At 45.5% G+C, this 144,179-nt stretch overlaps 1 protein-coding gene, 1 long non-coding RNA gene and 2 other non-coding genes across 6 annotated transcripts; 1 reads left to right on the top strand and 3 right to left on the bottom strand.

The window, feature by feature from the left end:
* Positions 1-47,407: 47,407 nt before the first annotated feature.
* Positions 47,408-56,622, bottom strand: LOC144504553 (uncharacterized). 2 transcript variants are annotated; one of them, XR_013499665.1, is made up of 6 exons: positions 56,551-56,622; positions 53,608-53,703; positions 52,080-52,140; positions 51,376-51,454; positions 51,161-51,197; positions 47,408-47,529 (listed from the first exon to the last, which is right to left on the bottom strand). It is a non-coding gene; the product is annotated as an uncharacterized LOC144504553 (long non-coding RNA). The 2 variants fall into 2 exon arrangements; XR_013499666.1 differs by having other exon boundaries at positions 53,612-53,703.
* On the bottom strand, positions 51,041-51,107 carry LOC144504943 (small nucleolar RNA SNORD50). The gene has a single exon (XR_013499731.1). It is a non-coding gene; the product is annotated as a small nucleolar RNA SNORD50 (small nucleolar RNA).
* Positions 52,354-52,423, bottom strand: LOC144504942 (small nucleolar RNA SNORD50). Its single transcript, XR_013499730.1, has one exon. It is a non-coding gene; the product is annotated as a small nucleolar RNA SNORD50 (small nucleolar RNA).
* A 24,379-nt stretch (positions 56,623-81,001) lies between the features above and the next one.
* LOC144504552 (cobalamin binding intrinsic factor-like) lies at positions 81,002-132,216 on the top strand. Of its 2 annotated transcripts, none has more exons than XM_078230046.1 (8): positions 81,002-81,151; positions 89,642-89,747; positions 107,530-107,715; positions 108,496-108,645; positions 112,442-112,597; positions 121,710-121,882; positions 129,274-129,457; positions 131,291-132,216. In XM_078230046.1, the coding sequence occupies exons 2-8, from the start codon at positions 89,681-89,683 to the stop codon at positions 131,317-131,319; spliced, it is 945 nt and encodes a 314-aa protein (XP_078086172.1). In that variant the 5' UTR covers positions 81,002-81,151; positions 89,642-89,680; the 3' UTR covers positions 131,320-132,216. The 2 variants fall into 2 exon arrangements, with proteins under 2 accessions (XP_078086172.1, XP_078086171.1); XM_078230045.1 differs by having other exon boundaries at positions 81,044-81,151; positions 89,645-89,747.
* Positions 132,217-144,179: the final 11,963 nt, after the last annotated feature.

The raw sequence follows: 144,179 nt of genomic DNA, 5'->3' as shown, positions 1-144,179 counted from the left end.
ATTTTTGACATCATAGTATGTTTTTTCACATTCTCTTGTCCAGTCCCATGACTGTTTCACATATAGTAAATTATGCAACGGCTTCAATAATGTAGCTAAGTTAGGAACAAATTTGCTATTATAATTTACTAATCCTAGAAAGGACCTCAACGGTGTCACATTCGTCAGACATGGTGCTTTTAAAATACCATCCATCTCTTTAGATGTTTTATGTAAGCCTTTACTATTAATCACATGACACAACTACTGGACTGGAAAAAGACATAGAAACTAGAAGCAGGAGTAGGCCATTTGGCCCTTCGAGCTTGCTCTGCCATTCATTTTGATCATGACTGATTACTGAATTCAATATGCTGATTGCCCCTTCCCCCCATATCCCTTGATCCATAGAAAAACCATAGAAAATTACGGCTCAGAAACAGGCCCTTTGGCCCTTCTTGTCTGTGCCAAACCATTTTTTGCCTAGTCCCACTGACCTGCACTTGGGCCATATCCCTCCACACCCCTCTCATCCATGAACCCGTCCAAGTTTTTCTTAAATTTTAAAAGTGACCCCGCATTTACCACTTTATCCGGCAGCGCATTCCACACTCCCACCACTCTCTGCGTGAAGAAGCCCCCTCTAATATTCCCTTTAAACTTTTCTCATTTCACCCTGAACCCATGCCCTCTGGTTTTTTTCTCCCCTAGCCTCAATGGAAAAAGCCTGCTTGCATTCACTCTATCTATACCCATCAAAATCTTATACACCTCTATCAAATCTCCCCTCAATCTTCTACGCTCCAGGGAATAAAGTCCCAACCTATTCAATCTCTCTCTGTAACTCAGCTTCTCAAGTCCCGGCAACATCCTTGTGAACCTTCTCTGCACTCTTTCAACCTTATTTACATCCTTCCTGTAACTAGGTGAACAAAACTGTACACAATACTCCAAATTCGGCCTCACCAATGCCTTATATAACCTTACCATAACACTCCAACTTTTATACTCGATACTCCGATTTATAAAGGCCAATGTACCAAAGGCACTCTTTACGACCCTATCCACCTGTGACGTCACTTTTAGGGAATTCTGTACCTGTATTCCCAGATCCCTCTGTTCAATTGCACTCTTCAGAGTCCTACCATTTACCCTGTACGTTCTACTTTGGTTTGTCCTTCCAATGTGCAATATCTCACACTTGTCTGCGTTGAATTCCATTTGCCATTTTTCAGCCCATTTTTCTAGTTGGTCCAAATCCCTCTGCAAGCTTTGAAAACCTTCCTCACTGTCCACTACACCTCCAATCTTTGTATCATCAGCAAACTTGCTGATCCAATTTACCGCATTATCATCCAGATCATTGATATAGATGACAAACAACAATGGACCCAACACCGATCCCTGCGGCACACCACTAGTCACAGGCCTCCACTCAGAGAAGCAATCCTCCACAACCACTCTCTGGCTTCTTCCATTGAAAGAAGTCTCACAACACCAGGTTAAAGTCCAACAGGTTTATTTGGTAGCAAATACCATAAGCTTTCGGAGCAGAGCTCCTTCGTCAGATGGAGTGGATATCTGTTCTCAAACAGGGCACAGACACAGAAATCAAATTACAGAATACTGATTAGAATGCAAATCTCTACAGCCAGCCAGGTCTTAAATGTACAGACAATGTGGGTGGAGGGAGCATTCAACACAGGTTAAAGAGATGTGTATTGTCTCCAGACAGAACAGCTTGTGAAATTCTGCAAGTCCAGGAGGCAAGCTGTGGGGGTTACTGATAATGTGACATAAATCCAACATCCCGGTTTAGGCCGTCCTCATGTGTGCGGAACTTGGCTATCAGTTTCTGCTCAGCAACTCTGCGCTGTCGTGTGTCGTGAAGGCCGCCTTGGAGAACGCTTACCTGAAGATCCAAGGCTGAATGCCCATGACTGCTGAAGTGCTCCCCCACTCTTCCATTGAGCCAGCTTCTAATCCAATTTACTACCTCCCCATGTATACCTAGCGACTGAACCTTCTTAACTAACGTCCCGTGAGGGACCTTGTCAAAGGCCTTGCTGAAATCCAGGTAGACAACATCCACCGCCTTCCCTTCATCCACTTTCCTGGTAACCTCCTCGAAAAACTCTAATAGATTGGTCAAACATGACCTACCACGCACAAAGCCATGTTGACTCTCCCTAATAAGTCCCTGTCTGTCCAAATATTTGTAGATCCTATCCCTTATCACACCTTCCAATAACTTGCCCACCACTGACGTCAAACTTACTGGCCTATAATTTCCCGGATTTCTTTTGGAACCTTTTTTAAACAACGGAACAACATGAGCCACCCTCCAATCATCCGGCACCTCCCCCATGAATACTGACATTTTAAATATGTCTGCCAGGGCCCCTGCAAGTTCAACACTAGCTTCTCTCAAGGTCCGTGGGAATACCCTGTCTGGTCCTGGGGATTTATCCACTCTGATTTGCCTCAAGACAGCGAGCACTTCCCCTTTAATCTGTAAAGGTTCCATGACCTCCCTACCTGTTTGCCCTATTTCCGTAGACTCCATGCCCGTTTCCTCAGTAAATACGGATGCAAAAAAACCATTTAGTATCTCCCCCATCTCTTTTGGTTCCATACACAGTCTACCACTCTGGTCTTCAAGAGGACCAATTTTATCCCTCACTATCCTTTTGCTCCTAACATACCTATAGAAGCTCTTTGGATTTTCCTTCACTCTGTCTGCCAAAGCAACCTCATGTCTTCTTTTAGCCCTCCTGATTTCCCTCTTAAGTAGCTTCTTGCACTTTTTATACTCCTCGAGCATCTGATCTGTTCCTTGCTGCCTGTACATTTTATACAACTCTCTCTTCCTCTTAATCAGTGTTACAATCTCCCTTGAGAACCAAGGTTCCTTGTTCCTATTTACTTTGCCTTTAATCCTGACAGGAACATACAAACTCTGCACTCTCTGTGCAAATCCACACTTCCCAGATCCCTTCTCATTTCATCAAATTTGGCCTTTTTCCAGTTCAGAACTTCAACCCGAGGACCAGATCTATCCTTATCCATGATCAGGTTGAAACTAATGGCATTATGATCACTGGATCCAAAGTGTTCCCTCACACTCACATCCATCACCTGCCCTAACTCATTTCCCAATAGGAGATCCAATATCGCATCCTCTCTCGTTGGCACCTCTATATACTGATGTGGAAAATTCTCCTGAACACATTTTACAAACTCTACCCCGTCTAGGGAGTGCTGCTCGGGCTGCAGTAGAGTGTGACAGTTGGTGTCTCAGTGAGGGAGTGCTGCTCGGGCTGCAGTAGAGTGTGACAGTTGGTGTCTCAGTGAGGGAGTGCTGCTCGGGCTGCAGTGGAGAGTGACAGTTGGTGTCTCAGTGAGGGAGTGCTGCTCGGGCTGCAGTGGAGAGTGACAGTTGGTGTCTCAGTGAGGGAGTGCTGCTCGGGCTGCAGTGGAGAGTGACAGTTGGTGTCTCAGTGAGGGAGTGCTGCTCGGGCTGCAGTAGAGAGTGACAGTTGGTGTCTCAGTGAGGGAGTGCTGCTCGGGCTGCAGTGGAGAGTGACAGTTGGTGTCTCAGTGAGGGAGTGCTGCTCGGGCTGCAGTGGAGAGTGACAGTTGGGGAAGTGTGGGAAGTTTTTTTTTTCTTGCTGGTATTGGCTTCAGGGATGGCAGTTCAGGCAGTATGCTGCATCTCCTGTGGGATGTATGTGGTGAGGAAATCCAGTAGTGTTTCAGGAGATTTTAGTTGTAAGAAGTGCATTAGATTGCAGCTTCTGGAGGAGCGTGTAAAGGAGCTGGAGGGGGAGGTAGAGGAACTCCGCATAATTCGGGAGGCGGAGGTGGAAGTTGATAGGAGTTATAGAGAAATAGTAACTCCTAGAAATGAGGCTTGGGTCAATGCCAGGAGGAGGGGTAAGAAGCAATCGGGAAGACAATCCCCTGGGGCGGTTCCCCTCCATAATAGGTTTTCGGTGCTGGAGGCTACAGTTGAGGAGGAATCAACTGAGCATAGAGAGCAGATCTCTGGGGGTGAGCCGAGTGAGAAAGCTCAGGTGGTTAGGGGCTGTAAAAGACTGGGCCTTGTGATTGGGGACTCCACAATTAAGGGGACAGATAGGAGGGTCGGAACTAAAGGTAGGGACTCAGGGTTGGTGTGTTGCCTACCAGGGGCTGGGGTCCGGGATGTGTCTGACAGGGTATTCAGGATTCTTAGGGGGGAGGGAGATAAACCACAAGGTATTGTACATGTGGGGACACACGACATAGGGAGGATAGGGGAAGGGGATATTAGGCAGGGATTTATGGAGTTGGGGTGGAAACTAAAGGCCAAGACTGACAGAGTGGTTATCTCTGGACTCTTGCCTGTACCACGGGATAGTTTAGAGAGGAATAGGGAGAGGGAAGGTTTGAATTCATGGCTGAGGGGATGGTGCAGGAGGGAGGGGTTCAGGTACTTAAGCAATTGGGGCTCGTACTGGGGAAGGTGTGACCTCTATGAGAAGGATGGTCTACACCTTAATCAGAAGGGGACCAATATCCTGGGGGGTAAATTTGCTAAGGCCATGCAAGGAGGTTTAAACTGATTCGGGGGGGGGGGAGGGATCCTGAGTAGTGGGGCTGAAAGTGAGGGATGCATGGATGGGGACTGCAATGCACGGCATTGCAGAGGTGGGGTGGAGCAGGGTTTGAAATGTGTATACTTCAATGCCAGGAGTATTCGCAATAAAGTGGGTGAACTTGCAGCGTGGATCAGTACCTGGGACTTCGATGTTGTGGCTATTTCAGAGACATGGATAGAGCAGGGGCAGGAATGGATGCTGCAGGTCCCGGGGTTCAAGTGTTTTAGTCGAAGTAGGGAAGGAGGTAGAAGAGGAGGAGGGGTAGCATTATTGGTCAGAGATTGTATCACAGTGTCAGAGAGGAGGTTTGATGAGGACTTATCTGTTGAGGTAGTATGGGCGGAGATTAGAAATAGGAGAGGAGAGGTCACCCTGTTGGGAGTCTTTTATAGAACATAGAACATAGAACATAGAACATTACAGCGCAGAACAGGCCCTTCGGCCCACGATGTTGCACCGACCAGTTAAAAAAAAAACTGTGACCCTCCAACCTAAACCAATTTCTTTTCGTCCATGAACCTATCTACGGATCTCTTAAACGCCCCCAAACTAGGCGCATTTACTACTGATGCTGGCAGGGCATTCCAATCCCTCACCACCCTCTGGGTAAAGAACCTACCCCTGACATCGGTTCTATAACTACCCCCCCTCAATTTAAAGCCATGCCCCCTCGTGCTGGATTTCTCCATCAGAGGAAAAAGGCTATCACTATCCACCCTATCTAAACCTCTAATCATCTTATATGTTTCAATAAGATCCCCTCTTAGCCGCCGCCTTTCCAGCGAAAACAATCCCAAATCCCTCAGCCTCTCCTCATAGGATCTCCCCTCCATACCAGGCAACATCCTGGTAAACCTCCTCTGCACCCTCTCCAAAGCCTCCACATCCTTCCTGTAATGTGGGGACCAGAACTGCACACAGTACTCCAAGTGCGGCCGCACCAGAGTTGTGTACAGTTGCAACATAACGCTACGACTCCTAAATTCAATCCCCCTACCAATAAACGCCAAGACACCATATGCCTTCTTAACAACCTTATCTACTTGATTCCCAACTTTCAGGGATCTATGCACACATACACCTAGATCCCTCTGCTCCTCCACACTATTCAAAGTCCTCCCGTTAGCCCTATACTCAACACATCTGTTATTCCTACCAAAGTGAATTACCTCACACTTCTCCGCATTAAACTCCATCCGCCACCTCTCGGCCCAACTTTGCAACCTGTCTAAGTCTCCCTGCAAACTACGACACCCTTCCTCACTGTCTACCACACCACCGACTTTGGTGTCATCAGCAAATTTGCTAATCCACCCAACTATACCCTCATCCAGATCATTAATAAATATTACAAACAGCAGTGGCCCCAAAACAGATCCCTGAGGTACACCACTTGTAACCGCACTCCATGATGAATATTTACTATCAACCACCACCCTCTGTTTCCTATCCGCTAGCCAATTCCTGATCCAATTTCCTAGATCACCCCCAATCCCATACATCTGCATTTTCTGCAGAAGCCTACCATGGTGAACCTTATCAAACGCCTTACTAAAATCCATATATACCACGTCCACTGCCTTGCCCCCATCCACCTCCTTGGTCACTTTCTCAAAAAACTCAATAAGGTTAGTAAGGCACGACCTACCTGCCACAAAACCATGCTGACTATCACCTATCAATTCATTACTCTCCAAATAACTATAAATCCTATCCCTTATAATTTTTTCCAACATCTTGCCGACAACAGAAGTGAGACTCACCGGTCTATAATTCCCGGGGAAGTCTCTGTTCCCCTTCTTAAACAATGGGACAACATTCGCTAACCTCCAATCTTCTGGTACTATACCAGAGGCCAACGACGACCTGAAGATCAGAGCCAGAGGCTCTGCAATCACTTCTCTTGCCTCCCAGAGAATCCTTGGATAAATCCCATCCGGACCAGGGGATTTATCTATTTTCAGACCCTCCAGAATATCCTGCACATCCTCCTTATCAACTGTAATACTGTCTATTCTACTCCCTTGCAACCCAGTGTCCTCCTCAGCTATATTCATGTCCCCTTGCGTGAACACCGAAGAGAAATATTGGTTCAATGCTTCACCAATCTCCTCCGGTTCCACACATAACTTCCCTCTGCCATCTATAACTGGCCCTAAACTTGCCCTAACCAACCTCCTAAAAGTTCTAGAGAGGTTGAGGAAAGGATTGCGGAGTCAATCCTGCTTAGGAGTGAAAGTAATAGGGCAATTGTTATGGGGGATTTTAACTTGACTAATATTGACTGGAATTGTTATAGCTCTAGCTCGTTAGAGGGGTCAGTTTTTGTTCAAAGCGTGCAGGAAGGTTTTTTGACTCAGTATGTAGACAGGCCAACTAGAGGTGAGGCTATATTGGATCTGGTGCTGGGAAATGAGCCAGACCAGGTGCTAGACTTGGAAGTTGGTGTGCATTTTGGTGATAGTGACCACAATTCGGTTACGTTCACCTTAGTGATGGAAAGGGATAGGCATGAACCTCGGGCCAGTGGTTTTAGCTGGGGGAAGGGTAATTATGAGGCTATTAGGAGAGAATTAGGAAACATAGGTTGGACTAGGAGATTACAGGGACTGGGAACGTCCGACATGTGGAGTTTTTTCAAGGAGCAGCTACTGCGAGTCTGTGATAGGTATGTCCCTGTCAGGCAAGGAGGAATTGGTAGGGCTAGGGAACCGTGGTGCACCAAAAAAGTTTCTTTGTTGGTTAAAAAGAAAAAGGAGGCTTATGTTCGGATGAGACGTGAGCACTCGGGTAGTGCACTAGAAAGCTTTAGATTGGCTAAGAGGGAGTTGAAGAGCGAGCTTAGAAGGGCTAAAAGGGGACATGAGAAGACTTTGGCGGATAGGGTTAAAGAGAATCCTAAGGCGTTCTATAGGTATGTCAAGAACAGAAGGTTGGTTAGGGCAAGTTTAGGGCCAGTTATAGATGGCAGAGGGAAGTTATGTGTGGAACCGGAGGAGATTGGTGAAGCATTGAACCAATATTTCTCTTCGGTGTTCACGCAAGGGGACATGAATATAGCTGAGGAGGACACTGGGTTGCAAGGGAGTAGAATAGACAGTATTACAGTTGATAAGGAGGATGTGCAGGATATTCTGGAGGGTCTGAAAATAGATAAATCCCCTGGTCCGGATGGGATTTATCCAAGGATTCTCTGGGAGGCAAGAGAAGTGATTGCAGAGCCTCTGGCTCTGATCTTCAGGTCGTCGTTGGCCTCTGGTATAGTACCAGAAGATTGGAGGTTAGCGAATGTTGTCCCATTGTTTAAGAAGGGGAACAGAGACTTCCCCGGGAATTATAGACCGGTGAGTCTCACTTCTGTTGTCGGCAAGATGTTGGAAAAAATTATAAGGGATAGGATTTATAGTTATTTGGAGAGTAATGAATTGATAGGTGATAGTCAGCATGGTTTTGTGGCAGGTAGGTCGTGCCTTACTAACCTTATTGAGTTTTTTGAGAAAGTGACCAAGGAGGTGGATGGGGGCAAGGCAGTGGACGTGGTATATATGGATTTTAGTAAGGCGTTTGATAAGGTTCACCATGGTAGGCTTCTGCAGAAAATGCAGATGTATGGGATTGGGGGTGATCTAGGAAATTGGATCAGGAATTGGCTAGCGGATAGGAAACAGAGGGTGGTGGTTGATAGTAAATATTCATCATGGAGTGCGGTTACAAGTGGTGTACCTCAGGGATCTGTTTTGGGGCCACTGCTGTTTGTAATATTTATTAATGATCTGGATGAGGGTATAGTTGGGTGGATTAGCAAATTTGCTGATGACACCAAAGTCGGTGGTGTGGTAGACAGTGAGGAAGGGTGTCGTAGTTTGCAGGAAGACTTAGACAGGTTGCAAAGTTGGGCCGAGAGGTGGCGGATGGAGTTTAATGCGGAGAAGTGTGAGGTAATTCACTTTGGTAGGAATAACAGATGTGTTGAGTATAGGGCTAACGGGAGGACTTTGAATAGTGTGGAGGAGCAGAGGGATCTAGGTGTATGTGTGCATAGATCCCTGAAAGTTGGGAATCAAGTAGATAAGGTTGTTAAGAAGGCATATGGTGTCTTGGCGTTTATTGGTAGGGGGATTGAATTTAGGAGTCGTAGCGTTATGTTGCAACTGTACACAACTCTGGTGCGGCCGCACTTGGAGTACTGTGTGCAGTTCTGGTCCCCACATTACAGGAAGGATGTGGAGGCTTTGGAGAGGGTGCAGAGGAGGTTTACCAGGATGTTGCCTGGTATGGAGGGGAGATCCTATGAGGAGAGGCTGAGGGATTTGGGATTGTTTTCGCTGGAAAGGCGGCGGCTAAGAGGGGATCTTATTGAAACATATAAGATGATTAGAGGTTTAGATAGGGTGGATAGTGATAGCCTTTTTCCTCTGATGGAGAAATCCAGCACGAGGGGGCATGGCTTTAAATTGAGGGGGGGTAGTTATAGAACCGATGTCAGGGGTAGGTTCTTTACCCAGAGGGTGGTGAGGGATTGGAATGCCCTGCCAGCATCAGTAGTAAATGCGCCTAGTTTGGGGGCGTTTAAGAGATCCGTAGATAGGTTCATGGACGAAAAGAAATTGGTTTAGGTTGGAGGGTCACAGTTTTTTTTTTAACTGGTCGGTGCAACATCGTGGGCCGAAGGGCCTGTTCTGCGCTGTAATGTTCTATGTTCTATGTTCTATGTTCTAAACCTTTAACAGTGTGCGAGTCCCAATCTATATGTGGAAAATTAAAATCCCCTACTATCACAACTTTGTGTTTCTTGCAGTTGTCAGCTATCTCTCCGCTGATTTGTTCCTCCAATTCTCACTGACTATTGGGTGGTCTATAATACAACCCCATTAATGTGGTCGTAACTTTCCTGTTTCTCAGCTCCACCCATAGGGCCTCTGTAGACAAGCTCCCTAATCTGTCCTGCCTGAGTACCGCTGTAACATTTTCCCTGACCAACAATGCCACCCCCCCACCTTTTATCCCTCTGCCTCTATCCCGCCTGAAACATTGGAACCCTGGAACATTGAGCTGCCAGTCCTGCCCTTCTTGTAGCCAAGTTTCACTAATGGCTATAATGTCATATTTTCATGTGTCTATCCACGCCTTCAGCTCATCTGCCTTCCCCACAATACTCCTGGCATTGAAATAGACACACCTCAAAAGATTATTTCCACCACACTCAACCCTTCCATTTGTGATTTTGCTTGAACTAACCTGTCTTTTTACCCCTGCTCCACTATCTGCTCTGGCACTCTGGTTCCCATCCCCCTGCAAATCTAGTTTAAACGCTCCCCAATAACACTAGCAAATCTCCCTGCAAGTATATTGGTCCCCTTGTAGTTTAGGTGTAACCCGTCTCTCTTGTACAGGTCCCACCTGCCCCAGAAGAGGTCCCAATGATCCAAGAATTGGAAACCCTGCCCCCTGCACCAGTTCCTCAGCCACGTGTTCATCCGTCCAAGCATCCTACTCCTGCCCTCACTGGCATGTGGCTCAGGTAGCAATCCTGAGATTACTACCCTCGGGGTCCTGCTTTTTAATTTCCTTCCAAGCTCTTTGTACTCACTCATTAGGACCTCCTCACTCTTCCTCACGCTTACTTACAGTGACTGATGCACGAGGACACCAAGGTCTCACTGAGTATCCATCTCTCTCAATTTACACCCATTCAAGTAATAATCTGTCTTCCTATTATTGTTACCAAAGTGGATAACCTCACATTTATCCCTTTAGCCCCAGAGCTGTATCTAATTTCTTGAAATCAAACATCGTTTTGGCCTCAACTACTTTCTGTGGTAGTGAATTCTACACATTCACCACCCTCTGGGTGAAGAAATTTCTCCTCACCTCAGTTCTAAAAGGTTTACCCCTTATCCTCAAACTATGACCCCTACTTCTGGACTCTCCCACCATTGGAACACTCTTTCTGAATCTACCCTGTCTAACTCTGTTATAATTTTATATGTTTTGATGAGATCCCCTCTCATTCTTCTAAACTCCAATGAATATAATCCCAACCAATTTAGTCTCTCCCCATATGACAGACTTGCCATTCCAGGAATCAGCCTGGTAAACCTGTACTCCCTCTATAGCAAGGACATCCTTCCTCAGATAAGGACACCAAAACTGCACACAATACTCCAGATGTGGCCTCACCAATACTCTATACAACATCCCTACCCCTATGCTCAAATCATCTCGCTATGAAGGCCAACATAGCATTTGCCTTCTTTCCTGCTGTTGTACCTGCACGCTTACTTTCAGTGACTGATGCACGAGGACACCAAGGTCTTACTGAGTATCCATCTCTCTCAATTTACACCCATTCAAGTAATAATCTGTCTTCCTATTATTGTTACCAAAGTGGATAACCTCACATTTATCCACATTATACTGCATCTGCCATGCATATACCCACAATCAACCTGTCCAGATCATGCTGAAGCATCTCTCGTCACAGCTCACCCTCCCACCCAACTTTGTATCATCTGAACATTTGGAGATAATACATTCAGTTCCCTCTTCCAAATCAATATATAATTTGAACAGTTGGGGTCCTAGCACAGATCCCTACAGTACCCTACTAGTCACTGACTGCCAATCGGGAAAAGACCCAATTATGCCAACTCTTTGCTTCCTATCTGCTAACCAGCTTTCTATTCACCTCAAGCCATAACCTGCAATCTCATGTGCTTTAACTTTACATAGTAATATGTTATATGAGACCTTGTCGAAAGCATTCTGAAAGTCTAAATAAACCACATCCACTGGTTCTCCTTGGTCAACTCTACTAGTTACATCTTCAAAGAACTCCAATAGCTTTGTCAAACATGATTTCCCTTTTGTAAATCCATACTGACTTTGTCTAATTATACCACTGCCTTCCAAATGCTGAGTTATGAAATCTTTGATAATGGACTCTAGCAACTTGCCCAGTAGCGACGTTAGGCTCACTGGTCTATAGTTCCCTGTTTTCTCTCTGCCTCCCTTTTTGAATAGCAGGCTTACATTAGCTACCCTCAAATCTGTAGGAACTAGTCTAGAGTCCAAAGAATTTTAGAAAATAGCCACCAATGGATCTACTATATCCAGGGCCACTTCCTTAAGTACTCTGGGATGAAGATTATCAGGACCCGGAAATTTATCCATCCCCAAAACCATTTCTCCACTAATGATGATTTCCTTCAGCTCCTCACTAAAACCTGCTTCTCTCAGAACTTCTGGTACATTGCTTCAGTCTTCACAAAGGAAGACATGAATAAAGTACAAATTTAATTCCTCAGCCATTTCTTTATTCTCCGTTATGAATTCTCCTGTTTCTGACTGTAAGGGACCTACATCCGTTTTGCCAATGTTTTGCTCTTTACATACCTATAGTAACTTTTACAGTCAGCTTTTATGTTCCCTGTTAGCTTACTTTCACACTCTATTTTTCTCTTCTTAATCCCATGGTCCTCCTTTGTTGAATTTTAAACTGCTCCCAATCCTCAGGCCTATTGCTTTTTCTTGCCAATTTGCATGCTTCTTCCTTGAATCTGATACTATCTCTAATTTCCCTTGTAAGCAATGGTTTGGCTAATTCCCTTATCACTCTTGCACCAAACAGGAATAAACAACTTCTGGAGTTGACCTATTCGTTCTTTAAATGCCTGCCATTGCATGTCCACTGTCGTTCCTTTCAGTAATGTTTCCCAGTCCATCATGGTCAATTCATGCCTCAAACCATCATAGTTACCTTTATTGAGATTTAGGACCCTAGTCTCAGAATCAACTACATCACTAACCACCTTGACAAATAATTCTACCATATTATGATCACTCATCCCCAAAGATTCTCTCACAACTAGATGGCCAACTGATCGTTTTTCATTGCACAACACCCAGTCCTAGATGGCCTGTTCCCTTGTTGGTTCCTCAATGTATTTCTCCAGAAAACCATCCTGTATGCACCCCAGAAATTCTTCCTCTATTGTACTGTGACTAATTTGACTCTCCCACTCTATATGCAGATTAAAGTAATCCATAATCACAAATGTTGCTTTAACACATGCATCTCTGATTCCCTGTCTAATGCTTTTCCCAACATTACCACTACAGTTTGGTGGTCTGTATACCACTCACACCAATATTTCCTCACCCTTTTTGTTTCTTAACTCGACCCATACAGATTCCACATCATCTTTGCTCATATCTCTCTTCAATATTGTATTAATATCATCTTTGATCAACAATGCAAGTCCACCACCTTTCCTCTCTGTCTGTACTTCCTAAACACTGAATAGCCTTCAATGTTTAGTTCCCATCCTTGGTCACCTTGGAGCCACGACTCCATAATGCCAACTATATCATACCCCTTTACATCTATCTGTGCAACTAATTCATCCATTTTGTTTCGAATGCTCCGAGCATTCAGGTACAAAACCTTAAGGTAAGCACTTTTCTTTCTTGTTATGCAGACCATGAGCTTGAAGACATTCCAATGTTACTTCTAAATTATTCAAATGTTCCTGTTCACTGGACCCTGTAATGAGAATATCATCCAGGTAATATTGTACACCAAAGAGACCACTTAAGATCTGATACATTGATCTTTGGAATAGAGCTGGCGTGGATGTTCTTCCAAAAGGCAATCTTTTGTAACAAATAAGATTTTTATGAGTAATGATGGCAAGCAATGGGTGAGATGCAGTGGCTACATTCATCTGTAAATATGCTTGTGAAAGATCAATCTGGCTGAATTTCTGCCTACTTGATCATAAGTTTTATTTCTTGGTTTTGCTGGATGAACCACGTTCAGGAGCCAATTAAAGGTTTTACTTCCTATTGTAGTGAGAAAAGCAAGCAGCTTGCCTGCAATTTTATTTGCTTGTACAAAATACTGAAAACACTTGGCATAGGAACTCCATGATTCACGTTCTTCATTGAAAGGCCCATGGATTTTAATTGATCTGTAATTTCTCCTGCAGGTACTAGCGACTCGAGACTTCTCATTATATATATTCTTTTACTGTCTTCCCAGTGCTCTCCTTTTTACCCTGGAGACTGTTAACTTGATGTTTTTTTTTCAAACGACCCCAGATGTACAGCAAAGAATCCATTCTCCGATTGGGAAAAACCTCTGTTTCACACAGAAAGCTTTTTCTTACTTGGTCTTCCTGCACTAGCACTTCAATCTTTAATCCTGATGTTGCCTCCCCCAGCCTTCTAATATTCCAAGTGTTCTCACTGAAACAAAATCCCATCTTCATCGCAATTTTCTTACTGTAATGTCCTATGTTAGTGGTTGTGGGGTTTAACAAAAAGAAAAGAATGTGGTTTGCACACATAAATTCAAACTAATAACAACAGATTTATTCTAGCAGCTTTTGCTTCTTCAAAGTACAAACTGAAAGTAAAAGCAGGAGCCTGTGAAACAAATTATGTGATCAGCTCTCAAAGCAACCCTTTCAAATATATAACAGTTTCTGTGTATTCTGCACATCTTTTTATAAAGCCCAGGATCCCATATTAATTTATTAACTACTTTCTGGCCTGCTACCTTCAACAATTTTGCATATTAATCTCCAATCCCTCTGCTGCCTTTTAGAATCATATCTTGTATTTTATATTGCTTTTCCTTGTTCTTCCCATTAAAATGTATCACTTCACATTTCTCTGCATTAAATTGAATCTGTAATGTGTCCTCCCATTCTACCAGTCTGTCCATATGCTTTTGAAGTCTCTCACTATCCTCCTCAGGATTCATAATACTTCTAAGTTTTGTGTAATCCTTCTCATTTCCTCATAGAATCAATCAAATTTGTAAGGCACATCCTTTCCTTAATAAGGCCATGCCGATTATCCCTGACTAGTACATGTCTTTCTAAGTGACAGTTTATCCGATCTCTCAGGATTGATTCTAACAATTTGCCCATCACTGAAGTAAGTCTAAATGGTTTATAATGGTTTGGCATTTCCTTCGTACCCTTTTTAAACAACAGAACCACATTTGTTTTTCTCCCAGTCCTCTGGCACCTCACCTGTGTCTAATGAAGATTGAAAATAATCCTCAGAGCATCTGCTATTTCCTCCCTGATCTCCTTCAACATCCTATTGAACAATCCATCCAGCCTTGGTGACTTTTCCACTTCCTAGGATTCCAACTCCTCTAACACTTCCTCTCTTGTTATGATTATTTTATCCAATATTTCACACTGCTCCTCATTCCTTTCCTTTGTGAATACGGGGATAAAAACTCATTTAAAACTCTTCCCATATCCTCTGCATCATCACACAAGTTCCCTTCTCCATCTCTGATAGGTCCTGCTTTTTTCTTAACTATCCCTTTACTCTTTATATACTCGTAAAACCATAAGACATAGGAGCAGAATTAGGCCACTCGGCCCATCAAGTCTGCATCACCATTCAATCATGGCTGATATTTTTCTCATCCCCATTCTCCTGCCTTTTCCCCATAACCCCTGATCCCCTTATTAATCAAGAATCTATCTATCTGTCTTAAAGACACTCAATGACCTGGCCTCCACAGCCTTCTGTGACAAAGGGTTCCACAAATTCATCACTCTCTGGCTGAAGAAATTCCTCCTCATCTCTGTTTTAAAGGATCATCCCTTTGGCCAGAGTTTGTGCCCTCAGGAAAAACTAGAACCAACTAGGGGAAACATCCTCTCCACATCCACTCTATCCAAGCCTCGCAGTATCCTGTAAGATCCCCCCTCATCTTTCTAAACTCCAATGAGTACAGACCCAGAGTCTTCAGCCGTTCCTCATACAACAAGCTCCTCATTCCAGGGATCATTCTTGTGAACCTCTTCTGGACCCTTTCCAAGGCCAGCACATCTTTCCTTAGATATGGGGCCCAAAACTGTTCACAATACTCCAAATGAGGTCTGACCAGAGCCTTATTCAGCCTCAGAAGTATATCCCTGCTCTTGTATTCTAGCCCTCTTGACATGAATGCTAACATTGCATTTGCCTTCCTAACTGCTGACTGAGCCTGCACGTTAACGTTAAGAGAATCTTTGAAAACATCTTTGGGTTTTCCTTAATCTTGCTTGCTAATATTTTTTCACATCCTTTCTTTGATTTCCTTATTTTTTTTACTTTCTGTACTTTCTATACTCCTCAAGGCTATCTGAAGTGTTGAGTTTTTGTGACTCCTTTTACAGCACAGAAACAGCCTTCAACCAAATTATAAATTATATCCTAAATGAAAGTGAACATGATGTATTATTCCTCCACATCTATCTCAAATCACTCCCACCATCACAGATGCCAGCCTTTGATTCAGTCCACGTGATCTCAAGAGACAGCTGAAGGCACTGGATATAGGAAACCCTATGACCCTTCACAACATCCTAGCTGTAGTATTGAAGACTTCTGAACTTATACTCCAGAGCTGGCCTCATCCCTAGCCAAGCTCTCCCAGTACAGCTACAACATTGACATCGACCCAACAATGTGGAAAATTGCCCAGATATATTCTGTCCTCAAAAAGAAAGGCAAATCCCACCCGACCAGTTGTCATTCCAACTGTTGATTCTTGGATCAGCATCAGCAATGTGACAGCGGTGTCATTGACTGTTCTACTAAGCAGCACTTACTCAGCAATAACCTACTCATTGATACTCAGTTTGGCACTTGGCTGTTGACCTAATTACAGCTGTTCCTGGCTTAGCCGCCTGCACTCTTAATTGAACCAGGGTTGATCCCCTGGCTTGATGGTAATGATAGAGTGGGGAAATGCCAGATTATAGATTGTGGTTGAGTACAATTTGCTGCTGCTAATGACCCATTGCACCTCATGGTTGCCCAGTCTTGAGTTGCTAGATCTGGTCGAAGTCTATTCCATTTAGCATGGTGGTAGTGCCACACAATACAATGGAGAGTATCCTCAATGTGAAGACGGGGCCTCATCTCCACAAGCACTGTGCGATGGTCACACCTATTGATACTGTCATGGACAGATGCATCTGCTGCAGGCAGGTTAATGATGATGGGTTCAAGTATGTTTTTCCCTCTTGTTGATTGCCGCACCAACTGCCGCGGACCCAGTCTGGTAGCTATGTCCTTTAGTACTTGGCTAGCTTGGTCTGTAATGGTGCTACTGAGTCGCACATGGTGATGTACATTGACTTCCCCCATCCAGGGTACATTCTGTACCCTTGCCACCCTCAGTGCTTCCTCGAAGTGATTTTCAATTTGAAGGAGTACTGATTCATCAGCTGAAGGGGGAGGGGTGGGGGCAGTACGTGGTAATGAGCAGGAGGTTTCCCTGCCCATGTTTAACCTGATGTCATGAGACTTCATGGGGTACGGAGTCAATGTTTAGGATTCTCAGGGCAACTCCTTCCTGACTATATACTACTGTGCCCGCCATCAGCTCTACATGTTCCATACTGCTGATGGGACAGGATGTATACAGGAATGGTGATTTCTCAGATATTATCTGCAAGGTGTGATTCTGTGAGTGTAACTATTCCAGGCTATTGCTTGACTAGTCTGAGAAACAATTTTGGTACAACTCCCTGATGTTAGTAAGGAGGACTTAGAAACTTAGAAACCCTACAGCACAGAAAGAGGCCATTCGGCCCATCGAGTCTGCACTGTCCATAATCCCACCCAGGCCCTACCCCCATATCCTACATATTTACCCACTAATCCCTCTAACCTACGCATCCCGGGACACGAAGGGCAATTTTAGCATGGCCAATCAACCTAACCCGCACATCTTTGGACTGTGGGGGGAAACCGGAGCACCCGGAGGAAACCCACGCAGACACAAGGGAGAATGTGCAAACTCCACACAGACAGTGACCCAAGCCGGGAATCGAACCCAGGTCCCTGGAGCTGTGAAGCAGCAGTGCTAACCACTATGCTACCGTGCCGCCCTCGGCAGGCAGGTCGACAGAGATGACTTTGTTGTTGTTGTTTCTAGTGCCTAATTTGATGCCGGGTTGTATTTCCAGTTTCATTTCTTTTTGACTTACTACCAGTTTGGTACAACTGAATGGCCTGCTAGGCCATTTCAGAAGGCATTTAAGAGTCAACCACATTGCTGTCTTTCTGGAGTCACATGTAGGTCAGACCAGGTAAGGATGGCAGATTTCCTTTCCTGAAGGACATTAATGAACGGATTATTTTTAAGACAATTGACAATAGTTTTGTGTCACCATTAGAACTTTTATTCTTGTTGATTGAGTTCAAATTCCATTTGAACCTGGGTCCCCAGAACATTACCCTGGATCTCTGGATTACTAATCCAGTGATGATACCATTACTGTTGTGAAGTTGGGTAGAGTAATTGTAGATAGTAAGTACATAGAGAGCCCCAAACTGAAACATTTGTATCGAAAGGCCAACCAGCACTTTTTACCAAGACAACAGGCTTTTGAATTTAGCCAATCAATTTGAATCAGGCACTTAGATACCAAGAACCTATTAAATTTAAATCTGATAGTTTTGACAACCTAGGACTAATCCTATTGTGGGAAATATTGATATGCCATCACAGGTATAAAAGAAGGGGGCAGTGGGACAAAAGGAGAGAGCAACTGCCACCTCCAGAGATAACAGCTCACAGCTCTGAGAGACAGAGAATTCCTGGGTTTCATAGCTTCATCCATGTCTTAGAGAAAGCACCATCTAGATAGCAAAGGTACCACAGAAGAAAGAAGCTCCAGACAGAAGAATCAATGGAGAAGGCCCAGAATATTCTGGAAGACACAAAACCTGGTTGTAACTTAGAGAGTGACTAAACTCTATTTTTGTTGATGAGTTTGGTGTACTCATAGGGTCCACCAAAATACAAGGCTACCAAAAAAGGCAAAACATGTATCGCTCAGGCTGAAGGACAAAGCTACATCAAGACGGAGCTTTGCAAATAAATCAGCCCGAGGATGAGGAACTTAAATTGCATCACTGCACCCAAAGTGGCCCCAATCTAGATTCAACTCCAGGTGAATGGCCATCCCCTAGACATGGAGGCAGACATAGGTTCTGTAGTATCTATCATTAGGGAGCACACCTTGAGGCGACTCCAATGGGGCATCTTGCCTGCAAGACATCAAGGTTAGATTGGCCACACACACTGGGGAGCCCTTACGTATTACTGGGACCACTGTCACCCCAGTCACACATGGGCAACAGACAGTTCAACTCCCCCTAATAGTCGTGCAAGGACCAGGCCCCAGCCTCTTGGGAAAGGAATGGCTACAGAAAATCCACCTGGTTTGGCAATAGATCTTTAAAATGGGTACTGACAATTCTACAAAGTAAGAAGTTTAACAACACCAGGTTAAAGTCCAACAGGTTTATTTGGTAGCAAAAGCTTTTGCTACCAAATAAACCTGTTGGACTTTAACCTGGTGTTGTTAAACTTCTTACTGTGTTTACCCCAGTCCAACGTCAGCATCTCCACATCATAACTTCTACAAAGTCAGGGCAGCACAGTGACACAGTGGTTAGCACTGCTGCCTCACAGCACCAGGGACCCGGTTCGATTCCAGCCTTTAGTGACTGTGTTGAATTGGCACATTCTCCCTGTGTCTCCACGGGTTTCCTCCGAGTTCTCCGGTTTCCTCCCACACTCCAAAGATGTGTAGGTTAGGCGGATTAGCCACGGTAAATGCATAGGGGATAGAGCATGGAGTTGAGCCAGGGTAAGATGCTCTTTCGGAAAGTCGATGCTGACTCGATGGGCCAAATGGCCTTCTTCTGCACTATAGGGATTCTATGGTTTATTTCGCCAGAGTGATGCACCACAAACCTCTGTTGGGCCTCTTTGCAAAAGCAAAGCGATTCTTCTCATAGCATCCAATGTAGGATGTTGCTGTTTCACGCTTTGATTACACCTTAGAACACCATCCAGGGAGACAGATCACCAACCACCTACACCTACCCACCAGTCTATCCTCACCTCCGAAAATGGATGAAGTCACCATGACATTGAACTTCATGGACACTCTGCCAGTATCGAGCAAGCAAATTCAGGTTTGGACAGAAAAGGAGCGCATGTTGGCAAAGTTACGTCATGTCGTCCTATGTGGTGGACCAAAAGGGCGTCCTAGAAATGATCTAAAACCTTATACTTCCAAATATCAAGAGCTGAGCATTGAGGATGGTATTGTCTTTTGGGGAGCCTGGGTGGGGAGCCCAAGACCGCAAGAAACTAAGCCCAGTTCATCACACAAACCAGTCTCCCAATCACTGACCAGTCTACACTTCCCACTGGCTTGGAAAAACAGCCAGCATAATTAAGGACCCCACACACCCCGGACGTACTCTCTTCCACCTTCTTCCGTTGGGAAAGATACAAAAGTCTGAGGTCACGTACCAACTGACTCAAAAACAGCTTCTTCCCTGCTGCCATCGGACTTTTGAATGGACCTACCTCGCGCTAAGTTGATCTTTCTTTACACCCTAGTTATGACTGTAACACTACATTCTGCACTCTCTCCTTTCCTTCTCTATGAACGGTATACGCCGTCTGTATAGCATGCGAGAAACAATACTTTTCACTGTATACTAATACATGTGACAATAATAAATCAAATCAAAGATGTGATCAGCCATATATTTTAAGTGGGCATCCCTTGTCTCCAAGCAGTTGGTGTGTAACTCTGCTTCCAGATACAAAGAAGTTTGGGGAGTGGACTGATACACCTTGAAAATGATGGACTTCAACCCGGATAAGTGTGTGGTGATCCATTTTGGCAGATCCAATGGGATGAAGCAGCAGTATAATATGAAGGGTACCATTCTTAGCAGTGTAGAGGATCAGAAGGACCTTGGGGTCCGGGTCCATAGGACTCTTAAATCGGCCTCGCAGGTGGAGGATGCGGTCAAGAAGGCGTACGGCATACTGGCCTTCATTAATCGAGGGATTGAGTTTAGGAGTCGGGAGATAATGCTGCAGCTTTATAGGACCCTGGTTAGACCCCACTTGGAGTACTGCGCGCAGTTCTGGTCACCTCATTACAGGAAAGATGTTGAAGCCATTGAAAGGGTGCAGAGGAGATTTACAAGGATGTTGCCTGGATTGGGGGGCATGCCTTATGAGGATAGGTTGAGGGAGCTTGGTCTCTTCTCCCTGGAGAGACGAAGGATGAGAGGTGACCTGATAGAGGTTTACAAGATGTTGAGAGGTCTGGATAGGGTAGACTCTCAGAGGCTATTTCCAAGGGCTGAAATGGTTGCTACGAGAGGACACAGGTTTAAGGTGCTGGGGGGTAGGTACAGAGGAGATGTCAGGGGTAAGTTTTTCACTCAGAGGGTGGTGGGTGAGTGGAATCGGTTGACGTCGGTGGTGGTGGAGGCAAACTCGTTGGGGTCTTTTAAGAGACTTCTGGATGAGTACATGGGATTTAATGGGATTGAGGGCTATAGATAGGCCTAGAGGTGGGGATGTGATCGGCGCAACTTGTGGGCCGAAGGGCCTGTTTGTGCTGTGGCTTTCTATGTTCTATGTTAAAACAGCTGTCCATTGTACAGACCTGCATAAGCAGTTTTTTTGTGGTTGCACACCAGCTGCATGTTGATGGAGTGGAAACTCTAGTAGTTGATGAACACTCTGGGGTGATCTGAGGGTGCCTTAATTGCCACATGCAGTCAGTGCCACTCTGTACCTCTTGGAACCCTGCCAGAGCCTCCCTGAGCATCTGCTTATTCCAACTGGCATCATCACAGACAAAGTTAACATAATTGATGACCTTGGCAAACAGCCATCAATCGCAGATCTTTACAGGTTCCACCTGTAAAGATCTGCAAGATCCTGCAAAAGTCTTCAGCAGAACCCTAGAAGGATTCAGAGGCATTGACTTTGACAGCCACTAGTCAAACATGACTCCTACGCTCCAACAGACTGCAAATGTATGCCACCATCTAACATGACAACCTGAGACATGAATGTTTACACTTGTTAAGGGAGCTTACCTTCAGTATGTATACTGTGTCGTGGGTATAGCCTCCTGTGTACTGTACCTCTCTGCTGCTCCCTTCTTTCATGTAGAGCTATGTGTCTATGGGTAGCAGGTTATAGTCGTGCTTCTGTATTTGCTATCCTATTGTTGGCCATCTTGGCCCTCATCTGATGGCCTGGATAATAGAGTAAGCGGCACCCACGCTGCTATGGTAACTAAAGGCTCCAATATGTGGATTAGATCTTCAAGCCTTCAAAGTGCAGATGATATGCCCAAAGTATTGAAAAAACTTCCAAAATATATCAGCACAAGTACTGTGAACAAACCTTTTCCCACAAACTGATTTAAAAAAAAGCAACTGTGAGTACTGAGTCATTATTAGCAATTTTCTCTAATATGGTTTCAGTCTGAGTTGCTTGCCTTGCTTTCACTGACAGTTCCAGTCAGCCTAGGAAACATGTAGACCCAATGTTCAAGTTAAAAACCTATGCTAATATTGCTCTGATTGAACAATTAGCGGATGGTAAGTGGCAACCCACCTCACCCAAAGAGGGTGGGGAGTTGGACACATACCGCTTAACCCGCTCGAGTGAAATGTGCAAGTTGGTGGGATGTAGCTTGTTTACCAAAGCACTGTAAATGTTGCAAGTTATAACCAGTTAACAGCTCCCAAACGTACAGGCTCCTGCTCAAAAATCAAGCCCATACTCCAGCTGGGGCTTAAACAGGTTGAACATAATTGTGTCCTCCATGCATCTCTTTATAAAGATAAGAATGCCTTTTAACAGCCTTCTCAACTTGTCCAGTCGTATTCAAAGATTTGTGTATGCACAGATTCTCTCTTCCTGCATCACCTTGAAAATTGTTAGTTTATATTGCCTCTCCTCAGGGCCAGTGCAGCCATTAGATAAACTAGGCGGTCACCTAGAGCAGCAACATTTGGGAGACAGCAAAAAACTCAATGAACTATTCATGAGACATCCACATATACTGACATATATATGGACACGATTTTCCCATCCTATTCGGTGGGTTTTTTGGTGGATAGAAACCAGCAGGAGCCAAAAACTCAGAATCCTGCTGGTGTGAAAACAGTGCAATTCTCCCGATGGTGGGTTGGGCATCCCACTGACTTGTGGCATGAACACCATTTGCATTCGATCACCATTTCATGAATCACTCCAGTCTGAAACAGGTTTGAAAAAGAGTGGCATGCAGTAGTTGGACCTCAATTCACTCTCAGCTTTCAGTTGAGTGCTACATACATAGCCTACCTGTCACAGTGCTGTGCTGGGCTCATTTCTCATTATGTGGAAATGCCGGCTTTGGACTGGGTAAACACAGTAAGGAGTCTAACAACACCAGGTTATAGTCCAACAGGTTTATTTGGTAGCAAACAAAACTAGCTTTCGGAGCGCTGCTCCTTCGAAGGAGCGCTCCGAAAGCTAGTGGCGTTTGCTACCAAATAAACTGTGTTGTTAGACTCCTTACCTCATTTCTCATTGCCAGTGGAACATCACCACTGCTGGGGATGTAGGTCTGCTCCAGGTGGGTGCTTTAGTAGACCTGAAGGACAGCACTTGACAGCAGCATTCAGAGAAGGCTGAACATTCAAACAGAGACCAGCATTTTGACCAGGGGTTATGGGGGTGGGGAATAAGGATAGCACATACATGAGGGGAAGAGGGGCATTGAAAGGTGTTGGGGGAGGGGGAATGCATGAGCGGGCAAAAGGGTAGGAAGGTTTTGCAAAAAGGTGGAGAAAGAAGGGGAACAATAGTAGAGTAGGCAGAGAGGAGACATATGATTGATAAGCTGGAGCTTACCTGAAACATTGACAAATAAGGGGGTGGATGGGATACCACAAGAATGAATGGAAACAGATGCATGCAGACTCTGGAATAGGTAAAGGGGAAGGATGTATTACAGTGGCACAAGGGGGACGGATCACACTGAGACGGGGGGAGGGGTGATGTGGTGGAAAGGGAGACAGTGTTGTACTCAGTCATAAGGGCAATGGGAACTCATTGAAAGTCAAAGTCCTTACATTAGAGACATTCCTTGGGCCCACAGTTGCAAGTGACAGAATACAAACTGTCCTTAAGCCCACAGTCAGTAATGAGAGTACAGACTGTCCTTGGTTCCGCAGTCGGGAGTGAGAGAGTGCAGACTGTCCCTTGGGAACTCCAGACTGTGGGACCAAGGACAGTCTGTATTAAGAAGCCCTTTCTGGGGGCGTCCTCTATCCTGTTGGTGCCACAAGATTCAAATGGAGTCAGAGCTGAGAGAAAGGAGGAAGACCTCGTTGAGAAGGTAGCCATTAGAAGCCATATCTTTTGCCGCACTGTAACAGGGAAATGTAGGAATCACTGGCTTATCATAGTAGCTGCATTTCAACATTAACAGAGGAATGTGAAATTTGGGAATGCAGACAACCGTTAAGCAGGAAACTGCTGCTGCACATATGGTATCACATCAATGAAAGACTGGGTTTCAAAGGGCCAAAGGGCATCTAGTCACTAATCATCAGCAACTTATTGTTAGTTAGTATGCCAGATCGGAGTTTGGAGCATGAATCAGGTCAGTTCACATATGCCATTTAAACCTTCTCCAACCTTGGTGAGATTCAAATGTTCAAATCAGTGATGGTATCCTGATCACCTCAATGTGCCTCAGATTCAAAGCTGCATCAGCGACAAGGTTAGTGAGACAGAAACCATTTCAGTCGTTTTGTTTTGAGGCTGTGAGCTTCACCATGTTCACCCTTTATTCATTAATCTATTCAATGTATTATTTCAGAGAGAGGACAAACAGTTCTGGATCCAGAGCGCAATGCAACACTGAGCACAGCTTCAGGAGGAAGCCCTACCTGAGGTCCAGGCTGCACAGGAGCCCTCACAGCAAGAACATGAGGGTCAGGAGAGACCTAGACCATGGAGGTGACTCGCGAGACCAAGGGTCTACTGAAGAAGATGCTCTTACTTACAGATGAGTGAGGGACAATGTTGTGCACATCTCCATTTGTCCTGAGCTCTGGTGGATCACATCTGCCACATTCTTCAGGAGGATCGAACACCCCATCGAGTCAGAAGCTTTGGTGGTGACTGCCGCATTCAATTTCTTTGCCTGTGGTTTGTTCCAGGGATCCACAGGGAACCTCTGCATCTCGCAAGTCACAACACATAGATGCATCAAGGTCACAGATGCCCTCTACGCCAAGGCTCAGCAACATGTGAGGTTTACACTTGATGAAGATAGCCAGGCTGAGAGATTGAAATGGGTTTGCAGCTATCTCAGGCTTTCCAAGAGTCCAAGGTGCATGTGGCTTTAAGGGTTTCATGGCAGCAGCCCCTAATGTTTATCAACTGTAAAGGCTTTCATTACATCAATGTGCAACTGGTGTGTGATCATTTGTGCACAGTATCTTGGGAGTTACCCTGACTCCCAGGGGCCTCAGATAGCCGAAGTACCCGAGAATCTACATGAATGGCTGCTAGGGGATAAGGGGTGTCCATTGAAACATTGCCTCATGACAGTGCGTTGGCCTCAGAATGCTTCAGAGGAGAGATACAACACAGCTCTACACAATACCTAATCAAGCAGACCATTGGCATTCTGAAGATGCGCTTCCAATGTTTGGACCACTCAGGTGGTCACTGAAGTACAATCTGGATGGGGTATCTTACATTATCACTGTGTACTGTGCCCTTCACAACCTGGCACTGCAAAGGGATGACCTCTTGCCAGAGGGACAAAAAGAGGTGAATGAGAGCTCCTCGGAGGATGAAGAGCAGGATGGCTAGGAACCTGAAGAGGGAGATGGAGAACAGCTACCATGGAATGATTCTATCAACGAAGCATGATGTGGAAGATGTGCTGGTGCCACTTTAATTGCTACCAGATTCCAGGAAAATTAAAATGAAGGCAATGGGCGATGGCCACATTTCTCCAGTCCCTTAATGTCATTCCATTGCATTGAAAAGGATGTCCAATCAGTCACATTGAGAGCAAGTTCAGCATTCAGACTTGCCTCTTCCAGACTCATTATTCAGCAGGCCATGATCTCTAAGGTCAGCGCTGCACACTGTACACATAGGGCCTGATTTTACCATTTTCATTCTAAGTGCTGAATCTGGGCGCAATTCAGATCCGACTTGGAAATCTACTTTCAGGCGCCCCCATACACCCTTAGCCTGAAAAAAAAAAAATCTGAATCGTGCTGTCGGCAGGGCTTAGCGCGCCTGGAACGATCGGAGCTCTGAACTGTGCATGCGCAGTTAGAAAAAAATTTGAAAAAGCGCACCGGTGTCAGATTGTTGCCGAGCTGTTGAAAGCAGAGAAAGCGACCCAGGAGCGAAAGGCGGGAGCGATGGCCCCCGCAGACATCACTGTCCCCCTCATCCACCCACCCCCCCTGCTACCCAGACCGATCGCGACCCCTTGCCTCCTTCCCCCCCCCTCCCCCCCACCGATCGCCCGCAGAGTGGCAGCGGACCCCCCCTGCCACCCGCCCCCCCTCCCAGAGATACATCTTACCCGCCCCCCCCCTCCCCAGAGAATGATCTGGCCTCACTCCACCACCACCCCCTCCCCCAGAGAATGATCTGGCCTCACTCCACCACCACCCCCTCCCCCAGAGAATGATCTGGCCTCACTGCCCCCCCCCTCCCAAGGTACATCTGACCTGTCTCCTCCTCCCTCACCCCCCAACCAGACAACGATCTGCCCTCCACCCCCCAACCAGACAACGATCTGTCTTCCCCCGTGCCCTAGCAGACAACGATCTGGCCTCTTTCCTCCCTTCCCCTCACCAGAGAATGATCTGGCCCGCCTCCCCTCCCCCCCCACCACCGATCTGAGTCAGAGAGCCGTTGGAAGCTCTGAACCCACCTCTTCAACAGCTGGAGTGCCCGAAACAGACTTTTATTCAGCATGTCCATTTTGGCGCGATTCCAGATTGGCGAACATGGTGGTAAAGGGGGAAATGCTGATAAAGTTGAGCGGGCAGTTCATTAATTCAATTGAAATGCATGCAAATGCATTTAAATTGCCCTTGCGCCCGTTTCTGGCACGAATTGGATCGTGGCCGTTCCCGGGTCTTGGTAAAGTGGCCACCTGCGCGGACGTGTGCACGGATCGCGTTAATGGCCTCACACCCGACTTTACCACGTTTCCGCACCCGTTATGGTAAAATCGGGCCCATAGAGTCTACTATATCTATGCTGGCCAACAAATACCAATCTATATTAATCCCATTTACTAGCACTTGGTCCATAGCCTACTATGCCATGGCGATTTAGGTGCTTGTCAAGATGCTTCTTAAATATTGCGAGAGAACCTGCCTCCACCACTCTCAGGCAATACGATCCATATTTCCACCGCCCTCTGGGTGAAAAACCTTTTTCTCAGATCCCCACTAAACCACTTACTCCTCACCTTAAACCTATGTCCTCTGGTCTTAGACATCTCTGCCATGGGGAAAAGATTCTTATGATCTAATCTATCTGTGCCTTTCATAATTTTGTATACCTTTATCAGATCCCCCCCCTCAGCTTCCATTGCTCCAAGGAAAATAAATCCAGCCTATTCAGTCTCTCCTCATAGCTGAAACTTCCCATCTCAGGCAATATCCTGGTGAATTGCCTCTGCATCTTCTCCAGTGGAATCACATCCTTCCAACAGTGTGGTAACCAAAACTGCACACAATATTCCATCTGTGACCTAACCAGTGTTTCATAAAGTTGTACCAAGACATCCCTGCTTCTATTTTCTATGCCTTGGCTAATGAAGGCAAGCATTCCGTATACCTTCTTCGCCACCCTATCTACCTGTGCTGCCACCTTCAGTGATCTATGGACTTGTACACCAACGTCCCTTTGTTCTTCAGTACTCCCTAGGGAGCTACTGTTCATTGTGTATATCCTATCCTTACTCAACCTCCCATAATGCATCACCTTACACTTATCAGGATTAAATTCCATCTGCCATTGCTCTGCCCAATTTATCAGCTGATCAATCTCAGTCTGTAGCCTAAGACTATCCGCCTCACTATCAACAACACCACCATTTTTTATATCATCTGCAGACTTACTAATTATACCTTCTATATTCACACCCAAGTCATTTATCCACATTATATTGCATTTTCCAAGTATTTGCCCACTCAGCCAGCCTGTCCAAGTCACTCTACATCCTCTTAGCATCCTCCTCACAGCACACATCCATCCAGCCTGGTGTTGTCTGCAAATTTGGAGATATTGCATTCATTAATCATCCAAATCATTTATGTATATTGTGAAAGCTGAGGTCCCAGCACTGAATTCTGCGTTACCCCACTAGTCACTACCTGCCACTCTGAAAAGGACCCGTTTATTCCCACTCTCTGCTTCCTTTCCGAGGAGTTGGAATACTTGAAAGATGAAAAAGGTCCCACCTGGCAGATGGGTCAAAAAAAGTAAAAGCCCATGGATTACAAGATAATGCAGCAAACTGGATCCAAAGTTGGCTTAGTATCAGAAAACAAAGGGGAATGGTCGATGGCTGCCCTTGCGAATAGAAAGCTATTTCAAGTGGTGTTCCACAGGGCTCATTGCCGACCATTTCTCCCCTCACTCGCACCCTTTCTCTCCTCTCCATTTCCTTCCCTCTGTTGCAAATCTTCCATACTTCTTCCCTCTAAATCCTCCCCCATTACCCCATTCTTCCCAGTCTTATTCCTCTCCCACCCTACATTCTTTCTCTTCGTTCATGTGGCATTATCCCCTCTGTAATTGCCTCCCTCACCCTCCACTTTATTAAATTTCATCTAATGTTGTCCATTCCAACAGCCTGTCTATATCCTCTTGGAGACTATCACTACCATAGAATCATAGGATCCCTACAGTGCAGAAAGTTGCTTTCAGCCTATTGAGTTTGCACTGACTCCCTGACAGAGCATCTTATCCAAGTCCACTCCCCAACTCTATTCCCGTAACCCTGTACATATTAGCACCCCTTTCATATACTAGTCCTTCTTTTCTATAGCAGCCCTCACCTCATAACAGTTCTCATCCTCCGTATCAGTTCTTCTTTTTCCTCTGCTTCCACTCCTCTCCTCTAATTGGCCCACTTATCCGACATCAACCTTCATCTCTTATACTTGCCCTCCTCTCCTATTCTGGACCTCCTCTCCTGTACATGTCCGCCTCCTATATCAGTCACCCTTTGTGTTCCAAGAATGGCCCTAGAAACTAATTATAATTTTTGTTCTAATTTAATTGACCTGCCTGCCCTGTGCAAGGCTGCTTAATATCAGTATTCATATTGAGAGACGAGCCGTGTAGAGCTCATTCTGAACGAGACAATGCTACATCTAGTTGAGAATATAAAACTATGTTTTATATTCTGACTATAGTCTGGAAAAACACGACTAACCCCAGTGGGACATAATGGTTCAGGTGCTTGGATTGTTTGTTAACCAGAATATAAAGTGAGACAGCGTTCACCCCAGGGAGTTCGAGCATTTTAGGTGACGAAAAGCTCATGCTTGATGAGGAAGAATAACAAGGTTCGGGAAAGCATTACCTCATTTAAGACATTCTCAAACTTTGTGTTAGGTGTCCCAAGAGGGTGAGATTCAAAGGAAGGACTACCACCTCTGTGTGACTCTTTTCCCTCTTTACCTTGTTTCTGTAGATACTCCAAATCAATGCACGGAGATCCATGAGCAGAAAACAATACAAGATCCAATGCCATAATTTTCGATTTCAACACAATCCTACAGCGAGCCACAAAAATGGGTCTCTAGTTATCTCTGGTGTTTGAGAGTGGTGTCAATTATGGGTGCTCTGGTCAATTTCAATGAAAGCTGCCTTTACATGGAGTTGGAATTACAACAATTAAAAGGCATTTGGACAGGTACATGGATGGGAAAGGTTTACAGGGATCTGGGCCAAACGCAGGCAAATGGGAGTAGTTCAGTTTAGGAAAGCCAATCTATATGGACGAGTTGGGCCAAAGGGCCTGTTTCCATGCTGTATATTTCTATGACTCAATGAGCACAATTCACAACCCACTAATTTGGCCATTGGAAACCTGACTGAATGAACATAATTATGCAAACTCCTGGAACATGCCTATTAAATGGTCTCCATTGTCTGATTTGAGACACCATCACCGGAACTCTATTGTCTTGCCCGCCACGGGAATCAGAGCGGGCAAGGAGTGGAAAATGGAAAGGTCCATTGACCTCAGGCTGGATTTTCCGTTCTCAGGTTGAGCAAGGCCATAAAATCCCGCCCCATGGTTTGCAAAATGAGCTTTCGTACTAACCTTTGTCAGATTTTCTACTTCAAAGGAATCATAATTATAATAGGAGATATTCTCCGTTCACTTCAATCAGATTAACTTCCTTTTCTTCAGAGGCCAGCACCACATTTTGTGCTTCTTTGCTGGAAACGTTTTGCCGTATCACTTGTAGATTCATACATTTTAATGTCTAATTCATCAGCAACCAATCAATCAGTGCCCTCATTGTCCTAATATTTCAGAGGGCCTGCTTCATGTATTCTCCTAATAGCAATATAATAATTCAATTCATATTGTATATCAATCCATCCTGTATGCTGGCCCATCTTTTATAAATCTAGGATGGCACTTTCTCACTTGTCTCAAGTTAACCTTTGCTCAGATTTCCAGGCAATCTAGTAGCTGAATTATGATCATTCTATGATCAGCATAACTTCCTTGTCAAATTCTTTCAGGAAGGTGGATTACCTCAATGTCTAGCATAAGCTTTGACATTTCATCACTGAAAGCCAGGGCTGGGATTCTCCCAAAACAAAACTAAGTGTCCAACGAGTGGGAAAACAGAAATATTTTCCATCTATTTTTTTGAACGTACTTACCAGAACAAATCTCCAACACTCTGTGCAATGCAGAGTGCCTCAGCGTGATTCCCTCTGGTAAGAAGGGAGCGGAACCTATTCCTGCCCGAGAGGCCGGCAGCATAGTGCAGAGCGAGCCACTGCGCATGCGCCGATCTGTCAGTGCAGAGATTGGTGCATGCACACTAGCCCCCGCATCGCCGACCTCCCACTGATGCCCAAGGGATCTTGCACTAGTTCACTGGCCAGCCCCGAAACCCCCCTGACCGCAGCCCCCCAATTGCTGGCCTACTGGACCTCCCTAGGCCAGCCCCCATGTCCACCCCTACCAGCCCTGATCTCCCCCACCACCCCGCAGCCAACTCCGATAAGGACATAAGTAGAAGCAGGAGTAGGCCATCTGGCCCCTCGAGCCTGCTCCGCCATTCAATAAGATCATGGCTGATCTTTTCATGAACTCAGCTTCACTTACCTGCCCGCTCACCATAACCCTTAATTCCTTTACTGTTCAAAAATTTATTTATCCTTGCCTTAAAAACATTCAATGAGGTAGCCTCAACTGCTTCACTGGGCAGGGAATTCCACAGATTCACAGCACTTTGTGTGAAGAAGTTCCTCCTCAACTCAGTCCTAAATCTGCTTTCCCTCATTTTGAGGCCATGTCCCCTAGTTCGAGTTTCATCTGCCATTGGAAACAACTTCCCTACTTCTATCTTATCTATTCCCTTCATAATCTTATATGTTTCTACAAAATCTCCCCTCATTCTTCTAAATTCCAATGAGTATAGCCCCAGTCTACTCAGTCTCTCCTCATAAGCCAACCCTCTCAACTCTGGAATCAACCTAGTGAATCTCCTCTGCACCCCATCCAGTGCCAGTATATCCTTTCTCAAGTAAGGAGACCAAAACTGTACACAGTACTCCAGGTGTGGCCTTACCAGCACCTTATATAGCTGCAATATAACCTCGCTGTTTTTAAACTCCATCCCTCTAGCAATGAAAGCGACAAAGAAAGGAAAGATAGGTTATGAAGCTAGGCTAGCTCTAAATATAAATATAAAAAATGATAGTAAAAGCTTTTACAAATATATAAAAAGGAATAGAGTGGCAAGAGTGAATATTGGACCCTTGGAGGACAAGAGGGGGGATTTAATAGTGGAAATGAGGAAATGGCTGAAACTTTAAATAAGTTTTTTGTCGGTCTTCACGGTGGAAGACACAAATAGTTTACCGAATATTAACGATAGAGGGTTGGTAGGAGGAGAGGTACTCAATACAATTAATGTTACCAGGGAGGCAGTACTTGGTAGACTAACGGGACTAAAGGTGGACAAGTCCCCGGGCCCAGATGGAATGCATCCCAGGGTACTGAAAGAAATGTCAGAGGTAATAGCGGATGCGTTAGTGGTTATTTATCAAAATTCGTTGGATTCTGGGGTAGTGCCGGCAGATTGGAAAATGGCTAATGTTACGCCGCTGTTTAAAAAAGGAAATAGACAAAAGGCGGGTAACTACAAGCCGGTTAGCTTAACGTCTGTAGTTGGGAAAATGCTGGAATCCATCATTAAAGAAGAAATAGCAGGCCATCTGGATCAGAATGGTTCGATTAAGCAGACGCAGCATGGATTCATGAGGGGAAAGTCATGCTTGACGAACTTGTTGGATCTTTAAGATGTGACAACTAGTGCGGTTGACGGAGGGGAACCGGTGGATGCGGTGTTTTTGGATTTCCAAAAGGCGTTTGATAAGGTGCCTCACAAAAGGTTGCTGAAGAAGATTGGGTCACACGGAGTTGGGGGTAGGGTGTTAGCGTGGATTGGGGATTGGCTATCCGACAGGAAGCAGAGAGAATAAATGGGTGCTTCTCTGGTTGGCAGATGGTAACTAGTGGCGTGCCACAGGGATCGGTACTGGGGCCTCAACTAGCATTTATATAGACGATCTGGAGGAGGGGACTGAGTGTAGGGTAACAAAGTTTGCAGACGACACAAAGATAAGTGGAAAAGTGAATCGTGTGGAGGGCGTAGAAGGTCTGCAGAGAGATTTGGACAGGCTGAGTGAGTGGGCGAGGATCTGGCAGATGGAGTATAACGTTGACAAATGCGAGGTTATTCACTTTGGAGGAAATAATAGCAAATTGGATTATTATCTAAATGGAAAAAAATTACAACATGCTACTGTGCAAAGGGACCTGGGGGTCCTTGTGCATGAGACGCAAAAACCCAGTCTGCAGGTGCAACAGGTGATCAAGAAGGCAAATGGGATGTTGGCCTATATCGCAAGGGGGATAGAATATAAAAGCAGAGATGTCTTGCTGCATCTGTACAGGGCATTGGTGAGGCCGCAGCTGGAATACTGTGTGCAGTATTGGTCCCCTTATTTGCAGAAGGATATATTGGCCTTGGAGGGAGTGCAGAGAAGGTTCACCAGGTTGATACCAGAGATGAGGGGTGTTGATTATGAGGAGAGACTGAACAGATTGGGTTTGTACTCGTTGGAATTTAGAAGGCTGAGGGGGGATCTTATAGAGGCCTATAAGATAATGAAGGGGCTGGATAGGGTAGAGGTGGAGAGATTCTTTCCACTTAGAAAGGAAGCTAGAACTGGAGGGCACAGCCTCAAAATAAAGGGGGGTCAGTTTAGGACAGAGTTGAGGAGGAACTTCTTCTCTCAGAGGGTGGTGAATCTCTGGAATTCTCTGCCCACTGAGGTGGTGGAGGCTACCTCGTTGAATATGTTTAAATCACGGATAGATGGATTCCTGATCGGTAAGGGAATTAGGGGTTATAGGGATCAGGCGGGTAAGTGGAACTGATTCACTTCAGATCAGCCATGATCTTATTGAATGGCAGGGCAGGCTCGAGGGGCTAGATGGCCTACTCCTGCTCCTATTTCTTATGTTCTTATGTTAATGAAGGACACAATTCCATTTGCCTTCTTAGTTACCTGCTGCATCTGCAAACCAACTCCTCGTGATTCTTGCACAAGGACACCCAGGTCCCTCTGCACAGCAGCATGCTGCAATTTTTTCCATTTAAATAATAGTCCATTTTGCTGTTATTCCTACCAAAATGGATGACCTCACATTTACCAACATTGTACTCCATCTGCCAGACCCTCGCCCACTCACTTAGATTATCAATATCCCTTTGCAGACTTTCAGTGTCCTCTGCACACTTTGCTCTGCCACTTATCTTAGTGTCATCTGCGAATTTTGACACACAACACTTGGTCCCCAACTCCAAATCATCTATGTAAATCATAAACAATTGCGGTCCCAACACTGATCCCTGATGCACACCACTGGTCACTGATCGCCAACCAGAAAAACACCCATTTACCCCCACTCTGCGTTCTGTTAGTTAACCAATCCTCTATCCATGCCAATACATTACCCATAACACTGTACACCTTTATCTTATGGAGCAGTCTTTGGTGCGGCACCTTGTCAAATCATAGAAATCATAGAAACCCTACAGTGCAGAAGGAGGCCATTCGGCCCATCGAGTCTGCACCGACCACAATCCCACCCAGGTCCTACCCCCACATATTTACCCGCTAATCCCTCTAATCTACGCATCCCAGGACTCTAAGGGGCAATTTTTAACCTGGCCAATCAACCTAACCCGCACATCTTTGGACTGTGGGAGGAAACCGGAGCACCCGGAGGAAACCCACGCAGACACGAGGAGAATGTGCAAACCAAAAATGCCTTCTGAAAACCAGATACACCACATATACAGGTTCCCCATCGTCCACTGCACATGTAATGTTCTCAAAGAATTCTATCAACTTAGTCAAACATGAGCTTCCCTTTATGAACCCATGCTGCATCTTACCAATGGGACAATTTATATCCAGATGTCTCGCTATTTCTTCCTCGATGATAGATTCAAGCATTTTCCCTACTACAGAAGTTAAGCTAACCGGGCTATAGTTACCCGCCTTTTGTCTACTTCCTTTTTTAAACAGTGGCGTCACATTTGCTGTTTTCCAATCTGCGGGAACCACCCCAGAGTCCAGCGAATTTTGGTAAATTACCACTAGTGCATCTCCACCTGCACCCCCCCCCCAATCCCCGATGGCCAGCCCTGATCCACCCCTACCCAAATGGCCAGCCCCGATCCCCCGGCTGATTGTCCTCCTCCCTCCCTCTCACAATGCTCCAAGTGCAGCATGGCAGTGGGTCCTCCCCACCCGCACCCACCCCCCTCGCCAATAGTGGGAACTACTTCTGACGGAGGTGGGGGAGGCACTAGTGGGCCCAGAGAATACCATCCAAAGGGTCGGTGTCTCCCAGCCCAGGTCTTTCTACCAGGTTTTCCTTTGAAACGTGACATAGAAACCCTACAGTACAGAAAGAGGCCATTCGGCCCATCGAGTCTGCACCGACCACAAACCCACCCAGGCCCTACCCTCAAAGCCCTACATATTTACCCACTAATCCCTCTAACCTACGCATCTCAGGACACGAAGGGCAATTTTTAGCATGGCCAATCAACCTAACCCGCACATCTTTGGACTGCTCCAAAGAACATAGAACAGTGCAGCACAGTACTGGCCCTTCGGCCCTCGATGTTGTGCCGAGCTTTGTCCGAAACCAAGACCTGTACAGTTGCAGCATAACCCCACAGCTCTTCAACTCAAATCCCCTGTTAATAAACACTAACACACTATAGGCCTTCTTCACGGCTCTATCCACTTGAGTGGCAACCTTCAGAGATCTGTGGATATGAACCCCAAGATCTCTCTGCCTCCACATTCCTCAGAACCCTGCCGTTGACCCTGTAATCCTCATTCAAATTTGTCCGACCAAAATGAATCACCTCGCACTTATCAGTGTTAAACTCCATCTGCCATTTTTCGGCCCAGCCCTCCACCTCATCCACTACTCCACCAATCTTGGTGTCATCAAATTTACTGACCCACCCTTCAGCCCCTCCTCCAAGTCATTGATAAAAATTACAAATAGCAGAGGACCCAGCACTGATCCCTGTGGTACACCGCTGGTAACTGGTCTCCAGTCGGAAAATTTTCCATCCACCACCACCCTCTATCTTCTAGGAGATAGCCAGTTACTTATCCAATCGGCCAAATTTCCCTCTATCCCACACTTCCTTACTTTCTTCATGAGCTGACCATGGGGAACCTTATCAAACGCCTTACTAAAATCCATGTATATGACATCAACTGCTCTACCTTCATCTACACACTTAGTTACCTCCTCAAAGAATTCATGCTCTTTAAAACTTACCTCTGTGACCAAATGTGTGGTGATCTATATGTAACGTGTTACATATCAGTGTCAAATTTTGTCCAGCTACATTCTTGTGAAGCACATTGTGATATTATGTTAAAGGTGCTATATAAATGCAAGTTGTTGCGTCAGTAAGGAACAGCTTACTTTTTATAGGCTTCAAATTGCTATTTTTGTGGATGTAACATCTTTTTGTTCAATTGCACTTTGGTTATTTAGCTGAGGTGACACAAAGGTGGTGAGCTAGGGGTGGGACGTGGTAAGCAGCACCGAGGAGGTGGGTGTGTGAGACACTCCCGATTTACAGGGCTGCCGCTAGGCTCTACTCCTGCTCGGAACAGGGCAAAAACAAATCACTATAAAAAACAATGCATGCACTCCATGTTTATACACTGACAGGTTTATATGCATGTGCTATAAACACTCCATGTTTATACGCTGACAGGTCCCAGTGGGACTATGATCAGGGTTCCCACAGAGCGAATTCTTATGAACTGGGAGTTTGGGGTTCCAGCATAAGTTTGTTCTTCAGAATTTCCAATTCTATTGCAAATCACAATAGCGCCGAATGTTTAATCACTCACCGCCAGCGGGATTAGAAGATCTGGGCCACTATTAGACAACCCACAGAACCTTTCCAAACTACCCGACACAATTAGCTGTATCTACTCTTCTCCAATAAGAACTCACCAAGCGCTGTTCCACCATCTTCAATGGTAATCTGTTTACAGTTATCATCTTATTACCACAGAACTGGAGACTAAATACAAGACTTTCCATGCCATCTTTAACTTTAGCCAGAGTCTCATGAACCTTAAAGTTCTGTGTACCATTCTAAAATCATGTTTTGTGAAATTGGAACTTCTAACTGGCAGGAAGTTATGATATCACTCTCGCGACATATATGTTGTTACTCCTTTCAGTGTAATTTTTAACTTATGAAAAGCTCACACCATAGAATCCCTACAGTGCAGAAGGGGGCTATTCAGCTCAGCAGGTCTGCATCGACTCAGAGAGCATCAATCCCAAACCCGTAACCCTTTGCATTTACATGGCTAATCCATCTAACCTACACATCTTGGGACACTAAGGGACAATTCAAAATGGCCAATCTACCTAACCTACACATCTTTACACTGTGGGGGAAAACTGGAACATCCAGAGTAAACCCATGCAGACACAGGGAGAACATGCAAACTTCACACAGACAGCCACCCAAGGCCGGAATTGAACCCGAGTCCCTGGCACTGTGAAGCAGCAGTGTTAACCATTGTGCCACCAATGTTGATCTCTAGATTTTTGAGATCCTGCATGCTCTTGCCTTTCCACTGAGCCAGACCTATTTAAAATTTTCAGGACATTTTCAGCTCATGTTACATAAGAAAGTACATAAGAAATAGGAGCAGGAGTAGGCCATCGAGCCCCTCGAGCCTGCCCCGCCATTCAATAAGATCATGGCTGATCTGATAGTGGTTTAGTTCCACTTACCCGCCAGCTCCCCATAACCCTTAATTCCCTTATTGATCAGAAATCTATCTACCTGTGTCTTAAACATATTTAACGAGGTAGCCTCCACAGCTTCAATGGGCAGAGAATTCCAGAGATTCACTACCCTCAGAGAAGAAGTTCCTCCTCAACTCTGTCCTAAACTGACTGCCCCTTATTTTGAGGCTGTGTCCTCGAGTTCTTGTTTCCTTTCTAAGTGGAAAGAATCTCTCTGCCTCTACCCTGTCTAGCCCCTTCATTATCTTATAATGTCTCTATAAGATCTCCCCTCAGCCTTCTAAACTCCCGAGTACAGACCCAATCTACTCAATCTCTCCTCATAAGCTAACCCCCTCATCTCCGGTATCAACCTGGTGAACCTTCTCTGTACTCCCTCCAAGGCCAATATATCCTTCCGCAAACAAGGGGACCAAAATTACACACAGTACTCTAGTTGTGGCCTCACCAGTACCTTGTACAATTGCAGCAAGACCTCCCTGCTTTTATACTCCATCCCCTTCGCGATAAAGGCCAACATTCCATTTGCCTTCTTGATCACCTGCTGCACCTGCAAACTGAGTTTTTGCGATTCATGCACAAGGACCCCCAGGTCCCTCTGCACAGTAGCATGTTGTAATTTTTCACCATTTAAATAATAGTCCATTTTACTATTATTCCTTCCAAAGTGGATAACCTCACACTTGTCAACATTATACTCCATCTGCCAGATCCTCGCCCACTCACTTAGTCTATCCAAATCACTCTGCAGACTTTCCGCATCCTCCACGCAATTCGCTTTCCCACTCATCTTTGTGTTATCCGCAAACTTTGTTACCCTACACTCGTCCCCTCCTCCAGATTGTCTATGTATATGGTAAACAGTTGAGGCCCCAGCACCGATCCCTGCAGCACGCCACTCGTCACCAACTGCCAACCAGAAAAGCACCCATTTATTCCAACTCTCTGCTTCCTGTTAGATAGCCAATCCTCAATCCACGCTAACACCCAACCTCAACTCCGTGTACCTTAGTCTTCTGCAGCAACCTTTTGTGAGGCACCTTATTGAACGCCTTCTGGAAATCCAAAAACACCACATCCACCGGTTCCCCTCTGTCAACCGCACTCGTTACATCTTCATAAAAATCCAGTAAATTCGTCAAACACGACTTTCCCTTCATGAATCCATGCTGCGTCTGCTTGATCGAACCATTTTTTTCCAGATGTCCTGCTATTTCTTCTTTAATGATGGATTCCAGCAATTTCCCAACTATCGACGTTAAGCTAACCGGCCTGTAGTTACCCGCCTTTTGTCTACCTCCTTTTTTAAACAGTGGCATCACATTAGCTCTGGCTACTAATGCTAAAAATCAGAAATGCTCAATCAGAATTCATGTTGCTCTGGCTACTAATGCTAAATCAGAAATTCCCCAGCCTATCAAGGTACTTTCTCTGCAGCGAGGCCTTTGAACTTAATCAGTACATTAAGTCAAAGTATTTGAATCATAAACTGTTTTACTGTGAACAGAAAGAACATGTTTATAAATGACCTGAATGGAATGACTATAGATATTGAGCACTGCTGTATGAACAAAGAACAAAGAACAGTACAGCACAGGAAACAGGCCCTTCGGCCCTCCAAGCCTGTGCCGCTCCTTGGTCCAACTAGACCAATCGTTTGTATCCCTCCATTCCCAGGCTGCTCATGTGACTATCCAGGTAAGTCTTAAACGATGTCAGCGTGCCTGCCTCCACCACCCTACTTGGCAGCGCATTCCAGGCCCCCACCACCCTCTGTGTAAAAAACGTCCCTCTGATGTCTGAGTTATACTTCGCCCCTCTCAGCTTGAGCCCGTGATTGATTCCTGTTGCTGAGGTGAATGTGACTTGGCAAATGACCAATACTAAAATGTTCTGGCAATAGCTGAAGAAAGCATGCATGAAAATCAAGGCAGGCAATTACCCCCAGAGCACAAAACACGTGTCTGTATACCCCTTTTCTCCATCTCCACATGGTGTTTGATACAGCCAGCTAGGACAGCTTGATTGGGGGTGCCCTCCAAGCTTCATCTTTCTCCAACTGCACAAAAGCCAGGAAGATCAAGTCAAGCAGACTGGAGCTCTCTCATGTAGCTTCCCCATCTCCAATGATATTAAGGGTGAGTTCTGGCACTGATTCTTTTCTCTATTTTCTTCAGTATGATGCTTCATGAGGCAAAGGCAGTCTTGACAGAGGGCTGGTACATCAGTTTCCTAACAGATGGCAGTCTCTTCAAAATGTGACAGCTATTGGCACATAACAAAACCACAGAAGGGCTCATTGTGGAGCTTCTGATTGCTGTTGATTGCTCTTTTATTGTAGATATGGAAGAGACAGTGCAGCTCATTGTAAGCTGTTTCCCTTTAGTCTTGCTAATAGCTTGAAGAGAGCTGAAGTGTAGTACCAAGCACGACCATGAGGAAATGACAATCCACTACACATCAACATTGACAACAGCATTATAAGAATTATAGAATCCCTAGTGCAGAAAGAGGCCATTTACTCATCAAACCTGCACTGACAACAATCCCACCCAAGACCTATCTCTGTAACCCCACATATTTACCCTGTTAATCCCCCTGACACTAACATGGCCAATCAACCTAACCCGCAGATCTTTGAACCTAAAAATAGTAAACTGTTCTCCTAGCTGGGTAGCATTACCTCAAATGATGCCATTCTCGTCAAGGACATGGATAATTGACTGTCCAAGGCCAAAAACTCCTTTGATCACTTCTGAAAGTGTGTCTGGTGAAACCATTCACTACACTTTTACCAGAACTCAAGCCTACAGAATGATTGTCATCACTTTCCTGTATGTATCAGAATCATGGGTTCTGTGCAGGAAACAAATGAGCCAACTGAAGCATCTCCATTAGTGCTGTCTTAAATTAATCATGAACATCAGCGAGCAGGTCTGTATCACAAATAGTGAAGTCCTCAACAGAGCTGATCTACCCAACATTGAATGTCTTCTCTTGCAATCAGTTACGCTGGGCAGGACATGTGTCAGTAATGGAGGATTCCAGAAAGCTAAAAGCTTGATGGTGATCTGTGCTCTGGTAAGTGACATCAAAGTGCAAAGAACAAAGAACAGTACAGCACAGGAAACAGGCCCTTCAGCCCTCCAAGCCTGTGCCGCTCCTTGGTCCAACTAGACCAATCGTTTGTATCCCTCCATTCCCAGGCTGCTCATGTGACTATTCAGGTAAGTCTTAAACGATGTCAGCGTGCCTGCCTCCACCACCCTACTTGGCAGCGCATTCCAGGCCCCCACCACCCTCTGTGTAAAAAAACATCCCTCTGATGTCTGAGTTATACTTCGCCCCTCTCAGCTTGAGCCCGTGACCCCTCGTGATCGTCACCTCTGACCTGGGAAAAAGCTTCCCACTGTTCACCCTATCTATACCCTTCATAATCTTGTATACCTCTATCAGATCTCCCCTCATTCTCCGTATTTCCAAGGAGAACAACCCCAGTCTACCCAATCTCTCCTCATAGCTAAGACCCTCCATACCAGGCAACATCCTGGTAAACCTTCTCTGCACTCTCTCCAATGCCTCCACGTCCTTCTGGTAGTGCGGCGACCAGAACTGGACGCAGTACTCCAAATGTGGCCTAACCAGCGTTCTATACAGCTGCATCATCAGACTCCAGCTTTTATACTCTATACCCCGTCCTATAAAGGCAAGCATACCATATGCCTTCTTCACCACCTTCTCCACCGGTGTTGCCACCTTCAAGGATTTGTGGACTTGCACACCTAGGTCCCTGTGTTTCTATACTCCTGATGACTCTGCCATTTATTGTATAACTCCTCCCTACATTATTTCTTCCAAAATGCATCACTTCGCATTTATCCGGATTAAACTCCATCTGCCACCTCTCCGCCCAATTTTCCAGCCTATCTATATCCTGCTGTATTGCCCGACAATGCTCTTCGCTATCCGCAATTCCAGCCATCTTCGTGTCATAGAACATAGAACATAGAACAGTACAGCACAGAACAGGCCCTTCGGCCCACGATGTTGTGCCGACCTTCATCTGAAACCAAGATCAAGCTATCCCACTCCCTACCATCCTGGTGTGCTCCATGTGCCTATCCAATAACCGCTTAAATGTTCCTAAAGTGTCTGACTCCACTATCACTGCAGGCAGTCCATTCCACACCCCAACCACTCTCTGCGTGAAGAACCTACCTCTGATATCCTTCCTATATCTCCCACCATGAACCCTATAGTTATGCCCCCTCGTAATAGCTCCATCCACCCGAGGAAATAGTCTTTGAACGTTCACTCGATCTATCCCCTTCATCATTTTATAAACCTCTATTAAGTCTCCCCTCAATCTCCTCCGCTCCAGAGAGAACAGCCCCAGCTCCCTCAACCTTTCCTCATAAGACCGACACTCCAAACCAAGCAGCATCCTGGTAAATCTCCTCTGCACTCTTTCCAGCGCTTCCACATCCTTCTTATAGTGAGGTGACCAGAACTGCACGCAATATTCCAAATGCGGTCTCACCAAGGTCCTGTACAGTTGCAGCATAACCCCACGGCTCTTAAACTCCAACCCCCTGTTAATAAAAGCTAACACACTATATGCCTTCTTCACAGCAAAACATCTGCAAACTTGCTGATTACACCAGTTACACCTTCTTCCAAATCATTTATATACATCACAAATAGCAGAGGTCCCAGTACAGAGCCCTTTGCACTTGCACTTTGCAAAGAGCAACTGAAAACCTGTCCGTTCCCCCTGGGGTTGTAGCTGGTGGTCCTACTCGAGGCTATGCCTTTGGAGAGCAGGTACTGTTGCAGCTCATCACTCAAAGGAGGATCCCCGGTCACTATGGATCTGGCTAGGGAAACCAAACAGGGTGAAGAGGCTGTGCAGGCCCTGACGACCGTGGCTAAGTCATATCCGGGCAGGGAATAGCGAAGGGGAAATGTGAATATTCGTCAATGACGTTGAGGAAGTATATGTTGCGGTCAGAAGAGGGGAGGGGGCCCTTGAAGTCAACGCTTAGGCATTCGAAAGGGCGGGTGGCCTTTATGAGGTGTGCTCTGTCTGGCCGATAGAAGTGCGGCTTGCACTCTGCGCAGACCCTGGCAGTGTCTGGTTATAGGACCTGACTTCCTCAATGGAGTAGGGCAGGCTCCCTTTGGCTAATATTGATCAATGGGTTTGCGAGCATGAGGCAACTGGCACAACAACTAGGAAAGCAATCTACAAGTTTGAAGATGCGAGGCTGGTGAAGAAAGGCATTGAACAGAAGGCTGTTTATACCAGAGCCCTTCCAAACCAGGAGTTCCTGTGCCTCAACTGCTGAAGAGCTTGCAGATTGCTCACCATCAGGCCAATTATCACACAGGCAAACCTTCCCATTATCTTCACTTGCAAAGAATGCAACATCATCATCAATACTAAAAAGTCAGTCTTTCCTCAGAAATGTACATGTAGTATTGTCAGAAATTGAAGGTCCATGAGGAATATTGTGTCTAATCTTGCTGGAGTGTGCACCCATTAAACTTTTTTTTTGCACCCTTCGAATACATGATCATTTATGACAACTTGCTAGGGTACTGGAGTGTCTGGCATCTTGGAATAAAAATGGGATAAAAAAATCTATTTCCTCAACCAATGCAATTTAAAGATTGAGAAATATAAAAGACAACAGAGACAGAATATGAATTAAGAGTTGGTGAATTGAAGGTTAAAAAGAGAAATGATATTGAGAGAAGAAACAAAGAATTTGCATGCCAGAATGAGATGAAATAGTTTAAGAGATCAGTTCCAATGAAACATCATGGTCTGAAATGTTAATATTCCACAAATGCTACTAAACTTAAATATTTCCAGCATGTTGCAATTATTTCACCAGTTTAATTGATCCTTTTCCAGACTGGAGGTCGATTGGCATTGTATTAACAATGATTGCATCATAAATGGGTACTTTGTGAAGGTAGTATGTGAGGATTAGGTCCATGTTATTTAGATGTAATTTGTGGAAGGTTTATGATGGGGAGATTGATGCAGAGATTTGAAGGTTCAAGTACATGGATCATAAAAATATTAAGGGATCAAAAATAATGAAAATACCCATAGAATTCTGGCCTCTATATCCTGAGGACGAGAATCCAAGAGCTATACAAAGTGCTGATTTGATCACACCGGTGTTTTCACTCACGCCTCGGTCTTTCACTCAAGGGTCTTGCAATTTTCTGTACTTCTGCACACCCATCTCATTCAGATGTCTTGCTATTTTCCTTCTTGGGTATATGTCTCTCAATAGGATTCAACTTCTTTTAATCTTTCACCCCTTGGGATGGAGTTCTCGATTCATTGTTTAAAAATGACTTTTAAAAAACCACCTCTAATCACCACTGTTGATTACCATGGTATTGTTATTGGTCATCATTACTGATACCAACACTGCACACCATGTTCTCTTTACTTTAAGATCCATGAATACCAACCATCTTGAAGTTATGGTGCATGGTGATATCTCGATGAACATATTAAGACTATGTTCAAATATGAACCATTTATGGCTGGTCTTTCAACTATTCACACATCCAAGGTATGGTCATGCATGGTGCTGTTTCCATTCATGGACTGTTGAGTCTTAACATGTGACTACACCTCAGTGGGCAGTGCTATTCCAGTCCCACATTAACCCTTGCCCTGCTCAGCACTTTCACATTATGTGCACAAAGGGGTGATAAGGGACAGGATTTTCTGGCTGCACTCACTCCAACACTGGAAAATCCCATTTGAGGTCAATGGCCCTGTCCACAATTCCCATGGTCAGTAGGACAGGAAAATTACACCCAAGGAATCTAGTGTTACTGGAAAATAGACCTTCAAGAATGCAAAACTTACAATCAGCTGTTCTACTTTTCTGGTATATTTGTAGGATTAATAACTTATTTTGAATGTCAATTACCTCAATACTCCCATCTTTCACTAAATGTTGATGTACTTCACTCAAAAACATCCTTTCCCAGTGACTAGTAATCCCCATGCTGACAATTGTAGATAGAATCTGGTGCGAGAACTGTTTTTTTTGGATGGACAGTCTGCCAACATCCATGCCTGAGTAATGACCACTTATAGAGGGAACAAGATTCCAGAGTCTTTGGGACTGAATACTATTAACAAGAAGCACCTTGAGGAAACAGGATCTCTGCCTTATGAATGGGTTGTCCTGTACTATAGCATTTCATACTTCTCACCTTATTCCCACCAATTTCTATTTTGCCTTCAAGCTTCTTAAACTGGACCTTCATCAGACCCACCAAATTTGCCTCTAAAAACAATGCAGCACAGAAGGAATATTTTCAACGGGCTGCCTGCCTTCTCAGGGGACATAAAAGCCAACAGCGCTATTTGGCAGGGTATCCCAGTTTCCTGCTCATTTAGATACCAACCAAAGATTTTTCTGGCCATTCATTTTCCATGGCACTGTGTGCAAATTGGTTGCTGCACTTTCCTTCAAATTAATACTTCCTCAGTGCATGCTCAAAATGCAAGTTACTTCTTTCTCGATTCAGATCTCTCCCAGTGAGAAGTCTCTACCCACCATATCCATGCTTAATATCCAGATTACATTTTTTCTTATTCATGGAATGAGGGCATCAGTGGCAAGGCCAGCACATTAAGAGGGCACGTTCAATTCCCATACCAGTGGAGGTTATTCATGAAGATCCACCTCAATTTTTTCCCCCTTGCCTGAGATGTAGCAATTCGCAGGTTAAATCATGTCAGCGCGCTCTCCCTCAAAAGGAGAAAGCAGCCTATGGCCATCTGGGTCTATGCAACTTTACTACTATTCCATTTACAATTTCCTTTGCTCATCTTACCAGTCCACAGCTTTCACCTCGCCCCCCCTCACTATGCCTTCACAGATGGCAGTGTACACCATCCACAAGACAAACTACAGCAGTTCCATTCACAATTTCTCAGATATGAAAGCTACCCATACATGATATAAAACAGACTCAGGCTTGGATAGACAGGTAATATTTGCATTGAGTGCCAGGTACTGACCATCTTCCACAAATCTCAATACTGCTGCTTGATATTCAACATGAACATTTGAAGTCCCCACTGTCAATAGTCAGGGGGTTCCCATAGAATGGCAAAGACAAATATTGTGACTACAAGAGCAGGCAACTCATCTCCTGACTGCAAACATTTTCCACTACCTCCAGGGCATGTGATAGAACATGCTCCAGTTGCTTGGATGAGTGCCACTCCAAGGCAACACAACATACCTGATTTATCCAATATTGAGTGTTTTTATAAAATATCAGATTTTTATTACAAAAGGGATAAAGGGAACAAGTGGGGAAGAGGATTTGAGACCAGGGAGAAATCAGCCATGATCTGATTGAATGTCAGCTCCCAATTCCAATGTAAATAAAGAATACTCAAGTCGGGAAACATCTCTAGTTACCATTTTAGGGCAATTACCTGAAATACTTTAGGCAACAGCTGCAGTAGTGTGTAGCATTTACTCATTCTATTACAGGAAGCAGCTGTATTAGAATGGCTACAGGTTACCAGGGTTATATATAGCATCAAGGAAACATTAGGTAAGTTAGGGCCATTTTCTTCAGGAAGAATTGCCATGTGCATATCTAGGTAGCTTTGCCATTCCACTCAGACAGAAGGGGACTTAAGGAGGCAATTCAGCCCATCAAGTCTGCACCAACCACAATCCCACCCAGGCCCTACCCCCATATCCCTACATATTTACCCACTAATCCCTCTAACCTACACATCTCAGGATTCTACAGGGTAATTTATAGCCTGGCCAATCAACCTAACCCGCACATCTTTGGATGGTTACCCCTCAATTCTCCAGAAGGGAAATTCTAGCCTCAGTATATCCCTAGTTGTGCTTTTTTTCAAAAAATTGCCTCAATAACCTGTACTTTCACACCTTTGAAAGACTCATCCAAATAACATGGTCCCCAAAAGCAAAATACTAGGTTTGGAAAATACTCAACCAAATCTGCAAAGACAGATGAGCTTTCATCATCAGTGGAGAACATTGGAAAGGAACAATTCAACAGAAATCATTGAAAAACATGCAGCACAGTGGTTAGCACTGCTGCCTCAGCACCAGGGACCCAGGTTCAATTCCAGCCTTGGGTCACTGGAGTTTGCACATTCTCCCTGGGTTTCCTCTCACTCCAAAGACATGCAGGTTAGCTTGATTGGCTATGCCAAATTGTCCATTAGTGTCAGGCAGACTAGCAGTGTAAATACATGGGGGCTACTGGGATCAGGCCTGGATGGGATTATGGTCTGTATTCTCAATGGGCCCAATTCTATGAACCCCACAAGATGAATCTGTGCCTTATGTAAAATGCAAGGAAATAGCAGCAAGTTTGAGGATTGGGAGCATTACAATTTAACAAGATGCAAACCAATTAAGCCAAGAACAGAAAAGCAGATTACAAGAGCTTTTACAAATCTGTAAAGATCATAAATTACCACGGCACCAAACACTGCTGCCTTGGCTCCAGGGACCTGGGTTCAACACCTTACCCTATCCCCATGCATTTACCCTAGCTAGTCCCCCTGACACCAAGGGGCAATTTAGCATTACCAATCCATCTAACTGGCACATCTTTAGACTGGGAGGAAACCCACACAGACATGGAGAATGTGCAAACCCATGACCCAAGATGGGAATTGAACCCAGATCTCCAGTGCTGAGAGGCAGCAGTGCTAACCACTGTGCCACCCCAAACTTTATTACCATATTACTTTGGCTGCACAAAAAGCAGAATATTTGAAAGGTGTGAAATCTGTTAATGTTGACATTTAAAGAAACTTGAATGTGCACACACCAGGAAGTTACACTAGCATACAAGCAATTAGGAAAGCAATGCCATCTTGGCCTCAATGGGAAATAGCACAGCAAAGGTTTACTAGATTAGACCCGGAGGAGAAGATTGTCTCACTTACCTAATTGCAACTATTCTACATGTCATCTCAATAACCAACCTCCCCAATGTGTTGTCCAATCTAAACAGTCCAAACCATTTACACAAACTGTAAATCCCTCTGGAACAACACTTCCTATAGTTTGCCAGTTGAGTAGTAAGATGTAATCCCAACTTTGTTTTAAAAACTATAGCTGAGTACTCTACTTGACCAAAGGCCAGTATAAAATGGAAGCAATGTAACTTTTAAAACTCTTTATTAACTTCTTGTAAACAGGCTACACATTATTCCAAGAACATGGACAAGGACAGCAAGATGAAACTGCATATTTGTTGGGATGCCTTCAGAACATAGATGACACCTGCAAAATAAAACAAGGAAACTTAGTACAGAAGCTACAGCAAGGACTTGCACAACACTGCTAGCATTATATGGCACACTATAAAGTCCCAAGCAGGCTTCAAGCACTGTCAATTCAGCCGTTGAAACCATTTATAACCAATACCATTTTCACAAGCTATTCTGCATCCCAACTACAAATAGCAAGCAGCATTTAAAATTATGACAACTGTCAACTTCATTTTAACATTCAACTTGGTGGGATGAGAGCATCACTAACAAGACCAGCATTTACAGCCCATTCTAAATACACTCAAGTATAACTGAAGAACAGTTTCTCCCCTGCTGCCGTCAGACTTTTGAATGGACTTACCTTGCATTAAGTTGATCTTTCTCTACACCCTAGCTATGACTGTAACACTACATTCTTGTTTTCTCTATGAACGAGATGTTTTGTCTGTATAGCACACAAGAAATACTTTCACTGTATGTTGATACATATGACAATAAAGCAAATCAAAAAAGTGTGGGGAGGGGGTGCAAGCAGTCTGAATCGCTGCAGTTCAAAGCAGGTACACCCACAATGGGGTTGGAGATAGATTATAGACAAGAAAAGGCAACATCAAAATGGGATACAACTTGAAAGGAAACGTGCTACATATTTAGTCAGTAGACTAAGAGGGAGTTGAAGAGCGAGCTTAGAAGGGCTAAAAGGGGACATGAGAAGACTTTGGCGGATAGGGTTAAAGAGAATCCTAAGGCGTTCTATAGGTATGTCAAGAACAGAAGGTTGGTTAGGGCAAGTTTAGGGCCAATTATAGATGGCAGAGGGAAGTTATGTGTGGAACCGGAGGAGATTGGTGAAGCATTGAACCAATATTTCTCTTCGGTGTTCACGCAAGGGGACATGAATATAGCTGAGGAGGACACTGGGTTGCAAGGGAGTAGAATAGACAGTATTACAGTTGATAAGGAGGATGTGCAGGATATTCTGGAGGGTCTGAAAATAGATAAATCCCCTGGTCCGGATGGGATTTATCCAAGGATTCTCTGGGAGGCAAGAGAAGTGATTGCAGAGCCTCTGGCTCTGATCTTCAGGTCGTCGTTGGCCTCTGGTATAGTACCAGAAGATTGGAGGTTAGCGAATGTTGTCCCATTGTTTAAGAAGGGGAACAGAGACTTCCCCGGGAATTATAGACCGGTGAGTCTCACTTCTGTTGTCGGCAAGATGTTGGAAAAAATTATAAGGGATAGGATTTATAGTTATTTGGAGAGTAATGAATTGATAGGTGATAGTCAGCATGGTTTTGTGGCAGGTAGGTCGTGCCTTACTAACCTTATTGAGTTTTTTGAGAAAGTGACCAAGGAGGTGGATGGGGGCAAGGCAGTGGACGTGGTATATATGGATTTTAGTAAGGCGTTTGATAAGGTTCACCATGGTAGGCTTCTGCAGAAAATGCAGATGTATGGGATTGGGGGTGATCTAGGAAATTGGATCAGGAATTGGCTAGCGGATAGGAAACAGAGGGTGGTGGTTGATAGTAAATATTCATCATGGAGTGCGGTTACAAGTGGTGTACCTCAGGGATCTGTTTTGGGGCCACTGCTGTTTGTAATATTTATTAATGATCTGGATGAGGGTATAGTTGGGTGGATTAGCAAATTTGCTGATGACACCAAAGTCGGTGGTGTGGTAGACAGTGAGGAAGGGTGTCGTAGTTTGCAGGAAGACTTAGACAGGTTGCAAAGTTGGGCCGAGAGGTGGCGGATGGAGTTTAATGCGGAGAAGTGTGAGGTAATTCACTTTGGTAGGAATAACAGATGTGTTGAGTATAGGGCTAACGGGAGGACTTTGAATAGTGTGGAGGAGCAGAGGGATCTAGGTGTATGTGTGCATAGATCCCTGAAAGTTGGGAATCAAGTAGATAAGGTTGTTAAGAAGGCATATGGTGTCTTGGCGTTTATTGGTAGGGGGATTGAATTTAGGAGTCGTAGCGTTATGTTGCAACTGTACACAACTCTGGTGCGGCCGCACTTGGAGTACTGTGTGCAGTTCTGGTCCCCACATTACAGGAAGGATGTGGAGGCTTTGGAGAGGGTGCAGAGGAGGTTTACCAGGATGTTGCCTGGTATGGAGGGGAGATCCTATGAGGAGAGGCTGAGGGATTTGGGATTGTTTTCGCTGGAAAGGCGGCGGCTAAGAGGGGATCTTATTGAAACATATAAGATGATTAGAGGTTTAGATAGGGTGGATAGTGATAGCCTTTTTCCTCTGATGGAGAAATCCAGCACGAGGGGGCATGGCTTTAAATTGAGGGGGGGTAGTTATAGAACCGATGTCAGGGGTAGGTTCTTTACCCAGAGGGTGGTGAGGGATTGGAATGCCCTGCCAGCATCAGTAGTAAATGCGCCTAGTTTGGGGGCGTTTAAGAGATCCGTAGATAGGTTCATGGACGAAAAGAAATTGGTTTAGGTTGGAGGGTCACAGTTTTTTTTTTTAACTGGTCGGTGCAACATCGTGGGCCGAAGGGCCTGTTCTGCGCTGTAATGTTCTATGTTCTATGACACTAGATTGGGCAGCAGGATGGCAGTGGTTAGCATTGCTGCCTCAAGGCTAGGGACCCAGGTCACTTGGAGTTTGCACTTTCTCCCCGTGTCTGCTTGGGTTTCCTCCAGGTGCTCCGGTTTCTTTCCACTCTCCAAACATGTGCAGGTTAGGTTGATTGGCCATGCTAAAAATTGCCCTAGTGTCAGGGAGATTATCAGGGTAAATATGTGGGGTTACAGGGCTAGGGCCTGGGTGGGATTGTGGTCAGTGCAGACTTGATGGCCCAAATGGAGTCCCTACAGTGCAGAAGGAGGCCATGATTCTCTATGGGCAAAGCCCTTTTGTTGTGCATCTTGTATATTACACACTGCAGTATGGAGATAGAGCAAATGCTCATGAATGAATGGTGCACCAATGAGGTAATGTTCTTTGCCCTGGGTGTTACGCTTCAGCAATTTTGGAGCCACACATCTGGGAAAACAATTTGTGCCTTGCAAGACAGGCACTTGCAATCCAAAGTTTTGCTTCATGCAGTTAAGACTGCTTCAGTATTTGACGAATTGCAAATGGTATTGAATGTTGTAGTCATTAGCAAACATTTGCACATCTTGCCTTTGGATGGAGGCAATGTCATTGATGAAGCAACTGAAGATCAATGCAGCTTAGGACATTACCCTGGAGGAACTCCAGTCCTGGGGCATTGCTGATGATCAGTTTCCAGCCAGCATTTTTTGTTGTGCTGGTCACAACTCAAACCAACAAACAGCTTTCCCCTTGATGCCATACTATCAAAAGCTCCTTGGTCAAAGGCAGTGTCCTAATGGTTTAACAAGCCAGCCACTCAAGTTGTAGCCAACTGCTACTGACTTATTCTATTAAAGTGATAAATTTATATGGATATGCTAGTGGGCTTCACAACTGAATAACCAGAGCATAAATGCACAGAAATGTCATAAAAAACAAACCAACAGAAATGAAAGGTCTAATCTCAGCAGTCAGATCCGTTTGAGTTTCATCAGGTGTGTCAGGTTGGGATAGTGACATCACTGATTAGACCATTTTGGGAAGCAATATTGAATAGAAGTGTATTAAAATTTTCACTTACCCTTGATCCATGGCAGAATACTTCTATTACCTCAGCACTGTGGAAAAAATGAAAAACCCCTACAGGATTACAATGCAAATCAAAACCGTCAAGTGGCATTGATCAAATTTCAAGAAGTAGTTTGATATGGTCACACCTGTAACAAAAGATAAAATCTATTCCAAAATGTTGGAATTCCCACAATTAAGTATTTCAATTGATAATGCTCAACTTACTTTCAACGACTGCAATAAATATCAGATTTGGTCGATTTAGAGCTTCTCTTCATCGTAACTCAGGCATAGTTGAGGACACCTAAAAAGTAGCATCACCAGACTGTCACATTTCAAAGATGACATTACACATCAAGACAATTGGAAACTATTGCCACAATTGTACCCTTTTCAATCAGAATTTCAGCATTGGAAACTTTTGCCAACAATCAAGGTTCAACTGAAACCAAGATAGAAACAGGTTATGCTAAAAAGACCTTTGGAATGGCCTAACTGGCAACAGGGCTGTTAGCTTGGACAATCATTCCAAAGTGAGCCAGGCATTGGGAAATCATACTGAGTCTTGAAAGAAAATCTTAACCTCTTGGGCCAATTTACAGTCATTGACGTTCAAGTTACAATCTCTTGCTGCAATAAATCACTCAGCATGTGTATAGCCTCGAGGTAGATTGCCAGTGCTTTTAATTACAGGCAAGGGTTGCAATGTTGCCCAGAAGTGGTAAAAGGCTACTGGAGACAAGTGAGTGAAGCCAGGCATGAATTAAGCATTGCAGAAAATATTCTATCAGCACAACATCCCATTACCAACAAACAGCAAAGGCACACTACATCTGTCCCCACATGCACTGAAAAGAGCAATCTCACCCCAGACAAAATTACATTTCCAGAAATTATACACGAGGAAAAGATTAAAACCAGTTAGTTACCTGCAACCATCACCAAGATCAAACTTCTGGAGGGTCATCCATTATGTGGGGCTAACTGTACCTTCAGATACATAAATACAAGGAGAGCAGTTGGACCATTTTGCAATAGATACAATAAATCAGATATGAACAGTGCTAGAAGTTCAGCAGATCTGGAAATATCCATGGAGAGAAACAAAACTACATTTCAAATCAATGCCTTTCCTCCTCCTGCAATCTCAAGTTTCCCCACAGATGCATTTCCAGCACCCACTGTACTAAGCAAGTTGGTCAAATCTCAGGAGTCAGATCCGTATTTCTTTTCATATGAAACATCAGGTTCGGGATATTTTTCATCATTGATAAGACCAAGAGTCAAGTGAAAACAAGCATGCACAAAATAGTTGCACCACAAGCCCACCCTTACTAGCTATGTCTAACTCACATTTCATTCAAAAAAATAGTACATGAGCATTAAAGTTGACAGAGGGATAAAGGGAACCAAAAAGACAGGCCAAGCAAGAGCTAACTGGAGTAACGCAGCAGCACAGCCTCCCAAGGAATCAATTTAAAGTACACTGAGGGGATTGTCCAGAATACAATTATTAAAGTGCAAGAACACCACGCCACAACTTGGTTGAGATAGAATTACACCCTGATACAGTGGCAGGAATAGTTTTAATGATGCAGATAAAAAGGGAACAAGGAAAGGAGTATGAGTGAAAGAAAATTTTATTACTCCAGAGCAGGAGCTTTCCACATATCCGCGATGAACATGCTGTTAAGTGGCCAAAAAATTTTCATTAAATCCCTATAATGCAGGAGGCCATGTGGCCCATCATGTCTGCACTGATTAATTGGACACAATTCATTTACACTGGGACTTGGCTGTACAGTTGGCTGGAGCATGTGCAAGTAAATAACTACTATAGTTACATGTGGACATACACTGGGACAAGAATTTAGGAAAGATGGCAGCATAGTAGTAATTTCACTAGACTCATAACCCAGATGCCTAGATTCTGGGACATGCGTGGATATCCAACATCATAAACTGGTCCAGATTTTATCTGGTCTGTAATAGTGACCAGGAGACTTGTCAATTATAGTAAAACCCCATCTGGTTAACTAATGACCATGAGGGGAAGAAATCTTCCATCCATACTGTTTGACCGACATGACTCCAGGCCTATAGCAATGTGATTGACTCTTAAATGACTTCTGAAATTGCCTTGCAAGTCATTCAGCTCAAGGGCAACTATGGGTGGGTATTATACACCACCCTCATCACGAATATCCAAATCTCATGAAACTAAAAAAGGGTCTTCCTCCCCGACAGATGGCAGGAATACCTACAATTACATGCATCTACCACTGGACACGCTGAAGTGCTTTACAGCTACTTCATACAGACTTCATACTGAGCTATGGCCAACAGGGATAGGAAAATTCCAACAATTAACTGCTATAAAAACATCAAGTTTTATCTATCCCAAATAGTTCAGCAACACTTAGCAAACAAAATCATTCAAAAACAATTCCCACATACCTACATTCAAAGGACTTGCCTCTGAAAAAGTCATACATGAACTAATTTTCTCTCCACAAGACACTGCCAAACATGGAGTTTTTCAAGCATTTTGTCCTACAAAAAAAATCAAATTTCACAAATCAGAACCACAAGGTTTTGCATTAGACTGTCATATTAAGGATATTTTGCTGATGATTAATATTCCACTATGTTATAACAAAGGAGCAGTCCCTAGAGCCTGGTCCGCCACTCAATACAATCATAGCTGATCTTATCTCAGCCTCAACTCCACTTTCCTGCTCATTCTCATAACCCTTCAACCATTACTACCGCCTCCTTAAATTTACACAATGTCCTGACATCCACCACTCAGGGTAGTGAATTCCAGATTCACCACCCTTGGAGAGAAGTAGTCTCTCCACACTGCTCATTTTAAATCTGCTCCCCATTGTTCAGATTTAAAACATGGCCTCTTGTCCTCTTTTTAGGTCAAACCAAACCAAGTAAACAAACTCAGATTAAATCAGGACAAAGTAAAAGGGGCAGCTCCCCAAAAAGGAGGGGGAACAGCCCGAACAGAAATCAAAGTACAAAGGAAACTTAAAAACATCAAATTAAAATGTTTTTTTTTCTACTGGAGAAAGCACCCACACTGTCTACTCTGCCAATACCTGCAAATCATACAAGCCTCTTTCAGATCTCCCCTCCTTCTAAACTCCAGAGAACATAGGCCTAAACAGCTCAAACTCTTGGACAAACCCCTCATCTCTCTGGCTTCTTAACTGCCTCTAACCCCACTACATCCTTGCTCAAATAAGGGGACCAAAAAGTTTAATATTTTATTCCATTTGCTTTCCTTATTACCTGCTCCACCCATGCACCAGTTTTCTGCAACTTACATGAGGATGCCCACATTAAACTCTATTTACCACATTTTGGCCCATTCACCTAACCCATCTACATTAATCTGTATTTTTCTTATTCCCTCATTGCTATTCCACCCATTAGTATTTATAAATTTTAAGAAATATTCTATAATACTTTCTATCCTTGTATCCAAGGCATTAATACAGAGATTACAAATAGCTTGTGTCCCAAACCCTGTGACACCTCACTCGTTACATCTTGCCAACCAGAAAAAGATCCATTTATCCCAACGCTCTGCTTTGTTGTTTAAAAGAACAAAACAGCACAGGAACAGGCCCTTCGGCCCTCCAAGCCCGCGCCGCTCCCCAGTCCAGGATTGAATCCTGAATCCAGGATCACCGCCCAATTTTCCAGCCTATCTACATCCTAATATCCTATCCACCGAGCTGTCCCTCACAGCTACGATGCTTTGCTCATCACAACTATTAACTCACCCCCACCCCCCCATTCCAGACCATGTGATCTCCAGGGAGAGGCGAAAACCCAGAGTGAAAACCCCAGGGCCAATATGGGGAAAAGAAAATCTGGGAAATTCCTCTCCGACCCCGTGGCGATCGAAACGAGTCCAGGAGATCACACTGGCCCTGATCAGAAAATGCTTCCCAACCCTATTCATTTCCACTTCTGCTTTACGAACACCATCTGAATTCCCTGCCCCTGAGACAGGTTCCCAACTATCCGCAGTCTCGCTCTGTACTGGCACCAGCAAGATGATCATAGAACGAAGCCTTGAAACGAGAAACAAAGAACAATTAGCCCGCGCCGCTCCCTGGTCCAAACTAGACCACTCTTTTGTATCCCTCCATTCATATAGCTGTCTAGATAAGTCTTAAACGTTCCCAGTGTGTCCGCCTCCACCACCTTGCCCGGCAACACATTCCAGGCCCCCACGACCCTGTGTAAAATATGTCCTTCTGATATCTGTGTTAAACCTCCCCCCCTTCACCTTGAACCTATGACCCCTCGTGAACGTCACCACCGACCCGGGGAAAAGCTTCCCACCGTTCACCCTATCTATGCCTTTCATAATTTTATACACCTCTATTAAGTCTCCCCTCATCCTCCGTCTTTCCAAGGAGAACAACCCCAGTTTCCCCAATCTCTCCTCATAACCAAGCCCCTCCATACCAGGCAACATCCTGGTAAACCTCCTCTGTACTCTCTCCAAAGCCTCCACGTCCTTCTGGTAGTGTGGCGACCAGAACTGGACGCAGTATTCCAAATGCGGCCGAACCAACGTTCTATACATCTGCAACATCAGACCCCAACTTTTATACTCTAAAAGTATAGTATTTATTTATCTAAAACTTTAGTCAGTCTTCTACCCAAGGTACTAAATTACTCCTAATCCCAAGCAATCTTAACCTTCTAGGCAATATCGCAACTACAGGATCCCCATTATGCACTTGGCTTGTTACATTTTATACAAGAGAACTTTCATAAAACCATGCCGACTGTAATAGGCATCGTCTTTCAACTTTTGGAAAGTTGAAACAGAATTCATTACTTGCTGTGAAGCAGCAGTGCTAACCACCGGCGCCGCCCTTGTTTGTTTCAGATTACAACATCCTCAGCATTTTACTTTTACGCTATAACCAAGTTTCCTACTTTCTGCCTCTTCCCTGGAAAAGGGCATTACAATAGCATTTTTCAAATTCATTAGAATCTTTCCCATATGTAAGAAATTTTGGAATACAAGTGGATCCACCCTCTCCACTGCCACTTCCTTTAACACCCTAGGATGTAAAGGATAAGCCTTCTCTGTTCAATACTTTCATACATATTTAATAACTTAACAGTCCGAGAAGTGAATTTCCCAGCACAGTTCTCCCACATCCCTCTCTCCATTCCCGAGGTTCGAAGCCCGTGAGGGCCTAGGCGTCGCCACGTGGCGTCCATCGTAGCCCAGGACTATAAATTCGCTCATTTTTATTACAATTGAACTACAACGTCTATCCATGAATTATAAACATCATAAGCAGACAGAATTCCAGGAAAGAACGAGAACAATTTCAGGCACAGCCACCCACTCACATTAGTTCTTCTTCACGTCTATCCCGAGCACAAAGAGACCGGACCAAATGGCCGCTCACCTTATAAAGGCCAACTCCGCGGAGCTCTGTGTGACGTAGGCAATATGCGCGCGCAAGAAGACAGCATTCACTCTGGGTGGGGACGTATCCCACGGCAGCCGTGCACGCGCATGCTCCGTGCTTCTTCCCTGGAGCAAGGCCAGGGAGAGTCAGCAAATCTAACTGGGGGTTTGACTCTGCAATCGTTTCAGTTGGTGCTTTCCAGATCCTAACAACTCACTCTCTGGAGACATTTTTCATCTCTGTGCCAATTCGTTTAAATCTGATTACTGACCCATTTGGGAGAGTAGAACATAGAACAGTACAGCACAGAACAGGCCCTTCGGCCCACGATGTTGTGCCGAGCTTTATCTGAAACCAAGATCAAGCTATCCCACTCCCTATCATCCTGGTGTGCTCCACGTGCCTATCCAATAACCGCTTAAATGTTCCTAAAGTGTCTGACTCCACTATCACTGCAGGCAGTCCATTCCACACCCCAACCACTCTCTGCATAAAGAACCTACCTCTGATATCCTTATATCTCCCACCATGAACCCTATAGTTATGCCCCCTTGTAATAGCTCCATCCACCTGAGGAAATAGTCTTTGAATGTTCACTCTATCTATCCCCTTCATCATTTTATAAACCTCTATTAAGGCTCCCCTCAGCCTCCTCTGCTCCAGAGAGAACAGCCCTAGCTCCCTCAACCTTTCCTCATAAGACCTACCCTCCAAACCAGGCAGCATCCTGGTAAATCTCCTCTGCACTCTTTCCAGCGCTTCCACATCCTTCTTATAGTGAGGTGACCAGAACTGCACACAATATTCCAAATGTGGTCTCACCAAGGTCCTGTACAGTTGCAGCATAACCCCACGGCTCTTAAACTCCAATAATAAAACTTAATAAAAGCTAACACACTATAGGCCTTCTTCACAGCTCTATCCACTTGAGTGGCAACCTTTAGAGATCTGTGGATATGAACCCCAAGATCTCTCTGTTCCTCCACAGTCTTCAGAACCCTACCTTTGACCCTGTAATCCACATTTAAATTAGTCCTACCAAAATGAATCACCTCACATTTATCAGGGTTAAACTCCATTTGCCATTTTTCAGCCCAGCTTTGCATCCTATCTATGTCTCTTTGCAGCCTACAACAGCCCTCCACCTCATCCACTACTCCACCAATCTTGGTGTCGTCCGCAAATTTACTGATCCACCCTTCAGCCCCCTCCTCTAAGTCATTAATAAAAATGACAAATAGCAGAGGACCAAGCACTGATCCCTGTGGCACTCCGCTAGCAACCTGCCTCCAATCCGAAGATTTTCCATCCACCACCACCCTCTGTCTTCGATCAGACATGATGTGGAGATGCCGGCGTTGGACTGGGGTAAGCACAGTAAGACGTCTCACAACACCAGGTTAAAGTCCAACAGGTTTATTTGGTAGCAAATACCATAAGCTTTCGGAGCACTGCTCCTTTGTCAGATGGAGTGGATATCTGCTCTCAAACAGTGCACAGACACAGAAATCAAGTTACAGAATACTAATTAGAATGCGAATCTCTAAAGCCAGCCAGGTCTTAAAGGTACAGACAATGTGGGTGGAGGGAGCATTCAACACAGGTTAAAGAGATGTGTATTGTCCAGCTAGTGAGATTCTGCAAGCCCAGGAGGCAAGCTGTGGGGATACTGATAATGTGACATAAATCCAACATCCCGGTTTAGGCCGTCCTCATGTGTGCGGAACTTGGCTATCAGTTTCTGCTCAGCGACTCTGCGCTGTCGTGTGTCGTGAAGGCTGCCTTGGAGAACGCTTACCTGAAGATCCAAGGCTGAATGCCCGTGACTGCTGAAGTGCTCCCCCACAGGAAGAGAACAGTCTTGCCTGGTGATTGTCGAGCGGTGTTCATTCATCCGTTGTCTTAGCGTCTGCATGGTTTCCCCAATGTACCATGCCTCGGGACATCCTTTCCTGCAGAGGGAAGTTGTTTCCATTAGCAGGGGAGACTAGGACGCCGGGGCACAGCCTTTGAATAAAAGGGAGTCACTTTAGAACAGAGATGAGGAGAAATTTCTTCAGCCAGAGAGTGGTAGGTCTGTGGAATTCATTGCCACAGAAGGCTGTGGAGGCCGAGACGTTGAGCGTCTTCAAGACAGAAATTGATAAATTCTTGATTTCTCGAGGAATTAAGGGCTATGGGGAGAGAGCGGGTAAATGGAGTTGAAATCAACCATGATTGAATGGTGGAGTGGACTCGATGGGCCGAATGGCCTTACTTCCGCTCCTATGTCTTATGGTCTTATGGTATCAGGTAGACAACGTTGGCCGAGTTGCAAGAGTAGGTACCGTGTACCTGGTAGATGGTGTTCTCACGTGAGATGATGGCATCCGTGTCGATGATCCGGCACGTCTTGCAGAGGTTGCTGTGGCAGGGTTGTGTGGTGTCGTGTTCTCCTGAAGGCTGGGTAGTTTGCTGCGGACAATGGTCTGTTTGAGGTTGCATGGTTGTTTGAAGGCAAGAAGTGGGGGTGTGGGGATGGCCTTGGCGAGATGTTCGTCTTCATCGATGACATGTTGAAGGCTCCGGAGGAGATGCCGTAGCTTCTCCACTCTGGGGAAGTACTGGACGACGAAGGGTACTCTGTCCACCGTGTCCCATGTTTGTCTTCTGAGGAGGTCGGTGCGGTTTTTCGCTGTGGCACGTCGGAACTGTTGATCGATGAGTCGAGCGCCATATCCTGTTCTTATGAGGGCATCTTTCAGCGTCTGGAGGTGTCTGTTGCGATCCTCCTCATCCGAGCAGATCCTGTGTATTCGGAGGGCTTGTCCGTAGGGGATGGCTTCTTTAACGTGTTTTAGGGTGGAAGCTGGAGAAGTGGAGCATCATGAGGTTATCCGTGGTCTTGCGGTACAGTGAGGTGCTGAGGTGACCGTCCTTAATGGAGATGCGTGTGTCCAAGAATGCAACCGATTCCGGAGAGTAGTCCATGGTGAGTCTGATGGTGGGATGGAACTTGTTGATGTCATCATATAGTTGTTTCAGTGATTGCTCACCATGACTCCAAAGGAAGAAAATGTCATCGATGTGTCTAGTGTATAGCATCGGTTGAAGGTCCTGTGCGGTGAAGAAGTCTTGTTCGAACCTGTGCATGAAGATGTTGGCATATTGAGGTGCGAATTTTGTCCCCATGGCTGTTCCGTGTGTCTGGATGAAGAACTGGTTGTTGAAGGTGAAGATATTGTGGTCCAGGATGAAGTGGATGAGTTGTAAAATTGTATCTGGAAACTGGCAGTTGACGGCATTGAGTACTGAGGCCGTTGCAGCAATCGTGGGGGATGCTGGTGTAGAGTGCCGAGACATCCTACAGAACCTCTCCGGCTATGTCGAGGGCATCTTGAAACCCATTGTACAAAGAACCCCCAGCTTTTGTCGTGACACTATGGACTTCCTACAGAAACTCAGGTTCGAACAAGACTTCTTCACCGCACAGGACCTTCAACCGATGCTATACACTAGATACATCGATGACATTTTCTTCCTTTGGAGTCATGGTGAGCAATCACTGAAACAACTATATGATGACATCAACAAGTTCCATCCCACCATCAGACTCACCATGGACTACTCTCCGGAATCGGTTGCATTCTTGGACACACGCATCTCCATTAAGGATGGTCACCTCAGCACCTCACTGTACCGCAAGCCCACGGATAACCTCATGATGCTCCACTTCTCCAGCTTCCACCCTAAACACGTAAAAGAAGCCATCCCCTACGGACAAGCCCTCCGAATACACAGGATCTGCTCGGATGAGGAGGATCGCAACAGACACCTCCAGACGCTGAAAGATGCCCTCATAAGAACAGGATATGGCGCTCGACTCATCGATCAACAGTTCTGACGCGCCACAGCGAAAAACCGCACCGACCTCCTCAGAAGACAAACACGGGACACAGTGGACAGAGTCCCCTTCGTCGTCCAGTACTTCCCCGGAGCGGAGAAGCTACGGCATCTCCTCCGGAGCCTTCAACATGTCATTGATGAAGACGAACATCTCGCCAAGGCCATCCCCACACCCCCACTTCTTGCCTTCAAACAACCACGCAACCTCAAACAGACCATTGTCCGCAGCAAACTACCCAGCCTTCAGGAGAACACGACACCACACAACCCTGCCACAGCAACCTCTGCAAGACGTGCCGGATCATCGACACGGATGCCATCATCTCACGTGTGAACACCATCTACCAGGTACACGGTACCTACTCTTGCAACTCGGCCAACGTTGTCTACCTGATACGCTGCAGGAAAGGATGTCCCGAGGCATGGTACACTGGGGAAACCATGCAGACGCTACGACAACGGATGAATGAACACCGCTCGACAATCACCAGGCAAGACTGTTCTCTTCCTGTGGGGGAGCACTTCAGCAGTCACGGGCATTCAGCCTTGGATCTTCAGGTAAGCGTTCTCCAAGGCGGCCTTCACGACACACGACAGCGCAGAGTCGCTGAGCAGAAACTGATAGCCAAGTTCCGCACACATGAGGACGGCCTAAACCGGGATGTTGGATTTATGTCACATTATCAGTAACCCCCACAGCTTGCCTCCTGGGCTTGTAGAATCTCACTAGCTGTTCTGTCTGGAGACAATACACATCTCTTTAACCTGTGTTGAATGCTCCCTCCACCCACATTGTCTGTACCTTTAAGACCTGGCTGGCTTTAGAGATTCGCATTCTAATTAGTATTCTGTAACTTGATTTCTGTGTCTGTGCACTGTTTGAGAGCAGATATCCACTCCATCTGACGAAGGAGCAGTGCTCCGAAAGCTTATGGTATTTGCTACCAAATAAACCTGTTGGACTTTAACCTGGTGTTGTGAGACTTCTTACTTCGAACAGACAGCCAGTTACCTAAACTGCCAGGACATCCTCCCTCCGAACATCTATTTCCTCCAGCCTATTAGCCTGTAACACCTTCTCTTCCTCAAAAACATGGCTTCTCTCCTTGGTGAACACTGAAGAAAAGTATTCATTCATCACCTCGCCTATCTCTACTGACTCCATACACAAGTTCCCACTACTGTCCTTGACCGGCCCTAACCTCACCCTGGTCATTCTTTTATTCCTCACATAAGAGTAAAAAGCCTTGGGGTTTTTCTTGATCCGACCCGCCAAGGACTTCTCATGTCCCCTCCTAGCTCTCCTAAGCCCCTTTTTCAGCTCGTTAAATATTCTAAATAATCTTTTTATTGCCCCAACAAAACTCTCATCATTTATAACATCTTTTGGGCTTGCCCTTAATCTTATATGCTGCAAGGAGAACTATCTCATCTTCTCCAATCTCCTCACATATCTGAATTCTCTCATTCCTGGTATCATCCTGGTGAACATAACTCACAAAATTGGTACCATGCAAGAGGAGGCCATTTGGCCAATCGCATCTGCACCAGCTCTCTGAATAAGCAAATCACCTAATATAAAACAGAAAATGCTGGTAAGACTCAGCAGGTATGGCAGCATCTGTGGAGAGAGAACCAGAGTTAACATTTCAAGTCTGTAACAGGGAATTACAGACTGGTCAGAGGGAGACTTAAAATGAACCACACCATGCCTAGGCACTGGGCCCCAACCAATGGGGAGGCTCCGTGCTGGCTGGTGTCTGTGGGAATTAAATCCAGTTTACCTAGTGGCAACATTCAGGATAGAGGCAACACAGAGAGAAATGAAACAAAAACAGAAAGTGCTGGAAAATCTCAGCAGGTCTGACAGCATCTGTGGAGAGAGAATAGAGCCAATGTTTCGAGTCTGGATGACCCTTCATCACAGAGAACTGGCCTGTCTGACTGGGGCCTTTTCCTGTCATTGGGCACCTGGTAGTCATGATGTGGCGATGCCGGCATTGGACTGGGGTAAACACAGTAAGAAGTTTAACAACACCAGGTTAAAGTCCAACAGGTTAACGGGATATTGGGTTCATGTCACACTATCTGTAATCCCCACAGCTTGCCTGGACCTGCAGAGTCTCACTGGCTGTCCTGTCTGGAGACAATACACGTCTCTTTAACCTGTCTTAATGTTCTCTCCACTCACATTGTTTGTTTCTTAAAGACTTGATTAGCTGTAAGTATTCGCATTCCAACCATTATTCTGTAAATTGAGTTTGTGTCTTTATATGCCCTGTTTGTGAACAGAATTCCCACTCACCTGAAGAAGGGGCTGAAGGCTCCGAAAGCTTGTGGTACCAAATAAACCTGTTGGACGTTAACCTGGTGTTGTTAAACTTCTTATTGGGCACCTGTGCAGAGTTTGAGTGCATCTTAGAGCCTGATCTCCTGTCCAGGTAAATCCTTCAGACCATATCGCTGAATAAAATGAAGTTGGTTATTTTTGAAGGGCTGTTTGTGAGAACTTGTTGCGTAAATTGCTTGCAGCATTTCAAATACAGTAATGAACGTGTTTGTAAAACTGCTCAGAGGTAAAGCTATTCCTGGACATAGTGATATATGAGTTGATTAAATGAGTCACACATTTTCATGTAACTGCAACATTATGAAGTTCAGAATTGGATTTCCTGGAAATAGCTCCCTCCCTCTCTCTTTAACTCTTTTTCTCGCTCTCCCTTTCTCTGTGCCTTTCATTATCCAGTGTGCCCATCATCCACCACATTTTAAGTCAGTCCATTTTGACCAATTGATTTACTATTAACTTAATTGGAGTTAAATTCCTTTTTCAGATTAATTTGGGTGGGAATAATCAGCAAATATTCCCCAGCAATCAGGCGGGAGGTGCCATTTGTTTTAATCTGGTCTAGAATTAGTTGAGGTGCAGTTTAATGTTCCATTGGCCTGCAGCCTTATAAACCACAACATACGATATATGCCGAATCTTACAACACATCAGGACATTCGGGTTGTGATCCTGCAGCATTTGTCCCCTTTATTGGGTGAAATGTTGAGAGGATCACATTACCCGGGCAACCGATCAGAGACCAAGGTGGGGACAACCCGAGCAAGCATGGGTTTCAGTATCAGTTTAATCCTGGAAGCTGACTGACCATGAGGCTGCAAGCCTCTATTATATTTAGATGGAAACAAACATTGCAGTTGTTATTCACCTAATAATAGGAATTATTACATTGGCGATGAAGATAAAGAAAAAAAAGCAGCCCCCAGATCGTGAGTATAAAGTCACATTAAAATTCAGTTCAAGTTCAGAAACAGAAGAGTGCTTGCCCTTATTCAGATGGATAAATCCTTTTGATGCCGATGTGGAGGATTGGGCACTTACCCGAAACACTTACCTGCCGCACCACAACACCCCCCGTTCCCCCCCCCCACCCGATCCACCTTCCCCAAACACTATCTCCCCTTTCCCCCAGACACTATACCGCCCTTTCCCTGGAAACTCTCTCCCACCACTTTGCCAGGGCAATCTCCCCTGCTTCTCCAGAACAAAACTCCCCCCTTTCCCCAGACAACTTCCCCCATCCCTAGACCCTCCCCCCACTTTTCCCAGACACTCTCCCCTCACTTTCCCCAGACACTCTCCCCTCACTTTCCCCAGACACACTCCCCTCACTTTTCTCAGACACTCTGCCCTCACTTTTCCCAGAAGCTCTTCCCCCCACTTTCCCCAGACATTCTCCCTACACTTTCCCCAGGCACTCTCACCCCCAGTTACCCCAGACACACTGCCCCCCACTTTCCTCAGACACTCTCCCCCCAATTTCCAGAGACACTCTCCCCCACTTTCCCCAGACACTCTCCCCTAACTTTCCCCAGACACTCTCCCCACACTTTCCCAAGACACTCTCCCCCAACTTTCCCCAGACACTCTCCCCACAATTTCCCCAAATACTCTCTCCCCCACTTTTCCCTGACACACTGCCCCCCACTTTCCCCAGGCACTCTGTCCCCCACTTTCCTCAGACACTCTCCCCCTCACTTTCCTCAGACACTCTCCCCCCACTTTCCCCAGACACTCTCCCCTCACTTTCCTCAGACACTCTCCCCCCACTTTCCCCAGACACTCTCCTTACACTTTCCCCAGACACTCTCCCCCCACTTTCCCCAGACACTCTCCTTACACTTTCCTCAGACACTCTCCCCCCACTTTCCCCAGACACGCTCCTTACACTTTCCCCAGACACTCTCTCCCCCACTTTCCCCAGATACACTGCCTCCCACTTTCCCCAGGCACTCTACATAAGAACATAAGAACATAAGAAATAGGAGCAGGAGTAGGCCATCTAGCCCCTCGAGCCTGCCCTGCCATTCAATAAGATCATGGCTGATCTGAAGTGGATCAGTTCCACTTACCCGCCTGATCCCTGTAACCCCTAATTCCCTTACCGATCAAGAATCCATCTATCCGTGATTTAAACATATTCAACGAGGTAGCCTCCACCACCTCAGTGGGCAGAGAATTCCAGAGATTCACCACCCTCTGAGAGAAGAAGTTCCTCCTCAACTCTGTCCTAAACTGACCCCCCTTTATTTTGAGGCTGTGCCCTCCAGTTCTAGCTTCCTTTCTAAGTGGAAAGAATCTCTCCACCTCTACCCTATCCAGCCCCTTCATTATCTTATAGGCCTCTATAAGATCCCCCCTCAGCCTTCTAAATTCCAACGAGTACAAACCCAATCTGCTCAGTCTCTCCTCATAATCAACACCCCTCATCTCTGGTACCAACCTGGTGAACCTTCTCTGCACTCCCTCCAAGGCCAATATATCCTTCTGCAAATAAGGGGACCAATACTGCACACAGTATTCCAGCTGCGGCCTCACCAATGCCCTGTACAGATGCAGCAAGACATCTCTGCTTTTATATTCTATCCCCCTTGCGATATAGGCCAACATCCCATTTGCCTTCTTGATCACCTGTTGTACCTGCAGACTGGGTTTTTGCGTCTCATGCACAAGGACCCCCAGGTCCCTTTGCACAGTAGCATGTTGCAATTTTTTTCCATTTAGATAATAATCCAATTTGCTATTATTTCCTCCAAAGTGAATAACCTCGCATTTGTCAATGTTATACTCCATCTGCCAGATCCTTGCCCACTCACTCAGCCTGTCCAAATCTCTCTGCAGACCTTTTACGCCCTCCACTCTACCCCCCACTTTCCCCAGACACTCTCTCCCCGCACTTTCCCCTGACACACTGTCCCCAGACACACTCCTCCCCACTTTCCCCAGACACACTGCCCCCATTTTCCCTAGACACTTTCCCCTACATTCCCCAGACACTCTCCCCACACTTTCCCCAGACCCACTGCCCCCCACTTTCCCCAGACCCACTGCCCCCCACTTTCCCCAGGCATTCTCCCCCCACTTTCCTCAGACACTCTCCCCCCACTTTCCTCAGACACTCTCCCCCCACTTTCCTCAGACACTCTCCTCCCACTTTCCTCAGACACTCTCCCCCTGACTTTCCCCAGACACTCTCCCCCCACTTTCCCCAGACACTCTCCCACACTTTCCCCAGAAACTCTTCCCCCACTTTCCCCAGACACTCTCCCCCACTTTCCTCAGACACCCTCCCCCCGACTTTCCTCAGATACTCTCCCCCCACTTTCCCCAGACACTCTCCCACACTTTCCCCAGACACTCTCCCCCCACTTTTCAGAGACACTCTCCCCCCACCTTCCCCAGACACTCTCCCCCCACTTTCGCCAGACATTCTCCCCCCACTTTCCCCAGACACTCTCCCCTCACTTTCCCCAGACACTCTCCCCTCACTTTCCCCAGACACTCTCCCCTCACTTTCCCCAGACACTCTCCCCCAACTTTACCCAAACACTTTCCCTCCCACTTTCCCCAGACACTCTCCCCCCCCACTTTCCCCAGACACTCTCCCCTCCACTTTCCCCAGACACTCTCTCCACACTTTCACCAGACACTCTCTTCCCGACTTACCCCAGACACACTGCCCCCCACTTTCCCCAGACACACTGCCCCCCACTTTCCCCAGACACTCTCCCCTCACGTTCCCCAGACACTCTCCCCTCACTTTCCCCAGACACTCTCCCCTCACTTTTCCCAGACACACTCCCCTCACTTTTCCCAGACACTCCCTCCCCCCCACTTTCCCCAGACACTCTCCCCTCACTTTCCCCAGACACTCTCCCCTCACTTTCCCCAGACACTCTCCCTCACTTTCCCCAGACACTCTCCCCTCACGTTCCCCAGACACTCTCCCCTCACTTTCCCCAGACACTCTCCCCTCACTTTTCCCAGACACTCTCCCCTCACTTTTCCCAGACACTCCCTCCCCCCCACTTTTCCCAGACACTCCCTCCCCCCCACTTTCCTCAGACACTCCCACCCCCCCACTTTCCTCAGACATTCTCCCTACACTTTCCCCAGACACTCTCTCTCCCACTTTCCCCAGACACACTGCCTCCCACTTTCCCCAGACACTCTCCCCCAACTTTACGCAGACACTTTCCCCCCTACTTTCCCCAGACACTCTTCCCCCCATTTTCCCCAGACACTCTTCCCCCCACTTTCCCCAGACACTCTCCACCTACTTTACCAAGACACTTTCCCCTGCACTTTCCCCAGACACTCTTCCCCGCACTTTCCCCTGACACACTGTCCCACACTTTCCCCAGACACACTCCTCCCCACTTTCCCCAGACACACTGCCCCCCATTTTCCCCAGACACTTTCCCCTACATTCCCCAGACACTCTCCCCATACTTTCCCCAGATACTCTCCCCCCCCGAATTTCCACAGAAACTCCCCCCACTTTCTCCAGACACTTTCCCATCACTTTCACCAGTCACTCTCCGTCTACTTTCACTATTCTCCCCCCCCACTTTGCCCAGACACTCTCCCCACCATTTTCCCCTGACACTCCCCTCCACTTTCCCCAGACACTCCTCCCCCCACTTTCCCCAGACACTCACCCCCACTTTCCCCAGACACTCCGCCTCCACTTTCCCCAGACACTCCCCCTCCACTTACCCCAGACACTCTCCCCCCCACTTTCCCCAAACACTTTCACCCACTTTCCCCATTATACCCCATATTCCTGAACAATCTCCCCACACTTCCTCCACAAGCCTGCCTCTCCTGTCCAGTGTCTGTTCCACCCTACCTCCTTCCCACCTTCAGCTTCTCCCGCAGTCCAGACTTAGTGCAACCATTGCTAATGACACTCGAGTTAGCTGAGATCCCCAAGAGGAGAAAGCAGCATTTACTGATCTCAAAGTCCTGGGAGCGGTGAAGCTTGCCGGGTGCACATCACTGGTATACAATTGTAAAACTGAATGCCCTGAATTCTTGCTGGTGGGGAATTTAATTTGGCGTATGAACTTAATTTCAATGAGGTGATCTGTTTGTAAGCAAGCCTGAGATGCGAATGCATGCATATGGGGTTGCTGACATTGTTTGTCAGGAAGCTTGACCTGCCTTTAAGCTGCCTCAAAAGTTGGGGTAACAAAATCCTTTTTTTAAAATCATTCATGGGAGGGAGTGGAGAGGCATCATTGGTTAAGCCAGCATTTATTGCCCATCACTAATCTTTTAAAAATTCATTGATACGGCATGGGTGTCGCTGGTTGGGCCAGCATTTACTGTCCATCCCTGAGAGCATTTAACAGTCAACCACATTGCTGTAGGTCTGGGGTCACATGGAGGGCAGACCAGGTAAGGGTGACAGATTTCCTTCTCTAAAGGACATTAGTGATCCAGATGGGTTTTTCCAACAGTTTCACTATCTGTCATGGTGGGGTTTTGAACCTGGGTCCCCAGAGCATTACCCTGGGTCTCTGAATTGCTACTCCAGCCATACCGCAACTCCAGCCATACCGCAACTCCACTGCCCTTGGGAAGGTGGTTTCCTCGGTAATCTCAGAGGACATTTAGGACTCAAACTCACTGCTGTGGATTTGGTGATGCATGTAACCCAGACACTGTTAATGACAGCAGATTTCCTTCTCTAAAGAACATCAATGAACCAGATGCGTTTCTGCAACAATTGACAATAGTTTCATGGTCATCATTAGACATTTAATTCCAGACTTTTGTTGATTGAATTCAAATCCCACCATCTGCCAATAGTTTATTCTGCTGATCGGAGATGGATATTTTGTCTCCTGCCAAATTTGTTCTCCTGCCTGCCTAATTCCACATCATGATTCCTGCTGACAGCAGGAGTGGAAAATTCTGCCCAAATTCAATTTTATTCCTCTTGACTCCCTCTAGTGGTATATGTGTGTATAGGAACTTTAAGTGAACTCATTGCACAATGCAATTTTCAATACACCACAGGAATTCTCTGGCTGGGACCAGAGAATCCCGCCAGTGGTACACCCCCTGCTGTGGGTTTTCCAGCAGTGTGGGATAGTTTCAATGGGTAATCTCATTGGCAGCTGCGGGACCAGAAGATCACGCCCCACCACCAGTGAACAGCATGCCACCTCCCACCACCAAAAAATACGCAGAGGGGAAGACAGAGAAACATGCCCCACAATCTGTATCTATGTTTATCAGTTTTTAATCTTCCTTTTGGTCCACATATTTTTACTTTATATTTTGAGTCACTCTGTACAGTTTATATGTTTCCCAATGAGAAGTAAAAATGTTCTAATGTGGTGGCAATAAAATGGCTGCTCTGAACCTAATACCAAATGGCTGTCAAACAACTGACCCAACATCGCTGCCTCGTCATTTGAAGAGAGGGTCCAAGCTTGAAACAGATACAGAAAGGAGTAAGACAAATTCAAACAAAGAGGTGAAAAATAGCATTTCGAACAGTACTGCAAACTGATCCAAACAAAAATTTTCATTTATATAGCAGCATTCACAATCTCAAAGATTTTACGGCAGGGCTTCCCAAACTGTGGGTCATGACCCCATTAGGGTCACAGGATGAGATGCTCCAAGATAGCAATGGCTGATGATTGATTTTTGATAACTGTGAGGCCTCTCTAAATCTTTTTGATTTTTCTTGATTTGATTTATTATTGTCACGTGTATCCTCGCTTTTTTGTTGGTTGGTGTGGCCTAACATATTCGTCTCTTCCTTTAAAGAGCACATAAAGATATAGTTGCCTTTTCTGTATAAAACCAATTTCTTTAATAATCAGAATCATCATACATTAATATTCAGGACTTATTACGTTATTAATCAGAATCATATTGCCTAAATGAGGACCCAGCCACACCAAGGCTCAGAGTCCAATAATAATCATAATAGTTATGGGGAGGCAATGGCCTAGTGGTATTATTGCTAAACTATTAATCCAGAAACTCAGCTAATGTTCTGGGGACCCAGGTTCAAATCCCACCATGGCAGGTGATGGAATTTGAATTCATTAAAAAATATCTTGAATTAAAAATCTACCGATGGCCATGAAACCATTATTGATTTTTGGAAACACCCATCTGGTTCACTAATGCTCTATAGGGAGGGAAACCTGCCGTCCTTACCTGGTCTGGTCTACATGTAACTCCAGAGCCGCAGCAAAGTGGTTGACTCTCAACTGCTCTCTGAAATGGCCCAGCAAGCCATTCAGTTTCAAGGGCAACTGGGGATGGGCAATAAATGCTGGCCAGCCAGCAACGCCCATGTCCCACGAATGAATAATAAAAAGAATAATAATAATCAGGTTCCTGTTACATTCATAATTGGAGTCCTAATACATTAGCATCCAGGATACGACCACAATCAGCATAAAGTACATAATATTCTGGTGCCTATTGCATCAACAATTCAAATATCATTGTATAAATAATCACCACCCTATTACATTAGTTACACAATTCCTGTTGTTGCCTATTCCTTCAATAATCAGGAAATTATTGTGTCAATAATCAGGTTGCTAATACATTATCCCAATTAATGAGTCAAATAATCAAAAAGCTTAAGTCGCCCTGACCCTCACATACACTGACAACTCTCACTGACACCACACCAGGGTGATGGGCCTGGGTTGGCAGTGAGAGTGACTCACTAGACAGGCAGGAGGGTGAGAGAAGCTTTGATGCCCCTCAGATTCTGCATATGTCCGGCTCCTGTCTGTCTGCTGACTGCACACTGATTCGCAGGCTCATTTCTGAGTGAGGGTTGTGGGCTGTATGATTTGTCCCACTGATGTAAAGGTCAAGAAGGGGAAACGCTGAGGATTCAGTCAATAATGAAATAGTGATTCCAAGATGCCTGTCACTGTGGGTCTCATGGGGTCCAGCTGTTGGCATTGCTTGGAGGGCCTGTAGGAGGTCCTGAGTTCAGAATGGGAGATAGACCCTCCCAGTGGGTTAAGGGTCAAAGACAATTGTTGCAGCTTTGAGTTGAAAGATTATTTAAAATGGTATTCTTCACAGTGACACAATAATATCTATTTCCGAACCTAAAATACCTGACTTCATCCATGTCCAGTCTGTGATCCTACCTTTAATGGTCCACAATGCAATTTTCAATACACCACAGCCGGAATTCTCCGGCCGTTCAGGCCAGCGGGACCAGAGAATCATGCTGGCTGTACACCCTCTGCTGTGGGTTTTCCAGCGGCGTGGGGTGGTTTCAATGGGAATTCCCATTGGCAACAGCAGGACCAGAAGATCCCGCTGCCAGTGAACAGCATGCTAGCTCCCAGCACCAAGAAAAACGCTGATGGGAGTCCAGTGAATCTTGCCCCATAATCTGTGTCTTTGTTTTTCTTTCCTTTTGGCCACATATTTTACCACTTTATATCTTGAATCACTCTGTTCAATTTATATTTTTCCCAATGAGAAGTAAAAACGCTCCAGTGTGGTGGCAATAAAGGGGCAGCTCTGAACCTAATACAAAATGGCTGCCAAACAAATGACTCAAAATCGCTGTATCATCATTTGACAGAGAGGATCTGAGCTTGAAACAGATACAGAAAGGAGAAAGACAAATTCAAACAAAGAGGTGAAAAATAGCATTTCAAACAGTACTGCAAACTGATCCAAACAAAGTCTTTCATTTAGGGATAGTTTCCTCGAACAGTATGTTACAGAACCAACGAGGGAGCGAGCTATCTTGGATCTGGTCCTGTGTAATGAGACAGGTAAAATTAATGATCTTCTTGTGAGGGATCCTCTTGGAATGAGTGATCACAATATGGTTGAATTTCTAATACAAATGGAAGGTGAGAAAGTAGGGTCCCAAACCAGTGTCCTCTGCTTGAACAGAGGGGAGTACAATAGGATGAGGGCAGAATTGGCTAATGTCGACTGGGAGCACAGACTAGTTGGTAGGACAGTTGAGCAACAGTGGCGGATTTTTAAGGAGATTTTTCTCAGTACTCAGCAAAAATATATTCCTGTGATAAAAAAGGAATGTAAGAAAAGGGATAACCAGCCGTGGATAACTAAGGAAGTAAAGGAGAGTATTAAATTAAAAACCGATGCGTACAGAGTGGCCAAAACTAGTGGGGAATTAGAAGATTGGGAAAGCTTTAAAAAACAACAAAGAACTACTAAGAAAGCGATAAAGAAAGGAAAGAAAGATTATGAAACTAAACTAGCACAAAATATAAAAACTGATAGTAAAAGTTTTTAAAAATATATAAAAAGGAAAAGAGTAGCTAAAGTAAATGTTGGACCCTTCGAAGACGAGAAGGGGGATTTAATAATGGGAAACGAGGAAATGGCCGAGGCCTTAAACAAGTTTTTTGTGTCGGTCTTCATGGTAGAGGACACAAATAGCTTACTGAAAATTGATGGTCGTGGGACTGTAGGGGGTGAGGTCCTTAAAACGAATACTACTACTAAAGAGGTAGTGCTTGGTAGGCTAATGGGACTAAAGGTAGACAAGTCCCTGGGCCCGGATGGAATGCATCCCAGGGTACTGAAAGAAATGGCAGAAGTAATTGCGGATGCGTTGGTTGTAATTTATCAAAATTCGCTGGACTCTGGGGAAGTGCTGGCTGATTGGAAAACAGCTAATGTGACGCCACTGTTTAAAAAAGGAGGTAGACAAAAGGCGGGTAACTACAGGCCGGTTAGCTTAACGTCCATAACTGGGAAATTGCTGGAATCCATCATTAAAGAAGAAATAGCAGGACACCTGGAAAAAAACGGTTCGATCAAGCAGACGCAGCATGGATTCATGAAGGGAAAGTCGTGTTTGATGAATTTACTGGATTTTTATGAAGATTAACGAGTGCGGTTGACAGAGGGGAACCGGTGGATGTGGTGTTTTTGGATTTTCAGAAGGCGTTCAATAAGGTGCCTCACAAAAGGTTGCTGCAGAAGATTAAGGTACACGGAGTTGGGGGTAAAGTGTTAGCGTGGATTGAGGATTGGCTATCTAACAGGAAGCAGAGAGTTGGAATAAATGGGTGCTTTTCTGGTTGGCAGTTGGTGACTAGTGGAGTGCCGCAGGGATCGGTGCTGGGGCCTCAACTGTTTACCATATACATAGACGATCTGGAGGAGGGGACCGAGTGTAGGGTAGCAAAGTTTGCGGATGATACAAAGATGAGTGGGAAAGCGAATTGCGTGGAGGATGCGGAAAGTCTGCAGAGAGATTTGGATAGGCTAAGTGAGTGAGCGAGGATCTGGCAGATGGAGTATAATGTCGACTGGTGCGAGGTTATCCACTTTGGAAGGAATAATAGTAAAATGGACTATTATTTAAATGGTGAAAAATTACAACATGCTACTGCGCAGAGGGACCTGGGGGTCCTTGTGCATGAATTGCAAAAACTCAATTTGCAGGTGCAGCAGGTGATCAAGAAGGCAAATGGAATGTTGGCTTTTATCGCGAAGAGGATGGAGTATAAAAGCAGGGACGTCTTGCTGCAATTGTACAAGGTATTGGTGAGGCCGCAACTGGAGTACTGTGTGCAATTTTGGTTCCCTTATTTGCGGAAGGATGTATTGGCCTTGGAGGGAGTACAGAGAATGTTTAACAGGTTGATACCGGAGATGAGGGGGTTAGCTTATGAGGAGAGATTGAATAGATTGGGCCTGTACTCGTTGGAGTTTAGAAGGCTGAGGGGAGATCTTATAGAGACATATAAGAAGGGGCTAGACAGGGTAGAGGCAGAGAGATTCTTTCCACTTAGAAAGGAAACAAGAACTAGAGGACACAGCCTCAAAATAAGGGGGAGCCAGTTTAGGACAGAGTTGAGGAGGAACTTCTTCTCTCAGAGGGTAGTGAATCTCTGGAATTCTCTGCCCATTGAAGCAGTGGGGGCTACCTCGTTAAATATGTTTAAGTCACAGGTAGGTAGATTTCTGATCAATAAGGGAATTAAGGGTTATGGGGAGCGGGCGGGTAAGTGGAACTAAACCACTATCAGATGAGCCATGATCTTATTGAATGGCGGGGCAGGCTCGAGGGGCTAGATGGCCTACTCCTGCTCCTATTTCTTATGTTCTTATATAGCAGCAGTCACAATCTCAAAGATTTTACAGCAGGGCTTCCCAAACTGCATTAGGCTCACAGGATGAGATGCTCCGAGATGCAGCAATGGCTGATGCTCCGAAGTAAAAACGTTCCAGTGTGGTGGCAATAAAATGGCTGCACTGAGCCTAATACAAAATGGCTGTCAAACAACTCACTCAAAATCGCTGCCTTATCATTTGACAAAGAGGGTCCGAGCTTGAAACAGACACAGAAAAGGAGTAAGACTAATTCAAACAAAGAGGTGAAAAATAGCATTTCAAACAGTACTGCAAACTGATCCAAACAAAATCTTTCTATATATATAGCAGCATTCACAATCTCAGGATCCCAAAGATTTTACGGCAGGGCTTCCCAAACTGTGGGTCATGACCCCATTAGGGTCACAGGATAAGATGCTCCAAGATAGCAATGGCTGATGATTGATTTTTGATAACTGTGAGGCCTCTCTAAATCCTTTTGATTTTTCTTGATTTGATTTATTATTGTCACGTGTATCCTCGCTTTTTTGTTGGTTGGTGTGACCGAACATATTCGTCTCCTCCTTCAAAGAGCACATCAAGATGTATTTGTCTTTTCTGTAGAAAATCTATTTCTTTAATAATCAGAATCATCTTACATTAATAATCAGGACTTTTTACATTAATAATCAGAATCATATTGCCTAAATGAAGACCCTATCACAAACGCTCAGAGTATAATAATAATAATTATGGGGTGGCAATGGTCTCGTGGTATTATCGTTAATCTATTAATCAGAAACTCAGCTAATGTTCTGGGGACCCAGGTTCAAATCCCACCATGGCAGATGATGGAATTTGAATTCAAAAAAAGAAAATATAAAATCTGGAATTAAGAATCTACTGATGGCCATGAAACCATTGTTGATTGTCGGAAACACTCATCTGGTTCACTAATGTCCTTTAGGGAGGGAAATCTGCTGTCCTTACCTGGACTGGTCTATATATGACTCCAGAGACACAGCAATGTGGTTGACTCTCAAAAACCCTCTGAAATGGCCCAGCAAGCCATTCAGTTTCAAGGACAACTAGGGATGGGCAATAAATGCTGGCCGGCCAGCGATGCCCATGTTCCACGAATGAATAATAAAAAGAACAATAATAATCAGGTTCCTGTTACATTCATCATTGGAGTCCTAATACATTAACATCCTGGATGCGCCCACAATCAGCATAAAGTACATTAATATTCTGGTGCCTGTTGCATCAACAATTCAAATATCATTGTATAAATAATCACCATCCTATTACATTAGTTATACAGTTCATATTGTTGCCTATTCCTTCAATAATCAGGAAATTATTGTGTCAATGATTAGGATGCTAATACATTATCCCAATTAATGAGTCAAATAATCAAAAAGCTGAAGCCTGCCTGACCCTCACACACACTGACAGCTCTCATACCTCATTGACATCACACCAGGGAGATGGACCTGGTTTGGCAGTGAGGGTGACTCACTAGGCAGGCAGGAGGGTGAGAGAAGCTTTGATGCTCCTCAAGATCTGCTTATGTCCGGCTCCCGTCTGTCTACTGACTGCACACTGACTGGCAGGCTCTTGCCTGAGTGAGGGTCGTGAGCTGTATAATTTGTCCCACTGATTTAAAGGTCAAGAAGGGGCAAGGCTGAGTTTTCAGTCAGTGATGATGTAGTGATTCCAGGATGTCTGTCACTGTGGGTTTCATGGGGTCTATCTGTTGGGATTGCTTGGGGGGGGCCAGTTGGGGGACCTGAGTTCAGATGAGGAGATAAACTCTTCCAATGGGATAAGGGTCAAAGACAGTATTGTTACAGCTTTGAGGTGAAAAATTATTTAAAATGGTAATTCTTCAGAGTGAGAGTATAATATCTACTCCCTAACCTAAAGTGCCTGACTTCACCCATGTCCACTCTATGATCCTACCTTTTATGGCCCACAATGCAATTTTTAATACACCACGGCCGGAATTCTCTGGCCTTTCACGCCAGCGGGACCAGAGAATCCTGCTGGTGGTACACTCCCTGCTGTGTGTTTTCCAGCAGCGCAGGGGGTTTCAATTGGAATTCCCATTGGCAGCAGTGGGACCAGAAGATCCCGCTGCCAGCGAACAGCATGCTGGCTCCCAACACCAAGAAAACGCTGATGGGAAAGCCAGGGAATCTTGCCCCACAACCTGTGTCGTCGTTTTTCAGTTCTTAATTTTCCTTTTGTCCTCATATTTTTGCCACTTTATATTTTGAGTCACTCTCTATAGTTTATATTTTTCCCAATGAGAAGTAAAAATGTTCCAATGTGGTGGCAGTAAAATGGCTTCACTGAACTTAATACAAAATGGTGGTCAAACAACTGACTCAAAATCGCTGCCTTATCATTTGACAAAGAGGGTCCGAGCTTGAAACAGATACAGAAAGGAGTAAGACAAATTCAAACAAAGAGGTGAAAAATAGCATTTCAAACAGTACTGCAAACTGATCCAAACTAAATCATTCTATATATAGAGCAGCATTCACAATCTCAGAATCCCAAAGATTTTACAGCAGGGCTTCCCAAACTGTGGGTCATGACCCCATTAGGGTCACAGGATGAGATGCTCCAAGATAGCAATGGCTGATGATTGATTTTTGATAACTGTGAGGCCTCTCCAAATCCTTTTGATTTTTCTTGATTTGATTTATTGTCACGTGTATCCTCGCTTTTTTGTTGGTTGGTGTGACCGAACATATTCGCCTCCTCCTTCAAAGAGCACATCAAGATGTATTTGTCTTTTCTGTAGAAAATCTATTTCTTTAATAATCAGAATCATCTTACATTAATAATCAGGACTTATTACATTAATAATCAGAATCATATTGCCTAAATGAAGACTCTATCACAAACGCTCAGAGTATAATAATAATAATTATTATTATGTGGTGGCAATGGTCTCGTGGTATTATCGTTAATCTATTAATCAGAAACTCAGCTAATGTTCTGGGGACCCAGGTTCAAATCCCACCATGGCAGGTGATGGAATTTGAATTCATTAAAAAATATCTTGAATTAAAAATCTATTGATGGCCGTGAAACCATTATTGATTGTTGGAAACACCCATCTGGTTCACTAATGCCCTATAGGGAGGGAAACCTGCCGTCCTTACCTGGTCTGGTCTACATGTAACTCCAGAGCCACAGCAAAGTGGTTGACTCTCAACTGCTCTCTGAAATGGCCCAGCAAGCCATTCAGTTTCAAGGGCAACTAGGGATGGGCAATAAATGCTGGCCAGACAGCAACGCCCATGTCCCACGAATGAATAATAAAAAGAATAATAATAATCAGGTTCCTGTTACATTCATCATTGGAGTCCTAATACATTAACATCCTGGATGCGCCCACAATCAGCATAATGTACATTAATATTATGGTGCCTGTTGCATCAACAATTCAAATATCATTGTATAAATAATCACCATCCTATTACATTAGTTACACAGTTCATATTGTTGCCTATTCCTTCAATAATCAGGAAATTATTGTGTCAATAATCAGGATGCTGATACATTATCCCAATTAATGAGTCAAATAATCAAAAAGCTGAAGTCTCCCTGACCCTCACACACACTGACAGCTCTCATACCTCATTGATATCACACCAGGGAGATGGACCTGGTTTGGCAGTGAGAGTGACTCACTAGACAGGCAGGAGGGTGAGAGAAGCTTTGATACTCCTCAACATCTGCTTATGTCCGGCTCCCGTCTGTCTACTGACTGCACACTGACTGGCAGGCTCTTGTCTGAGTGAGGGTCGTGAGCTGTATGATTTGTCCCATTGATTTAAAGATCAAGAAGCAGCAAGGCTGAAGGTTCAGTCAGTGATGACGTAGTGATTCCAGGATGCTTGTCATTGTGGGTCTCATGGGGTCTACCTGTTGGGATTGCTTGGGAACCTGAGTTCAGATGAGGAGATAAACCCTCCCAGTGGGATAAGGGTCAAAGACAGTATTGTTGCAGCTTTGAGGTGAAAAATTATTTAAAATGGTAATTCTTCAAAGTGAGAGTATAATATCTACTCCCTAACCTAAAGTGCCTGACTTCACCCATGTCCACTCTATGATCCTACCTTTTACAATGCAGTTTTCAATACACCACGGCCGGAATTCTCTGGCCCTTGACGCCAACGGGATCAGAGAAGCCTGCTGGCAGTACACCCCCTGCTATGGGTTTTCCAGCGGCGCGGGGTGGTTTCAATTGGAATTCCGATTGGCAGCAGTGGGACCAGAAGATCCCGCCGCCAGCGAACAGCATGCTGGCTCCCAACACCAAGAAAAATGCTGATGGGAAAGTCAGGGAATCTTGCCCCACAATCCGTATGTATCTTTTTCAGTTTTTAATCTTCCTTTTGGCCACATATTTTTACCACTTTATATTTTGAGTCACTCTGTACAGTTTATATTTTTCCCAATGAGAAGTAAAAACGTTCCAGTGTGGTGGCACTAAAATGGCTTCACTGAACCTAATACAAAATGGCTGTCAAACTACTCACTCAAAATTGCTGCCTTAGCATTTGACAGAGAGGGTTCGAGCTTGAAACAGATACAAAAAGGAGAAAGACAAATTCAAACAAAGAGATGAAAAATAGCATTTCAAACAGTACTGCAAACTGGTCCAAGCAGGAAATTAATCAGGAAATTATTGTGTCAATAATCAGGATGCTAATACATTATCCCAATTAATGAGTCAAATAATCAAAAAGCTGAAGCCTCCCTGACCCTCACACGCACTGACAACTCTCATATCTCATTGACATCACACCAGGGAGATGGTGTGACATCACACCTGGGTTGGCAGTGAGAGTGAGTCACTAGACAGGCAGGAGGGTGAGAGAAGCTTTGATGCTCCTCAGGATCTGCTTATGTCCAGCTCTGGTCTGTTTGCTGACTGCACACTGACTGGCAAGCTCATGTCTGAGTGAGGGCCAGGGGCTGTATGATTTGTCCCACTGATTTAAAGGTCAAGAAGAGCAAGGCTGAGGGTTCAATCAGCGATGAAGTAGTGATTCCAGGATTCTCACCTGTGCATTACCTGGCACTGCCCGTCCTGGAAGCCTGCCATTGTCTCTATCAAGGTTTGCAAGTCTCAGCCATGGCCCTCTGTGTCTGGATGATGCTCTCTTGGCCCTCAGCAATGTTCCTCAGAGACTCGGCCCTGCCTTGGATTCCATCACCCATGGCACGGACATCCTGGCCAGGCGGTCGCCACCCTTGCAGTGTTGACCTGGTTTCACACTATGCTGGCACTGTCTCCTGTGATTAAAGGCTCTGGGACTCCTCCAATTGGCCTTGCAGTTGCTGGAATGTCGCTGACAACCCCTCCTGCAAACTCCGGCTCTGCTTCTGTGTCTCCAGCAATTTCTGGAGAGGTGTTTCCAGTGGCCCAGCATCTGACTGGGAGCCAGCTGTTTCCTGGGATGTAGCAGACCTCTGCCTGCCCAATCCTTCGGACATTTCTGCCTCCACCTGATGTGCATAAGCAGCTGTGTGGTACTCACCAGAAAGTGACTCCGAAACCTGTCAGCTAATTCTGTCCACCGAGGTGTGTGTCTCTGCACTGGTGGACAGCGTGAGTGATACCTGTGACGACTGGTCAGTGGTTTCCTTGGAGCTTTCCTCTGAGTTGCTGGGGGGGGGGGGGGCGGGGGGGGGGGGCAGTGGGGGGGAGGCGGTGGTGTGGGTGGGTGCCGACTCCTGAGAGTCAGGCCTTTTCAGATGATGATCCTGCAAGACAAGATACATGGTTCAGTGCAACGGAGGGACAAGTTTCTGGGCAACTTGGAACTCACTTGAGAAAAGTGATATGGATGAAGGTTCTGTGGATCCTCACTTCTGTTGCACATGGCAGCCTCACAGGGACTCACAACTCACCAGGGGTGCCTCACCTGAGATCTCCATCGCTCGTACTCAGAGGGGTAAGGAGAGCTCAGGCAACCCCGCCCATTTTCTCCCTCTCCTTTTTATTATGGGCTATCTTCTTCTGTGGGGACACAAAGAGGAAGCCAGATGGGGATTAAGGAAGATGCTGGGGGGTTGGGTGTTGGGAGATCGCAGGTCATGGAGTGGATTGATGTGGACATTCCAGGTGTGACAGATGGGACTGACGCCAGGATGGGACAGATGGACATTCCCCCTTACCAGCCCGAATGAGATCATTCACTTTCTTGCGGTATTAGACACTGGTGCTCAGTGACAGGCCGTGGGCACTGACTGCCTCAGCAACCCCATCTTCTGGGTTGTCTACTCACTCGGGGATGCAGGTGCCCACCCTCTCCTCCACTGCAAATAGAAGTCTGGTCAAGTTGTCCTTCAAGAATCGAGGAGGAGGTCTCTGAGCTGCCATTCTCCTGATGTGGGTGCAGAGGGAATGTTTAAGTACAGCTACCCCTTGTGCACAGTTGAGACCCAGTTGAGGTGAATCACATGCCTGGGGGCTCCATACCAGCGTGATTCACACGGAAGTTCTCTTATTGCACTCAATGTGGGAGGTTCATGATCAGCTTTGCGTCTTTGCACCTGGTTTCGCGCCTAAAATGACACTTTGTCAGTTTTTGGGAAAATTTCATTCATGGTGTCCAGAACTGATACAATCTCTTAGTGGAGGATGAGCCAGTGTTTTACGTAAGTTTATTATTCCTGCCTTTTGTACTCTATGTCCCGAGTTGTAAAGCCCAGGTTTGTGTTTGTTTTTTTAACCTTGCTCTCAACCTGTGCTGCCATCTTCAATGATTTATGCACATATACACCCAGGTCTCTGTGCCCTGCACTCCTTTAGAATTGATTCCAGTGGATTAATCTATAATTCCAGTACCTTCAGAACAATCCTAGAGGGTTGCTAACTCTACTGTATTGAAATCAGGAAATACTGGAAGTGCTCAGTGGGTTTCACAGCATTTGTGGAGTGAAGAATGTTTCAGCTTGATGACTTTCCCATTACGTTTGATTGATCCAGTTCAACAGGATACAGGATGAGCCCGAGGGAAATTCTAACCGACACTGAGCAAATACAGGTATTGTCTGCGAAACTGGGAGTACCGGATTCCAGAATTGTTTAAATAACCTTCGTCAAGCCTTCAAGTCACAACGAGGAAGTACCTTCCAAGACAAGAAGTAGCGAAAGCCTGTTCGATTCACTTCAATCGTGAGTTTGACAATTTGACAAAAGTAAGTGACTTGTGAGAGAAATGCCTTCATGTAATCATAATCAAAATATCCTGTAATCAATATCTCAATTTGATTTCAATCTGATGGTGTTTTAGCCAAGCCAACGAGCTGAGAGGCTGACAGGCAGGATTTCATGGTCCTGCTTGAACGAGACCGGAAAATCCCACCGGAGGTCAATGGACCTTCCCATTGTCCTCCCCTCGCCACTCCGATTCTGTGGCGGGCGGGGCGGTAGAACTCCGGTGACAGTCTTATCATCAACTAGTCAAGGATAAGGTCGTCAGGAAAGAGATACAAGGAGAGAAGGTATCATAAAGAAGGATAGAGGGAGAGATGGGGGTGGAAGGAGGCAGTGCAGGGTGTAGAGAGGCAGAAGGGGGCGTGTAGAGAGGCAGAAGGGGGTGTAGAGATGCAGAGGCGGCTGTAGAGAGGCAGAGGGTAGCGTGTAGAGAGGCAGAGGGGGATGTAGAGAGGCAGAGGGGGGTGTAGAGAGGCAAAGGGAGGTGTGTAGAGATAACACCCCCGAGTTGTCCTCCTTCGATAAGCATGTGAAAATTGCAATGCAGCATTATTTGGCAAATCAACAGACCAAAACAGTGAGAAGCACTGACAAAAAGAAAGGGGGCAATGACAATATAGGGTAGTGACAGAGTCACACAATGTCAGAAATAGTGTCCAATTGCAGAATATCCAGAGAGGCAGCAATTAATGGAACGGTGTCTCGATAAGGAGTGATCTGACTAGATACTGACAGGCTCAGTCTGCATTGTGTCAAATTTTAACTTTGGTGATATATAGAATTAAACAATATTCAGAAGAAGGACATTCGATCCATCATACCTGTGCTGGCTCTCTGGTAGAGCTATCTAACTAGACTCGTATCTTGTTCTTACCCCAAAAACTGTCACCCTCCCCCCCATTCCTCACAGAGTATTCATCTAACTCCCTTTTGAAAGGTATCATTTATCACAACCACTCACTGTGTAAAAAATATTTTCTCATGTTACATTTGGTTCTTTTCCCAATCACCTTAAATTTAAATGCTCTGCTCACCAACGCTTCTGCCAGGAGAAAGTTTTTCATAATTGCTATATCAAAACTGTTTATGCTTTTGACAACAGTACTTGCCAAAATGGCAAGGGGGATAGGGGATGGATATTATTGTTATTTATTTATTAATTGGTGCCAGAATTATAGAATCCTACAGTACAGAAGAAGGCCATTCGGCCAATCGGGTCTGCACTGACCACAATCCCACCCAGGCCCTATCCCCATAACCCATGCATTTACCCTAACTAGTCCCCCTGACACTAAGGGGCAATTTGTCATGGCCAATCCACCTAACCCACACATCTTTGGACTGTGGGAGGAAACCGGAGCACCCAGAGGAAAACCCATGCAGACACAGGGAGAACGTGCAAACTCCACACAGTGACCCAAGCTGGGAATCGAACCCGGGTCCCTGGCGCAGTGAGGCAGCAGTGCTAACCACTGTGCCACCGTGCCGCCCAAAGTAGGCTTACATTAACACTGCAATTAAGTTATTGTGAAAATCCCCTGCCCGTAAGTGCAGGTAATGTGGGCATGCAGGGTGCCTGAATTAGGAGGGATGGGAAAGTTCTGAAACTCTCCCTCCTACACCATGCCTCAATCTACACATTGATCCTCGCTCGCTCCCTATTTCTACCCAGTCTAGCGCATGTCACTGGAGTAATCCTGGAATGACTAGCTTCGAGGTCCTTTAACTTCCTCCCTGGCTTCTAAAAATCTTGATCTTAGGACCTCAGTACCTGCTCTCTGTGTTTCATTGGTTTCAATCTGTACCACATCTTCCCACTCACTAACATTCTCCTCAAAAATAGTCTTCACCCTCTCCATGAAGTCCTTTATTCTGGCACCAAGGAGGCAACATACCATGTGGAACTCATGGTAACTGCACTCCTTCAGGTTATTGTCACTGTCGGCATTCTCCAATACAAGGTACCTGTTTAAGAGTGAAGGTTTAACTGACTGATCTGCATTAACTCTATCACCACCTCAGCTAGAGTAGTGCATTCACTTTCGGGCATCATGCGATTGGAAGGAGCTATTGACCTTGGAAGGATGCACTCTTCACCAGACGGCACCCCCCCACCCCAGCCCTGCACTGTTCACCAGACACCCCCCCCCCACCACATTGTCCATCCAATGCCCCCCCCCCCCCGAACTGTTCATCCAATCCCCGCACAGTTCACCTGAAACCCCCCCCTGCACTGTCCACTGTGTCCACCCCCTCTGCACTGTCCACCCTACGCCCGCACTGACAACTCGACCCTCTACCATTGTCCACCCAACCCCTTGCCACTGTTCATGTGACCAGCCCCCACTGAACACCCAAACTCCTGTCACTGTTCATGTGATGTGGAGATGCCGGCGTTGGACTGGGGTAAGCACACTAAGAAGTCTCACAACACCAGGTTAAAGTCCAACAGGTTTATTTGGCACTAGTTTTCAGAATCTCAGGCTCCTTCATCAGGTGAGTGAGGACTTGTGTTCACAAATAGGTCATATACAGACACAAACTCAATTTACAAGATAATGGTTGGAATGCGAGTCTTTACAGGTAATCAAGTCTTAAAGGTACAGACAATGTGAGTGGAGAGAGGGCCAAGCACAGGTTAAAGAGATGTGTATTGTCTCCAGCCAGAACAGTTAGTGAGATTTTGCAAGCCCAGGCAAGTCGTGGGGGTTACAGATAGTGTGAGATGAACCCAAGATTCCGGTTGAGGCCGTCCTCATATGTGCGGAACTTGGCTATCAGTTTCTGCTCAGCGATTCTGCGTTGTCATGTGTTGTGAAGGCTGCCTTGGAGAACACTTACCCGAAGATCAGAGGCTGAATGCCCGTGACTGCTGAAGTGTTCTCTGACTGGAAGGGAACCTGGAACTGGAAAGGAGTGTTCCCTTCCAGTCGAGGAACACTTCAGCAGTCAGAGGCATTCAGCCTCTGATCTTTGGGTAAGCATTCTCCAAGGCGGCCTTCACGACACACGACAATGCAGAATCGCTGAGCAGAAACTGATAGCCAAGTTCCGTACACATGAGGACGGCCTCAACCGGGATCTTGGGTTCATGTCACACTATCTGTAACCCCCACAACTTGCCTGGGTTGCAAAATCTCACTAACTGTTCTGGCTGGAGACAATACACACCTCTTTAACCTGTGCTTGGCCCTCTCTCCACTCACATTGTCTGTACCTTTAAGACTTGATTACCTGTAAAGACTCGCATTCCAACCATTATCTTGTAAATTGAGTTTGTGTCTGTATATGACCTATTTGGAGGTTAGCGAATGTTGTCCCATTGTTTAAGAAGGGGAACAGAGACTTCCCCGGGAATTATAGACCGGTGAGTCTCACTTCTGTTGTCGGCAAGATGTTGGAAAAAATTATAAGGGATAGGATTTATAGTTATTTGGAGAGTAATGAATTGATAGGTGATAGTCAGCATGGTTTTGTGGCAGGTAGGTCGTGCCTTACTAACCTTATTGAGTTTTTTGAGAAAGTGACCAAGGAGGTGGATGGGGGCAAGGCAGTGGACGTGGTATATATGGATTTTAGTAAGGCGTTTGATAAGGTTCACCATGGTAGGCTTCTGCAGAAAATGCAGATGTATGGGATTGGGGGTGATCTAGGAAATTGGATCAGGAATTGGCTAGCGGATAGGAAACAGAGGGTGGTGGTTGATAGTAAATATTCATCATGGAGTGCGGTTACAAGTGGTGTACCTCAGGGATCTGTTTTGGGGCCACTGCTGTTTGTAATATTTATTAATGATCTGGATGAGGGTATAGTTGGGTGGATTAGCAAATTTGCTGATGACACCAAAGTCGGTGGTGTGGTAGACAGTGAGGAAGGGTGTCGTAGTTTGCAGGAAGACTTAGACAGGTTGCAAAGTTGGGCCGAGAGGTGGCGGATGGAGTTTAATGCGGAGAAGTGTGAGGTAATTCACTTTGGTAGGAATAACAGATGTGTTGAGTATAGGGCTAACGGGAGGACTTTGAATAGTGTGGAGGAGCAGAGGGATCTAGGTGTATGTGTGCATAGATCCCTGAAAGTTGGGAATCAAGTAGATAAGGTTGTTAAGAAGGCATATGGTGTCTTGGCGTTTATTGGTAGGGGGATTGAATTTAGGAGTCGTAGCGTTATGTTGCAACTGTACACAACTCTGGTGCGGCCGCACTTGGAGTACTGTGTGCAGTTCTGGTCCCCACATTACAGGAAGGATGTGGAGGCTTTGGAGAGGGTGCAGAGGAGGTTTACCAGGATGTTGCCTGGTATGGAGGGGAGATCCTATGAGGAGAGGCTGAGGGATTTGGGATTGTTTTCGCTGGAAAGGCGGCGGCTAAGAGGGGATCTTATTGAAACATATAAGATGATTAGAGGTTTAGATAGGGTGGATAGTGATAGCCTTTTTCCTCTGATGGAGAAATCCAGCACGAGGGGGCATGGCTTTAAATTGAGGGGGGGTAGTTATAGAACCGATGTCAGGGGTAGGTTCTTTACCCAGAGGGTGGTGAGGGATTGGAATGCCCTGCCAGCATCAGTAGTAAATGCGCCTAGTTTGGGGGCGTTTAAGAGATCCGTAGATAGGTTCATGGACGAAAAGAAATTGGTTTAGGTTGGAGGGTCACAGTTTTTTTTTTAACTGGTCGGTGCAACATCGTGGGCCGAAGGGCCTGTTCTGCGCTGTAATGTTCTATGTTCTATGTTCTATGTTCTATTTGTGAACACAAGTCCTCACTCACCTGATGAAGGAGCCTGAGATTCTGAAAGCTAGTGCCAAATAAACCTGTTGGACTTTAACCTGGTGCTGTGAGACTTCTTACTCTTCATGTGATCAGCCGATTCCCCACTCTGACCATCTACCCCCTGACCCATCCATCCCTTTCGTGGTCCATCTGACCCCACCCCCACTGACAACCCATTCCCCCATACCCCTGACCCGTCCTACTCCCCACTGACCACCTGACCTCCCTTCAGTGAACACCTGATCCCTCTACTTACCATCTATCCCATACCCATCATATACCATCTCCCCCCTATTGTCCACCAAACCCCCATTGACTACCCGACCCCTTGACTGACCATCCACCTTTCCACTGTCTACTGGGTGTCCCGATCCTACTAACAAACCGCCCCTCCATGACCAACACCCTCCCCACTGAATATCAGACTTACCCAAGGCACCTTATCACTCCCTGGCTTCTCAAAGTGAATGAACCTTTAAACTTCCTTCTTACGACAGCTAATGGCATAAAGAGGGGATGTAGCTTCCTTTCCCCTGAGGCTGCACTCAACCGAAGATGTCAGGAAGACAGTGCACTGCACATTTCTCCCCCAGCCCAGGTAAGAGGGTCAGACTGCAGGCAGGACCAGAGAGGCAATCCAACTGAAGTTCTGGCCCAATTTCTCAGGCGTGGGAATGAAGAAATAAGAGTCACTAGATCTAGGCCATTCAAGATTGAAATCAAAAAGAATTTTCTGACTTAAAGGGTAACAGATTGAAGTTTCTCACATATACTGTGGAAGATGGGACTGGTGTCTTTAAGATTGTGGGTAATATCTGTTTGGCTAAGAGATGATGGAGTTAGGGCGGCACGGTGGCACAGTGGTTAGCACTGCTGCATCACTGCGCCAGGGATCCGGGTTCGATTCCAGGCTTGGGGTCACAGTCAGTGCGGAGTCTGCAGATGGGAATCCTCTGGCTGCTCCAGTTTCCTCCCACAGTCTGAAAGACGTGCTGGTTACGTCCATTGGCCATGCTAAATTCTCCTTCAGTGCACGAAAACAGGCACCGGCGTGTGGCGGCCAGGGGATTTTCACAGTAACTTCATTGCAGTGTTAATGTAAGCTTACTTTTGACACTAACAGATAAACTTAATGCAAATATAGGATGTTAGATCGCAAATCAGCCAAGACCTATTCAATGGTGGAACAGTTTTAAGGGGTTGAATGGTCTACTCCTGGCTTTATTTTATGCATATACTTTTGACATCTTTCAGAACAAAACATTGGGCTCAATCAGTTAACATTAACATATAATATTATTTAATGTGTTCTCTGATTACAATCCAGACAGTAATTTAATTATTTATTGAATTACCCTTAGTACATAATGCTGGGAATTGACATTTCAATGTTATTGTATAAATGCACTGCACATTTTTATGACATTACTATCTGATATTTTAATGTAGTTTATCTTATTCATAGAATTCATAGAACCCCTACAGTGCAGAAGGAGGTTATTTGGCCCATCGAATCTGCTCTGACTCTCCAAGAGAGTATCCTACCCAGGCCATAACTCAGTAACCCCACGTATTTATCCCACTAATTTCTCTAACCTATACATCCTGGGATATTTAGTGGTAATTTAGCATGGTCAATCCAAACTTTAAACATCATGCCGATTGGATGGGAGGATAAGGTGTCAGCAGACACCAAGGTTGGTAAGTACATTGTAATTTATTAAAATGTGTGGAAATCAGGCATGAATCCAATCATGTCACCAGTGGGGGGACGGGGAAGATCTCAAACTGCGATCTTGCCGGTGCAAATCCTGTTTTTGGCTGCTTGTGAGATTTAGTGGCCATTATGGGATCCGTGCCCATGATCAATGGGGCTGCTACATTGTGGCAGTAAACTTTGAACAGGAACAAAAACTTCTGGGGGTGGTTTTCCCTGGAGTTGGGCTGGTGGTGACTAGTTAAAAACTAGTTAAGGCCAATTGAAGGAGGCCGAATGGGGATTTCCAATCAGCCTCCTGTGAGTTTAATGATCTGAGTCAGCCTCCCGACATCAAGAGGGCCTCTGGACAGGTTCAAGGCCTCTGCTTGCCTGGCTGGAACAGCAGCTAGGCTGCCCTATGGAGGGGCTCTCTCCTCCCACACAGTGTTGGCCAGGCTGCAAAGGCCATTTCTAATTTAAACTTTGAAAACATTGGAGAGCATGGGGATGCCTTCATTTTGATCTTACTTTTCCTTTCTTTTCATAGCATCCTCATGTTGCTTTCAAGCTGGCAGCTCTTGATTGGCCTTCCTGTTTTAGGAGTCTGCCTACCATCCTTAATTGGACGGTGGGCTTCTCTGATCATAGCTCATGAATTTAAATCCAACAATGGCAATTTGAGATTTGAATTCAGTTTAAAAATACAAAGTTGAGAAGAGCAAAAGTGGCCATGAAGTTGTTGGATTGTCATAAAAATCCAGCTGGTTCAGTAATGGTGGCACAGTGGTTAGCACTGCTGTCTCACAGTGGCAGGGACCTGGGTTCGATTCCCGGTTTGGGTCACTGTCAGTGTGGAAGTTCCACGTTCTCTTGTAGAATTCGTTTTCCGGAAGTCGGATCAAAAACTGAAGGGACACAGGTTTCTCCGAAAGCCTTCTTTATTACATCGGAGGAGAGATCGCAAGACCATGCACATCCAGCATGAGTTCGTGAGTCTCTGTCCGACTTACAAACCAGTTTTCAGTTATACCCGACGGAGATACATCCACATCCTTCTGTTAGCCAATAAGGGCATAGCTGTATTGTTACATTTTGATTAGATTACTTTCAAGAACAAAAAGTGATAGCCACGTAAAGACATGGCTATTAAAGTTTCTGATTAGATTAATTTCAAGATCAAAAGGCCAATTGATAAGGCCCTGCCCTCCGAAGCCAATGACCTATTAGCAGTTTCTTTAACGTGATCATTAGTTTCGCTTGTCGCCCTCGCCTCAGGCCCTTTCCATAACCAGTTTATCCCTCAACTGATTTTTAGTTACGCATCACAATTTTAACCCTTTCCTCTTCTCAATCTATCTTATACACATTCTCACTCTGGTGTCTGCGTGGGTTTCCTTCGGGTGCTCCAGTTTCCTCCCACAGTCTAAAAGACATGCTGGTCAGGTGCATTGACCCGAACAGGTGCCGGAATGTGGCGACTAGGGAAATTTCACAGTAAATTCATTGCAGTGTTAATGTAAGCCTAACTTGTGACTAATAAGTAAACTTTAAAGTTCTACAGGGAAGTGAATCTGTTGTCCAAACCCAGTCTGACCCTGAATATAACTCCAGTTTCAAACCAAATTGTCTTTAAAAAGCTTAGCCAGCCATTCATTTGTGTCAAAACTGCTTTCCAATGGTTCAAGCTGAAGGCACACCACCAACTAGTGATGGTCAAAAAATGCCACACACTGAGAATGAAAAATAAATGGAAGGGACATAGGCATTTTGTGTCATTACTCAGAGTTAAGTTATCCTCATTGGGAATCTTTAGAAAACAGACTGAGTACTAACTCAGTTTCCCAAACTGAGCTGCCAACACCCAACAAACAGTGAGCATATTCAGGGCAACACTGAGTAAATGTGCATAATCTGAAAATCAGTTTGTTGATGACTTCAATGTAAAGGAGGATGTTGTAAAATTCACCTTTTTCTGTTCAGCAGCATATAGGTTACAGATCAAGAAGCTTCTGTCTGACAATGTCTATTTGTAGAGTGATTGTCTTCCAATTTCTCATTACCTTTGGACATTCCACTAAAGAATGCCGTAAGTAATTGAATTCTATTGGATCTGTCTTTGTTGATTTATGTGAGTTTCTCCTTCTCCCTTTCTTGCACAAGATGCAGAATGTAAATATAATGAATTTAACGAGGCTCTTGCGGTTGGCCCCTTGGAGTATGAGCTCCCTGAATGAGGTAATGATTGCCTGCCCAAACAGGGAGTCTCAACTGTATTTATATTGAGTGGTGTCAAGCCTACTGATATTCCAGATTCTGCCCTTGTACCCGAAGCACCCTTGGAGTGGAATTGAATTTGTAAATAAACAAAATCTGGTAAAGGGACACCGGCCTCTGAGGAGTTATTTCAATAAACATGGAAAACTTGTATTTCAGTTGGTGATCCTTCTTTCACCCTCTACTCACACCTCTCTCTGCCCTGGTGCCTTTTCCCTATACTGTTATGTTGGCAAGGAGAATAATATTGGGGGTGGGGTATAAAACTGGCATTTCCACCAAATTGCATGGGATCCTACCTGGCAATTTTGGTTAAAATGACTGTAGTAATCAGCTCCAAAGGCAGTCCAGTCCACAAGTTTATCCCATTGTGACAGTGGGACAGACAGTGCAACAGAGGTTGTGTAACTTCCCAAGTGACCTATGCAAGAGGTAATAAACGCTAAACAAAACATTGTAAATGATGAATAAACCTTGTATAATGACTGCTAATTGCATTCTCTGTTGAAATTTTCATTTATTTTAAACTAAAAGTATTGCTGTACAGGAACACACAGCACCCTGGTTCATTCCCTCCATCTTTCATAGAATCATAGAAACCCTACAGTGCAGAAGGAGGCCATTCGGCCCATCGAGTCTGCACCGACCACAATCCCACCCAGGCCCTACCCCCACATATTTACCCACTAACCTCAGAATCTCAGGACTCTAAGGGGCAATTTTTAACCTGGCCAATCAACCTAACCCGCACATCTTTGAGTTGTAAAGCAATGCTTCCGTTAACACTGGGCAGAGATTGTTTTGTTGGTGTTGGGGAGGGGAAGGGTGTGTTGGTTAAAGTGTTTGGGGATGGGTGTTCACTGGAATGATACTGAGGTTAAAGTGTTAAACTATGAGGTTAGGTTAGACAGATAGGTATATAGTTCTTTGAATATACATCGTATATATCTAAGTGTGATGCTTAAGATGATGAAAGAATTCCAAAGATGTGCGGGTTAGGTTGAAAAAAAGCCCAAAGATGTGCGGGTTAGGTTGATTGGCCAAGCTAAATTGCCCCTTAGTGTCCTGGGATGCGTAGGTTAGAGGGATTAGCGGGTAAATATGTAGGGAGACGGGGATAGGGCCTGGGTGGGATTCTTGTTGGTGCAGACTCGATGGGCCGAATGGCCTCTTTCTGCACTGTAGGGCGGTTTCTATGGTTAATTCATTGGGATAAATGGAATCCATTTTATCTGGTAGGAAGGTCAAAACAAAGGAACACAACCATAAAATTAAAGCTAGGCTGTTCAGGGATGATATGAGGAATCACTTCTTCACACAATTGGGGAGGCGGTGGTATAGTGGCATTGTTACTGGACTAGCAATCCTGAGACCCAGCGTAATGCTCTGGGGACCTGGTTTGAATCCCATCACGGGCAGTTGGTGAAATTAGAATTAATTTTAATAATCTGGAATTAAAAGTCTGATGATGACCATGAAGTAAGTGTCGTAAAAACGCATCTGGTTCACTAATATCCTTTAGGGAAGGAGTCCTTACCAGGTCTGGCCTACATGTGACCCCAGGCCCACAGCAACGTGGTTGCCTCTGAAATGGCCTATCAAGACTCTCAGCAATGGGAATAAGTGCTGGCCCAGCCAGCGATGCCCATATCCACTGAATGAATTTAAAAAAAACAAATGGTAATGGAAATTTGGAATTCTCCTCTCCAAAGCATTGTTGAAACTCGGTCAATTTAAAATTTCCAAACAGATTTTTATTAGTCAAAGGGATTAAGTGTCATTGAACCAAGGGGTGGCTGGGGTTAAAATACAGAGCGACCATGAATGGTGAATCAATTTCAAAGGGTTGATTGGTCCTTTGTTCTTTAGTGTATTTTACTTTTCTGTCATCACATTCAAAACGATTTCAAACCTTTTCTCTTATGCGACCGTATATGTCTTTTCAATGCCAGTTGTTTTATTTCTCTCTACATTTGTAAGCTACAGATCTGTTTGAACTGTGATCAGTAAAGTAAAATTAGAGGTAGAATGGGAAAGGCCAAAGACAGTTTCATTAGAGTAAGAAAATAGCTCTTTTCAAAAGAATAATATTGGCCAAAAGAGCAGCTTGAATCTGAGGAGGTGAAATCCAACATGAGAAGGGATAAAAATCAGTTGGTATCTCACCTGCTATTCATGATGGGCCCGACTTTACCATTGCGTTGCGCCCGTTTTTGGGTGCGCAAACTTGGTAAAGTTGGGCGTGAAGTCATTAACGCGATCCGTGCCTGCGTCCGCGCAGATGACCACTTTACCAAGGCCCGAAAATGGCCGCGATCCGATTCGTGCCGGAAACGGGCGCAACGGCAATTTAAATGCATTTGTGTGCATTTAAATTGAATTAATGGGCTGCCCGCCCAACTTTACCAGCATTTCCCCCTTTACCATTGCATTTGTGCGTCCAGATTCGGCACGAAACAGACGTGCTCGGCAAAGATCGGTTTTGGGTGCTCTAGCTTCTGAAGAGGTAAGTTCAGAGCTTCCAACGGCTCTCTGACTCAGATCTGTGGGGGGGTGGAGGCCCGATCATTCTCGGGGGGCGGTGGGGGGGGGAGGCCCGATCATTCTCGGGGGAGGGGAGGCATTAGTTCTTCCAAAATACATCACTTCGCATTTATCCGGATTAAATTCCATCTGCCATTTCTCCGCCCAATTTTCCAGCCTATCTATATCCTGCTGTATTGTCCGACAATGTTCATCGCTATCCGCAAGTCCAGCCATCTTCGTGTCATCCGCAAATTTGCTGATAACACCAGTTACACCTTCTTCCAAATCATTCATATATATCACAAATAGCAGAGGTCCCAGTACAGAGCCCTGCGGAACACCACTGGTCACAGACCTCCAGCCGGAAAAAGGCCCTTCGACTGCTACCCTCTGTCTCCTGTTGCCAAACCAGTTTTCTACCCATCTAGCCACCTCTCCTTGTATCCCATGAGCCTTAACCTTCTTAACCAACCTGCCATGAGGGACTTTGTCAAATGCCTTTCTGAAATCCAGATAGACAACATCCACGGTCCTTCCTTCGTCAGCCGTTTTTGTCACTTCCTCAAAAAACTCCACCAAATTTGTAAGGCACGACCTCCCTCTTACAAAACCATGCTGTCTGTCACTAATGAGATTGTTCCGTTCTAAATGCGCATACATCCTGTCTCTAAGAATCCTCTCCAACAATTTCCCTACCACGGACGTCAAGCTCACTGGCCTATAATGCCCGGGTTATCCCTGCTACCCTTCTTAAATAATGGTACCACATTCCAATCCTCAGGGACCTCACCTGTGTCCAATGAAGAGACAAAGATTTCCGTCAGAGGCCCAGCAATTACATCACTTGTCTCCCTGAGCAGTCTAGGATAGATGCCATCAGGCATAACACTTCCTCCCTTATAATGGAGATTCTCTCTAACGGGCCAACACCTCCCTCTGAGACACTCCCAGTCAACAAGTCCCTCTCCTTTGTGAATACCGATGCAAAGTATTCATTTAGGATCTCCCCTATTCCCTTGGGTTCTAAGCATAATTCCCCTCCTTTGTCCCTGAGAGGTCTGACTTTTTCCCTGATAACTCTTTTGTTCCTAACATATGAATAAAATGCCTTAGGATTCTCCTTAATCCTGTCTGCAAAGAACATTTCGTGACCTCTTTTTGCCCTTCTAACTCCCCATTTGAGTTCTTTCCTACTCTCTCTGTATTCCTCCAGAGCTCCATCTGTTTTTAGTTGCCTGGACCTAATGTACGCCTCTCTTTTCTTTTTGATCAGATCCTCAATTTCCCTGGTTATCCACGGCTCTCGAATCCTACCTTTCCTATCCTTCCTTTTTACAGGCACATGCCTATCCTGCAGCCTTATCAACTGTTCCTTAAAAGACTCCCACATGCCAGACGTGGACTTACCCCCCGAACAGCCCCTCCCAATCAACGGCCACCAATTCCTGTCTAATCCGGCTATAGTTAGCCTTCCCCCAATTTAGCACCCTACCCTTAGGACAACACTCGTCCTTGTCCATTACTATCCTAAAGTTAACAGAGTTGTGGTCACTATTTGTCACAGTTCAAAGCTTCAATCGGAGCTGCAGCGTTTCGGGTGTAATAAGCCCCACCCACAGTGCAATTCAGACTCGCGATTTCTTTTTCAGGCTAAGTGCGTACAGGGGCGCCTGAGAACAGATTTCCAAGTCGCATCTGAATTGCGCCCAGATTCAGTACTTCGAATGGAAATGGTAAATTCGGGCCCTATATGTCCTGTCTAATATTAAGTCTTGTTGATTTCAGTTGCATTTCAGTTTCAGCCCCTTGGACATTTATTCATAGTAAGTACTGAGAAAGAACAGGGGTATCAATGTCACAAAATCATGTTCAGAAATGGGTTTCTTTCTTTGGAAGTTAAAGCAAGGAAGAGAACCTTTAGGTACAGTGCCATTCATGACCACAGGAATTCCAGAACAGCCAGTTCAGAAATTTTGAATGTAGAAACATTTGGGTTACAGTGTAGGAAACCCAGCAGACAGTTTGTGCAGAGCAGGCTCCCACAAATGTGACGTGATTGTAATCAGGTAATCTGTTTTTGGAGGTTGGTTGAAGAATAAATATTGAACACGACTCTGGTGATTCAGCCTGCTCTTTGAATAATGCTATGGAATCTTTTGTGTTCAACCAAGATGTAGATTTCAGTTCATCATGTCATCGAGAAGGTGGCACTTCACAGTGTAGCGGTTCCTCACTGATTTTTCAAGTCTCAAGTGCTCACATTCCAAAAAGGTTGTGGGTATTAGTACAATTGGAGCTTTCAGGACTGAGATCACTAGATTTTTGTTATGTAAAGATATCAAAAAATAAGGAGCTAAGGCAGGTAAATGGAGTTGAGATTGAGAGCAGCCATGATATGACTGAAGGGTGGAGCAAGTGTGGAGCTATAGGGCCCTATTTACCATTTTGATTCTAAGTGCTGGGTGGACTTGAATCTTGGAGTGTTTCAGATCTGACTTTTAGACCCATTTTCCAGTGCCCCCATCCGCACTCTGCCTGCAAAAATATCAGCTTAATGCGCCCAAAGCACTGCAGTTCCAATCGGCGCCCACAACTGCACATGCGTACAAATGATAGAATAACGTTCCCCTACCACTTCGCTCCTCATGGCGCCCATAGACATTGCCCCACCCCCACAACATTACTGACTCCCCTTATCCCCCCACCCACCCACCACCCAGATCGATCCCGGGCCCCTCCCCCCCACTGATCTCAGGCAGTGTGGCAGCAGACACCCTTTCCCCCCAATGATCTCAGGCAGAGTGGCAGCGGACCTCCCTTTCTCCCTCCAATGATCTCAGGCAGAGTGGCAGCGGAACCCCCCTTCCCCCGCACTGACCTCAAGCAGAGTGGCAGTGGAACCCCCCTTCCCTTACACTGATCCCAGGCAGAGTGGCAGCAGACCCCTCTCCCCCCCCCGCAATGATCTTGGGCAGAGTGGCAGCAGACCCCCCTTCCCCCGATCTCAGGCAGAGAGATTCACCCTCCCCCCTCCACCCTACAGATATCAGGCAGAGTGATCCTCCTTACCCCCACCCCGGACCCTCCCGCACAAGGCCCCCATCTCCTCCGGACTCTGACACCTTCCTCTCTCTCCCCTGTCCCCAATCACAGAGGCACTGATCCACGGCCTGCCCCCACTCCCCATCAGAACACTTGCAAGTGCTCACTTGCCTTCCCCTCAATGCTAACAAGTAAACTGCATGGAACTTGCTGGAATGCTCTGCCAAACTGCCTGCAGCTGATCTGCCCTAATGAGGGGCAACTCCATTAAAAACTCAAGAATGGATGTGCAGGCAGGCATTCCTGCACAAAATGTGTGAACGACCAGCCCCCCAATTTTCTGAGGGTGATGTGAGGAGGCTACTGGATGCAGCAGAGGCGAGGCAGGACACCCTCTTCCCCCCAGGGGGACGCAGGCCTGGGGGGCTGATGGAAATGCGGTTTGGGAGGAAGTCGCCGCCTCGGTCAGTGACAGGGCACCGGCCCCCCCTAACCGGGAAGCAGTGCCGGAAAAAGGTCAATAACCTCATCCGTGCAGCAAGGGTGAGTGTTGAACCCTATCTTGCATCTTCCCCTAAATTTCCCCCAGATCCTCTCATCCCCAGCACCCTGCATGCTTCCAGCTCCTGACCCCCAAACACCTCCTTCCTATCCCCCCAAGAGCCCCACTGCATTTGCCCTCTAAGGGCCACCACTGATACTCTGCAGGAGTCACGCCATCATTTCTTTCATGGCTCCTTCTGTCTCCACAGGAGAAGGCTGACCATAACTTCCACGAGAGGGCGAAGACAGAGCGTGGTGAGCCAGACCTCCGGGTCTTCACCCCCTTTGAGGAGCGGGCGCTGGAGCTGTCAAGGGAATTGGAGATGCGGGCTGTCAGTGACAGTCGGGCTGCCATCAAGACGTGAGCACCTGTCATTCCTCCACTCAGGCAACTTCTTGGGGGCACGAGTTTTGGGTGTGAGGGGCAAGGTTTAAAGGAGATGTACAAGGCATGTTTATTTGCACAGAGAGAGTAGTGGGTACCTGAAACTCGCTGCTGGGGGAGTTCGCGGATGCAGATACGATAGTGACCTTTAAGGGGCATCTCTACAGCTATGTGAATGAGATGGGAATAGAGGCATATAGTCCCTGGAAGGGTTGGGGGTAGCAAATCAGATGGGCAACCTGGTCGCCACAGGCTTGGAGGGTCGAAGGGCCTGTTCCTGTGATGTAATTTTGTTGGTGCTTTGTTCCGTGTTGAATGGAGAAATGTGAATCATGTGTTTGGCATCCCGGATTCCTCACCCTCCCTTGCACTTAACCTTGTGTCCTGTGTTGCAGGGACACATCCGGACACCTGGGGCCTTCTGGACTACAGGCCCCTGATGCAGCTCCCGCCCATTCTGGTCCAGGCAGCTCGGATGAGTCCTCGGAGGATATGGGTGAAGGGACCTCTGAGGGTGGCACAGTTTTGGCGTCAACTTCCACCTCACAAGTCATCATCCCTGATACTGACACGTCGGTGGGTCCAGTTAGTGTTGAGGCTTCTGGGTCACTCTCTGGTGAGCATGACACATCTGATAATGTACATCTGGTGGAGGAGGGAACGTCCGAGGCCTCTGGCCTGCCGGAGGCGAGGACTCAGCTGGCCCCAGACTACATGCTGGTCCTTTGAGATCACTTCTCCCTCAGCTGCTGGAGATGCAGCAACAGAGCCAGGGGAATGCAAGAGGGGCTGATGGCCACACTGGACCGATTGCGAGGCTGTTGGGAGGAGTCCCAAAGCTTTCAGGCGAACCAGCTGTTGTCTGTCTTGTGTGCCTCTCCGCCAACACTGCAAGGGTGGCGTCTGCAGTGGAAAGCCTGGGGTAGGGGATCCTCACCATGAGTGGCAGGCTCCAAGCGATGACTGAGTCACAGCAGGCTATAGCCGAGTCCCAGAGGGCCACGGCCGAGTCACAGCAGGCCACAGCTGAGGGACTCAACAGGCTTCCTGAGATTCTGCGGCCCATGGCTGAGAGGCTCGAGAGCTTGCAGGAGACCCAGCGGGACAGCGCTGAGACACAGCGGGCTATGGCAACAGCCCTTGAGAACGTGGCCCAGTCTCAGAGAGGGTCATGGCTGAGGGCTTGCAGAGCATGGCCCAGTCTCAGAGGGTCATGGCTGAGGGCTTGCAGAACATGGCCCAGTCTCAGAGGGCACTTGCTGCAGCCATTGAGAGGTGGCCCCCGACTCAAGTGGCCATTGCAGGGGGCTTGACCACCATAGGTAGGACGCAGGTGGTCTTCCAGGACTGGCAGTGGCAGGTGACGCTGGAGCTTCTGGAGCTCGCTGCAGAATCACCACTGTCCCATGGAGTGACCCAGGGGCCTACAGGAACCCCAAGGGAGGAGGAAGGGCTCAAGCCCATGCCGGGGCCTTCTAGCCAGGGGACTGTGGCTCGGGCTACATCTTCTGACTTCCCCCTTCCTGACACCAGGGCATTTCAGGGGCAGAGGGATGACGAGGGTGTCATGGAAAAATCCCAGAGACCTGGAAGCAGGCCAGGGCCCTCAAGGCCCAGGACTTCCAAAGGATGCCCGCCACGCACATCACAGGCCACGGGGCATGGTAGGCAGCTGGCCCCCTCCACCTCCGATGTACATTCTGGGGAGTCACTGAGACGTAGTTGTAGGCCACGTAAGGTTAAGAAGTTGTAGTTTCACTGAGATGGCACGGGTGAAGGGCTGCACTAGTTAGAAAGATATTTAAGCACCTTAACGTTTTCTCTTCACAGGTTTTTATGTTAGAACATCTTATTTAAACACCTTTATTGCAATTAGATGTTTTTCACCACCCACCTGCGACTAATTTGTCTCAGATTTGTCTTGAATAAGAATCCTCTTTCATTGATAATCGCCGGAGGGATGCTTCATGTTGATGTCAGTTTGGGAGGTCCCTCAATGCTGTGTCACTGAGAAAAGGAAGGCATTGGTTCCCTAGACCCTCTGAGCAATTCCCTCCCGTCACCCACCCTACCCGCCCCGGGACCCTGTTTGGGGATTTCAGATCTCTGACCCACTACACAGACGTGGGCCCAAGTGCCAGCGTGCATGTGGAGCTCAGATAGGAGTCATAAAGTCATAGAGTCATAGAGGTTTACAGCATGGAAACAGGCCCTTCGGCCCAACTTGTCCATGCCGCCCATTTTTAAAAAATCCCTAAGCTAATCCCAATTGCCTGCATTTGGCCCATATCCCTCTATACCCATCGTACCCATGTAACTATCTAAATGCTTTTTAAAAGACAAAATTGTACCCGCCTCCACTACTACCTCTGGCAGCTTGTTCCAGACACTCACCACCCTCTGTGTGAAAAAATTGCCCCTCTGGGCACTTTTGTATCTCTCCCCTCTCACCTTAAACCTATGCCCTCTAGTTTTAGACTCCCCAACTTTGGGAAAAGATATTGACTATCTAGCTGATCTGTGCCCCTCATTATTTTATAGACCTCTATAAGATCACCCTTCAGCTTCCTACGCCCCAGAGAAAAAAGTCCCAGTCTATCCAGCCTCTCCTTATAACTCAATCCATCAAGTCCTGGTAGCATCCTAGTAAATGTTTTCTGCACTCTTTCTAGTTTAATAATATCCTTTTTATAATAGGGTGACCAGTATTGCACACAGTATTTCAAGTGTGGCCTTACCAATGTCTTGTACAAGTTCAACAAGACATTCCAACTCCTGTATTCAATGTTCTGACCGATGAAACCAAGCATGCCGAATGCCTTCTTCACCACTCTGTCCACCTGTGACTCCAATTTCAAGGAGCTATGAACATGTACCCCTAGATCTCTTTGTTCCGTAACTCTTCCCAACGCCCTACCATTAACTGAGTAAGTCCTGCCCTGGTTCAATCTACCAAATTGAGTCAGACTAGTTTGCACCAGGGCATCATCATAATGGTGCTTAGCAAGTCATCTTCATCCTCCTGCCTACCAAAAAACTCGCTAACACAGAGTACCCAGGCCCACCACTCTGATGTGACAATGTTGCAGGATATAGAAGGAATTTTGTATGTGGTGGGGGGGGGGTGATGGAACCCACAGACACAAACCCCTAGTGAATGAACCGCCTGGTGACCATGCCACCTGCGCATGCCACATTTGGGCTGCCAACCCTCCAGCGCCTGGTTGGTGTTCTTCGGCATGCTCTTCCTCATCTTCCTCCTCCTCCTCCTGCTGGTCATCCTCCCCAGCAGCACCCAGCTGGTCAGCCTCCATGTCCTCCTCCTCCTCTCTGTAGAGCCAGATTGTGCAAGGCACAGCACACGACCACAATGCGGGAAGAGATCACTGGGTTGTATTGGAGGGCCCCGCCAGATCGGTCCAGGCACTGGAATTGCATTATGAGTAGCCCAATGCACCTCTCCACTATCGTGTGGGTGGCTACATGGGCCTCATTATAGTGGGTCTCCACCTCAGACACAGGCCTCCGCACAGGCATCATCAGCCATGTCCGAAGCGGGTAACCAATATCACCCACGAGCCATCCCCACAGCCTGGGCTCCTCCTCAAATGCCTCCGGGATGTCCGAGCTCCTGACAATGAAGCTGTCATGCACACTACCTGGATGTTTTGCGCAGACATGCATAATGTTCATCTGATGGTCGCATATGAGTTGAACATTCAGGGAGTGGAACCCCTTTCTGTTGATGAATCTCCGTGGATTCTGTAGGGGGGGTCTTGAGGGCGACGTGGGTGCAGTCGATGGTCCCCTGTATGTTAGGCATCCCCATAATGGCTGCAAATCCTGTAGCCTGGGCTTCCTGATGGGCCTGGTCCAGGTTAAATTTGATGTACTGCCCAGCCCAGGCATACAGGGCTTCCGTGACCTGCTTGACACAGGTGTGCACGACTGATTGGGAGATGCCACAGACATCTCCGCTAGGGGTCTGGAAGGAGCCAATCGCATAGAAGTTCAGAGCGGCCGTCAATTTGACAGCCATCGAGAGTGGGTGACCCCCCGTTTCTGGGTGGCAGGTCCTGCAACAGGTTGCACAGGTGTTGCACTGTCTCCTTTCAGAGACGGAGACGTCGGCAGCACACGGTGTCCGATGTCTGTTCAAATGACACTCGTGCACGGAACTTCCAGGGTCTCTGCTCCCTCCTTCTCCTGTGCCCGTCCTCTGGATGAATGGTGGCCACCTCCTGACTCTGGTGGTCATCTCCCTCTACTCCTGCAAGTGGTAAGGCCCGGGCCTCTTGTGCCCACAATTCTTCCTCCAGCTCCTCCTCCTCAGCACCAGCAACAACCAAAAGAACAGCAAAATCGATTGGCTGTATCGCAAAAGCCACCTCGTCACTCTGAAGGGGGGGGCAGGGAGGTGGGGGAGATGGAGAGGAGCACATGTAGAGGTTAAGGAACACTGCTTGCCCCTAGCACGTCAACAGTCACAGCCCCCCCATTTCCTCAGCCACATGCTCCCCCCAATCACAGCCCCCCAATTCCCCCAGCCACATGCTCCCCACAATCACAGCTCCTTGCAAAGTTGAGAGGCTGCAGCAGTGCAATTTGCAAGGGCTTTGTGCATGTCCTTCAGCTGGAAATGAGCTGAGTGTATGAGGACCCAGCAGCACCACAAGACCTGAGGTCAGTGCTGAGAACCGGGTCCGTGCTGCAAGTCGAACATCGAAGACCCCGCAGAGCAACAGCCCCCCAACCCCCCACACACTCGCAGAGCCGCCACCGACCCGAGACAGAAAATGGCCGCAACAAAAGGACACCCATGAGCAGCAAAGAGCCGTCGGGCGCTACACACTTACCTCTGCACTAACCCTCACTGATGGAGCTCCCGAATCGGACTTTTATGGAGCATGTCTGTTTCGCACCGATTCTGGATGGGTGAACAGGGTGTGGAATGGACTGCCTGCAGTGATAGTGGAGTCAGACACTTTAGGAACATTTAAGCGGTTATTGGATAGGCACATGGGGCACACCAGGATGATAGGGAGTGGGATAGCTTGATCTTAGTTTCAGATAAAGCTCGGCACAACATCGTGGGCCGAAGGGCCTGTTCTGTGCTGTACTGTCCTATGTTCTATGTTCTATGTAAAGGGAGAAATGCCAGTAAAGCTGGGCGTGCAGCCCATTGATTCAATATAGATGCATTCAAATGCATTTAAATGGCTGTCGTGCCTGTTTCGGGCATAGTCCCGATCGCGGCCCTTTTTGGGCCTTGGTAAAGTGGGATCCGGCGCGGAGGCGGATCGCGCTACTCGCCTCATGCCCGACTTTACCAAGTTTTCGCGCCCGAAAACGGGCGCAATTTGATGGTAAAATCAGGCCCAGAGAGTCATAGAGATATATGGCACTGAAACAGGCCCTTTTGCCCAACTCGTCCACGCTGACCACGTTTCTTAAACTGAACTAGTCCCATATACCTGCGTTTAGCCCATACCCTCTAAACCTTCCCCATCCATGTACCTGTCTAAATGTCTTTTAAATGGTTTAATTGTACCTGCCTCTACCACCTCGTCTGGCAGCTCATTCCATATATGCTTTTGTACCCCTCAGGTCCCTTTGAAATCTTTCCCCCCTCCTCTTAAACCTATGTCCTGTAGTTTTGGACTCCCCTACTGTGGTGAACCATCGTTGGTTCCCACTGGATAGTACTGAGCCAGGGTCTGGCCAGTACTACAAGGATGTACATATGTTACTGCTGGGTTGTGCTACTTGTTGCTGTTGGGGTTAGGGTGGGGTTGTTACACCTTTGTACTGTAGTGTTGTGGTACATCCCAGTCGGGCTCCGCCTCCTGGGAGAGGTATAAAAGTCCCTGCTCTGGCTGGGACCCCTCAGTCTGGGATCGTGTATATAATTATTGGCTGCTTCATTGCAGTAAATAAAAGCCTTTATTTCCCGAGCATCTAGCCTCGTGTTTGATAACGCGCATCAATTTTATTTACTGTTGTTAAACTCTCGTCGAAGAAAAAAAAAGAGTATGGAGCAGATCCTGAAGCCAAAACGCCTTACACTAGATCCACGTGCGGTGGGCGCCTCTAACACCTTCGACCACTGGCTGAAGTGCTTCGAAGACTACCTGGCAGCCTCAGCAGCGGTCACCACAGATGATGACAGACTCCGGGTCCTCCATGCGAGGGTAAGCGACACTGTCTACCTCGCGATCCGTGCGGCCACCGATTATACAAAGGCCCTCGAGCTTCTGAAGAAGCGTTATATCAAACCGCCCAATGAAATACACGCTCGTTACCTCTTAGCCACTCGACGACGGCAGTCTGGCGAAACGATGGAGGAATATGCGAACGAGCTCCTACTGTGGGGGAGCGAAGCATACTCGGCAACGGTGTCCCGCTAAGGCTGTGTTGTGCTCCGCCTGCGGTAAGAAGGGGCGCTATTCCAAAGTGTGCCGATCTAAATCTAGGAACGGCAGTGCGGCCTGCGATTCTTCAGAGCTCGGCTCTTCGTCGTTGAAATCATCGAGGGGTTCGTCCACGTGCGAGGCCAGGACGACGCCATTATGGTCGATGGAGTCGGAGGTGTGTGACCACCAGGGGTCGCTGAGTTTGGCGCCATCACCCACGTGCGACTTATGGGAGCGGAAATGTTGGTCGGCACCGACCGCGAACGACCAGCAGGGGTCCTCCTCGTCGATTTCAGCTGCCTGCAGTGGCGCTCATGAACCAACGGTGGTGTCGATCATCCTGGACCAGGCCAAGCCTCATAGACTTGACAAATCTATGATGAACATCCAGGTAAATGACCACGTGATTTATTGTCTGTTTGACAGCGGGAGCACTGAGAGCTTTATCCACCCAGACACTGTGAAACGGTGTGGACTCCGGATTCAACCTGCCAAACAGACAATCTCTATGGCATCGAATTCCCGGTCTGTCACCGTGCTAGGGAGTTGCGTGGTAACTTTGACGGTGCAAGGCACAGTTTATGAGCGTTTCAAGCTCCTATTGTTGCCGTACCTTTGCGCGCCAATACTTCTCGGACTAAACTTCATGGTCCACTTGAGGAGTGTAACCCTACAGTACGGTGGGCCACTCCCTTCACTGGCAGTGGGAGAACAGCAGCAGCCTCCAAATTGCCCAACGCCTGTAGCCTCTCGACGCTGAAGATCACCACACCCTCCCTGTTCCAGAATCTTGTGCCAGGCTGCAAGCCCATCGCGACTAAAAGTAGGCGTTACAGCGCTGAGGATTGGATCTTCATTAGATCTGAGGTTCAGCGGCTCCTCAAAGAAAGGATCATACAACCCAGCGCTAGTCCGTGGAGGGCGCAGGTCGTGGTGGTCAAGAGCGGGAACAAACCCCGGATGGTCATTGACTATAGTCAGACCATTAATCGATATACGCAGCTGGATGCGTATCCTCTCCCGCGCATATCTGACATGGTCAATCAGATTGCGCAGTACCGGGTGTTCTCCACCATAGACCTCAAGTCTGCCTACCACCAACTCCCCATTCGCCCAGAGGACCGACAATACACGGCTTTTGAGGCGGATGGTCGCTTGTATCACTTTCTCAGGGTTCCCTTTGGTGTCACCAATGGGGTCTCGGTCTTCCAGCGTGCTATGGACTGAATGGTGGACCAGAACGGGCTGCGGGCTACCTTCCCGTACCTGGATAATGTCACCATCTGCGGCCATGACCAGCAGGACCACGACACGAATCTCCTGAATTTCCTACGCACTGCATCTCGCCTGAACTTGACCTACAACAGGGAGAAGTGTGTGTTTCGTACGCGCCGTTTAGCCATCCTAGGATACGTGGTGGAAAACGGGGTCATTGGCCCTGATCCAGACCGTATGCGCCCCCTTTCTGAACTTCCCTTGCCTGCTAGTGCAAAAGCACTGAGAAGATGCTTAGGCTTCTTCTCTTATTATGCGCAGTGGGTTCCCAATTACGCGGACAAAGCCCGTCCGCTCATTAAGTCCACGACTTTTCCCCTAACGCCAGAGGCCCGATTGGCCTTCGATAAATTAAAAGCCGACATCGCGAAAGCTACGATGCACGCTGTTGACGAGTCCATCCCCTTTCAGGTGGAGAGCGATGCATCTGATTTCGCCTTGGCCGCCACACTTAACCAGGCGGGCAGGCCCGTCGCATATTTTTCCCGCACCCTCCAAGGCCCCGAAATCCGGCATTCAGCGGTGGAAAAGGAGGCCCAGGCCATTGTGGAGGCCGTCAGGCACTGGTGCCATTACTTGGCGGGAAAACGGTTCACCCTGATCACGGACCAGCGCTCCGTGGCGTTCATGTTTAATAACACGCAGAGGGGCAAGATCAAGAATGACAAGATCTTGCGGTGGAGAATTGAACTCTCCACCTATAACTACGACATCATGTACCGTCCAGGGAAACTCAATGAGCCCTCGGATGCCCTCTCGCGTGGAACATGCGCCAGTATACAGGAGGACCGTTTGCAGGCTCTCCATAATGACCTATGCCATCCTGGGGTCACTCGGCTCTACCACTTTATAAAAGCCCGCAACCTGCCCTACTCGGTGGAGGACGTCAGGTCCGTAACAAGAAGCTGTCGGGTTTGCGCGGAATGCAAACCGCACTTTTACCGACCTGACCGGGCACATTTAGTCAAGGCCACTTGTCCCTTCGAGAGACTGAGTGTCGATTTTAAGGGCCCCCTTCCCTCAACAGATCGGAATGTGTACTTCCTCAATATCATTGACGAGTACTCTAGGTTCCCTTTTGTTGTTCCCTGCTCTGATACATCCGCTGCCACGGTTATTAAGGCATTCCGTGATCTCTTTACCCTGTTCGGGTACCCCGGCTACATCCATAGCGACAGGGGCTCGTCGTTCATGAGCGATGACTTGAGGCAATTCCTGCTCTCATACGGGATTGCCTCTAGTAGGACCACGAGCTACAACCCTAGGGGTAACGGACAGGTGGAACGTGAGAATGCTGCAGTCTGGAAGGCTGTCTTACTGGCGTTGAAGTCAAAAAGTCTTCCAGTCTCCCGTTGGCAAGAGGTGCTCCCTGATGCGCTCCATTCTATTCGCTCACTCCTGTGTACGGCAACCAATGCTACTCCCCATGAGAGGATGTTTTCATTCCCTCGGAAGTCTTCCTCGGGGACCTCATTACCGTCTTGGTTGACGTACTCAGGACCCGTCCTCCTGCGGCGACATGTAAGGGCCCGCAAGTCCGACCCGTTGGTCGAACAGGTCCATCTCCTCCACGCCAACCCTCAGTATGCCTATGTGGCATACCCTGACAGGCGAGAGGACACGGTCTCGATCCGAGACCTGGCGCCAGCAGGGGACGTAGCAACCCCTGTCGCTCCCATACCCCCTGTTACAAACCCCTTAACTCTTGTTTCTCCCCCGGACACGGCGTGGGCAGCATCGGGACCATTGCTTAACCCTTTTACTCCCGTGTACAGCTTGCCTGAGTCCAGAGGATGGTCGCCACTGCAGGGCGTGTCAGGACCCCATGGACTACCATCACCTCAGGGTCAACCGGCCTGTGAGTCTGTGGAAGAACAGCTGGACGCCGCCTTGGGGAGAACGCCACCGCAAGTGCCTACTCCGGTGTCACCGCCGGTATTGAGGAGGTCACAACGACGGTGCGGTCCCCCTGACCGTCTGAACTTATAGACTGATGACACTTTATTCTGTTTTTTTGTACCCCGCCGGCCTTTGTTCTCAAAGGAGGGGTGAATGTGGTGAACCATCGTTGGTTCCCACTGGATACTACTGAGCCAGGGTCTGGCCAGTACTACAAGGATGTACATATGTTACTATTGGGTTGTGCTACTTGTTGGGGTTAGGGTGGGGTTGTTACACCTTTGTACTGTCGTGTTGTGGTACATCCCAGTCGGGCTCCGCCTCCTGGGAGAGGTATAAAAGTCCCTGCTCTGGCTGGGACCCCTCAGTCTGGGATCGTGTATGTAATTATTGGCTGCTTCATTACAGTAAATAAAAGCCTTTATTTCCCGAGCATCTAGCCTCGTGTTTGATAACGCGCATCACCTACCCTGAGGTAAAGACCTTAGCTATTCACCGTATCTATGCCCCTCATGATTTAATAAACTTCTAAAAGGTCACCCTGCATCCTCCTACGCTCTAGGGAAAAGAATCCCAGCCTATTCAGCCTCTCCTTATAATTCAAAACTTCCAGTCCCGGTATCATCCTTGTAAATCTTTTTTGCACCCTTTCCAGTTTAATAACATCCTTCCTATAGCAGGGTGACCAGAATTGTATGCAGTACTCCAAATGTGGCCTTACCAATGTCTTGTACAGCTGTAACATAACATCCCAACTCCTGTATTCAATGCTCTGACCGACGAAGGCAAGTGTGCCAAATGCCTTCTTCACCACCCTGTTTATTTGTGACACCACTTTCAAGGAACTATGTACCTCCACCCCTAGGTCTCCCTGTTCGACAACAGTCCCCAGGGCCCTACCATTAACTGTGTAAGTCCTGCCCTGGTTTGTCTTACTAAAATGCAACATCTCACATTTATCTGAATTAAACTCCAACTGCCATTTCTTGGCCCACTGGCCCAGTTGATCAAGATCCGATTGTAGTCTTAGATGACCTTCTTCACTGTCCACTACACCACCAATTTTGGTGCCATCTGCAAAATTACTAACCATGCCTCCTATATTCTCATCCAAATTGTTTATATAAATGACTAACAACAATGGACCCAGCACCGATCCCTGAGGCACACCATTGGTCACAGGCCTCCAGTCTGAAAAACAACCCTCTACCACTACCCTCTGTCTCCTACCAGCCTGAGGATCTGAATGGTCAATATTTGTTCCTCTGCGGATTATCCAGGGTGGTAACTGAATGTCAGCAAAGTGTGCAACATAAATAGCTTCCAGGGCAGTTGGAAACATTTCTCTGGAGAACATCTTGAAATGATAGTCTGAGAAGCTAACCAGACTAATCCATTCGGAGAGCTTGAATATGTTGCCTAATGGCCATGAGGCATTAGCCCAAATTCGTGTGGTGAATGTTCACAGCTAAAGAAAGTAATCATTAAGCATGTCTACTTGTGTTTGGCAGACTTTTTTGAGAACAAAAGGCATCTGGTCAACTCACTCCTCAGCACATTGCTGCAGAGTGCAAAGAATGGCGACCCTGATCCCGCTGCCTTCCTCACTCTGCGTCTGGCCAGCCAACACAGCCTGAAAGAGGAGAGGTGGATTCGACAGCTTCTGGCTGAGGCTGCTGTCAGAAAAATGAAGGAAGGTAAATGTTTGTCATTTGGAGACACTGCTGGGAGTGAAATTGGACACAAGACGGGTTGAATTGCCTCAACTGGTTGTAATATGACTGGTCCATATTCAGTCCTATTAAAGCATGGAACTGAATATTGGGTGGGATGTATTACAGATGACTAATATATTACCACCTGCTTTATCTCCATACCCAAGTCAAACGCCAACCCCGGCAGTCCTGATTGTAATTTAATATCATTTACATGATCATGACTAGCATATTGCTATTGATTATTGATTTGTTGATCGATAGTAAATGGAAGGATAAATGGAATAGAACCCCTACAGAATCCCATAGAATCCCTATGGTGCAGAAAGAGGCTATTTGATCCATCAAGTCTGCACGAACTCCCCGAAAGAGCATCTTACCCAGGTCCACTCCCTCCCTGCACTGTCCCTGCATAACCCCGCGCATTTATTATGGCTAACCCACCTAACTAACACATCTTTGGACACTAAGGGACAATGTAATAATAATAGTAACAAAACGGAGGGTGGGATTTTCCGGCCGCGCTCACCACAAGACCGCAAAATCCCACCTGAGGTCAATGGACATTTGCATGGTCTTGTCCTGCCTGCTACGATTCCCGTGATGGGTGGGACGGGAAAATTCTGCCCAGAGACTATGAAAGTCTTTAAATGACAAACATAGGAGAATATGAACAAAATAAGCTATTACAAGTTGTAACAAAGTTTGCTGTTGTAGATGTGGATGATATTCCTGATTGTGCTTCTCCTCCTTTTCCTGAAGGTGAAGATTTCTCCACTGGCCTTACTGCACTCTACACCTTAGCTTTCAGATCTGCCTGCCTGGACCCAGCTGATATATCAGATGGACACAGCCGGATCGACCTGGTGAAACATCTCAATGACAAGTTAAAGCAGGAGACCCAAAGCCTAGGCATGTAGTGGAAACATAAGAGGGTTCAGTTGCAATTTTGACTGATGGAAGAAGATATTACATGAGAGAGTTGGCTCTAACCACAATGGGATTTAAGTATTTTTCAGAAATTTCTATAATGAAACATAAGATTTTTTTAATCAAATAATTCCCTTCTCCATAAAGAGAGCCTCTTCAGACTAAGTTTTAAAACACTGGCCCAGATTTTTCATCCTTGAGGCAGGAATTGTAAAAATTCCTGACTTGGCCCGGCAGCCTCATGAGAAAGTGCCTACAAAGGCGGGATCTTCATTGCTGTTGGGGGATAGGCAGTGGGGGTCGGGGGTCGGGATGGTCAAGGGTAGGGTGCATGCTGGAGTTGGGCTAGTCGACCCAGGAAAAGACTTGGAGGTAGCCAGATGCAGAGGTGGCCTGTTCAAAAGGCACACCTCAATGCTGTGGCATTTTGTCCCAGTTAAAATAACAACACAAATGCCCTCCAGCCCTCTACCCTCACAAACTCCAAACCCTTCATATGCCCATGAATGCCACCTCATGCCTTCTACTTATCCTCTTTGTCTCCTCAAGCCCCCTATGCCCAAGCTCTGCCCTTCCATCCACCCTCATGGCCCATCATGTCCTCAACATCACCATCTTTCCTCCCACTTATTATGTTCTTTTGTGTTCCCCATGCCAGGTTATGGTACCTCTATGCCAACTGACCCACTACACACTGTCCAGAACCAGTGAACCTTATAGTGACAATGGGATGTATAAAAATAGCTTTAAAAAAATAATTCATTCATATCTTTCTCTGAAGTTGGAAAGAGGTCATTTCACTAGAAGCTAATCAAAATGATAATTATCCAGCACCTTTAAAGTGCCAATAACAAAATCACAAACCCTTGAAACCTTCCCCTTGTGTAAACAAACATTGTGGGCAGATTTAATGTCCAAAGTTCGGATGCATGCCTGATCCGGAAGTGTACGAAATGGAATGAGAAGATATCAGACGCGCATCCTGATGTCAATGCAGAGTTAGATATTTCAGTTGGCAGATACAAGCATGAGTTGGACACACACCTGCCGACAATTAAGGAGGTGATTTAAATGATTTAAACACCAGTTAACCTGGATTTTACATTGCCTATGCAATTTTTATGTTGACGCATGGGCAGCACTGTCTGGCGGCCAACCCGTTTTTGCCATTTTGTCATTAAAGGGTGGGATGAAAGGAGGCAGGAACAAAGGCAGGCTGAGTTGGGAGGGGTTGACCTCAGCTGCCACCTCTGCCAAGGCCTTCTTGGTGAGATGGCATGGCCTCCTCATGCTGTCCCTTGGCATGAATGAAAATGTCCCTCCTACTGTCACTGCCTCTACAAGAGTGCAGAGCAGTCATCTGAGAAACTGGAGGCATTTTTTTTGATACTTTCATGGGATGTGGGTATCACTGGCTGACCAGCATTTATTGCCCATTCCTAGTTGCCCTTGAAGGGGTATTTTAAGAGTCAACCACATTGGTTTGAAGTCACGTATAGGCCAGACTAGGTAAGGACAGCAGATTTCCTTTCCTAAAAGACATTAGTGAACCAGATGGGTGTTTACAACAATTGACAATGGTTTCATAGTCATCATTAGACTTTTAATTCCAGATTGTTATTCAATTCAAATTTTACCATCTGCCATGGTGGGATTTAAGCCCAGGTCCCACAGCTTTACCCTTCATAGAGAAGGAAACAAGAGAGTGCAGAATGTAGTGTTACAGTCATAGCTAGGGTGTAGAAGTAAAGATCAACTTAATGCAAGGTAGATCCATTCAAAAGTCTGAAGGCAGCAGGGAAGAAACTGTTCTTGAGTCGGTTGGTACATGACCTCAGACTTTTGTATCTTTTTCCTGACGGAAGAAGGTGGAAGAGAGAATGGCCGGGGTGCGTGGGGTCCTTAATTATGCTGGCAACTTTGCTGAGGCAGCGGGAAGTGTAGACAGAGTCAATGGATGGGAGACTGGTTTGCGTGATGGAGTGGGCTACATTCACGACCTTTTGTAGTTCCTTGCTGTCTTGGGCAGAGCAGGAGCTATACCAAGCCGTGATACAACCAGAAAGAATGCTTTCTATGGTGCATCTGTAAAGGTTGGTGAGAGTTGTAGCTGACATGCCAAATTTCCTTAGTCTTCTGAGAAAGTAGAGGCTTGGTGGGCTTTCTTAACAATAGTGTTTGCATGGGGGGACCAAGACAGGTTGTTGGTGATCTGGTCACCTAAAAAGTTGAAGCTCTCAACCCTTTCTACTTCATCCCCGATGATGTAGACAAGGGCATGTTCTCCTCTATGCTTCCTGAAGTCGATGACAATCTCCTTCATTTTGTTGACACTGAGAGATTATTGTCACCGCACCAGTTCACCAGATTCTCTATCTCATTCCTGTACTCTGACTCATTGTTTCATCGTGGCCGGGGACTTCAATGGCCGGGGACTCCTGATGTGCCATCTTGCCTGGAGTGTCTGCCAGGTGCTATTGCCATGATGCAGATCTCCCTCTGCCTCCTCAGATGCCTTCAAAGGTCGCGGGACTTTAAAGTCTTGCCAGGTCAGCATTGAACCTGGTGCCTGCCACAGTCTTGCCCCTGCCAGCCTCACACACTATCCAGACACATTTCACACTGGCAGGCAGTTAATTGGCCAGCCAGTGTAATATCGCGTTCTTTCCAGGATCTTGGACAGGACAGGGAAATGTGGCCACTTTCCTCTCCTGTCCCCCATGTGTGCATGTCACACCTAAAATTCTGGCCTTTGAAATTGATAGCAGTCATTGGAATGACTGAGCAGTCAATCAGGCAATCTTTCTCGGGTGCAGCTGTTCAACAAGCCTACTGGATGTCTGGCCTAACAGCCAAGCCTTGGCTGAAAGCCCAGACAATTATTACTCTACTAGCTAAGTATTAAAGAGTGTTTCAAAGGGTTGCAGGACTGTAGGAGGTTACAAAGATAACGAGATGCAAGGCTACAAAGGGATTTGTAAACAAGGCTGAAAGTTGTAAAATTGTTCCCAGGGTGAATGAGGCTTGCTGTGAGTAAGGACATGGCAAGTATTTTAGATATCTTCACATTTAAATTAGATTCTCCTTCGAACAAGAAGGTGGACAATCTGCTTTATGGTAAGGAAAACAGTATAATGCACCAGGAGCTAATAATTATGTTGGATTGATTGTCTTTATTCTTTTTATTTCTTCCTTTTCTTTTAACATTTTCTTTTCCCTCCTTTTCTTTCCTTTTTTTTCATTTCTTTCTTTTCTTCTTTTTATTTTTCTTTCCCTATCATTTTCCTTCTTTCCTTCCTTCTCTCATTCATCTCTTTAGCCCTAGCCTTTCTCATTTACATACTCTACATTAGTTTCTTTTTCTCTCATACACTGGGCGGGATTTTATGGCCTCACTTGTCCCGAAACCGTAAAATCCTGTCCGAGGTTAACGGACTTGTCTATGGTCCGCACCTTGTCTGCTCTGATTCCCGTAGTGGGCAGGGCAGTAAAATTCCGGCTACTATCTCTCTAGCATCTGTCCATCTCTGTTTCAGTTTGTTATTTCTATCTCCATCTCACATCTCATGTCCTGTCTTGAGTTTTGTTTTGTAACTTTATTTAGTTTAATTTCAACATTTCAAAGTGTCTTTCACAAACTGCAGCAATTACAGTATTTATATTGTTTACTTTTCTCCCTTCAAATGTACTTTTAATGTTGTTGAAAGCTCATTCTGCTCAATGATCAGCTTGGCTTGACTGTTATGCTGCAATTAAACATCTTGCTTCAATCTTATAGAGTTGAATCAACAGCCTCTGACAAATTACTACCAACTTACCTTAGCAATTCTAGCACTCTGCATAGAAAAACAACCTGTCTCTGATTACGTTGTGGATGATCTCATTAAAAGAATTATGAATTATAAAGCTCCATTTATAAAGGTTTTTTCTGTTGGTAAGTATGATTCACTGTAACTGTCACATAATAATGCCTGATCGGTACTTTAAAATTTAATCATGGCCGTTTCTCAGATGTTGATGGACTTGTTCCCTTTCTTAATCCCAGTGACCAGTAATCGCTCCTCAATTTTACTTGATTCCTTTGTCTCCTGTGGTATCTTCCATTTTTTAGATCTAGCTAGCTTCACCCCAAATACTATTCCTGGGATACAAAGGGGAAGGAGTGAAGCCTCCATGGTACAGAACTTTGGTTAGTTAAATTCATGATCTTTTCCCTTGTCCACAAAGAATGTTTTCTGACAATCACCCGCTACAAACAAGCTGTACTCCCAGTATTAACATCTGTAGAAATCAAGGGAACTGAATTCAGGCAGGGCATATAATGGGCAACTGAAGTGATATTGCGGTTTTACACCCAGTGCATGTCCAATTTTACCCTACTGCATGTGCAGTCAGCTCCCAATCTTTAGGCTTCAACATCATCACTGCCTACCTCAGGATTTTTCACAATGACATCATTCACTTTTGTATAGACATTGGAATGAGGGCGGGGTAGTGTTTGTACTGAGTGAAGGTATAAAATGGATGATGATGAAATATCTAACCGTGGTACCCCAGGCTTGATTTTCTCTTCTGCTGACTTCAGTTAAAAGGACAATTGGGCAAGATATATAATAGGCTATGTAATACATATAGTATATAATGTGTCATAGGTATAAAATTTATCATCAGCTGTTCTTACCCGAGGGCACCATGTTAAAATGACACCCCACAATTTTCTCTCCAGTTTTACTTGCTGCTTTAATTATGAGAGTTGTTCCCACCATTACTCACTAATGCACAAGTAAAAACTCTTTTTACACCAACAACTTCACATTCACATCATGCCTTTAACTTGGTAATATATCCCAGGGTGCTTCAGAAGAGATGCTACCACCAAAATTTGACATGAGCCACATAAGGAGATATTATGACATGAAGAAAACCTTTGTCAAAGAGGTGAAGTCTGAAGTCAGGGCTGGAGATCAGGAGGCTGACAATGTCTGAGGAGGCATGGATCGTCATGTGTCCAATGGCCTTCGGAGCAGTCTGATGCTTTCCTCTCCAGCGGGATTAGGACCCGCCCCCCTCCTCCCCACCGACATGAATTGCCTTATGGCCTCTGTGTTGCCATATTACGTTGATCTGAGTGCTGTAAATTCAGTTAACTAAGCTCGCCCAAAAAATGGGCAGGAAAACCTCCCATTTTCCCGCCCATTGGGTATTTAGAATTTTTGGGGAGAAAATCAGGCCCATAATGATAATTCCAAAATGTGGATAACATGGCTTCTTAAGACCTCTATTTTATACCTAAAAGATCCTGCAAGCCACCTTAGCCAGCATGTTGGAAATAGCCAATTGGTCTATTATTGCCAAGAATGAAATAATACTAAACCCCTATTGGTTTTAACTAATTACGCACATTGTCTTAACCTTAAGACAATGGCTTCTCCTAAAGTATATCTCTTATCTTGAGTTAGCCTAATTATCAAGTAATAATTGGTTAACCTACCTTTTCTCAATTTACAATTGACTCCGACACCTGCCAGCATCTCCTAACGTATTGACATAAAATAAAACAGCTTAAATAAGGACTAATTCATTCATTCAGTTAAGGCCATAAAAATCTCGAGAACTTCTTCTTAACTTCCCAGACTGCCGGGGAATATACCTGCTGAAATCTTGCTGCCATTCATGCCGGCGGGATCTTACAACCCTGCCAATGGCACACCCCCAGCATGGGTTTCCTGGTGGCGAGGGGTGCATTCAACAGAAAACCCCACTGACATTGGTGGGACCATAAGATTCCGCCGGCAGCGAGCAGTGTGCCCCCTCCTGCCATTGCCAAACATGCCGTAGAGAGGGAGAAAACTACCACCATTTTACAATTCTCATGATTTATGACTTGTACATAAAATCATAAAATTATGTATAATTATAAAATGTAAAACATAATTTTTAAATTACAAGTTATATTACCAGCCCTTCTCATATATCTATTGATTATTTGCTTATTCCTTCATTGTCTCACAATTAAGGCTCTTTATTTGACCAATCTGGCTGGTTTCCAATAACGCAGTAATTGATTTAGCTCTTGAAATAGCTTCTTATCTATCAGCTTCTTATCAGTGTTAACACAAGATGGCTTCATTACAATGAAGCTTCATTACAATGAAATTACACTTAAAATAAGCTGAAAATGGTGAGGTTACACTAAAACTATTGATTTCGAAACTGCCAACACGTGGTTTCCCACGACGCAATCTGTTATTGAAGTGATTCTGACCTCCCAGGCAGTATCCTTTATTGAGATGCAGTGATGTTGTGATGTTAGGAGGTGGGCCTCTGACCATCCAACATCTACCTACTTTCTTACTCAAACAGTTCATAATGTTCACCTTGCAATGTTGAGGAGGCATTTCTACAGCTCATGGTGTCAAACATGCATAAGGAGCTCAACGGGAATAAAATGTTGGGCATGGTTTATATTGGGCAGAGAATCCAGCACTCAGCTACTTCAACCTATTCCACCATTCAGTTAAATAATTGTTCATCTATACCTCAACACTGTTTTAACTGCCTCACCTTCATATCCCTTTGAGAGCCTCACCAGCAAAAATCCATTGATCCATTGAAGTTCTAATTGACCCAGAATCCAGAGCCTTTAGGGCAGAGGGTTCCAGATTTATATCAGTCTTTCCGTGAAAACATGGCAGAATTTTATGCCGGTGAGATTTTCCGGTCCCGCCGAAGTCAACGGCTCGCCGCATTTTCCAGCCATGCTCCCAGTGGGGCCATAAAATTCCGCCACTTGTTTCTGGATTTCCTTTGAAATAGCTTAGTTCTAATTTTAAGATCACCTTCTGCAGAAGTTAAAATGACCGTATTGAGTAGAAAGATTTTTCATTTATTAATGAAAATTAATAACACTTAAAATAAAAGCAGAAAATTAAAACACGTGTAGCTTCCTTCAGGTGATGCCTGATTTTCCAGTACAGTTTAGTCCCATTGTTTTTTTTCCATTATACATTATAAGATCCTTTATGTAATATGAACAAAGTTTTTCCCATTTTACATCCGGAACAGACAGAAATATATGACATGAATGATCTTTCTAAGAAATAGGTTCAAATAGTTACACGGTCAGACAGAGGCTATACAGGTGGTGGATAGAATCATTGAATGGTACAACACAGAAAGACGCCGTTGAGCCTTGTCTCTCCTCACTCTTCCTGCTAAACTGCAACACCTTTCACTTTTTTGTATTGAATTCCACTAGCCTGTTTAGATAATTTTATGGTCAATTCCTAGATTCCTCACTATTTCCACTTCCAAGAGACTACAGGCAGAATTCTCCCATCTTGATCACCTTGGGTTTGGTGGTGGTGGGAACAAAGAATCTAGTGGGAGCCAAAAAGTCGGAAACCTATCAGCATGAAATCACGTTGCAATTCTCCCAATGGTGGGTCGGTCTTCCCGCTTGTTTATTGGGTGATCAGCATTTGCATTAACTTGCATCTCAGAATCACAGAATCCTACAGTGCAGAAAATGCCCTTCGGCCCATCAAGTCTGCACCGATGCATGAAAGGCCCTGACATGCCTATCTAATCCAACTTGCAAGCACTTGGCCCATAACCTAGAATGTTATGGCGTGCCAAGTACTCATCCATTTTTTAAAGGATGTGAGGCATCCCAGTTCCATCCCCTCCCAGGCAGTGCATTCCAGATCATCACCACCATCTCAGTAAAAATGTTTTTCCTCAAATCCCCCCGCCAAACCTCCCACCCCTCACTTTTAACTTGTGTTCCCTCTTAACTGACCCTTCGACTAAGGGGAACAACTGCTTCCTAACCACCCTGTCCATGCCCCTCATAATCTTGAACACCTCAAACTGGTTACCCCTCAGTCTTCTCTGCTCCAGAGAAAACAACCCAAGCCTATCCAACCTCTCTTTATAACTTAAATGTTTAATCCCAGGCAGCATCCTGGTGAATCTCCTCTGCACTCCCTCCAGTGCGTTCACGTCCTTCCTATAATGTGGCAATCAGAACTGCACACAGTACTCCAGCTGTGGCCTCACCAAAGTTCTATACAACTCCATCGTGACCTCTCTGCTTTTGTAATCTATACCCCGATTGATAAAGGCGAGTGTGCCATATGCCTTTTTCACCACCCTATTAACCTGCCTTTCCGCCTTCAGAGATCTATGGACAAACATGCCAAGGTCCCTTTGTTCTTCAGAACTTCCTAGTGTCAGGCCTTTCATAGTATACTTCCTTGTCAAATTACTCCTTCCAAAGTGCATCACCTCACACTTTTCAGGGTTAAATTCCATCTGCCACTTATCTGCCCATTTGACCATCTCATCTATATCTTCCTGTAACCCAAGACCTCAGCCTCACTGTTAACCACCTGGCCAATCTTTGTGTCATTGGCAAACTTACTGATCCTACCCCCCCACATAGTCATCTATGTCATTTATATAAATGACGAATTATAGGGGGCCCAGCACGGATCCCTGTGGTATCCCACTGGTCACTAAAGCAGCCGTCTGTCACCACCTCTGTCTCCTACCACTAAGCCAATTATGAATCCACCTTATCAGATCACCCTGTATCCTATGTGCATTAGCCTTCTTAATAGGTATCACATGTGGGACTTTGTTAAAGGCTTTGCTGAAATCCATGTAAACTACATCAACCATACTGCCCTCATCCATACGCTTGGTTACTTGCTCAAAAAATTCAATCAAATTTGTTAGGTGTGATCTCTCTCTGACAAAACCATGCTGACTATCCCTGATCAAACCTTGCCTCTGCAAATAGAGATAGAGTCTCTCCTTCAGAATCTTCTCCAATAGTTTCCCAACCACAGACGTGAGACTCACTGGTCTGTAGTTCCCTGACTTATCTCTACAACCTTTCTTAAATAGTGGGACTACATTAGCTGTTCTGTTCTCTGGCACCTCCCCTGTGTACATTTCCACTCCATCTGATGAAGGAGCAGCGCTCTGAAAGCTAATGGTGTTTGCTACCAAATAAACCTGTTGGACTTTAACCTGGTGTTGTTAAAACTCTTACTATGACCTTACTGTGACCTCCCCTGTGGACAGAGAGGAATTAAAAATTTTGGTCAGAGCCCCTGCAATTTCCTCTCTCGCCTTCCACAACAGCCTGTGACATAACTCCTCTGGACATGGAGATTTGTCCATTTTTAAGCCCGCCAGTACCTCCAACACCTTGTCACTCCCGATGATAATTTTCTCTAGAACCTCACTGTCTCTCTTTCCAAGTTCCATAACTACTTCCTCATTCTCATGGGTGAAAACAGATGTGAAATAATCATTTAAAATCCTAGCAATGTCCTCTGCCTCCACCCACAGATTTCCCCCTTGGTCCCTCATGGGTCCTACTCTTTCCCTGGTTATCTTCTTCCCATTGATATAGTCATAGAATATCTTAGGATTTTCCCCACTTTTACCAGCCAGAGCTTTCTCATACCTCCTCTTTGCTCTCCTAATTGATTTTATAAGCTCCATCTTGCACTTTCTGTACTCCACTAATGCCTCCACAGACTTACTCCCCTTATCCCTTAGACTTGTTAAAAGCCTTTCTTTTCCTTCTCATTGTATCCTGAATGTCTCTGGTCATCCATGATTCTCTGGGTTTGTTATACCCTCCCATTACCCTAGAAGGAACATGTTGGGCCTGTACCCTCCCCATTTCATCTTTGAACACCCCCCACTGCTCTTCTGTAGATATCTCCACAAGTAACTCGTTCCAGTCTATCTTGGCCAGATCCTGCCTAATTTTGTTAAAACCTACTCTCCTGCAATCCAAAATCCTTTTTTGCAGCTTGACAATTTCTTTGTCCATAACAAATTTGAATTGTTGTGGTCGCTATCACCAAAATGCTCTCCCACCAACACATCAACCACCTGTCCGGCTTCATTCCCCAGAATTAGGTCAAGCACAGCTCCTTCCCTAGTTGGATCCTCCATATATTGACCTAAGAAGTTTTCCTGTATACATTTTAAGAGCTCTACTCCATCTAAGCCCTTAACATGATGGCTATCCCAATTAATGTTGGGAAAGTTGAAATCACCTAATATAATTACCCTCTTATTATTTTTACACTTCTCTGTGAATTGCGCACATATTTGCTCTTCAATTTCCCGCTGACTATCTGGGGGTCTACAATAAACATCTAGCAACATAGCTGTCCCTTTTTTATTCCTAAGCTCTACCCACAAAGCTTCATTTGATGCCCCCTTCAAAATATCATCTCTCCTTCCTACAGTAACTGCCTCCTTAACTAATAATGCAATGCCTCCTCCTCTTTTACCCCCTCCTCTGTCTCGCCTGAAGACTCTATACCCGGAGATGTTGAGCTGCCAACCCTTGCCCTCGCTCAATCACGTCTCTGTGATGGCTATTATATCATAATTACACATGTCAATCCTCGCCCTTAACTCATTTGTTTTACCTTTAATACTCCTGGCATTAAAGTCGAGGCCCTCCAGCCTTGTCTTACTCCCTTGAAACTTACTACCGCTGTATTCCTTCTGACCTGATTGCTTTTCTATGTCATACTGTGTCCCTATTCTGCTAACAGTCTGGGTCCCTTCCCCCTGCCAAACTAGTTTAAACTCTTCCCAACAGCACGAGCAAACCCACCAGCAAGGACGTTAGTCCCACTCTGATTCAGATATAGACTGTCCCGCTTGCACAGGTCCCACTTTCCCCAAAAATGGTCCCAGTGGTCCAGGAATCTAAAACCCTCCCTCCTGCACCAGCCCTTAAACCACGCATTCATCTGTGCTATTCTCCTATTTCTGTACTCACTAGCTCGTGGCACTGGGAGTAATTCAGAGATTACAGCCCAAGAGGTCTTGCTCCTTAGTCTAAAGCCTAACTCCCTGAATTCTTGGTGCAAGACCTCATCTCTCTTTCTACCTATGTCATTGGTACCAACATGTACCATGACCTCTGCCTTATCACCCTCCCCCTTCAGGATGTCCCGCAGATGTTCAGTGACATCCCAGACCCTAGCACCAGGGTGGCAACACTCCATCCTGGAGTCTCTTTCATGACCACAGAAGTACCTATCTGTGTCCCTGACGATGGAGTCCCCAATGACTATTGCTCTTCTACACTTTGATCCTCCCTACTGACCAAGAGAGCCAGCCGTGGTACCACTGCACTAGCCGCTGTTGTTTTTTTCCCCCATATAGGGCATTCCCCCCCAACAGTATCCAAAGCAATATACCTGTTAGAGAGGGGGACAGCCATCTCATGAATGCTCATTAAAACATCTGTGCACTGGCATCCCATCAGGCCTTTCAATCTTGTCAGGCCAGTCGGTGTCAAACCTGATTGCTAATGAGTGGCGTACACAAGGTCCTCAGTTCATAAGAGATGTTGGAGTGAGTGCAACAACTTTCTGACATTGTGCTGCGCTGCTTCTGATGTGCTATTTACTACTCTGGTTTCTGCCTCCATCTCCATGCCAAGCTGGTCTTCATAGACAGCACCATGTTGCTGGACCCAAGAACCGTTCTGTGTTACCGAGTCTGGAGTTGGGGAGTACAGGGGTTTCCTTGCCCCTGGTACCACACAGCAGTGTTTATCTGGACTGTGCTGTGGGACTCATGATGTTAACACAATAACGGTGTGAGGTTTAACTGGGGTGCAATGTGAGGTGAGGCCAGGTCGGAGGGTGTGTTGGCCTGATGAAAACAGGGAGGGCTGTAGAAGAAGGGGGCAAGGGCAAGGGCTCATGATGGCACACAGAGAAGCAAGGAGGTGGAAGAAGATGAATAATGGGATACAGAGGGAAGATCGAGGAGAGGGAAGCTGGACCCCGACATGGCTGCATGAAAAACTCACAAACAAGGGGATCAAAGGGATAACACATTCTTTACTGGAAGGGGATGGATGAAGACTCCAGATGCAGTGAGTAGAGGTGCAAGTGGGGCATAGGCACCAGGCAGGCGATGGGCATAAGGGAGGGTATTTGAATTGAGGACCAGACTTTGTGAGGCTGATGGCCTTTTCCCTCTGGGTTGCTGGCATTCTGCATGGTCTGGTGAAGACAGGTGGGCTGGAGTGGGTGATATGAGTGTGCTGGACTGGTGTTTAAATGTGGCGCTGGGAATTTCAAACATATCATGTGATGGCAGCTGCACAAATCAGCTTCTGGCCCACTGGGAGGGGTGGAGGGGAACTTGCCTCTGTTTAATTAATGAGGTTCCAAGCACAGAATCTGGTGTGGGTTGTTGAGATTCTGGCCAGTGGGACAGCGCTGCCACAGCTGTCCCCCACTGCACTTAGTCTCAAAAATGGAGAATTCCACCTACATCTTTGGGTCTGAGAGATATTTAAGTGCAGGTTTGGGTTCATACTTGTCGAGAATATCATAAACAGCCATAACCACCTGCACGTGCATTGTGTTTGAAGGCACTGGTTAATCAATTTAAATATTACTGTAACTCCTGTTCATGGTGTCAATCTCAGCTCGTCAGAGTCTGGGACTGTTTAAAGTGACGAGGATGTAAGCTCTGCTTATTGTTGCTGAATGATTTCTTCACTGTAAGGATTCTATGATTTTATGATTCTATGATACAGTTTTTGCAAGCTGGTGTCTTGTTTACATTTCTAATTCATTGACAGAAAGTTGCACTTTAAAGCATCTCACTTTGAGCAGTCACTGGTCTGGCAAACTGAGATTGACACTGCATCTGCCCATGTTCAGCAAGTCCTCCCCCTGGTGTTGTGGCACTAATGGTACAGCCTTTAAATCTGTAGGAGGGGATTTTAGCTTTGAGCGATACTATAAAATGCACCATCTTTTATACACCCCATCCAATTGTGCTATCCTTTGAAGCCATTGGAAGAGGATATGGGAAGTGATGTATAATGGATGGCTAATTCAGTTCCACCTGCTTTATACCATTGAAGTTATTTCCATTGTATCTGACAGCTTTTGAAATGCACCTTCAAAACAAAAAGATGTAATAAAAACTGTCTGAGATTAGTAAATAGGTTAATTCTGTATATGTTGTAGATACAGCCTCCATGTCTGTACTTGCTCTAAGCTGTTTACATCGCTCCCTGTCCAATCAAATCGCAAGACTTGAAATTGAGAAACCCATCGTGCAACTTCTGATGCAACTCCTTGGGAATAAGAAAGACGATGGCACCATTGGGAATATCTACAGTACAGGCCTTGCTGTTCAGGTTAGTTCAAGTGGAAAAATATATCTAAGACATAATTAACCATTAAACGTATTTGACTGTTAGTAATATGCAGCCATTGTTTGGAACAGGAGAATGTACAGCACAAACTTGGCAATATTTAGGATCCGTGGACCAGGGTGAGAGAGTGGGTAGTTGTGACAGGCAAAGGTAAAATGGGCAGCGTAAATTAGCTGTTCATGATACACCCTGCTCAATTTCCCCTTCCACTGACTTTAATAAATGGAGCTGGCTATATAATGGAGGGCTAATTCCATATCTCCCATTCCTCACCAATAACTAGGGTTAAAGTTAATTATTTGAAGTCTATTTGCTCCAAATGACCCATCTTTCAGTAAGCTCTTGACAGTTCTTTCAAGGCAACTATCATGACTATAGGATATAAACAAGTACATGAAGCTTAGAAGGATACTTGCTCAACAGATTAAGTTAAGCATTGAAGAGATCTTGGCCTGGTGATGTCCTTTTTAATTGGTTGTCTCTGTCTTGCTATCCTCGCAGATTATTTATTCATACTTCCTCTCCAGGGCTCGTATAGTATGTATTTCAACTGATGTACCCCAATTTCCTCAGTTACCTTCCCACGTACTGTATTCTGCATCTGTACTGATTACTATATGAAGCAGTTGACTACAAGTGAGTCATTTGAGCAATCAGCAATGTGTGGAATGTCTCTTTATTAAACATTCCAAAAAAATTGAACTCACTGTCTCACCGTAGGCACACATTTTCTGTTGTGTTAAATACTTTAACAATTTTCTTATAAAATGCAACTGCTCATTGTGGTAAAACATTGTGGGAGTTAAACTGGCCAAAGGTTGAAAACAGGTACTAAATGGCTGCAGTGGATTTCTTACAGTTTTTGTCCTCACTGCCGATTTACCAGAATTTTAACTTTTCTTGAGCAGCTAATAAAACAGACACCTTGAGGCTTAGTACTTACGTGCTGATTAGATGCAGGTTTGTGGATCAGTACATGTAGATTTCATACACTCACTTTCTGCAGAGTGGGGAGTATGTGGGTTGGTACATTGCAGCACATTGTACGGTTGCTCGGGGACTGAGATAGAGCACTGGAAATCCTGGTGGATGGGATTTTGAGGAGGGAAGTGCCGTATGTTCAGGGAGAAGGATGCCTGCTTGCCATCCACGTCCACTCTCTCTCTCTCTCCTGCAGTAGCTGGTTTTACCCTGCTTGCTCTCATGTCCTCTTTCACTGTTTGTCCAGACTAATGGGGTCTCCTAACATGGTGCCCATGTCCAAACACTTGTTTTCCTCTAAAGATTCCTATAAGGTGTTCAGTAAGTGAAATCCTCAGAGAATTTCCAAAATAAATGTTCCAAAGTACTGGTAAGTCTTGGTAAAGTGTCTAAGAAAATCTCCAGCTTTGTTTCAGAGATTCTTTTCATATCTGGGAATTTGGCCAGAGGCCTTAAAATCAATTTTACTGTCATGAATTCCTGCCAGATCTTCCGGTGGTGACCGCCATGGTGAATCATGGTGTGAAAATGATTTGCATCCCGCCAATTGGATGCAGATAAAAATTTGACCGCATTCTTCCTCCCAAGCCCGATTCTCCGTTACACCAACAGGGAAACGTTTCTGGAACAATGTGGTTGCAAAAGTCTGGACCCAGCTTTATAGGCCCTACTCAGACCACAGGACATCCCAAGAGAGGATGGTGCTGGAGGCCTATAGCTCCAGACCCTGGAGAAACACATCATGCAGCGAAGAATGGGGTCTTCATGATTTTGGTGTCAACACGAAGCAGCCATCGGGATGTGGGGGGTGGGGGGGTTCCCCATGTAGCAGCTTCTGCTTTCCATGATGTCGGAGTGGCTTTGGAACAGCTGCACTTCCAACACCTGCCATGGTCTTCGCTAGCTTCACCGACATCATTCAGAAAATCAGTGCTCGCCAATCGCAGATAAGTTAGTGATGAATATGGGGGAGCATGAGGAAGGGGAGGATTGGGTGGGGACAGAAGGTCTTAGGGTGGAGGACAGACAAGAGGTTGGAAGGTGTGGAAATTAAGGGGAGTTGAAGGTGGGGAGTGGATGGGGTGGGCTGAAGATGTTAGTGACAGTGAAGCTGCCAGGGTGATGAAGATGTTAGTGAGGATGAGGATGGGTGATGAAGATGTTAGTGAGGGTGAGGCTCGATGATGAAGATGTTAGTGAGGATGAGGATGGGTGATGAAGATGTTAGTGAGGGTGAGGCTGGATGATGAAGATGTTAGTGAGGATGAGGATTGGGGTGATGAAGATGCTAGTGAGGACGAGGATGGGGTGATGAAGATAAGAACGTAAGAACATAAGAAATAGGAGCAGGAGTAGGCCATCTAGCCCCTCGAGCCTGCCCCGCCATTCAGTAAGATCATGGCTGATCTGAAGTGGATCAATTCCACTTATCCGCCTGATCCCTATAACCCTTAATTCCCTTACCGATCAGGAATCCATCTATCCGTGATTTAACATATTCAACGAGGTAGCCTCCACCACTTCAGTGGGCAGGGAATTCCAGAGATTCACCACCCTCTGAGAGAAGAAGTTCCCCCTCAACTCTGTCCTAAACTGACCCCCCTTTATTTTGAGGCTGTGCCCTCTAGTTCTAGTTTCCTTTCTAAGTGGAAAGACTCTCTCCACCTCTACCCTATCCAGCCCCTTCATTATCTTATAGGTCTCTATAAGATCCCCCCTCAGCCTTCTAAATTCCAACGAGTACAAACCCAATCTGCTCAGTCTCTCCTCATAATCAACACCCCTCATCTCTGGTATCAACCTGGTGAACCTTCTCTGCACTCCCTCCAAGGCCAATATATCCTTCTGCAAATAACGGGACCAGTACTGCACACAGTATTCCAGCTGCGGCCTCACCAATGCCCTGTACAGATGCAGCAAGACATCTCTGCTTTTATATTCTATCCCCCTTGCGATATAAGCCAACATCTCATTTGCCTTCTTGATTATCTGTTGCACCTGCCGACTGGGTTTTTGCGTCTCATGCACAAGGACCCCCAGGTCCCTTTGCACAGTAGCATGTTGTAATTTTTTTCCATTTAGATAATAATCCAATTTGCTATTATTTCCTCCAAAGTGAATAACCTTGCATTTGTCAATGTTATACTCCATCTGCCAGATCCTCGCCCACTCACTCAGCCTGTCCAAATCTCTCTGCAGACCTTCTACGCCCTCCACACGATTCACTTTTCCATTCTGTTAATGAGGGTGAGGCTGGGTGACGAAGATGTTAGTGAGGGTGAGGATTGGGATGATGAAGATGTTAGTGAGGGTGAGGATGATGAAGATGTAAGTTTTTAAAAAAGTCTATTAGTGTTACAAGTAAGCTTACATTAACACTGCAATGAAGGTATTGTGAAAATCTGCTAGTCGCCACACTCCTGTTCGGGTACACTAAGGGGTAATTTCAGCCTCCCATCCATTGATTCTGTTTACACTTCCCACTGCCTTGGCAAAGCAGCCAGCATAATTAAGGATCCCACAAACCCCGGGCATTCTCTCTTCCACCTTCTTCTGTTGGGAAAAAGATACAAAAGTCTACAGTCACATACCAACCGACTCAAGAACAGCTTCTTCCCTGCCATCAGACCTTTGAATAGACCTACCTTGCATTAAGTTGATCTTTCTCTACACCCTAGCTATGACTGTAACACTACATTCTGCACTCTCTCGTTTCCTTCTCTATGAAAGGTATGCTCTGTCTGTATAGCGCGCAAGAAACAATACTTTTCACTGTATGCTCATACATGTGACAATAATAATTCAAATCAAATCAAATAACTTAGCATGGCCAATGCACCTAACCAGCACATCTTCAGACTGTGGGAGGAAACCGGAGCACCCGGAGGAAACCTACGCAGACACTTGGGGAATGTGCATACTCCACACAGACAGTGACCCAAGCCAGGATTTGAACCCGGGTCTCTGGTGCTGTGGTGTTAACCACTGTGCCACCGATGAGGATGTGGTTGATAAAGATGTTAGAGTCATAGAATCCCTGCATGCAGAAGGAGGCCATTCACCTCACCAAGTCTACACCGACTCCGACAGAGTGGCTTACCCAGGCCCTCTTCCCCCCACCGGCCTCCCATCCCTGTAACCCTGCATATTCACCATGGCTGGTTCATCTAACCTACATATCTTTGGACTGTGGGAGGAAAGTGGAGCATCCAGAGGAAAGCCACACAGATATGGGGAGAACGTGCAAACTCTACACAGTCACCCAAGATCGGAATCGAACGTGGGTCCCTGGCGCTGTGAGCCAGCAGTGCTAACCACTGTGCCATTGTGCCACCCATGCGTTAGTGAGGGTAAGGCTGGGAGGGTGATGAAAATATTAGTGAGGGTGACCTCGATGCGCGCACATGTTTTGAACATATCATCGGAGAGCAGGCAGATAGACTGTTCCAACTTGCATGCCACTTTGTGATGGCATCTAACAGCTCTTCCTGAGGCTCCCCTGCTTTCTGTTGATGCTCCACATATGTTGGAAGGCTGATTTCAGAGGCTCATCATCAAACTGGGACCTCACAGATGCTTCTTCCCTAGATGTCCTCTGAGCGCTGGGGAGCTCGGCTGAAACTGCCCCCTCCTGATGCCGACAGGGTGACCACCAGATTGTGCGGCTCCTCTCGAACTAGCTTTAAAACCTACTGAAGTGTGTGTACTTAGCTGGTGGAGAGTGCAAATAAGCGCTGTGATGCCTGTAACATGTAGAGTTCTTCTCTTCCACACCCTCTAGGCTCCTTTCCTGGGTGGACTGGGAATGGAGCCCTTTTCCTTTGAACTTAGTGTCTTCCTGGAGGCACCTACATGCAATAAAGGAAAGTGCAAGTCACAGCATTAGCTGGAGGCACATTTGACCCTCAGGTTTCAATTGAATGGAGGAATCCTTACTAGGTGGATGACCAAGGCTAATCTCCCCATTGCCAATGGCTCTGTCCTGCTCAATGCCTGGAAGCTCCAAGGCTCTTTCCTCAAATTCAGCGAGGGACTTGAGGTGTGATAGCTGACCTCAGGCCTTCCCTCACTCACTACAATTGTCTCTCCTAATCAAAGAGAATGCTGTTGCATGCTACATAGGTTGGACAATTGCATTTCTCAACAGTCCTCATTTCCCCCATTGTAAGATAGCCCAACTTCTGTGTCGCAAGTCATCACTTGTGTGAAATGGGCAGAGACTGTGGACCAGTTTCCTCCATGGAAGCTTTGAGGTTGTCTCTAAAATGTTTCCTTTGGCCCTGAAATGAACTGGCTCTTGGGCATAGCTCTGAGAAGAACACCTGTTTGGGACAGTCTTGAGTCAGGCATTCTGACCACATGTCCCATCCATTTCAGCTGACGTGAGGTTATCATTATCTCTATACCTGGCAGCTCTGTGTCTTGTAGGGCTTGTTCTTGTACTCCCATTTGATTCACAAGATCCTTCTAAGAGAGCATTGATCATCTTCTTCCAGCACCTTTGCTTTGGCATCCATAAGTTGTCCTTTGACAGGTCTGAAACCTGAAACTTTCTGTGTATGTGTTGTGACTTGTTTCCTTTCTGGGGCTGTCTCAAACAAATGAGTCTGTGTTCCATCCAACATCCACCTGTCTTAACTATAGAATGTGTACTGTGCGCATCTTTCCAACCCCTATTCCTGACTATCAGGAGCCTATCAGGGACAAGTACTTTGATCTTGCATGGTACCAGGTTGCCTTGAAATGTGTTTTTTGATGGAGAGGGGTATTAGTTATCACATGATCATGTTCCGTGCACAGGATAAGGAGGTGTACGTTTTCAGGATCAAACTTTCCAACTCTATGCTTTCCAATGATATTTGGCCAAAATCATTGAGAAGTATGATCTTTGTTGGAACAGCTACCAGAGTTGTACCTAGATTGGAATAGATTTCTTCACATGGACCCTTCATCCCCATGTCACTGTGTTATCAAGGTTTATGGAGGCACCACCTGTAATTTGGATCCATGCCGGTTGGGGAAGTTAAAACTAAGATACATCAGCTTCCTTTGCTGGAGAGTTTACTGACTTAGTTCAGACTCAACATTACTCCAATGCACCCATGACCCCAGTGTCCCAGCTATCCCCATTTATACATGTACAAATACGTGTAACAATGTAACTGCCATTAAACCGTAACAATGTAATTAATAAGGCATTGACACCAGCCTCAACTTCATCCCACACAAAACATCCTAACACGTATTGCCTAATTGCTTCTTTGTCAGGTGTTATGCCCGTGCAGGCATGAGGATTACAAATTTTTAAAAACCATATTTGAAGGGTGCATTTAAAAACATTGAACTGATTTGAAAAAGACTGAATGTCAAATGGCTTCAAGCTACCAGACAGATTTGTGGATTAGAATATGTTTATCTTTCAGCAGGGTACAGACAATCTTGAATTTAATTATGGCTCGTTGTGGCCTTGTCCAGGAGAAAACAAAATTCTTTATCATCTCATTGTAAGAATGTAAATTTTCCTCACCCAGAACAAAAGCTAAAACCACAAATGAAAAAGATGTCAGCATGCTAATTTAAATAAATGCAATGTCTTATTTGAAAGATGACTTGGCATTTGTACAGGATCACATGATACAATGGCCATCTTTACTCCTGTTAAGACATTGCAAACTGCTCCAAACTAAGTCAGATCTCCCAGATAGGACTCCAACACAGAACTTCATCAAATCTGGGAATGAAGAGCCAACAAGCACAGCTATCAAACTGCTGTAATCTCCTAGGCAAAACCTACCATTCCATAAAGGCAAAATCCTCTCTCCCACTTATCTGGTTCCATCTTCAAGCTTACTTGTGAAACCAATCTCTGGCAGGTCAACTGAAGGAGCCAGCATAACTGCTGAGACATCTCTGCAGTTACAAAGCCTTCATTTCCAACAACATAAAAATACAACTATGAAATAACAGCTTGCATCAAAACAGACTGAGATCCATTAAGTTTTTATAAGTATTATTTGTATTGTTTGTGTCTTTATTTGTACATAATTTTGTGGTGGGGCAAGAGAGTGATGTTAAGAAATGCACACATATCACATACAAAATAAATGATCGCGGGCAATAAAAGATAACACCTTAAAATCATCCATGGTGATCTGCTTATTTTGTAGATAGCCTCCATATCTGGAGGTTGTTGCCACTATTTGTAACCTGTTGATGCAATTGGTAACTGTAGCTCACCCGAACCCAGTTCTGTTTAAAGACTGTGGGAATTTTATCCCCTGTCAAATTCATTCACTTCGGGTCTTTGACTTACTGAATTATTTTGAATGTCTTATCATATTTCAACGTTACGACGGTTTATTATTTTCAGTGTTGTTTGTTTTATATTTCAGGCTTTGATTGCAAACCCGGAATTGACATTTCTGCAATTCAAATGTTCAAATTATTTGGAAAGATTGATCAGTGAAATTCCTAAAGGAACATTTGACAGTGTGCAGAGAATTTCCCATGTCATACCAGCTTTGGAAGGCCGCACGTATCTGGATGTCCAAAGCCTTGATTGTACATCTGATCACGGTGAGTTTGCAAAATCATAACTTAAAAGTACAGAAAGCAGTTATTAAAATGATTTTCAGAAATTCAGAAACGGCTGAAGACAATGGACACAGCAAAATCCATGTGGCTCATAGCACCCCTGCTGTAGCACTGAATACTTATATTTCAGAATTAGTCATGCCCTTAGCCAAAACTGCTCCAGTAGAGCTCTGACAATCTGACAATGTTGAAAATTGCCCAGATTTGTCTTGTGCACAAAAAAACCCCAAGAAATATGATAAGACATTATGGACGGTACTATTAAGTGGTATTTATTCAACAATAACCTGCTGACTAATGCTCAGTTTGGGGTCCTCCTGGGCCACTTGGCTCCAGATCGTTTTACAGCCTTGTTCAAAAATGGACAAAAGAGTTGCATTTAAGAGGCAAGGTGCAAGTGACTGCTCTTGACCTCCATTTGACTGAATTTGGCATTAAGAAGTCCCAGCAAAGGGGCATCTCTTTTGGTCAGCAGTGAGTGGCAGCAGGATGTGACTGTGAATGAGGCAGGTAAAGGGACCAAGTGGTGGTCCACAGACTTTGCAAATTTCAAACAGGTTTAGGTGCTCACACCTTATGTGGACGGAAGGTCTGCAGTGTGGATGAGCAAACTGGTCGTAGCACCTTGGTAAAGGAAGCAGTTCATGCATGAGGGGAACAAATGGGAATGTAGTGGTAGTTGGGACAGTATCATGAGGGGGATTGACACAGTTCTCTGCAGCAAAAAAACAAACCACTAGCTTTCGGAGCGCTGCTCCGGAGCAGCACTCCGAAAGCTAGCGGCTTGTGCCACCAAATAAACCTGTTGGACTTTAACCTGGTGTTGTGAGACTTCTTACTGTGTTTACCCCAGTCCAACACCGGCATCTCCACATCATGGCAAAAAAACAAGACAGCTAAGTTGCCTGCTTGGTGCCATCAGACTGGAAAAGAGCAAAATAACCCTCAAATTCAAGTTGGAAGGGAGTCAAAAAACAGGAAACTATAAGACAATTAGCTTGATGACTGTCATGGGGAATTATAGAATCCCTACAGTGCAGAAGGGTCTGCAACAATTGCCTTATCAAATTTGCCTTCTGCAAATTCAAGTGCAGCATGTCTACAGCTCTCCTTTACCACATTACTCCTTCAAATTAATTCCCCTCCAAGCCACACATCATCCTGATTTGGAACTATATCACCGTTACTTCACTGTCATTGGGTCAAATATTTAGAATTCCCTTCCTAAAGGCACTGTGGTTGAAATGATGGTCACATCCCATGAATGCAAAAAAGAAAAAGAACCTAGGTGTCAGTGCTCTCACATCTGAGTCAGAAGGTTCTGGGTTCATAGTCCCCCTTGAACATAAAATCTGAAGTGATATTTCAATGTAGTGCTGTGCTATTGGAGGTGCTGTCTTTTGGAAGAAACATCCCTCAGTGGTGGATATAACAAATGCCATGTCACTATTTTAATGAAGGACAGGACTCATTCCTCAACCAGCACCAAAAACATGTGATCTATTTATTATCTCATTGCTGCTTTTGGGAGTTAGCTGTGTGAAAATTGGTTACTATATTTCCTACATTGCAATAGTGACTATACTTTAAAAGTACTTCAGAAATTGTAAAGTGTTTTGAGATGTCCTTAGAGCTTTAAAGCTGCTTTATAAATGAAAATCTTTCTTTTCTTTCTTTTTTCCATGGTAGATAGTGATTATGCTTTAAAATAACTCAATGCAGTTAATTAAGTTTTCATTACCTAGTGCCTGACATACTGGGTGCCTATTAACATATAAATTATGAATTGAAAACAATATTTTTTTCCTCTCTCAGATAATCTGCCTCAGGAAAATAAAGGCTAAATGGACATAGCCCAGGAGATGGAAAACTGATCAACGCTATCACCATCTTGCCGAAATGTGTAATTGTGCTTTCTAATCCAATTAAATACTTCCTTGGAAAAATGCTTTACAGGCCAGGATCACAAAATCTCTTCTATATGTTATTAAATCTCTGTCTTGATTTGCAGTAACTTCACTATTAATTTAAGTATTGAAGAGCCTCTGCAGTGATGGTTAGGAATTTGGGGAGCTACTGAGATTAACAGTTAAATTTAAAATGAAAACAAAGTAACGAACAAGTAATAAGATTAGCTGACGTCTAGAGAAATAATGAGATGTAATTTGTCCAATAACAAGATTAGCAGGCGTCTGGAGAAATTGAGGTGTGAATTGCCATATCAGAAAAACTGTCTACCAAAGATCAATGGGGCTATACAAATGACAACTTCTAAAGGCAAGGAGTTTGAGAAATGTAGACAGCCGAATCCACAGTGTGGAATATCAAAGAAACTGAACAATATAACTCCTAGCATCCTCATTGGGGAAGTGCCAGTTTTCTATCCAACAGTCAGACAGAGACCTGTTCCATCTCACATTTAGACCCATGGCAGATTGCAGATATTCTCCAAAAGACGCAGTTTTGTGCCTTCGCTCAACCAAGAAAAGACGTTTGCCCAGACTTGGTCATCTAAGCTGTATTGTGTGGTAACTATTAGCTGGATTTGACTAAATTGGATATTGTTTGGGAAAACTGGTGTCTCAGTGAGTTCAGGGAAAGTGAGTTTATTTTGAAAACAAGAGGTAATTTCAGATAAAACGGTGTATTTAGTTATTAATATACTTAGGCATCAGCATGTATATTACTCTTTCTTGTCATGTGTTTTTCCTTTCTGTTACGTTAATAAATAATCTTTATGGAGCATAAACACAGCATGAATATGGCCTATTTTTATGTTGTATATTCGATGTAATTCTATGTCACACCACAGCATACAGAATACCAATTGTAAAGGGAACAACAATTGATATCGCAAAAGTGCTGATTGATTGGCAAGTGAACTCTGATTTGTAAATACATTGCCATGGAGAATGCACTAGGGAGCAGTTAAATGTCAAGCCTTTACTTAAATTCAAACCAGCAATTTTTGGTCAAGGCTCATTGGTTCATTCCCTGTTTCGTTCCCTTTGTAAAGCCCTTCAGATAATTCTCAACTTTTGTTGGTGTAGATTTAATTTAAAAAGACGGGTGGCACTTGAATCCCAGGGGGACCAATATCCTGGCGGGAAGGTTGGCTAAGGCTACTGGAGAGACTTTAAACTAGAAAGGTTGGGGGGAGGGAATCGAAATGAGGGGACTGAGAGTGAGGAGGTTAGCTCGCAAATAGATAAGGAATGTAAACAGGGTAAGAGGGAGGTTAGACGAGTGATGGAGAAGGGAAGTGCTCAGGCTGAAGGTCTGAGATGTGTCTATTTTAATGCCAGGAGTGTAGTGAATAAAGTGGATGAGCTTAGAGCGTGGATTGCTGCTTCGAATTGTGATGTGGTGGCCATTACGGAGACTTGGATGTCTCAGGGACAGGACTGGGTGCTTCAGGTGCCGGGTTTTAGATGTTTCAGGAAGGACAGGGAGGGAGGCAAGAGAGGGGGGGGAGTGGCACTGTTGATCAGGGATAGTGTCACGGCTGTAGAGAAGGTGGACGCCGTGGAGGGATTGACGACGGAGTCTCTGTGGGTGGAGGTTAGGAACAGGAAGGGGTCGGTAACGTTGCTGGGTGTTTTCTATAGGCCGCCCAATAGTAACAGAGATGTTGAGGAGCAGATGGGGAAACAGATCCTGGAGAGATGTAGGAATAACAGAGTTGTCGTGATGGGAGATTTTAATTTCCCAAACATAGATTGGAATATCCCTAGGGCTAGGGGTTTGGATGGAGAGGAGTTTGTTAGGTGTGTCCAGGAGAGTTTCCTGACACAGTATGTGGATAAGCCTACTAGAGGAGAGGCTGTACTTGATCTGGTGCTGGCTAATGAACCTGGACAGGTGGAGGATCTCTCGGTGGGTGAGCATCTTGGGGATAGCGATCATAATTCTATCTCCTTCACGATAGCATTGGAAAGAGATAGGATCAGGCAGGCTAGGAAAGTGTTTCTCTGGAGTAAAGGGAAATACAGTGTCATCAGGGAGGAAATTAGACGGGTAAATTGGAAGGAGGCATTCTTGGGGAAAAGTACCGAAGGAAAGTGGAGGATTTTCAAGGAATGTTTGTCTGGAGCTCTGCATGACAACGTTCCGATGAGACAGGGGGGTGTTGGTAGGGTATGGGAACCGTGGTGCACGAAGGTTGTGATGAACCTGGTGAATAAGAAAAGAGAGGCGTACAGAAGGTTCAGAGAGCTAGGAGGTGTTAAGGATTTAGAGGAATATACGGGATGTAGGAAGGAGCTTAAGAAGGAAATTAGGAGAGCGAGAAGGGGTCATGAGAAGGCCTTGGCGGGTAAGATTAAGGAGAACCCCAAGGCTTTCTACAAATATGTCAAGAGTAAAAGGATGAGATGTGAAGGCATAGGACCCTTAAAAGGTGAAGGGGGAAAAGTTTGTGCGGAACCGTTAGAAATGGCGGAGCTGCTTAATGAATACTTTACCTCGGTATTCACGGTGGAAAGGGATCTGGGTGGTTGTACTGCTGGTTTGCGGTGGACAGAAAGGATCGAGCATGTGGACATAAAGAAAGAGGATGTGTTGGAACTATTGAATGGCATCAAGGTTGGTAAGTCGCCGGGACCGGATGGGATGTACCCCAGGTTACTGTGGGAGGCGAGGGAGGAGATTGCGGAGCCTTTGGCGATGATCTTTGCATCGTCGATGGAGACGGGAGAGGTTCCGGAGGATTGGAGGATTGCAGATGTGGTCCCTATATTCAAGAAAGGGAACAGGGACAGCCCGGGAAATTACCGACCGGTGAGTCTAACCTCAGTGGTTGGTAAGTTGATGGAGAGGATCCTGAGAGACAGGATTTATGATCATCTAGAGAAGTTTAGTATGATCAAAAGTAGTCAGCACGGCTTTGTCAAGGGCAGGTCGTGCCTTACGAGCCTGGTTGAGTTCTTTGAAAATGTGACCAAACACATTGACGAAGGAAGAGCGGTGGATGTGGTCTATATGGACTTCAGCAAGGCGTTCGATAAGGTCCCCCATGCAAGACTTCTTGAGAAAGTGAGAGGGCATGGGATCCAAGGGGCTGTTGCCTTGTGGATCCAGAACTGGCTTGCCTGCAGAAGGCAGAGAGTGGCTGTGGAGGGGTCTTTCTCTGCATGGCGGTCAGTGACCAGTGGAGTGCCCCAGGGATCTGTTCTGGGACCCTTGCTGTTTGTCATTTTCATAAATGACCTGGATGAGGAAGTGGAGGGATGGGTTGGTAAGTTTGCTGACGACACCAAGGTAGGTGGTGTTGTGGATAGTTTGGAGGGATGTCAGAAGTTGCAGCGAGACATAGATAGAATGCAAGACTGGGCGGAGAAGTGGCAGATGGACTTCAACCCGGATAAGTGTGTGGTGATCCATTTTGGCAGATCCAATGGGATGAAGCAGCAATATAATATGAAGGGTACCATTCTTAGCAGTGTAGAGGATCAGAAGGACCTTGGGGTCCGGGTCCATAGGACTCTTAAATCGGCCTCGCAGGTGGAGGATGCGGTCAAGAAGGCGTACTGGCCTTCATTAATCGAGGGATTGAGTTTAGGAGTCGGGAGATAATGCTGCAGCTTTATAGGACCCTGGTTAGACCCCACTTGGAGTACTGCGCGCAGTTCTGGTCACCTCATTACAGGAAAGATGTTGAAGCCATTGAAAGGGTGCAGAGGAGATTTACAAGGATGTTGCCTGGATTGGGGGGCATGCCTTATGAGGATAGGTTGAGGGAGTTTGGTCTCTTCTCCCTGGAGAGACGAAGGATGAGAGGTGACCTGATAGAGGTTTACAAGATGTTGAGAGGTCTGGATAGGGTAGACTCTCAGAGGCTATTTCCAAGGGCTGAAATGGTTGCTACGAGAGGACACAGGTTTAAGGTGCTGGGGGGTAGGTACAGAGGAGATGTCAGGGGTAAGTTTTTCACTCAGAGGGTGGTGGGTGAGTGGAATCGGCTGACGTCGGTGGTGGTGGAGGCAAACTCGTTGGGGTCTTTTAAGAGACTTCTGGATGAGTACATGGGATTTAATGGGATTGAGGGCTATAGATAGGCCTAGAGGTGGGGATGTGATCGGCGCAATCTGTGGGCCGAAGGGCCTGTTTGTGCTGTGGCTTTCTATGTTCTATGTTCTAAATTTGTGAGGCTGCAATTGCTGTCTAAACATCAGGCACCGGCCTGAGTAAAAACTTTCCTCGGGTTGGTTTCCATCCAGGAATAAAACGTGACAGGAAGCTTGTTAAGCTTGCCAAGCAGATAAAAAAATGGTCATGGGCAGTCTTGCTAAATGGGTGATATCACATTGTTACATACCTTGCCCAATATTCAGTTCTGTATGATAACAGTCTGTAAGTTCAAAGCGTTAAGTGAAGTGAATATTATACTCAGCACATAACAAATAGGAATCTGCTTTGATGTCAGTCAGTTAGCATGACCAATAGGTCTGTCAAAGCAACCAGGTAGTGTAAGGAATAATCATTAAGACAACATATATTGGAAGGAATAATTATTAGGACAAGTAGGAGATAATAATTAACATAGAAGAGATAATCACTACTTAAGAAGTTCTCATATATATCACATATCTTATTAAGCATACACATGGATACTCGCATAAATGAACATAGAAGCTGAAAGTAATTTCTTAAATAAACATGAGAAAGTCAGACAACGGGAAAAAAGACTTGGCATAGATTAGACAATAAACTTCAGATAAGAAGGCAGGATGTAACCACAGTGATATCATAGCACATTCATTAGTGAAAAAACAGAAAGAAGGCAGATAACGTAGGTCTAGTAAATCATGGTGGCTAACGAAAAGTGGCCTTGGGGTCTGCAACAAAAAAACCTTGACTGTAAGATAAGAATGAAGCTAAATGTGGATAAAAAGGACAGTCAGAGCACTGGTTTTTTGGATTTGCCTGGGAATCCCGGCTTTATTGAAATGTACTAGCTAATAAAGCCTTGCTGCCTGGAAGATCAAGACTCAGACTCTATTCTGATTGATGAATTCTTCTTGCCGTCCACGGGGAACCACGGCAAAATTTGGCGCTTGCGAGCAGGGCAGAGTTGAGGTCGTCCGGTGACTCAACCCCGGAGGGATCGAGGGAGACGGTGGTCCGACCGGAACCGAGAAGTCCCCAGCCGGCCTTCTGTCAACAAGGTAAGCAGACTTGCATGCATGTAAATCCTTGTTGTCAGAAAGGGGTTTTCGAGGCCTGGCGCACCCGGTTCTCCACTGGTCCTGGATCTCACCTGCCCAAAAGATAACCTGCATTGGTAAAGTTAAAATTGTGTAAAATATTGAGAGACTGAGTCTGATCGGAAGGGCAAATTTTGCATGTAAAAAGCACGCTTTAGTTTTATGTACTGTATTGTCCACGAATGGGTAAAAAGTGAGACGCTACAAAAACCGAACGCTAATTGATGCAATTAGGTTAGTCGAGCGGTTTGGAGCGGGCTTCCAGGTTACGACTTGCCCAAGGAGAGTAAGTGTAGGCAAGCCTGCCAGTCCAAACCTACCCAGGACCTCGGAGAGAGAGACGTCAGCCGAGAGGAAGGAGAGATCTAGGAGAGATTGGTTTCCTACCTGATATAGTAATTAAGGACCTACGTTGATCGCCGGAAGAAGAGAGGGGATAGGTAGTGAAATAAAGTAAAGGGGCTACAAGGAGAAGCCTGAAAAGGTTGATCTGGAATAGCGGTGTAAGCAGCTGTTGGTAAATGTGGAGTGCAAAGCAGGATCACGACAGTGATGAATCACGTAGGAATATTGCAGTAATAGATTTCTTAAGTAGTGGTGTTAACACACATTTTTTAGAGAAGATCTAGTAAAAATAGTTAGAGGAGGTTTTAGGGAGTGGTATGAGGGTGAGAGAAATGCCCTGCTAAGAAGAATAACTGAAGTAGTTAATTTGGAGGAAGTGAATAAGGAGTGGCCATACGTAAATTGGGACGAAATAATATACAAAAATTAGACGAGTGAAGCAGTAGAAGAAACATTGACAGAATTAATAGAAGAAATCAGACCAAGTAAGGCTCTGTTGGAAATCAGTGAGCAAGTGGAGGCATATTATCCACTAGCAGAAGAAAAAGGATTATCACCAGGAGAGGGAAGAACAGGGAAGCAAATACTGAGACCTCGGTTGGAAATACAGGTGTCAGTCAGGGAAGTGCAGTGGGAAGATAGTCCAAGGACAGAAAAAGGGAAAACAGTATATCGCATAAAAATAACAATAGTGCCAAATACCAACATATCAGAAAATATTAAGCCGCAAGGCAGTGCAAAGAAACAGAACATGCCATATCAAATTAAGACACCGGTGGAAATTCTGGGAGAAAAGTACCCGGCCCTGAAAGGAGACATAGCCCATGCCTCCCAAAAATGGACCAAAAGAACAAGTAAATTAAACACACAGTGGCCAGAGGGAGGCACCTGGTGTACAGAAAGATGTGAGGATCAGAAAGGACTGGTAAAGAACTATAAACTAAGGGATAAATCACAAAAGAGAAATCAGAAAAGAAGAAAAGAATTGGAGATACTAACATTATTTGAAAAGGAAGGAAAAGAGAAAAAGCGCATATGGAAAATGCAAATGCCAGTTCAGATTCAGGAAAAGGAAAAATTGAAAGACCCACATATAGCCCCGCCCCCTTATAAGGAAAACCAAGATTTTGCTGGGCTGTATCCAGTAATAAAGGGGACAGTGAATTTTGAGGGGGAATATGAAGAAAGGGACATGACCCGCGAACAATGGGCAAAGCAGGAGGTGGAAAGAAAGGTAAAAAGGGAAGAAGAAGGTGCTAAAGTGGAAGGAGAACTGGATAACATACGCCGTATGAGGCAAGAGTTAGAGGAAGAGTTGGTTCGGGTAAGGGTGTTAAAATGGGCAAATAGAAAAATGGAGGAAGAACAGAGTAAAAAAGGTGAGGAGGCAGTGGACAGTGAGGCAAGGTGTGAAGAGGAGGAGGGTAAGGAAGAATGGGATGAAAAATGTAAATATAGCAAGGGAAGTGCAGGAAGAAAAGGAAGCAAGACAGGGATACAATGGGTACCCCCGATGAAACTTATATGTGAAGAATTGGACGAGAAAGACTCCACCAGTTTGAGTGAGGAGGACGAAGAAAAGGTAAGAAAGTTAAGAAAGTTAAGAAAGTCAAATCGAAGAAGGAGACCACCTACCAAGTTTGGAGAAATAGAATGGGAAGACCCAAAAGCATTCCCCGTAGTTGTAAAAGGAAATAGGACACAATACATTCCGTGGGCAGGACAGGACCTACCCAATTTAATTAGTGAATTACCAAATATCATGGATGGGGCTGGGAGGTGGATTGGACAGCTGGAGGCAGGAATGGTAGGAAAAAGAATGGCCCTAGGAGATATCAAAGCTCTCCTAACAAAAGTACTGGGAATGAATCAAATGGCTGAAGTCATGAGACTTGCTGGAATTCCTACTGCAGCACTCGATCCAAGTGTGGATGGAGTGCTCATAGATGAATACCGCCCACTAATTTGGCGAGCACTAAGGGGATTGTACCCTAACCGTGTAGATCTGAAATCACTAAAAGGAGACCCACTGGGAGAGGAGGAAAATGCTGCAACATATGTTGAAAATCAGTTAAAAAGGTGGAGAAGGGACACGGAAAGAGACATCCTGACAGACCCCCTAACTAATGCCATGTTCCGAGCAGCCATCTTGGAAGGCCTACCGGCTTCAGCTAAGTCCAGATTGGATGAAGTAGTAGGCCTGGAATCAAAAACTTACAGGGAATTTCTGGACTATGTTATCCACGCAGTAGAGAGACACCGTAAAGAGGAGAAGAATGCAGATAAACAATTAAAAGAAGTACACCGTAAGCTCCTGCAGGCGCAGTTAGAAGAAATAAAAGCTAAACAAAAGTCAAAAGAGGACCCCACCCCCAAGAAAATGGCACCCATAATAACTGAAGTGATTACTGAAGAAACCCCCAACCCAACACCAGAGAGGGGGGGAGAGGGATGTCAGCCTATTATAACCTATAACATCTCTGGTTTCCCGATGCCCATGAACCAAGGGGGATACAATCCAAATTATCAGACCACATATCTACCTCAAAATCAGAATAATTGAAACGGAAAAAGACAGGGACAGGGAAAAGCACCCTATCAGAACCAGAGGGGACAAAACCAAGGATATAATCAAGGCCCCAGGCAGGGAGGACCACCTGGCCCTCCAGAGGTATGCTGGGGATGTGGGGAAAAAGGACACATAAAAAGGAATTGTCCCCAAAACAGCTATAGACAAGGAGGTCAACAACAAGTGAGTCAGCAAATGATGCAAGTGCCAACCAGTGATTGCCCAATGAGTCAGGGGCCAGTAAATCACCAGAGTTTCCTATAGGGAGGCCCAGAGAACCCCGAAATGGTAGGCCAGTATGTACAAATAACGGACACAGCAAATCAAGAACCTATAATCAATGTTAGAATAGGGGGGGTTGAGATCCCCATGATGATAGATACAGGAGCTACTTGTACGTGCATACAAGAAAAATATGCAGGACACCTACCATTGTCAGGTCAGTTTGTAAAAACTATGGGGTTCTCGGGGAAAGCAGTATTGACTCAAATGACGATGCCGGTGCCTATCACCGTTGGAAACAAAACCACTCATGTGCCTGTGTTAGTATGCAATAAAACGCCACTGAATTTGTTAGGCTGGGATGCAATCTTAGGGTTAGGGTTAAAATTAGAGTGTACAACTCAAGGAATTAATCTGACGGGCATGTACGTAATTAGGGTAAGGGGAGAAGAGTGGGCCAATGTATATTGGCTAGGAGACATAGAAGAACAAATTAAAAAGCAGGTATGGGAAATTTGGGGGACATTTGTAGAGGCACAGATTCCAGACGCCGAATGGCCAAAAACTGAACTACATAGCACAATGATTTTTGATAAAATGCAACAGTCAGAGATACAGGAGAAGTGGAATAAAGAGGCAGGACAAGAACAGGAAATAAATTCAGACAGCATTTTAATCGGACCAGAGGGAGCAGCCCTCACAATTAGAAAGAATGAATGGGTCAGAAAATGGTTCTCAGTGCCTGAGACAGAACCACATGTTACGCTAAAGGTGAATCCTGATTACAGACCAAAGGATTTGGGACTTATGACGTTTAGGGCACAGGAACTGGAATTTATTAAAGCAAACAATGAGAATATTTGGATGTCGACTGACGGACAAATGATGAAAATATCTGTTAATGCAAGGATGACTGGAAGACCAAAAGAGGTAAAAATAGAGTTAAAAGATAAAGAAGTAGAGCAAGAATGGAGAGCAAAGTTAGAAAAAGATTTAGATTCTCTCCCTGAGGAATTGTGGTCAAAGAACGACACAGATGTAGGCAAAGTTAAAACAGCTACCCCAGTCGAAGTAAAATTGAAGCCAGGATGTCAAGGACCTTATAAACCACAATATCCAATCAAGGCAGAAGCAGTAAAAGGCATAAGAGAAACAATCAGAGGATTAGTAGACGCAGGGGTGTTAAGAGAAACCCGAAGTAAATGTAACACACCCTTATTACCAGTTAAAAAGGCAGATGGGGAAAAGTGGAGGTTAGTACACGACCTGAGAGCAGTTAATGAAGTAGTTGAAAATATGCCAGTAGAAGTCCCTAACCCCTACACCTTATTGACTAACATACCGTCTGAAAGCAGATGGTTTACAGTAATAGACTTATGCTCAGCATTTTTCAGTGTGCCCTTGGCACAAGCGAGTCAGTACTTATTTGCTTTCAAGTACGAGGGAAAGCAGTACACATACAATAGAATGCCACAAGGATTCAAACACTCCCCACATGTATTCAACCAAGTGTTGAGAGCAGATTTGGCAGGGATACAACTAGAAGGAACACTGATACAATATGTGGATGACTTGTTGTTGTGTACAGAAACAAAGGAACAGTGTAGGGAAGAGAGTTTAAAACTGCTGGGAAAGCTGGCGAAAGGAGGACATAAAGTGTCAAGAAAGAAATTACAGTTCTGTCAAAGAAAAGTAGAATACCTTGGAAGGGAAATAACTGTTGGACAAAAAAGAATAGCTCACCAGCAGATAGAAGCAGTATTGAAAATCCCAAAACCACAGACAGTGAGACAGATGATGACATTCTTAGGAATGACAGGATTTAGTTCAGAATGGATAGAAAACTATGCAGAAAAAACACAAGCGTTAAGGAAAATAATGAAAGAGGCCGGATGTGAGGAGTTAAAAGCGATCTTGATATGGGACAGGGAGGCCTCAGAAGCATTTGATAACGTGAAACAAGAGATGGTGCAAGCACCAGCACTGATGCTGCCTTCGTATGATAAACCCTTTGACCTTTTTGTTAGCAACAGGGAAACAGGATTCGCAACTGCTGTGTTAATGCAGGACAGCTGTAAAGGAAGAAAGAAACAAGCAATAGCTTATTATAGCACCAAGTTAGATGATGTGGCCCTGGGGTACCCTCCATGTTATCAGGGTTTGGCAGCTGCTTGGTGGGCTTACGAAAAAGCAGCTACCATCACAATGGGATATTTAATAAACATACATGTACACCACAAAGTAGCTGAATTGATTGAGCAAGGAAAATTTGTGCTGACAGCTGCTAGGATCCATCATTATCGAATGCTAACCACATTCCCAGATATCACGATAATAAAGTGCAACAGAGTAAATCCAGCTGATTACATGCCATTACCTCATGAAGGAGAAGAACATGAATGCTTAAGAGAAGCAAAAACATTTATGAAACTGAGAGAAGACTTAAGAGCAGAGGGACTAGTGACAGAAGAGAAGAGGACACTGTATGTAGATGGCTCATGTTACAGGGATCACTTGGGAAACCACGCAGGCTATGCCATAGTTGAACAAAGACCAGGAGGACTTGAAGTTATAGAAGCAGAAAAATGTGAACAGCCCTGTTCGGCCCAACTAGCAGAACTTAAGGCACTAACCAGAGCATGTGAATTAGCAAAAGGGGAGGCAGTAGAAGTGTATACAGATTCGGCTTATGCACATGGAGTGTGTCATCTGTTTGGATCAATCTGGAAACAGAGAGGCTTTATGAAAAGTAGTGGGGGACCAATACAGCATGAAAGTCAAATAAAAGCCTTAATACAAGCTATGATGGGCCCAAAAGATTTGGCCATAATATTTGGAATTGGCTTGATAATGTATTCGGACAATGGGGAGCATGGTTTGCAAAGGCAGGGGTTATAATGGTAGTAGTAATAATCATAATTGGACTAATCTTTTGTTGTTTACTGCCTGCTTTGAGATCTTTTATTACCAGACTAATGATGCGACAAATGGTAGTGTGAATGGAGAATGAACAAATCCCCGAACAAGAAGTCCAGGAATGGGGTCAAGTTGAATTACCCCCACCGAATAGACTCATGATAACTTTGATTGAGACTGACGCTCCTTGTTTTGCGATGTAGCACTAAAGACTGCAAAAGAGGGGAAGATCTGTTTCAATGCGTTAAAAGAAGATGGAAATTTGATTTGTAGACCAGTGATCAGTATTTTCCTTCCTCAGGAACAAGGACTGTTGACACAAACTCTACCGCTCAAGTTCATGGTTCACCGAATTCGACCCAGGAAACTGAGCTATCAACTGAACTGACCAAACAAGAGAAATCACTGAAATTGAAGCTGAAAGACTGTATAAACTAAATAGTAGTAGCGGCGACTAAGCGCGGGAAAAGAATTGTGTAAACTGTGATAAATTGTACTCTCCCTCCTTGTGATAGCATGGGAAAAGTAGGGGTAGGATGGATGGGGATAATACTAGTACTTAGTATGGGGGGTGGCAAGAGTAAAAATGAACAGGAAGAAGACAGATCGCATATAAATACTTAGCTATATATGTCATATATGTATGCAGAAAGATTGAACATAAGCAAATGTTGGGTCTGCACTCATGTCCCAAGCCATTCCCAAGAAGGCCTACCACTCCAGTCTCTCCCCTTTACAAAATAAGACAGGGGAAGGAGGAAACATGACAATGTGGGAGTCAGCTGGGTATAGAATGACCAGGTTTGCTACATGGTACCAACCAACCTACGACCATTCCCAGTTCCCACCTGTACCGACGGTCCTAAAATCAAATGGACCAGGATCCTTCTGTTTAAAGAAAAATGTGGATGGAGCAAGAGTTGGAGAAAGTAAATGTCAGCAAACTGTAGAATGGCAACCACCTGTGAAAGATTTAAGTACAGCTGGTATGTTCAAAATAGACTGGACTGAAATATGCAACATCACATCAAGCAACGTGTGGGAAGGAAAAGCTGTACAACCTTGGATGACGTTGGCTGATAACTTTACGGCCTACAATGGAACTTACTTTATATGCGGTACAAAGGCATATCCCTGGCTTCCTACGAACTGGACAGGCTCCTGTTATCTGGGATATGTAGTGCCCTATATGCACCACATGCCTTCCCTACGAAGCTACCCTTCGCGAGCAAAACGAACAATCAGTAAGACTGACTGGTTCTTTATGATGGCCTTTCCATTACATGGGACAGGAAGAACGGCAAACGAGTTAATTCTGATGGCCACAGCCCTGGAACAACTGGCTAATATCACTGCAGCTGAAGCTCGATAAACAGGGCAAGCCTTGGCAGTCTGCACAGTAGCCCTGCAAAATAGACTGGCTTTGGACTATCTATTGGCCTCGCAG

Source organism: Mustelus asterias, chromosome 15 (assembly GCF_964213995.1).
Source record: "Mustelus asterias chromosome 15, sMusAst1.hap1.1, whole genome shotgun sequence".
In the NCBI taxonomy this organism is placed as follows: domain Eukaryota; kingdom Metazoa; phylum Chordata; class Chondrichthyes; order Carcharhiniformes; family Triakidae; genus Mustelus; species Mustelus asterias.
This window is presented reverse-complemented; position numbering and strand designations above follow the sequence as displayed.

Bases quoted from the DNA above. Each gene is read 5' to 3' on its own strand.
- LOC144504552 (XM_078230046.1), top strand. From the start codon at position 89,681: ATGTCTATTTGTAGAGTGATTGTCTTCCAATTTCTCATTACCTTTGGA. The intron at 107,716-108,495 runs GTAAATGTTTGT...CTTTTCCTGAAG, and splicing joins TGTCAGAAAAATGAAGGAAG to GTGAAGATTTCTCCACTGGC. The intron at 108,646-112,441 runs GCATGTAGTGGA...TCAATCTTATAG, and splicing joins GCAGGAGACCCAAAGCCTAG to AGTTGAATCAACAGCCTCTG.